The sequence below is a fragment of the Equus caballus genome, chromosome 5 (assembly GCF_041296265.1).
Source record: "Equus caballus isolate H_3958 breed thoroughbred chromosome 5, TB-T2T, whole genome shotgun sequence".
NCBI lineage: Eukaryota > Metazoa > Chordata > Mammalia > Perissodactyla > Equidae > Equus > Equus caballus.
The window spans coordinates 667,203-789,098 of record NC_091688.1 but is presented as its reverse complement, the minus strand read 5'-3'; the positions used below and the strand labels follow the sequence as shown (position 1 = coordinate 789,098).

At 53.8% G+C, this 121,896-nt stretch overlaps 2 protein-coding genes and 1 long non-coding RNA gene across 12 annotated transcripts; 1 reads left to right on the top strand and 2 right to left on the bottom strand.

The window, feature by feature from the left end:
• Positions 1-412: 412 nt before the first annotated feature.
• On the top strand, positions 413-19,980 carry ETNK2 (ethanolamine kinase 2). 3 transcript variants are annotated; one of them, XM_023640325.2, is made up of 8 exons: positions 413-970; positions 2,589-2,848; positions 5,799-5,921; positions 10,550-10,692; positions 12,931-13,014; positions 15,533-15,678; positions 17,218-17,291; positions 18,812-19,980. In XM_023640325.2, exons 1-8 carry the CDS (start codon positions 713-715, stop codon positions 18,882-18,884), a joined length of 1,161 nt encoding a protein of 386 aa, XP_023496093.1. In that variant the 5' UTR covers positions 413-712; the 3' UTR covers positions 18,885-19,980. The 3 variants fall into 3 exon arrangements, with proteins under 3 accessions (XP_023496093.1, XP_023496094.1, XP_023496095.1); XM_023640326.2 differs by lacking the exon at positions 5,799-5,921 and having other exon boundaries at positions 443-970; XM_023640327.2 differs by lacking the exon at positions 15,533-15,678 and having other exon boundaries at positions 445-970.
• A 3,103-nt stretch (positions 19,981-23,083) lies between these two features.
• SOX13 (SRY-box transcription factor 13) lies at positions 23,084-64,132 on the bottom strand. 8 transcript variants are annotated; one of them, XM_014739492.3, is made up of 14 exons: positions 63,993-64,132; positions 34,729-34,927; positions 33,418-33,529; positions 33,248-33,334; positions 31,742-31,914; positions 31,238-31,306; positions 30,772-30,886; positions 28,393-28,478; positions 28,004-28,160; positions 27,478-27,587; positions 27,228-27,324; positions 26,847-26,990; positions 25,574-25,790; positions 23,084-24,906 (listed from the first exon to the last, which is right to left on the bottom strand). In XM_014739492.3, exons 2-14 carry the CDS (start codon positions 34,924-34,926, stop codon positions 24,630-24,632), a joined length of 1,842 nt encoding a protein of 613 aa, XP_014594978.1. In that variant the 5' UTR covers position 34,927; positions 63,993-64,132; the 3' UTR covers positions 23,084-24,629. The 8 variants fall into 8 exon arrangements, with proteins under 8 accessions (XP_014594978.1, XP_070122544.1, XP_070122543.1 ...); XM_070266443.1 differs by having other exon boundaries at positions 30,772-30,883; XM_070266442.1 differs by lacking the exon at positions 63,993-64,132 and adding an exon at positions 52,609-52,821.
• Positions 64,133-83,505: 19,373 nt separating this feature from the next.
• Positions 83,506-108,310, bottom strand: LOC138923998 (uncharacterized). The gene is made up of 4 exons (XR_011438408.1): positions 105,761-108,310; positions 105,530-105,680; positions 89,195-89,301; positions 83,506-84,304 (listed from the first exon to the last, which is right to left on the bottom strand). It is a non-coding gene; the product is annotated as an uncharacterized lncRNA (long non-coding RNA).
• Between the last annotated feature and the right edge of the window lie 13,586 nt (positions 108,311-121,896).

Genomic DNA, 121,896 nt, shown 5'->3' with positions numbered 1-121,896 from the left:
CACGCATCACCCAGTGTCCTCTCGCCATCGAGTGTGTGTGTGTGGGGGGGGGGTCGGGGGCAGGATTTGTCTTGAGGGTTCCCTGCAGGGAAGGGCCTTTGAGACGCAGCAGGGTCGCTCGGCAGAGCTTTCTCCAGGAGTCAAGGGACTTGGGGCAGCGAGCCGGCGAACAAGAGCGCGAGCCCAAGCTGACCTTTTGGAAGCAGCCGGATCTCCATACTTCAGGACGGAGTCGGGGCGCAGGAAGAGACCTCCCCCGTCCCCGGCCCAGGAGGCCCAGGGAGAGCGGCCGCAGCCGAGGTGGGAGGGAGGAGGCCGCCTCACCGCCTCTGGAGCCGGGAAGGGAGCCGGGGCGGAGACGCCAGGGACCCAGGTGGGGGCGGCCCCGGGCCGGGCCCCGCCCCGGCCCCGCCCCTGGCGTCACGGCCTCCCGGCTGTGTCGCCCCGCCCGGCGCTCCAGGTAGCACGGCCGCGGCGCTCCCCAACGGCCGGCGAGCCCGGGAGGGGACGTCCCCACGGCCTCCGCCTCGCGGCCCTCGCCCGTGATGTCACCAGCGCGGCGGGCCCGGCGTCCCCGGGTCGGCCTCGGGCGCCGGGCCGCGGGCTCCTGAGTCACGGGCTGCCCGCGGCCCCTCCTCCAGCGCTCCCACTCGCGCCGGCCCTCCGCAGGGGCTGGCGTTGGCGCGAGGCTCCGAGGGGGCGGGGGCCGCGGATGGCTGTGCCCCCTCCGGCTCCTCCGCCGCGCTCGCCCGCGCACCTGGGGAGGCGGGCGCCGCGCGCACGCTGCTCATGGGGCATGGAGGAGAAGGCGGCGGCCAGCGCGGGCTGCCGGGCGCCGCCGGGCCCCCCGAGGGCCGGCGCCGTCCCGTGCTTCGGCATATCCGTGGACCAGGACGACATCCTCCCCGGCGCCCTGCGCCTCATCCGGGAGCTGCGGCCGCACTGGAAGCCCGAGCAAGTTCGGACTAAGGTAGCCGAGCGGGCGCGGGGTGTGGGCTGTGGCCCTGCCAGGGCTGGAGCCGGGGCGTGGGGACGTCTGTCCGTGCATCCTCCCGGGTGTCGGTGCGGGCGCGCGCGGCTGCTGCGCAGCAAGGGGTTGGATTGGTGGTTTGTGTATGTATCTTTCTCCCTCTATTTTGGTCCCTAAGCAAAGCTAGGCTACCACCTCCGTCGGCCCTGCACACACCCCCGTCCTCTTGGGGTCTCCTGCCCACTGTCAGCATGCTGCGCGAGCAGGCCCCACCCCCTGTCGCGGCGGTGCCGGTGCCCCTGGCTGCCCAGAGGCACGTCCCCAGCCGGCTCTGAAGCCTGAGGCGGCGGGAACTTTTAAGGGAACCCCCACACGCACACACACATGCTGCTCCTTCTCCACCCTGGGTGGGAGCAAAGCCGCCAGACCCTGAGCGGCCCTGCAGCCCCGGGAGCCACCCCGAGGATGTGAGGCCAGCCCCAACCCCTGCTCTTGGTGGCAGCCCCGCCATGCGCCCCCACAGGGCGCTCCCCAGCCCAGCTGGGCACACTCTCAGGGACACAGATGGAGGCAGAGCCTCGGCTGAGGAGCCTCAGGCTGACTCCCCAGCTGACCTGCGTCCTCTGAAAAGTCTTCACCTGCCCGCCTCCCCTGACCCCTCTGGGAGCTGCCTGTGGAGGAAGGTGCCCTAAGCCGGGCACCTGCAGCTTGCGCCGGAGTGGCAGGGGCTCTGCGCTGGGCCTTGGGGTGGGGGAAGGCGGGGTCAGGACCAAGTGTGGAGGCTGACAGTCTTCTCTTGCGGGAGCAGTAGGTGGGTAGTGTTTTCAGAATAAAAGGCCCACTCTGGTGTAAGACTGTCCCGTGTCAAGCAGGCCTGAAGCTGATTCGAGCGCCAGTTAACATGCTGTCTGCCAGTCTCTCCTCTCTCTGGGCCTCAGTTTCTCTACCTAGAACTAGTGCAGATGTCCTCTAAGGCCCCTTCCAGCTTCGTCAGGCTGTGCCCCGTAAATTCCATGGTTCATTCCTCCCTGTCACCCTACCCAGAGAGTCCGCTCTCCCAGCCCAGGGTCCCCTGCCGCTTCTGGTGGGAATCCAGAGGCCAGGTGGAGCCTTGGCCACGGAGCCCTGGGGTCCCGCACCTCTGCCCCTGAGGGCCAACGGACAGCAGACAGCCCTGTGCCTTGCAGGGAGTGAGAGGCCGCGGGTCGGATGCGCTCCTCCTGGGCGACTCCTGGCCTTCCTCTGCGCATTCTGGTCTGTGGAGGTTTCATTCAGGGCCAGGGTGGAGGAGTAAGGAGGGGGGACTTCTAACCACCGATTGGTGTGGGAGTTCCTCCACTGCCAGATCCCATCCACTAGAGGCAGGCCCGGGAGGAGTGAGTGCCGGGGCTGAGCCCAGGCTGCCGTCTTCTTCCTGAACTCTGTGGTCCGCCTCAGGCGTGGAGACGGAGTGGAGCACTGGCAACAGTGCTGAGCTTGGTTAAGTGAGGGGGCTAAAGGCCTGGGGGTCCTGCGTGGTGTGCTCAGCATTCAGATGAGCTCCCCGTGCTGGAGCTGGGGAGCCCGAGGGCAGGAGCGGAGGCCCTGCCCACACGCCCTTGCACTGTCCCCATGCTAGCGCTTCACTGATGGCATCACCAACAAGCTGGTGGCCTGCTACGTGGAGGAGGACATGCAGGACTGTGTGCTGGTCCGGGTGTACGGGGAGCGGACGGAGCTGCTGGTGGATCGGGAGAATGAGGTCAGGAACTTCCAGCTGCTGCGAGCACATGGCTGCGCCCCTAAGCTCTACTGCACCTTCCAGAATGGGCTGTGCTATGAATACATGCGGGGCATGGCCCTGGGGCCTGAGCACATCCGTGAGCCCCGGCTTTTCAGGTGAGTAGGGTGCCCAGGTACCCTTCGTCTCTACTATTCCTCTGGCCTGGGCTTTGAACTCCTTGGCCAGCTTCTTATGGTGTCCATGAATGAGTGTCTTAAGATCTGTGAACTCCCTGAAATTGCATGAAAAATGTTTGTGCGTTTATGTGCATTGCTCTGCAGACAGGGGCAATAGCTTTGTGTAGGTTTTCAGTGGGGCCTGTTAGAAGGATGAGTTCTTGAGGAGGCGAGTGAGAATTTTGGTAAACATTGGACCAAAGGACCTGGTTTCCTAAATGCAACAGGGCTCTGCTTCTTGGCCCATGCCTCAGCCTTCTGCCCACCCCAAGTCTGCCCTGGAAACATTCTGGAGCCTTGGAGATGAAATCTGAGCCGAATCCCCAGAGTGGATGGGGTTTCCTGCCCTCCCCCCACTCCTGCCAAGAGCTCAGGCCTGCTAGCAGAGTGGGCCCCATCCAGGGTGAGCATGGTTTTACCAGCCCAGAGAGAAGCCATCCCTCCCCCCATCTGAGCTCCTTTCGGGTTCCCTGACAGGTGGGAGCCCAGGTTTGAGGAGCTGCCAAGGCTTCCTTCCAGAAGCTCACCAGAACCATGGCCCGCGGGGAACCCCTCCCATTAAATGCCTGGATAGGACTGTGTAGGACCCAGGAATTGGACTTGACCTTCAAGCCCTGTGGATGCCGCTGTGGGGTCTGGAAGGGGTAGAACCAGAGAGGAGCCCAGAGTGCATTCCCTCTCTCTGGCCATGCTAGGCAGGGGTGTCTGCCAGCTCTCGCCTTCCTCCTTCCAATGCCACGTCCACATGCAGGGCACTCAGATGCCAGTGAGGCCCCAGGCAGATGGGGTTTACGCCTGACACTGGGGACAGCCACACAGGGGTCTGCCTGGGATGCTTGGTGTCTGTCCTGTCTCACCCAAGGGGAAGGAGCCTGCCACATTCCGAGGGGAAACAAGCCCACCCAGGGAGTCAACCAGGAAGCTTCCTTGCCCCTCACCTGGTACCCAGTGAACCCCGAGTTAGTGCATCTGGGCCTGTTTGCAGAGACCTTCTGGCAGGCCCTCTGGGGACCTAGAAGAAGGGAATCTGAGAGCCGCCCGCCCGTGCTCCTGAGCACTGCGTCTGGGGCTGGTGAGTTGTGTGTTCAGCTGTCTGTGTGGGTCTGCAGGTGGGGGACATACAAACCTGTGCAAGGGTCTTCTCAGGCTCCGGCTGAGCAGCTGCTGCGTGCCCACCTGGAGGTGTGAGGTCAGAGCAGGGCGAGGGACCTGTCCTGGCTTCTTGCACCAGCTTCCTCCTAGCTGTCCCTCAGTCTGGTGCAAATAAGCTCCGATCCTGGCAACTCCTCACCACTCCGTCTGCCCCCAGCTCTGTGAATCTGATGCTGCCCCTCGTTCTCTCAGGGAGACAATTACCATTGTCAGGAAGATTGAAGCTGGATGTAGGTTCACTAATAAGAACTTTACATTTGGGGAGAGCCAGAAATTGGGATGGGTATAGGAGGTAGGCCCTTCCTTGGTGGTTTTCCCAGGATAGACCATTGTCCTTCTGGGGTGAAGGTGGAGCTCTGAGGGAAAGGCAGGGAGGAGAAGTACCTCTTTCTCCTACTACCTCGCCATGTCCCCTGAACCCCAGCTCCCACCCTCTGCCTGCCAAGGCTCTGCAGTGTAAAGATGCTGAGTGTTGAGGTCGCTTTCATTGCTATTCCAGACAACAGCCCTATTGATGTCCAAGGAAACGCTCTGTTCGTGCTCTATTTGGAATCTTCTTTTGGGAAGGGAAGGCCTGCGTCTCGGGTCTCTTTCTCTGCCTTGCCCAAACCCTGGTGGGCTCCCTCCTGCCCCAGGGCCTCCAGCCTCTGAAAGCACAGCCTTCATCTCTCACCTACTGGGTGGCTGCCACACCCCTGCCCCTTGCACCGTTTAGGAGGTGGGGGCCTCAGGGGCTTCTGGAGGAGCCCCTAGTCTGCTCTGTTATCCTGTTGGGTGATGGCCTGCCCCTTCCCAGGACCTGGAACAACTCGGTAACAAGGTTTCAAACAGCCAATGCCTTTGTTGTCTTTCCCAGTGATTATTATTTGAGCAACAGGCAGAGGCGAAGGAAGCTTGAACATTGGAGGCTTGGCAGCCGGGTGGGGGCTGGGACTCCAGAAGGGAGGGCTGTCAGAGGCCTGGGGGAGCCCAGCTGGCACATAGGGCCTCGATGCTGAGGTCCTTATCAAGGCCCTCCCTCTCTGACCGGTCAGTCCTCCGTCCACCCCCGCCCTCTCCCGGCAGCCTTCCCCAGTGCTGCTTTCTCCTCTCCCCGCCGCCCCCTCCTTCTCTCCCGGGGACCTTGGATAATGTCCACAGGAGAGCTTGAAAATAGACCGCTGGTTTGTTTTGCGGCCTTGGCACCCAGCCACCAGCATAAACTCCCTGCCACAGAGGAAGGGGCTGCCCTGCACGGCCTGCTTCCCTCCCCACCTTGGCCAGGCTGATAAGAGGTGGGCGTTCCCTCCCTGCCTGGCACACCATCCCTGATCCCTTGGTGCCCTGCACTCCCCTCCCCCGAGGGCATGGGTCAGAGTCCAAGGGAGGAAGGGTACCACCTCCATCCCCAGGTGACCTCTCTGTCCTCAGGGATTGCTATGGGCACAGCCTTGGGGTGGGGCCAGGTCACTGACCTGTGGCCAGCAGCCCACTGCTTTGCCCTTCTGCTGCCTGAAGCCACCCGGCTCTGGAGAGGGCATGGGAGCTGCTGGGCCAAAGGCTTTCTCTCCCTTTCATGCCCTCTGCTGAGACCCTCCTCCTGCAGGACCCAGAGCTCCTGAAAGATTTGTAACAGCCCCACACTTGCCCTCTGGTTAGCCCCCAGTGGGCCCTGTAGGCCCCTTTCTGGGCAGGAGGGGCTGAGCCGAGGGGGGCCTGCCCCACACTGATACACTGCCCTTCCTGTTTTCTGCTGTAGGCTAATCGCCTTAGAAATGGCAAAGATTCACACCATCCACGCCAACGGCAGCCTGCCCAGGCCCACCCTCTGGCACAAGATGCACAATTATTTCACCCTCGTGAAGAACGAGATCAACCCCAGGTACAAAGATCTGGGAGGGTTCAAGGCTGCCTCTGTCTCCACTGCCTTCATGTGATCCCCCCTTCTTTCAGCTCCATCCATCCCCGCAGGAGGTTTGGGGGATTTGGTCCTAATTGCCGAGCCTGTGTCTCCAGCAGAGTTGGGCTGACCGACCACCACAGGAGCTTAGATCCACAGTTTCATACCTGAGTGCTTATCTCTCCTTGAGTCTGCTGGTTGTGGCAGGGACTAGGGTCGGGGGCAGTGTCTCCCAGTTTATTTAAAGGATACCGGGGCTCAGAGACTAAGCTTTGCCCAATGTCAAGGCCTAGTCAGAGGCAGAGCTTGTTTTCCCAGCCCAGGGCCCTTTCTATCTGGGCTGCCTTCTGAGCAGTGAGAAGGGAGGGCCGGCCCTCAGAATGGGTTGAGACCGGGTTCAGACCAGGCAGAGGAGCTGCACTCATCAGCCGACAAGCCCTTGGAGCCTCGAGGCTCCTGCTGCCTGCCTGGCTGCCTCTCGTCCCCACACGCTCCAGGGACACTGCCCCCACCTGGTTCAGATGGCTGGGTGGCTTCTCTCTCGGAAGGGGGTACTCCACCCATCCTGACACTGCCTTTCCCCAGGGAAGACGGACTTCCTACACAGTTAAGCTCTCTGGCCGGCACCCTGAGGGTCCTCCTGGCCTTCAGATGCCGACTCCCTGCATCGCACTGAGGGGTGGAGAACAGAGTGCTGCCCCTCCTCGCGCCTCCAGTGGGGCGCAGCCCTGAGCCTCTCCTCCCTCATGCTCCCCACCGGGCTGAGCGCCATCCTTCTTCCAGAAGTTCACGGGAGCAGGCACAGAGGGATTTGGGGGAGGGGTGTCTCCTTTTGCCCTCTGAGATGACAAGACAGTAAACAACTCTGTCTTGGTCATGTGTCTCTGTCACATGCCCACACACATGCATGACTTTATCTGGATCCTTCCACTTAATGAACATCAAGCACTGCTTTGGGACTATTTGTCCAGGATGGCCCTGGTTCAGACCCTCTGTATCAAATGTCATCTCTAGGACAAGGACCGCCTCCTCCTTTAGGACTAGAACTGTGCGGGGCGAGCAGGATCCTTTGGTGTCTGCACGAACGGGACCCTCTGATCATGCAACCCACCATCTTCATTGGACAGATGGAAAAACTGAGGCCCAGAGAGAGGAGGGCACTTGCCCAAGGTGACATTGATCAGTGGCAGCTCAAGGACTAGAGTCCAGGCCTGTTGCTCAGGCATGACCCTTGCTACTGCAGCTTCCTTTGACTGTACTGTCACTGTGTGACCTTGGGGGTGACCTTCTTGGGAGGGGAGTGGTTCCTGGAGAAGAGCCAGCCAACCCCTTTGCTCTTGTCACACCATTGACCTTGGGCAAATCAAGTTTCTTAACCTCTTTGAGGCTCGTTAGGGGATGCTGTCTGCCCTAACTGCCTAATGTGCCCACAGCAGGGTGGTGGTGAGCAGTCACTTGGACAAGATGAAGCACTTTGCTCCAGTCATTGCCTAATAACCCTGACTTAGTCAGTCCTTCATTTCACAAACGTTGATGGATTGGGATTTAAAACAAAAACAAGAACTTGACATTCACTCTGTCCTCAAGGAGCTTAGGAACTATCTGGGTAAATAGGACCTGCCCATGCATAGCTAGGAAAGAAGGCAGGGTGTATAATGTATGCTGAGGGTGGGGGAGCAGGGAGAGTCTTCTTGGCGGAGGCTGCATGGCAGAGGTGAGAAGGAAAGCCACTCTGGCTGGAGGATGCAGCATGAGCTTGGTTTGCTCCTAGATGAGCCAGCTGGAGCACACCTTCAGGAGGGAGTGGGAGCAGTCATGCGAGATGGGCTGCAGGGGTGAGTTGGAGCTGGATTATTAGGGGTCTTAAATACCAGGTTAAGGAGCCAAGATTTAACCTAAGAGGCGGTGGAAAGTCATTGTGAAGGTGTTTGAGCGGGGGGCTCAGATCAGTAACTTGACCATGACTGTGGTTTAGGAAGAAAGCTTTCCAATGTTGTAGAGGAAGATTTGGGTGGGAGTGGGGGAAAGGGCAGGGATTTGGGGTAGGGGCCAGCTGAGGATGCTGTAACTGAGAGAGCAGAACCTGGGACTAGGGATTTCAGCCTGGGAGCCTGGGAGTCCCTGCACCTTGCTAGGCACACACGCCCGGCCCGAGTGGAGATCCACTGATCAGAGGCCTCGCGTCAGAGCCTAGGCTTCTGCATTTTGACAGGCTCCCCAGGTGATTCCGAGGCAGGGGTCAAGGAACCATGTTTCCAGGAGTATTGCCCTAGGGCAGCTCATCGAGGGGGCGGACAGTAGGGGGATGAGGCAGAGACTTTGTGGACATCCATTTGGTAGTCTTGCTATTTGGGTGGGCGTGGAGGTGTCCGCAGCGGCTGGGAGAATGTGGGGTTGATGACGGCGTGAGGGGCGTTAAGAGGTGACTCGGACGGGCTGAGTGGTGTGAAGGAAAGGTGAGGAGCCAGGAAGCTGGAGCACTTAGAAGGCCCACGGTGAGGAAGGTACGCTGAGAGCTGAGTGGACGCTCGCTGGGCAGTGGTCCCTTGTTCAGGAGGAACTCCCAGGCCTCCTGGGGGGCCACCCCTCCTGCTGCCTCTGAGGGACAGAGGAGTGGGAGGAGCAGTTCTGGCTGCAGTGTGAACGTTTCTGTGGTGTGGTGGTGGTTGCTGTTCTGCCAACCCCACAGCCTTAAAAGAGTCCAGTGGTGTCAGGGCTGGTAGCAAAGCTGGCGACGGTTCAAGTGCTCGGGGAAGGGGAGCGGGCCGTGGAGGGAGGCTGCCGGGGAGATAGAGGCCACGGTTCCTGCAGTAAGCATCTGCATGGCCTTGGGGCGGGCAGGGTGGGGGTCAGACAGAGGTCATGGCCTGGGCAGCAGGTGTCTGGGGTGTTGAAGGTGTGTTTGCGGGCTGGGACCTGGGCAAACCAAAGGAAACCTCCTAGTCCTTCTCTTTGGATGGTCTCAGCCCAAGAACAGAAAAGAACCTTGAAAGAAAAGGTAGCTTCTTAAGGAGAGCCAAGCTGGAAGTGCACCTTATGCAGACCTGTCCACACAGATAAACTCCAGGGAGGATGAGGGACTGCCGCCCCCAGGTCGCCCGCTGACAGACCCCCTGGCCTCAGGGCGGCTGTGTGGAGCTTCTGAGGGGCACCGAGGCCCTTCCAGGCAGGAGGCTCAGCTCACTTCTGGATCCTTGGACAGGCCGAGGACTGCTTTCCTGAGGCGAGGAAGTAGAGTCCAGCTGTGCAGGAGACATCTGGAAGCTGGAAGGAGGCCTCTGCCCTTCCTTGAGCCTCAGTTTCCCTGTGAGGTTGGAGCAGAGACATAAGATCCTCTTTAGTTCTGAGCTTCTCAGAGCCTGGGAGGGAGCCTGCCACTCATCTTTTTCCAGGGGACATGGGGTGCCTTGGTCGCTGAGTCCTCTTGGCCGTGTTCTGACCTCTGGGCTGGGTGGGGGCGACAAGCCGTCTGTGGCAGGTCAAAGAGCACCTCATTCTCGTCCTGCTGTGTGCACTCTGGAGGAGAAAGCAGACCGGGGACACGTGGATGGAGATTAAGCTGCAGCCACCTCCCCTCCCCTCATTGGTGGTTCTGAGGTTTTAAGGGCTTTGCTGACTATTTGGCTTTTCAGTGTAAATAGACCTGTGTGCTTCCTGGAGACCAAAGTTCAGAGCATCTGGGCACAGTGTACCTCACCGACTTCCCAGTGCCTCTGGGAATGTTGCTGATTGACCCATGCACTGACTCCTCAACGCATATTTCATGCAGCAGAAATTCCCGCATGCGCCCTGGGACAGGGTAGGGCCAAAGGAGGGGTGGCCTCCTGCCCTCAAGCTGCCCCTGCACAGCCTGGCAGGGGTCTGGGACAAGGCAGGGTAGGAGGGGCGAGTTATTGGGAACTACAGAGCAAGTGCTTTTCTGATGCCCCTGGGCTGTGGAGGAGTGAGCCCAGAAGGAATTTGCTGGCTGTCGTATGTGGGCCTGGGGGTCTCTCTGTTAGATGAGAAGTAAGACCACGTGATCTCTCTTGTCCTTTACACTGTGACACCAGGCACCAAAGTGTGAGGGAGACTCCCCAGGACTCGCCTCTGCCTCCTTGAGAGCAAGAGCGTGCTCCGGCCTCCCCAGGGTACCGCCTCCGCCTGCCTTGTTTTAGAGAGCTCCCCCTCCCCCAGAAATTCCTCCTGGTCCTAAGAGCTGGCCTGTCTGCCTGCCCCCCTCCACCCCTGCTCTCTTGGTCTGCGCTGATTGAGTTGGGATGCTCCTTCCCACCTGCCCTGTCCTCTCCCCGTGCCTCCTCCTTCCCTTCCTTTCCCTTTCACAAAGTAGCAGGGATGCTGTTCGCTCAGGGACTTTTGTGCTTAGCAAAATGCTCTTACACCTATGTCTTCCTCGGTTTCTTAGAGTAAGCACAGGAAGTCAGAAGGACAGGAGGCCTTAGCACCGTTTTACAAATGACAAAAGTGAGGGTCCGAAAGGCTAGCCATTTGTTCCAGGTTCCTCTGCAGTAAGAGGTGATGGAACCGGAGCTCAGAGCTTTTGAGGCCAAGCGCCTGCCTGTCTACTGTCAGCCCTCCCTCCACCAGCCACCTTTCTTGTCACTGTCCAGCCTTTCTGCAGATGTCCCCAAGGTAGAGGTGTTGGAACAGGAGTTGGCCTGGCTGAAGGAGCACCTGTCGCAGTTGGACTCCCCTGTGGTGTTCTGTCACAATGACCTGCTCTGCAAGAATATCATCTATGACAGCGCCAAAGGTACGGCTTCTCTGGCCCGGCCGGGCAGCTGCAGGGCTTGGGCTGGCTCATCAGCTGGCTTCAGGGTTCTGTTCCTCAGGCAGGTACTTGGACAAGTGAAAGGAGACCTTCTGGTTTAGGTCTTAAGTTAATTTGTAGGAGAGAAATGGAAAAGGAAGCAAATTCCCACTTAGAAAAATCTATGCCAAGAAAGAACTCAAAGTGTGGTTTGTGGAAGTCCTCAACATTAGGGCACCTGTGCCATTGCCCCTGACGACGTTTTGGGGTTCTGAGGACATCCTGGCTGCCCCAAGCCTTCATGGAGACAGAGCCTCCCCCAGGGGGTCCTGAGCTTGTTTTCTGGTCCCCAGCCCTGCTACGGACAGATGTCTGTGGGTAGAGAGTCTGAGGATGCAGCTGTGTGAGGATGCAGCTGTGTGAGGGGGCAGCTGTGTGAGGGTGGAGCTGTGTGAGAGGGCAGCTGTGTGAGGGTGCAGCTGTGTGAGAGGGCAGCTGTGTGAGAGGGCAGCTGTGTGAGGGTGCAGCTGTGTGAGGGGGGCAGCTGTGTGAGTGTGCAGCTGTGAGGGGGCAGCTGTGTGAGGGTGGAGCTGTGTGAGAGGGCAGCTGTGTGAGGGTGCAGCTGTGAGGGGGGCAGCTGTGTGAGGGGGCAGCTGTGTGAGGGTGGAGCTGTGTGAGAGGGCAGCTGTGTGAGGGGGCAGCTGTGTGAGGGGGGCAGCTGTGTGAGGGTGCAGCTGTGAGGGGGCAGCTGTGTGAGGGTGGAGCTGTGTGAGAGGGCAGCTGTGTGAGGGGGGCAGCTGTGAGGGGGGCAGCTGTGTGAGGGGGCAGCTGTGTGAGAGGGCAGCTGTGTGAGGGTGCAGCTGTGTGAGGGGGGCAGCTGTGTGAGTGTGCAGCTGTGAGGGGGCAGCTGTGTGAGGGTGGAGCTGTGTGAGAGGGCAGCTGTGTGAGGGTGCAGCTGTGAGGGGGGCAGCTGTGTGAGGGGGCAGCTGTGTGAGAGGGCAGCTGTGTGAGGGGGCAGCTGTGTGAGGGGGCAGCTGTGTGAGGGGGCAGCTGTGTGAGGGTGCAGCTGTGAGGGGGGCAGCTGTGTGAGGGGGCAGCTGTGTGAGAGGGCAGCTGTGTGAGGGTGCAGCTGTGAGGGGGGCAGCTGTGTGAGAGGGCAGCTCTGTGAGGGTGGAGCTGTGTGAAAGGGCAGCTGTGTGAGGGTGCAGCTGTGAGGGGGGCAGCTGTGTGAGGGTGGAGCTGTGTGAGAGGGCAGCTGTGAGGGGGGCAGCTGTGTGAGGGTGCAGCTGTGTGAGGGTGGAGCTGTGTGAGAGGGCAGCTGTGTGAGGGTGCAGCTGTGTGAGGGGGGCAGCTGTGTGAGGGTGCAGCTGTGAGGGGGCAGCTGTGTGAGGGTGCAGCTGTGTGAGAGGGCAGCTGTGTGAGGGTGCAGCTGTGAGGGGGGCAGCTGTGTGAGTGGGCAGCTGTGTGAGAGGGCAGCTCTGTGAGGGTGCAGCTGTGTGAGAGGGCAGCTGTGTGAGGGTGCAGCTGTGAGGGGGGCAGCTGTGTGAGAGGGCAGCTCTGTGAGGGTGCAGCTGTGTGAGGGCAGCTGTGTGAGGGTGGCAGCTGTGTGAGGGTGGAGCTGTGTGAGAGGGCAGCTGTGTGAGGGGGCAGCTGTGTGAGAGGGCAGCTGGGGTGGGGGGCAGCTGGGGCTGAGGGGACAGCTGCGTGAGGTGGCAGCTCTGTGAGAGGGCAGCTGTGTGAGGGTGCAGCTGTGTGAGGGGGCCAGCTGTGTGAGGGTGCAGCTGTGTGAGAGGGCAGCTGTGTGAGGGTGGCAGCTGTGTGAGGGGGCAGCTGTGTGAGGGGGGCAGCTGTGTGAGGGGGCAGCTGTGTGAGGGTGGAACTGTGTGAGATGGCATCTGTGTGAGGGGGCAGCTGTGTGAGGGTTACAGCTGTTTGAGGGGGCAGCTGCGTGATGGTTACAGCTATTTGAGGGGGCGGCTGCGTGAGGGGGCAGCTGCGTGAGGGTGACAGCTGTTTGAGGGGGCAGCTGTGTGAGAGGGCAGGTGGGGCTGATGGAACGGCAGAGGGACAGATGGACAGCTGGAAGGGAACAGCTTAGAAGATCGACGCTGAGGAGGCTGGGTTAGGTCAGGTTGGTGCAGATGTTCAGTAGGTGCATTCCAGAAGTCTGTGGAAGCTTGACCAGGCCCTTTTTCCAGATCTCCTGGGACCGACCATCATTGCCTCTCCTCTACCTCATAGGTCATGTACGGTTCATTGACTATGAATATGCCGGCTACAACTACCAAGCTTTTGACATTGGCAACCATTTCAATGAGTTTGCAGGTAAGAAGGATGTTGTTCTTTGACCTGTGTCCAAGATACCCTCCATATGATGGAGGGGCAGGTTGAGGGGGAGGAGGAGAGGGGTTCCACACTTGGAGGGTGGAGGTGAGACAGCCCTTGTCCTCTGAAATATCACAGCTCGAGGGGGAAAGGCACAGCCTGCCTGGGAGAGCTCCAAGTTTCACGGGGGAGGCAGGACCCACATACGCAGAGCAGAACCCTGCTAGCCCGTACGGCAGTGTGGTACAAACTAGGAAGCTGTGCCCTCTGTAAGGGCCCTGAGGATACTTGGCTTAGCATGTGAGTTAGAAAAAGGCCCCTTCCTCTGGGCAGACAGCCCACGCCAGCTGGGCTGCACAGACAACCCCAGCCTCCACTCGCCCCCTTGTCCAAGCTCCTTTATGCCCAGTACAACCTGCCCAATTGTAAATAAGGGCCCTGCGTACAGATAAGGAGCAAAATGAGCTGCGAGAAACTATTTGCCTGGTGGCCTGAAGAGAATAATCTAGGTGGAACTAGTTAAAAGTGTGGGTTCTACAACTTGACACCCCACGTTCAGATCTTAGCTTTGTTGCTTATTAGCTGTGTGACCTTGGGCAAGTTCCTTACCTTCTCTGTGCCTCTGCACAATGGAAATAATGCTAGTACCTGCTTCACAGTATTGATATGAGTTACACACGCAAGTCTGGCACATACTAAGCATCGTGTCGGTATTTATGGCTGATAGGAGGTAGCTGAGGGAGCCTGGCGCAGGGCGGCAGAGGCCGGATGAGGGAGTATTTCCTCAGGGCAGGCAGTTCTTCTCTAAGGGCGCCCTGTGTACAATAGAATCATTTGTATAAAGGAAACAGTGCAGGTAGTTCCAGCTTGAGGGCTTAATTCTTAAAAAAACAATTAGATGAGACTGAAGAGACAACTCAGGGATGGAGCTGGACACTGAGGCTGGAGGGACGTCCCTGGGCTGGCGGTGGGGGGTGCTCAGCACGAGGTGGCCAGCCCCTGTGGCTTAGGATGGGTGAGGCGGGCCCAGGCCAACTGTAGAGCCACCGTCTGGCCCAGCCCAGGCCAATCACGTCCCTTCTGGAAGCCCAGGTGACAAGGTCTGTGAAGTGCTGATTGTACCTGAGGGGATGACTCCCCGGGGTGGCCACACCAGCTGCACTTAGGTCCCCAGGGGACGATGGGGGTCTCAGCTGGGCAGAGCAGCTGAGCTGTGGGGTGTGGCGCAGAGCAGAGGCTGGCGCCAGCAGGGCACTGGGACCTGAGTGCTCAGCTGCCAGACCCATTGGCCTTTCAAAAGGGATAATTCTGAAGCATTTTAAGTCGTTCTTACCTACTGCAGAGAGCAAAGTCCAGCTGGAATTTCTCCAAAGGGGCAGATTGCGTCCTGTCCCAAGTGGAGATTGGAGGAAGAACCTGGCACGGGGGAGGAGGGGGGCAAGAGAGGAGACTGGGAACGAGGAAGAGGGCCCTCCTGTGTTCTCGGGAGCTGAGCGACGGGAGGCCGACCCTGAACTGACCTCTAACTGGCTGTGTGACCTTGAGCAGATGGCTTCTCTCTGGGCCTTAGTTTCTACCTCTGCGTGAGGAAATTCTTTTCCAGCGTACTCTTGGGGCCCCAGGTGACTGACTGGTTTCCCCGGGAGCATAATGGAGGCTTGCAAAGGACAGGAAGGAAGAATAGGTTAGGAAGAGACTGTGGGGAAGCTGGCCCAGTCCTGGTCCCATCTTCAATAAACTGCTGCTTTCTCTACCGGCTGTGGAGCCCAGGTCTCTGCCAGGCGCCCAGGATGTGGCTGGCGCGTAGCGGGCTGGCAGCCTCCGGACTCAAGGAAGGGTGGACTAGAAGGAGTCGGGGCCGCCTAGTCCAGGGGTTCCCAGCCTGGCTGCGTTTCCGAATCATCCCCAGAATTGGACGGGGGAGGGGTGCCTGGGAATCTGTGTTTTTACCAAGCTCTCCAGGTGATGTTTGTAAGTAACCAGCTCAACACTGGTCCAGGAAGCAACGTTTGAGACACGCCATTGAGTCCAGCTCCCTCCCTTTAAAAGGGAAGAGATTAGGCCTGAGGGCAGAAAGGGCTTGTCCCTGGCTGACTGGAGATGAGCGCTAGGCCTTTGCTAGACCTAAAAGGCCAAGAGGCCCCGACACTGTGTTTTGGCCGAGCGCCTTCTCGTGCCCTAGTTTCGTATAGGGCATGGGGATGCCGTGGTACTGGCTTAGGGGGTCCGTGTCACTCCCAGGACTGTGCCTTGCCCCTCAGCTGTCTGCCTGTCTCTGCTTCCCTCCGGCCCACTGACAGCAGTGTCCCCAGCTGGATGGGGCTGGACCCTCCACACATTAGATGAATTTGGCGGTCAAAGAAGTTTGGCTGCATTCCCAGGGCTGTCTCCGTGGGCACAGCCCCGCGGGGTAAAGTAGATGGAGGTTTTGAGGGGAGCAGGGAACACCTACTGAGCTGCAGGAGCCCCCCAGGTGGGGGGTCTCCCAGCAACCTCTGTGCGCCCTGCCTCCCCCCAGGTGTGAGTGAGGTGGATTACTGCCTGTACCCGGCGCAGGAGACCCAGCAGCAGTGGCTGCGCTACTACCTGCAGGCACAGAAGGGGAGGGCGGTGACCCCCAGGGAGGTGGAGAGGCTCTACGTGCAAGTCAACAAGTTTGCTCTGGTGAGTGCTTGAGGGGAAACGGGCAGGAGAAGGAGGGACGAAGACCCACCTCCAGCTGCTGCTTCTCCCAGCCTTGTGGTGGAGAGGGAAGCAGAGCCCAGGGTCAGATAGGAGGTCCTGGGGGCCCCATCATATGCTGCTGAACCACAGCCTAGAGGAGAGGTCCGGGCATAGTCATCTCTGGCGTTCCCTTAATACTGAGATGCCCTGCTTCCCCACCCCGTCAAGTCGAGGTTCTCTCCTTCCTAGAGAACTACTTCCAAGAAGGATCCTAGCTTCCTGTGTTAGCAGTTCTCTCCTTTGGACAGGTAGTTCTTTCTGGTGACTAACCTTAGCCTTTTAGGCTGCAGTTAAAAGCACTCCTTCATATTTGTTTTTAGCCTTTGGAGGAGATAGAGAATGTCAGTTCTAATCCTCCTTAACTGCCTCTGCGGACTCAGAAGTCTGTGTAGCCTTTCCCATCAGGCTCTTCCTGCTCCAGTCACCGTGCTGTCGGTGCTCAGGTGTGAGTGCTGCTCATCCATGGTTCATGCCAGGTCTCCACCGGTGTGTGCTCAGGGCATTGCTAAGTGGCTTATTAACGTCAGCACCCTGAATTTCACAGCACATCATAGAGCTAAAGAAAATCTTTACTGGTGGTTTGGGATTGCCTCCGCTGTTTTCCTCAGTGGCACAAAACTGACTCTCCATCAGGTTCTTCTTAACTGTTCCACCCATGCCTTTCTCTTGCTAAATATTAGTCATCATTCATATTGCTAATTGATTTATGTCCCCTTAAGTCCTGAGACGGGAAGAAAGTGGAAGGAGGTCCTTCCAGCCAGCCCAGAGCAAGCAGGACTGGGTGGGGCCCACCTGGGAAGGTCCTGGTGTCGCTGAAGCTTGTTCAGGGCAGCAGGAAGCGCGCTCTCTGGCTTCCTGAGCCTGGGGTGAAAGGGCCCGGGCACCTCTGGCTCCGGGGACGACAGTTAGCTGCTCTGTCAGTGCCCAGACTCAGGGTTCTCATTCCCACACCTACACTCATTCTCCAGCCCAACCCGCCTCCCAAGGAAAGAGGGAAAGGCGTGGAGGAACTCAGTGTCAGGGGTCTTCCAGCAGACAGGACCCCTGATGACCATGTGGTCAGGGCACTCCTGAGGGGCACCAGCCCCGCCACTGGCCGCTGGGCCTGAGCTCTGGCTTAGAGGTCCGTCTTGTCCTGGATACCTTGGCCTTGAAGTCTTGAGGAGATTCCCCAGGCAGGGGAGCGGCCGGGGGGAGCTCGGGTCCTGCTCAGGCTGGGCACAAGCCGAAAGCCCTGAAGCCCCGCCTGCTGGCCGCCCCAGGACAGGTAGGACCACATCTGCTGCCTCGTTGTAGCGGGAGCGGAGCCCCCAAACGCTGTCCAGTGACTTGACCTCTGCAGTCTGCCACGCCTGTGCTGGGAGACCCCACTGTGTCTCTGCCAGTGTCCCAGCTGTGTGTCTTCCAGAGTGACTGTGTCAGTCCAGCCATGTGGGGTCCATGACGGGACTGCGTGCTGACCTTCTCTGGTCTTTCCAGGCATCTCACTTCTTCTGGGCACTCTGGGCCCTTATCCAGGACCAGTTCTCCACCATCGACTTTGATTTCCTCAGGTGAGTTGGGAGCAGGAGGCGGAGGAAAGGAAGGGCCTGGAGCCCAGGGTGTAGGAGCAAAGCACGGCCTGAATAGAGCGTCCAGAGGCCATGCCTCTGCTCTGCTAAGTCGCGCCCATTCCCGCCAGCCCATGTCCAGTGGGACCGCCACTCTGGGGAGCCTGGGGAGCCGTGGCCCAGAGCAGCCCTCTGAACGCAGTGGGGCCTCCCACTCTGCCCGCACCGCTGGTGGGTCGCCTACCTGCTGCCCTGCTCTGCTGGCTGTGCTCCCATCCGCTGGGCTAGGCAGCGAGGAAAGTGTTGAAAATCAGTCTGAAAGATCATGAGTCAACTCTCACTCCATAGCAGAGGGCACAGAGTTCCGGAGTATGCAAGTGACCCGCCAAGATCACGGGTGGGCTCAGTGCTTACTGTGTGGGTGTCAGACCCAGCTCCTCCTCCAGTGGCCTTGCTGACACACTGGGAGTTAAACGGAGACCATACTTGAATACTGACTGCTTGAGGGCCCGTCCTGCCAGATACATATGTCGCTGAGGGCCAGGAGTCACTTTGTCCTCCGTTCTGGCCCAGTCTCCTTGCCCTTCTCCTCCTGACCCACCCTCAGCTAAAAGGAATCAGTACCCTGGCTTCATAGTGTTCACCACCATTAGGAAATGCAAGTCCAAAGCACCATGAGATGGCACCTCACACCCATGAGAATGGCTACTGTCAGATAAACGGAAAATAATGAGTGCTGGCGAGGGGGCGGGCCCGCCACTGGTGGGAATGTACAGTGGGGCAGCTGCTGTGGAAAACAATACTGTGCTTCCTCAAAAATCACAAATCAAATGACTGTGTGGTCTGGCAACTCTCGCTGCTGGATGTGTGTCCAAAAGGACCGAAAGTAGGGCCTTGAAGAGGTGTTTGCACCACCATGTTCACAGCAGTATCGTTCACACCAGCCGAGAGGTGGAAGCAGCCCATGGCCATGGATGATGGATAAATGAAACGTGGTCTACACACCCTGGAATATTATTCAGCCCTAAAAAGGAAGGAAATCCTGTCACACACAACAACATGGATGAATCTTGAGGACATGGTGCTAAGTGAAATAAGCCAGTGGCAAAACGACAAATACTGTCTGAGTCCACTTATGTGAAGTCCCTGGAGCAGTCAGTCAAACTCACAGAGACCGTGGGTGCCAGGGGCTGGGGCCGGGGAGCGGAGCGTTGCTGATTAACAGGGACAGAGTTTCAGTTTTGAAAATGAGAAAGTCTTGGAGATCTGTTGCACCACAATATGAATACTACTGAGCTGTAAAAATCAGAAAGCAAGCAAACGTATTTGGGGAAGGGTTGCTCCAGTCTGATCTAAGAAGAAAAATAAAGTTATAGTTGAAGTTAAAAAAAAAGTCAGCCTGGGCTGGGGTTGCCCTGCCCAGACCTGGATGAGCTGAGCTGAACAGCTTTCCTCCTGGCGTGAGTGCCCCCAGCAGGGCCCACCTGGCCTCCCTTCTCACCCCCTGCCCTGTCTTCTGGCAGGTACGCAGTGATCCGATTCAACCAGTACTTCAAGGTGAAGCCTCAGGTGTCGGCCTTGGAGATGCCAAAGTGACCAGCTTCCTCAGCCTCCCCGCCTGTCTGCCTGCGCAGACCTGTGTCCAGGGCTCTGCCTTGCTCCACGCTCCACACCCTTGGACAAGGTGGGAGAGGGGGCAGGTAGGCATCCAGGGGGAAGGCTCTGCCCCTGCCACCAGCCCCCTGTGGATGCTGCTGGAGACCACATTCTCGTTTGGAGGAGCTCATAGGACCCAGCTCTGGGGGTCCCCCTTCACCTTGCCAGCCTTGGGAGGAAGTGCCTGTAGCCAGTCACAGCCCGGACCACAGCCACCCTTGGGAAGGCCAGCATTCCCAGCCCAGGCCATGCTGGAATCTGGGCTGCCTTAGATGTGTCTCTGACCTTTCCGGCTTGAGGAAGGGGAGGGGGGAAGGGCTCCTTTCTACCTCCAGTGCCCTGAGCCTCCAGCCCGTCCCCCCGCATACCCCACGTGGGAGGTGCTGAGCCCAGACCAGCATGGTGCCCACTCCGACAGAAAGACGGATGTACCAATCTTGGGGGGGGCAGTCTGCAATTGGTCTGACGGCTCCCCCAGCAGCTGCCTCATCTGACATCGTTCCCTTCCTCCAAGTCAGATCCAATCCAGTAGCCCCTTCCCAAACCTCAGCCCGAGGACCTCCGTTCCCCAGGACCCTTTCTGCTCTGAGCTTGTGTTCCCTCCCTCTGCTGCCTGCTGGGAGGGAAGGCAAGGGAGTGGTGGCGTCCTGGGCCAGAGCCTGGCTCTGCCTCCTGCTGTGGCTTGGCTGGGGACATAGCGAGAGTGGGGTGGCTGGACAGCAGCCAGCAGCCTCCTGCCTTGTTTGCTGCCCTGCCCTCCAGGCCCTCACTTCCAAGAATCTGTCTTTCCGTGTCCACCTTCTGTCCTGAAGTTGACCCAAGGGGTCCCTTGGGAATGACTGGCAGGAGTAAAGGGGCAGGGACCCGGGACCTCAGGGCCCACCCGTCCTGTGGGAGCCTGGGTAGGATGAGTAGAGGAGGTGCTGACAGCTCCCACCTCCTGTCTGCCCTCACAGCCCCTCAGGCCCTCCTGCCTCCATAAAGTGATGCATTTGTAAATTACTGTGGTTTCTGCATTAAAGTGGCCATGTCTGGACCACTCTGTGTCCGAGTGCCCACGGTGGGGTTCCGACGTGGAGGGAGTGGTTGCTTCTCCTGCACTAGCGGTGGAGGGCTGCTCCAACCCCTTCTTGGGGTATCCTTGGGCTGCACGCTTGCTGCCAAGGCTCCTGTGCACCTGGCTCACAGGCCTGGGCCCTGGTTGGGGGAGACCTGGGCAGGGCCAGCAATTGCCCTTTGACCTCAGCCTTTGACCCTTTTGTTCGACTGAGTTGACCCTGGGAGGACACAGCTGAACGGGAACTGGGCTGTGGGTCCGAGCACTTGGCCCAGCCAGGTGATGAGCCAGTGAGAGGCTGCGCGGAGCGCTCAGAACCGACTTCTTCCTCAGTCCTCGCTGGCTCCCAGCTGCTGGGGGAGGGGAGCTGCTCTGCCTGACGGGTGATTTCTGGAACCAATAAGGCCAGAGGGAGGGGACAGCAGAAGCTCAAAGGTGAGCAGGGCCTTCCCTCTTGGCAGTCCAGCTTGCTATGGCTGTACTCCCAGGGCTGGGTGGCTGGGCAGCAGCTGCGCCCAGGGCCCCCCAGAAGGTACCTGGTGCCCATAGGGGCAGCGACAGCAGCAGCCTCCTGCCAGCAGACTCTGGCTGTTTGGCTCCTGCCTGCAAAGGTACCAGGTGCCATGGCAACTGTTGGAGCTGAGCTGGCACTGGCAGCTGGGGTCTTCTTCAAGGTCACAGTGATCCAGTGTGGCTGGGCCCCTGGGAGGGGTGCCAGTGGAGGACATGGGGGAAAGGCGTGCCTGACAGAGGGATGGTGCCAGGCTGGACAGGTCGGGCCCTGGGGGTCATCTGTGGGGTCAGGTGGTCATGGTGTGCCCTTCCTGTGAATTGCATGGTGGTGCTCATCCTTGTTCCTCTCAGATCCACCTCTGGAGCTGAGGGCAGAAATAACCAGTGTGAAGGCAGCTTCGTTTCCAGACTCCTGGGGCCTTGATGTCACAGCATTGGAGATGGTGTTGCAGTGGTGAGCAGGGAATGGCTGGAACAGGACCCCCCAGGTATTGTCCTGTGCCCGAGGCCCCTGGCCACCACCTGCACTGAGGGAGTTAACCTGCAGGCACCATCCCGCGCCGTCTTTGAAAAACCATCCTCATCCCTCCAATGTTCCAGGAGAGTGGGTGGGGGGCAATGGGGGCAGGGAAGGGTGGTTTAGCTGCACCCCACCCTACAAAGCCTGGAGTCCCACTGTCTCTCCTTTGGCTGCCACCCCAGACTAACCAGCACTCCTGCCCTCCTGGCTCAGCACCAGGCCTTGGAGGCTCCTGAGGATGGCCTGGTTCCACGCCCCCAGTTCCCTTCCTAAACCTCAGAAGGAGCTCTGGGCAAAGCAGGCCTGGGCAGACGTTTCTCTGCTGGGCTCTGAGCCTCAGCCTCTGCGGGAGAGGCATGGCAGGGACAGAGAGCGAGCTCATGCCCCAGCCTTCCTGGTGATGACCAGGACACTGTTGTGCCTCACAACCCACTTGAGCCACCCTGCCTCTCCTGGGGCAGGGCATGGGGCTCCAGGACACCTGCCACAGGTCCCTGTGGAGGGCTCTTCCCATGCTGAGGCTGCAGGGCATGTGGCTGCTCCGAGGCCAGAGGACCGGGCATAGGGAAATGAGAGGAAGTCAGGACGGGAGCGGGTGGGGGTGAGCCTTTCTGGGAGTTTCCCAACCACACTGCCCCGATTTGGTTTGGGACACAGTGGGGGGCAGAGTGGTGGGGAGTGGAGGGTGGGGGAGTGGACAGAAGTTGAAATGAGCAACCTCCTATGTGACCACTAGAGGGCAGTCTGCGGCCGCCGGGCTCCCCTCCCAAGGCAGCCGGCATCTTTCTCAAGGGGCCGGGGAGGCTGGGGGCGGCCGCTTGGCCCCGCGGAGACCTGGGTGGGGAGGGCAAAGGAGATGTGCCCAAAGCTCTGTGAGGCTGCGCTGGGAAAACCAGCAAAGGCCAGCAGCCGGGACGCTCCCTGGACAAAAGGCTGGGACCCTAATTCTTAGAGGGTCTTCACTCCCAAGTTGGTGGCCCTGGAATCAACCACCCTCTCCCCACCTACCCTCACCACCACCGTCTCCAATTTAGAAATCTCTTCCAGCATTTAAGAGCTTCTGCTTGGATACTTCCTGTGTTGGGAAGTTCACTACCACTTTTAAAATCTTTGTCAAAAAGTTGTTTATGTTAAGCCAAAAATATTGACCCTGGAGACTCCTCAAGGCCAAGGTCTACCTCATGAGCTACACAGAATAGCTATACGCTGCCCACCTGCCAGCTTTGAAGTAAGCCATCTTGTCCTTTTTGTCCTACCCTAGTTTCCTCTTTTCTGGACTAAACATCCCTAGCCCTTTGACCATTCTTCCAAGGACATGTCCACTAGCCTCCCTCCAGTCCTCTTCTGTGCAGGGTGCCTGCCTCTGGGCCCCTCCACTATGACAATGGCCTTTTCTGTTGAGGGGGCTAGGACTGGCATGATGCACCTGGGACCAGGACTGTGTGGTGTACACTGGTCCATCACCTCCTTTGTTGTGAACACAAGCCCCTATTAATCCAATCCAAGTCTAGGCATTTTGGGCGTATCAGTCTGACATCTAGTCCTTTCAGGTCTAATTTTTCCTAGTGTGATCCTCATTCAAAGCGTGAGGTCACAGATAGAGCCCAGAAGCACATCATTAGAGACCCTGCTTATTAATCTGTATCCTGGGGGCTCATAAATGGGCTCAGGGTGTCCATGTGAGCCCTTTTCAGGATGAGGGTCCATAGCTTTCATTAGCTTCTCAAAGGGCTCCTTCTCTAAAAGAGGATAAAACCATGGATAGGGCTTAACCTCCTCGTTTTGAGATGAGGTCAAACAGGAAATGTGACACCTCCCCCCCAGGCCATGTGGCTAGTTCTGGGGGGAGCCCACCACTGACTTTTGTAGGACCCAGTAAGCACTCTCATGGGGTCTGGCTCACCTCCGCGAGGTGGGGCGAGGCAGGGGTCTCCTTTCCTCCCCAGGCCCAGCCTGAGGCTCCCTGGAGCTGCCTGGGGTGGGGGGGTGGGGGGGGTGCCCTGTTGCCGGTCTGGCGCAGACTCCCCCTCCCCCCACAGTAGGGCCAGATTCTGAAATGGTCTGTCTTTATTACGCCAGCAGGAAACAAAAAACTCCCCAGGTGTAAACAGGAGAAATGTGTTGGTTAAGTTACTCATCATTATCTTATTATTAACAAAATAAAGCACTATCTATGTTTACAGTCATAAAAAAAGAAACAGCCAGAAGAGAAGTTGGGCTGGGGGGGGAAGGGGAGGGGGTGGACACAGACGCCACATCTGCCCCTGTGGGATTTGGGGTTCCTTCTCACCCTGACCTGAGGGCTGTTGTGGATCTGTGGAGTCAGGGGCCAGTGGGGCTTGATTTTCTTAGGGAAATAACGGGTGAAGGTGCTCAGGCGCTGAGACAACTCTAGAGTGCAGATTGGGGGGGGGAGGGGGGAGGAGCAGTGTGGAGCCTCTGTCCCCTCACCGACCCCTCCAAGAACGGGGAGCCCTCCCCCCCGCTCACGAGGGAGGAACGGAGACCAGCTGCCATGGGAACCCTGCTCTCCAGGCTCTGTCACTAACCATCAGTCTTCCTGACCCCTCTCCTGACACTTGGTTGGGACCAGGGGCTGGGGCACCAGGACAGAGCCCCTTGGAGGCAAGCACATTCCCATGCTGCTTGGAACTAAAAATGGCTCCATGGGAACCAACTGGCAGGGTCAGGAGGGAGTCGGGGGCGGGGCGGTCAGGGCGCTGTGGGCCCAGGGGCAGAGCAGGGGCCTACAGAGATCCAGAGTGACGAGCAGGCGTCACAGGGGCAGGGCAGACACCAAGGAAGGGAGAGGGACAGAAACAGGGCCCCGCAGGGAGACAAGGCCAGACAGAAATGCACTCAAGGACGCACAGAACCTGAGACACCCAGACTGACAAAGAGGTAGTAATTTGGGGACAAAGAGAAGCACAGAAAAGAGGCCCCCAGAGAAGCAAGAGTGGCATCAAGAGACACCCCCACAGGAACTCAGCAACAGTGCCTGCACGCAGCGGGCACTCAATAAATATCTCGTGCAAGAAATGAACACAGGAAAACATACACGTGTGTACACACACACGCTCACAGCAGCCAGAGGCACAACAGGCTTGGTGAAGATAAAGCCAGTGAGGGACAGCCAGAGCTTTTTGCACAAAGTACAAAGTGAGCCTGGTGCTTGGGGAGGGATCTGGGGGTGCTATGTGTCGGGGTGCTGGTCCCACGGTGGCTGGTCCATCCAGGACAAGAATGGAACAAAGCATGTGGCCCCAGGGGGACAGGTCTGTAGCTGCCATACCCCGGGGTGCGTAGACCTGCAGGAGGGGAGGGTCATACAGTGTCCCCTGGCCATGAGCCCCAAGGACCAAGGAGCTCAGCCCATCACCACCACGAGGCCCTGCCCACCTCAGCCAGCAGCTCCTCAGCTGTGCCCACAGGTGTGCTGGGCAGGGCCTCTTAGGAAAGTATCTGCAGGTGCACAGCTCTGCCCATCTCCCAGGCGGGCCCAAGTCCAAGTACCAACAAAGTCCAGGTGGGCCAGCTCTGCCCATCAGCTTGGGGCTGGTCTTCCCCAGGGAGGAGGACCAGGCCCCCACCGGGATCAGTCTGTGAGCACCACCAACTCGCCGTCGCTCTTCTCCTCGCCCTCCGAGTCCTCCTCCTCGCTGTACCGGAACATCTCACCATCGGCTGCGGAGTGCCTGTCCTCCGCGCCCTCACCCTCCTCCCTGAGGCTGCAGGTGTTGACGATGACAGGCATGTTTGGGTCCAGGCTCCGGGGCACATAGTGCTCCACCAGGGGCTGTGCCAGCGGCATGCCTGCTACCCGAGGGTACACGGCATCTGAGGAGCTCCCGTGCACCTGGCCAGCCTGCGGGCTGCAGGAAGACAAGGGGCAGGTTAAGGAGGCAGCCTCACTTTGACCCCAGCCCAGCCCCACTCCGGGCCCCTCAGGGTGTGCCCTCTCACCCACACTCCTTTAGCTCCCAGACACACACACTCCGCCCCCTGTTCTGCCTTCTGAAGCAAATTAACTGTCAACTACAGCCCCCACACATCAGTCCCAGGGCCATGGTTGGCTCCACAGATACTCCTGGAGGACCGTGTGTGAATGCAGTTTGTGGAAATCGTCTATTTTAAATGCCCGGGGAGTTTCCTGTTTAAAGGCATCCCAGGTGCTTGCTGTGGTCCAGTCAGGAATCCTCTGCATGGTAAGTACCTGGATGTTTAGTGCCGTGAATTTTTATTGAATTTGCCAGAAATGCGATCCACAGGCACGTTTCTCCAGGTACACACCAGTCCCCCACAGGCACTCAGTCACGAATCTACATCCCAAGCCACCATGGTCATAGTCACCCCTGCAGTCATGCATGCAGGCCCAGCCACCCCCAGATAACGCCCACACACACCTGTGCACACACACACACTAAGCACCCCTGGACTCACACACACAGTCAAGCCAAATGCTAACACCCAGCCACTCACAAGAGCTGCACACACACACGCGCGCACACAGGCTCAGCTGCCTGGGGCAGGCCTGCTCACAGGGGCGCGTAGCTCTGGCGGGCATCCTGGCGCCGGGTCCGCATCAAGGCCTTGTACTCGCCCACCCGCAGCCTCTTGCCCTCCACGATGCAGGTGCGCTTGGGCCGCGGCTTGTACTTGTAGTCGGGGTACTTCTCCAGGTGCTGCCGGCTCAGCCGTGCCTGCTCCTCGTAGTAGGGCTGCTTCTCCTGGTTGGTCATGGACTTCCAGCGGGAGCCTGGTCCAGCCCCCGGGGCAGACGCTCAGTGCTCGGCCCTGCCGACCACCCCCCACCCCCTGGAGGCCCCCAGAAGATTTTGGTCCGCGGGTATAGTGCAAGCACCCAGCAAGGCCCTGGCCCAGTGTGGGTGCTCCTTAGATGCTGGGCAGGTGAATGGAGATGGCACGGATATGGGTATCCAACTGCCAGCTGAAGACACAGCACCCACTCACATCCCAAATGACCCAGCAGCTCCTGGGAGGTCTCTGGGCTGCATGATTTGCATAAACCAAAGGGCAGCCACCCCAGGCCCCCAACAGTGCAGACAGGCTCCCTGCTCAGGACAAACACTGGAGCCTCAGTTGACAAGGGACCTGCATAGACACCGGAGGAGCCTCAGTGCTGAGGCAACTGCCCTGTTCCACCCCAGCTGCCCTGTCCCACAGCTCTCCTCAGCCTCCAATCAAGACATATAATTTTTTTTTTTTTTGAGGAAGATTAGCCCTGAGCTAACTACTGCCAGTCTTCTTTTTTGCTGAGGAAGACTGGCCCTGAGCTAACATCCGTGCCCATCTTCCTCTACTTTCTATGTGGGACGCCTACCACAGCATGGCTTTTGCCAAGCGGTGCCATGTCCACACCCGGGTCCGAACCAGCGAACCCCGGGCCACCAAAAAGAGGAACGTGCAAACTTAACCGCTGTGCCACCGGGCCGGCCACAAGACGTATAATTTAAGAAACCTTTCTACTGACAGCCCAAGAACACCAGTCTCTTCTCCTGTCTCCTGCTGGAGCCAGCTCCATGGTCTGGGCAACAGTGGAACAGGTTAGGGAGAGATGAGGGGGCTAAAGAATGCGGCGCCCACGCACACACTTCCTCCTTAAATTCCAGGGCATGGGTGGCGGCAGAAGAGCCTGCCACAGTGCCGGACCCAGCTGCCCCATGTCCCGCCTGACTCTCGCACCCCAACAGAGTCCGCTGGAGTTCAGCATGGTGTGAGCATCACCCAGCCAGGCCGAGGAGAGCCAGCTGGCCCCTGCCGCAGGTCCTGCTGGAGCCCTGCCGGCACTCACCCAGGATCTTGCTGATGCTGGAGTTGTGCATGTCCGGGAAAGCCTGCAGGATCTTCCTCCGCTCATCCTTGGCCCACACCATAAAGGCGTTCATGGGCCTCTTGATGTGGCTGCTGTTCCGGGACTCTGGGAAGTGGCGGGAGCCTGGGGGCAGGGGTGGCAAAGAGAGTCCTCCAGGGCTGGCAGAAAGAAACATCCCCTGCTTGACCGCTAGGGGGTGCTGGGAGGCTCCCAGAGGGGCCAGGAGCCCAGGACAGAAAGGGTAGAGACACACAGAAAGGGAGAGAAGGGGTTGGAAAGAGATGCAACCTGACCACCCTGGCCCTGGGGGAAGCAGAGGTGGGCCCTCCTGCCCGTCAGCCCAGTACCCAGAGCCCTCACCGTCCACATCGCAGCCCAGCATGGCTTCCTCCAGAGGATGCACACAGCTCTCCTCAAGCCGTTCCTTGGCTGGGGACGTGTCCAGGCTGATGAGGTCCTGGGGTTGACAGGGGCAACCTGCACATCAGCCCCCCTGTGTCACCCCACGGCCCTCCCCACCCCTCCCTCTGGTGGCCTCAGACTCTGTGCCTTCCACCTCTGGCTACTGTGTCTTCCCTGCTCCCAAGTGCAGGGCAGCGGGGACCTGTACCTTGCGGAAAGGGGTGCTAGGAGAGCTCTCTAAGGCCCCGCTGTGGCCGTGCAGCAGCTGTCGAGCATCCTGGATGGCTTTGGTGACAGCATCCCCTTCACCAAGAAAGCCTATGAGAGGGGGGAGGAAGAGAAAGGGAGGTCGGGGTCATGCCCAATTGCACTCCTGGGGTGGTGCTGCCTCTTGCCCTCCCAGGGCTGTTACCCTGCACATCCCCAAGGCGGCGCCACTGACATCAGCTGTGGTGCGGCGCCAATATACTGGAAACGAGAATAGTGTCCCCGAAATTGTGCGGCCCGGGGGCCTGAATACCCCAGGCCAGGGTGCCCAGACAGACACAGCGGGGAGAGGAGGGCGGGGATCTCCTGAGACTGGATGCTGAAACTGAAAGGGGCCGAAGACAGCAAGTCTAAGCCCCTGTTAGACTGTGACCTGGAGGGAAGGGACATGTCCCAGGTCCCGTCATGCCCCCTGGCTCCCCCTGAGAAGAGGGCCGATGGACAAGTGCGGGAGATAGAAAGCTTACCCAGAGGCAGACTTGGGGGGCTGGACTGCAGGTCCCGTGTGGGGGCCCCATGGCTGGGGGGTCCACAGTTGCTCATTTTCAGGCTCGGGGAGCTGGAGGTGTTGGGCAGCTCGGGGGCCTTGGGCTTGGCTGTGAGGTTCAGGGGCTGGGAGGGCTCCTGAGGGAGACCCAGAGGTCAGAGGGTGAGAGATGCCAAAGAGACCCCCATAGAGGGACGGAGGGGACATATGGTGACAGAGAGACAAGAATACCCAGAACAGACAAGGAGACAGAGAGGGAAAGAAGAGACAGAAGGAGCAGGTGAACAAGAACAGGCCCCACAGCCCCCGCAGTGGGCAGCCAGCCCTTGTATGCGAGGGAGGGAGCCCCGGCCAGTGAGTGGGCAGTACCTGCAGTGGGTGGTGGGCGGCCATGGTCCCAGGCCTCTTCACCACCTGGGCGGGGGGGCTGTGCAGCAGCTGCAGCGGATACTCCACTGTGGGAAAGGCGGCAAGGAGAAAAGTCCTGGATGAGCACAGAACAGCAGACGCCCTGCTTGACGAGGCCCCTGCAGCACCAAGTGGACAGAGGCTCCGAGCTGGCCCAGCCGGCTTCCGCCTCGGCCTTCCCCAGCCCGGAACGCGGCTGAGGGCTTCCTGTGCCCTCGCCCGGTGCCCTGCACGCTCCTGCCACCCCCCCACAGGCCCTGGAGTTCCAGCCAATGGTGAAGTAAGAACAGCACCCCACTCATTCTACCGATGCCTATAGCTTGTACCTACTACGTGCAGGGTACAAAAGCAGCTACCTGTGTGTCGCCCGTCTGATGTGCATTATCTCACAATAGCCCCTAGTGAGCAGCATATAATGGGCAATCAATACATCAACCCATTTTACAGATAAAGAAACTGAGACCTGGAGACCTTAAATGGGTTGCACATAGTTCATAAATGGGAGCACTGAAATTTTAATCCGGGTCCTCTGGACTCCACAGCCCATCCTTTCCCCTGGACATGGCCCTCTCTCTATTCTACCTAGCCTACCTCACTCTCCCTCGACAGGCAGCACAGAGGAGTTGACAGTGCAAGTGGAGAGAGAAGCCATGGATACAAATCACTAACCCCATGGCTGTGGTGATATGGGCTGTGTGGGTCGCATGCCAGAGAACTCTGTTCCATCTGGGGTGACTGGAGCAGCCTTCCAGGGGGAGGCAGGACATGAGCTAGTGCCTGCAGGCGGGCATGGAGTAGTGGAGTACTGGGGGGCCAGGTGGGCTCCAAGGCCCATGTAGGCTGAGCTCAGGAGTCTGGACTCCACGCTGTAGGCAGCACCATCTAAGGCTTGTGAGCTGGGGGGAGGCGCTGTTCACTCAGCTTCGGGAAGGGGCAGCCTGCAGGCCACCTGCTGGCTAGGATCCTGGAGCAAATGAAGCAGTCCAGGTCTTCCACCGCTTACACCTCCTGCCTCCCCTGTCCAGAAAGCACGTGCCTCCTCGCCACCCCTGGCCCTGCCCTCCCCACCCCTGCAGCTCTGGAGCTGCAATGGTTTGGTCCAGGTGCCCTGTCCTCCCCCCAGGCCCTCCCCCCTCCCCCATTCCCAGTCTGTCCGTCTCGTCCTGTGTGGTCCTCATCCCCTATCCCCCACCTGGAAACTTCCTCTGTGTTTCTCCTTCTCCCACCCTAGGGTCAGTGGGGCTGACCCATGAACTGTGCCCACAGCCCACAGGCCTCAGTGGTGGACCCACAGGAGCTCACCCAGGGGCATTTCCCCTGCCTTCTCGTGCGTGGAAAGGGAGAGTGGACCTGAGGGGGTTGACTTAAAGGCTGCTGCCCCTTCTGGGGAAATTATGGACAGCATCTCTGCCCTGCCCAGTGAATCAATGATCATGGCCAGTAATCCCATATCTGCCTCCGGCCCGCCGTCACAGTCCTAGCGCAAGCTGTCACCATCACTAGAAGCACCTCAACAGCCCCACCCAGTCCGGCCTCCAGCTGGCCCCCCATCCTGTAAGCCCCATCAGCGTGACAACACATCCTCCACTCAAATGTCACGGTGTCCCACATGCTACCAAATAATCCCCAGCCCCACACCCAGTCCCACCCGCCCTCCCAGCCGCAGCCCACAGCCCTGTCATGTGCTCCCCTCACCCCAGCGCCCCGCGCAGCTCCCTGCCTCAGGCGGGAGCCCTCTCCCGGCCTGCCACCCCGGCTCCTGGCTTCACCCTCACAAGTCCACTCCCCCAGGCCCCAGTCAAATGCAACCTCCTCAGGAAGCCTTCCCAGACTCCTCGGTCATTGGTATCCTGCTTTTCCCTCCACACACTAAATTCCTTGAGCTCAAAGTCCACATTTCATCACCCCTGTGGCTGCCTGACAACTCCACAGTGTCTGACATGGGGTTGGCACTCAGTCGGTGGTCACTGAATTTCAGTGACGGGGCAGAAGGCAAGAGTGGCATGGTCAGGCCAAGAACAAGAGTGTGAATTTGGGAGATGTATAATGCTCAGTTAACATTCAAGATATTAATATTCTGGTACAGGAAATGCCCCGGAGCTGGGGAGATCAGACCTAGATTGGCTACATCCGCTCATGTCTGGAAAGCACTTCATGGTTTTCAATGTGAAAACCACTTTTCATTCTCCCAGTGAGGTCCAGAGAGAAGGGATGATTCTTCCACGGGACAGCTCCAAAACTGAGGCCCAGAAAGGCCACCTGCAAATTACTGGGTGAGAGCAGCGCTGGGCCCCCGCCCTGCCCGCAGGAGGCCTCAGCCGGGGGCCCTCCCACACTCACCTGGTTTGCAGGGGATGGGCTGAATGGGCAAAGCCAGCTGCGAGTCAGGGCTGACAGGCAGAGGTTGGTGGCTCGGGGGGAAGGCCGGGATCATGACATAAGGCATGTTGATCTGCTGAGGGCAGAGAAATCCTATGTGAGTTCCTGGGGGCCCAAGCAGCTGCCCAGCTGTGGTCAGCCCTGGACACAGAGGGTGAAGGCAGAGATGAGAAGTACAGGGCCTGGGCAGGGACAGTCTTCAGAAGATCCAGCTGACTCCACGCCACTGTCTACCCACCCTCAAGCCCTGGCTGGGTAGGAAGGCCCCTCCCTTGACACAGGGGAAGAAGACAGGGGTAGGGCCTAGAGCAGAAATGAGCCCGCCTCCTGAGGGTCATGCCTGAGTGACTCCCCTGTCCCTCCCTGTCCCCAGCGCCTCTCCAGGCTGGTGGCAACCCCTCCACCTCCCGCTCTCCCACGCCTTTACCTGGATCTGCTGCTGCAGGAGGTTGATCTTATGCTGCTGCTGAATTAGCTGTTGCTGCTGCTTAGCGATCTGGCAGAGGGAAAGAGTTGGCAAAGGGGCCACAGGCATTAGGCCCCAGGACCCCACTCCCACAGAGCCTTCGCAGCCCCAAGCACACCCTGCCTTCTGCGGTAGCCACCATGCAGGGGAGCTGGGCGGGGAAGCAGCGGAACAGCCAACCTTCAGGACTGACTCTCTTTTTGAGGGCAGCTCGCCCTTCCCTCAGAGCCCAGGGATGGAGGTTGGGCAGGAAGCAGCCAGCTGCTCTTACTTGGAGCCCCTCAGCACCCCGCTACCCCCTGTCCCCCCAACAGGGCTTAGGAAGAGCCAGAGGTGGGAATCCTACAGCCCCTGCCCACCGCCCCTCCCGCACCCGCCCCAGGCTCAGCCTGCTCCCAAGGCGCTCCTCTCTGGGCCCTGACAGGCCCTTCCCCTGGAAAGAGCGCGACGCCGGGCCAGGCCCACCTGCTCCTGCTGCTGCCGGGCCAGCTCCATCTGCTGCTGCTGCTTCTCAAAAAGCATGGCGGCCATGTTCTTCTGCTCTGAGTGGGCCGTCAGGAGCTGGTCCCGCAGGGTGGACAGTTGGTGGATCATGACCAGAAGCTGCAGCTCCTTCTCTGCCAGGCTCTCCTGGGTCCCTGCTCCAGGGAAGCAGCACCACTGACCATTTGTTTGTTCATCTGTGCATCCTTCTGACACGTACTGAGCAACTGCTGTGCCCCAGGCCCTGTTAGGGGCTCAGCGACAGGTGACCGGGACATGAGCCTGGCCATGGAGGGGACTCCTCACCTGAATTAGGCTCTAGAAGTTCCCCACCATTAGCTGCCAATTCCAGCCCCTGGAAATGCTGGGGGTGAGGCCTCTCAGCCCTGGCCCAACTCTTGGACCGCCTTGAGTGCCCGGTGCCACAGGGTCAGGGTGGAGGGCCATCCCACAGGAGGGGCCCAGCGGGACACGCTCAGGCTTTGGAGCAAGACAGATCTGGGTTCAAATTCCCCATTCAGCCCACCCCGCCTGGGAGCTGGTGGGCCAGTTACCAAGTCATCTGCTCTTTAATCTCTAAATGAGCACAATAATCGTCACTTCACAGGGCTGCTGTGAGGGTTAGAGAGAATGCACATAAGCTCTTAGTCCAGATCTGGCACACAGTCCTCAACCAACAAACGTCACGGCTTCCCTGCCCCCCAGTGCAGCCAACGGCAGATGTGGGGGTGTGCTCCTACACGCCAAGCCACAGACCACCGCATTAGAATCACTCAGGCAGCCTCTGAAAAATACAGCTGCCCAGGCCTCCATCTTATAAGCGGTGTTTTTAAACATTTCACTCCATGCACTAAAGAAAGAGTATCATTTCCATTCCCTGAAGTAACAGCATGCTGAATGCATCTTGCAAGTAGCTTGTTGGAAACATCTGTATTAAATGTGTTCTTAATCACTTCACTACGTTCAGTACAGAGGGGGCATCTTCTGGGGCTCTCATTCAGCAGGCAGGGTGGGGCTGGGGCATCCGCACTGTCTTACGGTCCCCTCTGTGGTGTGGCCGCACTGGGAAGATGACCACTCTGAAGAGGTCAAGCAGGAGCCTCCAGCACTTCTCATTCACTCCGTGCCTAGAATTAACTTTCAGCAGTGAGAGGGAACGTTCGGCTCACTTTGTAGGTGGATCTGGCAAGTGTCAAGGATGCTCGAGGTCACAAGGGTCCCTGGTAAGAGGTGGAGCCGAAACCCACACTCATGGGATCTGATCCCTGCCTGCCAGGCCTTGCCTGCATGGGAGTGAGCCAGACCCAACGCAGAGGCCCAGGTGAGGGATGGTGCTGACCTCCAGGGCCAGGCAGGAGGCAGAGTGGTGCAGGCCAGGGATAGGGCGCCAGGAGCCCCCGCAACTGCCCCACAGGCCCAGACTGCATGGCCAGGCCAGAAAAGGGGAAGGGCTCACACATCCCTCCCGCCCAGCCCAGGGGCCCTCACCTTTGACATCTTTGGTTTCCACAGAGCTCCTTCCCAGAAACTTCTCCTTCCAGTCACTGGAGAGCAGCTTCTCGATGGCTGGTACAACTAGAAGAGGATGAGGGATGGGGAGCAGCCATCCTCACGCCTCCCGCCCGGGACCCTACCTCTCACCAGGGTAGATATTGTACCTTCTTTTAAATTTCGGTTGAAGTCCAGCTTCTCCTGGCTTCCAGAAGCAGCCTCAGAGCCTCCTGGCCTCTTGGGTTCTGGGGACCCATTGCTCTCCGGGGAGCTGCAGTCCTATAAGACATGCTGAATGTCACTGTCACCGCCAAGAGAAGAGGAGCAGACTACAGGGGGCTGAATGCCCAGAGCTGTGCACCCTGAGGGAATCTCAGAGTCCGCCCGGCCCCCAGGAGGGCCCTGCCTCCCCACCTCCCCACCTCCCCACCTCCCCACCTTTGCTTGATAGAGTGAAAAGAACAAAAGGTTTGAAGACGAGAGAGCTGCATTCCAGCCCAGGCTCAGAGACTCACAAGGTGCTGGACTCACGTGAGTCCCTGACCGTGTCTGACCCTGACTTCCCTCTGCTGGAAATGGACACACTAACACCTCCCTCCTCCCTGTCATGGGGTTGTTGCTGGGATCAAAAGAGTTAATGCACATAAATGAGGTCTGCCACCACAGAGTCAGGGGCCAACAGCCATAGATTAATTACCACTCCATTGCAGACACCCACCGCTCCAGCCAGGCGGTTGGTTATTCCCAGGGCCACCACCTCAGCCCTCCTTAAGACACCATCCCCTCTCCTCTTTTCATCTGAGTCTGCTCCATTCTTTAAGACCCCGCTTGAGGCCCTCCTCCTCCAGGAAGTCTTCTCTGATCACCACCCAACCTCCTAACCTCCTCCCACACACTCCAGGCTGCATCCCTTCTCAGAGCCCTAAAACTCTCATTTGCACTCATTTGGCTTTTAATTGTATACTCCCTTTTTATATCTCTTGCATGGAATCATAGAGTTTTTAAGAGCTGCAAGAATCCTTATTGCTCAGGTAGCTCGCCTCCTTCACTGAAGGACGAGGAGCTGTACTGTCTTTAACAGAGATTTGATTCTGGCCTGGGTAATAAGGCTGATTTTCTTAAATTAAATGAAAAGGCTGGTATTTACCTTTAAGCGAAACTTTGAGCATGTACATCCTCTCTCTCCAACTAGTCCTCGGGGGTAAGGACTGAGTCACACAGGGTGAGCAGTTACTCTCAGCTGACTGAGTCCATGTCCTGCGTGGACAGGTGGCCTGGCTCCCAGCACCAGACTGAACTTGGCAGCCCCTCCCCAGTCACCTAAGTCTTGTCCCAGAAATGAACATTTCTGCCTGCCCCTCTGCCCAGCTGGGGGGTGGGTGCCTGCTAGCGCACAGGCCAGGGATGGCACATGGGTGTGGGGCACAGAGGCAGGGTGGGGACACTGACCCAGGAGCCCCTGGGAAAGTGTTAGGCACCTGGGCTGGAGCTTGGGGGTCAGCACCATCCTGGGGGGCCCGGGCTGGGTCTCCAGGGTGGGGTTCAGCTGCAGTGGCCAAGCCCTGGGGGGCCTCCTGGCAGGGCTCCTTCTTCCCCTCTGACTTGACAGTACAATTCACCATGGTGCCAACGCCATCCAGGGCCAGCTGCGCAGAGCCGGGGCTCCTCATGGACATTCTGAGGGAAGAGGGGTGGGTGAGTGAGGCGAGTCCCGAGCCCCAGAGCCAGCGACTCCACCATGCCCCCAGCCCCAAAAGGCACGCTCATGCAAAATGTGAGCCTCCATTTGGAACCCCACTGTGAAAAGCAGAAAAAATCGTCCTGCCCCTTTTTTTTTTTTTTTCTTAAATTGGAGGGTCCAGAGAAGACTAGGCCCAACCTTTGGCACACCTGCCTGTTGGAGGGTTGGGACTAGTGGGTTGATGGGTTCACCTAAGGAGGCCAGAGATTGTCAACTGGCTGTTTCTGAGCCCTACAAAGCCAAGATTATATCTACACGTATGTGTCTGTGTATGTTTGTATAAATACATATTTGTAATTAGTTACCAAAACTTAAAACTGAGAGATATCACATAAAAGTCTGGATTTGAACTTCTCTTAAAGTTGGTCTGTGGCATCCACTGGCTGGAACTGAGTAGCAGTTACTCCTTATGGACAGGCCAATTTTCCTGCTCTCCACTACTCCCTACCACTCCCCAAAAGGGAAACCAAGTATCAACTACCCTATATAACACATTTATCGTTTTTCTTATAGTAGAGAAGATAAAAGTGAATGATTTCTTATACCCATGTATTCTTATATCCATTTTATATCTACCAAAAATGGGAAAATAAATAAATTGAGAGATGAGTGGTTTTAAGAAAAATATTTTCTCCTATCTAGCTAGAGTCTCTCCTGTAGAATTTGGCCCCTGGGAGCATTTGCAATCCCTGGGATAAGCAGAGACTCTGCATGCACTGCTCCCATCACTGCCGCCACTCCTGTCACACCACCGCCTGGACACCTTGAGGAGCTGCAGTCACGAGCGTTCGGTGGCCGTGCCAGGCTCAGGGCCAGGGCAGCACATGCCCACAGCTCACCTGCTCACCCTCCAAAGTCACTGAGACAAGCCCATGGGGGGACACAGCAGGTTCCAAGTATGCATGGGTCCTGCCTCAGCTACTCGATGGCTACAGAGTGACCTTGGGCAAGTCACTTAAGCTTCCAAACCTCAGTTTGCTCATCTGTGAAGTGCACGGTCGCGAGGGCTGTGAACTGATCTTTACATGGTGCTTAGAACACTGTGGGGCCTGGTTCCACCACTGCTGGTTGGGAGGCGGCATGAGGACCCGCAGCCTCAGCACCGCCTGGGGGCTTGTTTGAGGGGCAACGTCCTGAGTCACCCACAAATCCGAATCTCTGTGGGTGGAGCCAAGGATCTGTTTTAACAAGCTCTCCAAGTGTTTCTGATACACACTAGTTTGAAAAGCATTGTTAAATAAAATTTTTAAAAAATTGGGGGGGCACTAAATTTTTAAGAGAGGGGTGTAAGGCAAAAATCAGATATAGTAAATCCCCTTAAATTAAATTGCAGGTGCTGTATTTGTATGTTAGAATAAAATGTTTCTCGTAACGTATAATGAATAACACTGTGCCATCTACCACAGGGCACATGGACAGTACTTCACAGTAAATAACTGAGAGCATCATAGGTGATTAAGATGGATTTGATTTGATCCCATCCTACAGATCTGACCAGACTCGACTCTCCTGCCACTTTCCGAGGGCAGGTGCCCTGGGCGCTGGCGCGGGGCCCAGGAGAGGGCACTGCAGAGCGAGCAGAGAGGGCCATTCCTGCCCCTAAGAACACCTGCCCTGAGAAAAGCAGAGCGCCCCGCCCAGCCGGCGCGGCCCCCCACCACCCAGGGCCCGGAGAGCGTCCGGGAAGCGGCGGCTCCGCCCATCCGGGCGCAGGGCGGGGCGCGGGCTGGAGCAGGGCGTCGGGAGGGGCGTTATCCTGAAGCTGAGGGCAGCAGTTACATAACAAACCCACCCCGGGCTCAAGCTGTGAATTAATCAAACCGCTGAAAATAAAACCTTCCTCTCAGGAACTTCAGACAAAAGAAATGAAAACAACCAGGCTGGCTGGAAAATAAAAGGCAGCAGCGCTGAAAGGGGGACAAAAGGAAACCAGACAATAGGGTGGTGGACAAAGGCAATAAAGCCGGAGGAAGCCTGACAGGCGGACGAGGCGGCCCGCGGGCTCCGGCCCCGCCGCCGCGCCCACGCCCACGCCCGCCGCCCGCCGCAGGCTCGGCCTGAGCCCCTGCCCCGCCGCCCGGCCCGCGGCCTCCCCGCTCCCACGGCGGCGCCTCGCCTCCCGCTGCGCCGCGGCCCGCGCCCCCCAGCGCCCGACGCAGCCCCCAGCGCGGGATGCGGCCCCCAGAGCGGGATGTGGCCCCCAGAGAGGGATGCGGCCCCCAGCGCGGGATGCGGCCCCCAGCGCCCGACGCGGCCCCCAGCGCGGGACGCGGCCCCCAGAGCGGGATGCGGCCCCCAGCGCCCGACGCGGCCCCCAGCGCGGGATGCTGCCCGAGGCCGCAGCGGTCGCGAAGGCCTGCAGGCGCGACCGGGCGGGAGCGAGGAGGGACCACCGCCCTGATACCCCGGCCGCCTGGCAGCGCCAGACCTGTGAACACGCCGGTGTGAAACACCAGGGTTCGAAGGCCCGGTGCGAACACTGAATGTGAGATAGCTCATTAATAATTAGCTATTGAGGAAATTATATTTTAGATACTTTGGTTAAATAAAATATATTGTTAAAGGGCCAGCCGGAGGCTAGTGGTTAAGTTCACGTGCTCCTCTTTGGCGGCCGGGAGTTCAGGGTTCGGATCCGGGGCGGACCTACACACTGCTCATCAGGACACGCTGTGGCGGAGGCCCACGTATAAAGCAGAGGAAGATAGGCACGGATGTTAGCTCAGGGCCAACCTTCCTCAAAAGAAAAAAAAATTAATTTCACCTGTTTCTTTTTACACTTCTTAACCTAACCACTAGAAAATTTTAAATTACTCATGTGGCTCGCATTCTGTTTCTGTTGGGCAGCCCTGCATGAGGACATCTCCCTCTGAGCTTCAATGGCTTTTTCTACCCCCACCTCTCCAGTACCTCCAGTCGGACACTGGGGATTATCTTTACAGTGGGGAGCCTGCCGCCTGGGGCGCCCAGTGGCTCGTCCTCGCCTCTGGCACAGGGCCTGGAAACAAAGAAAAGGGCCCCTGGTGACCAGCCCGGCTGGTTTGGAGGTGTCAGCCTGCTCCCAGGGCATGCCATCCGCCAGATCAGCCTGCCAGACCCTGCTGCCCAGACAGGCCTCCGCCCCAGGCGGCTGGCCCGCTGCCGGCACCTCACGGGCTCCGGGTAGGACCCCTTTGTAAATGGAGAAGCAACAGCACAGGCCTGATGCGCTCTCTGGGTCTCACCCTTGGGGGAGAGGCCCTTGGGCACCTGCTTTCCTCCGTGTCGCCTGCCCTGAGCCCTGCTCCTCTCCCTGCCCTCCTGAAGCCTCGAGGCCCACAGAGAGGAAGCTTCTCTGAAGAGCATCAGTGCCAGGTCTGCCCCTAACCATCCCGCCTGTGTCCGCAGGGTGCAGAGCAAAAGCGGCACGTGGTGAACTGAACATGAAGCCCTGCTCTGTCACTCGGCCGCTGACGGTCCCTGCACAGGTGGCTTCCCCTCTGCAGGCTCTGCCCGTAAAACGAGGGCACCTGGGGGAGGGGAGGGTCACTAGAACAGAGTCTGGAAAACAAGGCTTTTGAGTTCACCAACCTGGGTCCAAATTCCTGGCCTGCCACCAGCTGACTTGTGTGGCCTTGGGCCTCTCTCTCCTCCTCCGTATAATCGGGATCATAACCCATATCTCACAGGCGGCCAGGAAGATTACATTATACAGGATGAGCAGCTATTAAGTTGTCATATAGCCCAGGATGATCCCAGAGCCAGGCGGCTGAGAGAAAAGTATCTGGGGTCAGACAGACCTGGGTACATTGGAATCCCAACTCTGCCCAATTAATCACTATGCAGTCCTGAGCAAGTGACTTAACCTCTCTGAATCCGTTTCCTCAGTAGACTGGGAATAAGAAAACCCAAAATGAAGGGGTGAACCTTCCAGTAACACACCAGAGCCTGTAAGATATGCCTGTTTTACTTTCTCATGGCACCCAAAACTTGGCCTTCAAAGTCCTTATCACAGTTGGTAATGACACCTTACATGCCCTATTTATTTCTGACTCGCCTGAGAACCCACCCAACCCCACCAGGGCACTGTGAAGATATACCTGTTTGTGCTCATCCCTGTAGCCCGGGGACTAGCACCGTGCCTGGAGCATCGGAGGCACTCAATAAATAATCGTGCAGTGGTCAGAGAGTATCCTAGGTCAGAGTGGCCTACAGCTCAGCAGCAGAGCACAGGCAGCCCTAGCGCAGGAGAAGTGACAGCTACGGTCCTCATCTTTATCAGGAGGATGCTGCTCTCTGCCCTTGCTGCCCGCACCCCTACCTCCACACCCAGTTATTCTCAGCCGCCTCTTCCTCGCGTCTCAGCTCTTCCTACGAGTGACCTAAATCCCCCAGCAGCAAAGCAAGGCCTCCTTCATTTTGACCACGGGACAGGTAAGAAACAGTTTCCATACTTCTCAGATTTAAAGACCCTGTTGGAGTGTTCCCTTAAGTCTCTTCTTTTCCAGAGGCTAAAAGCCCCTCGAATTCCCTTACCCCTTCCTTAAAAAGCATCCTCCATGCCTCAGTAGTCCATGTGGTTGCTCAGGAGGTTGTTTTTTTCTTTTAAAGTCTTTTTTTTTTTTTTCCTGAGGAAGATTAGCCCTGAGCTAACATCTGCCAATCCTCCTCTTTTTTCTGAGGAAGACTGGCCCTGAGCTAACATCCGTGCCCATCTTCCTCTACTTTATATGTGGGACGCCTGCCACAGCACGGCTTGCCAAGCGGTGCCGTGTCCACACCCAGGATCCGAATGGGCAAACCCCAGTCAGCCAAAGCGGAATGTGTGCACTTAACCACTGTGCCACTGGGCGGGCCCCGCTCAGGAGGTTTTAAGGTCAGCAGCCACAACCTCCCCTCTCCCCAGATGCCCAGAAGCCAAAGACCCTGGGTGCCTGGGAGATATGAATCACTGGGCTCCCCTAGTTCCCACCTGGGTCCTGGTCACAGGCCACCAGCCACAGGACACTCCACTGGCCTCCCACTCACATGGAAGTGCTCCTGTGTACCTGACCTCCTCCCTCTCCCCCAGCCTTACTCATATTTTATAAATAGAGAAACTGAGGCCCAGAGAGGCCAAGTTCACATGGCTTATTTGGGCAGTACTGTTTCAGGACTTCAGAGTCAGAGGAACTTCAACAAGCTGGGACACGGGACAGCAGCCCTGCACTGCCCCCCTTCCCTTCTTGGGCACCCACCCCACAGGCCCTCTGTTGCCTTCCCTCTCCCCAGCCGTATCGTACCTGAGCATCCTAAGAGACGAAGGCCCCTGGGAGTGAGGGCTCCGGCCAGCCTCACCCTGATGCTGTGGAGCCTGGAGTCTCGGAGCCTGTGAGGCCCCAGGGCCCCTGAATCCAGCGCCCAGGATGAGGCATGGAGAGGCACCTGCCCTCCAGAGGCCCAGTGGCTCAGAGCATGGCTTCTAGGCAACAAGGTAGACTGCAGGCGTGATCCTTTCCCTTTCCTCAGCCCCAAACCAACCCTCTCCCAGCCCCTCAGACCCCCACCCACCACAGGCGCACACACACCGAGCCCCTTTCTACCCAAAACAAATCACCAGCCACTTCCTCTCCCAGTCGGCCAACAACCAGCCCAGCTGGACTGGCATCAAAGGAGTGTTCACTCGCAGCCCTTCCCCCTCCACAAGACAGCCCCCCCAGCCAAAATGTCGAGATGCAGATAAAGACAGAGATCAACTCCAGTCATCGGAGCATGACAGTGACTCAGACTCAGGGGTACAGGAAGACAGCCTAAACAGACAGCAGACCCTTGAGGAGGGCCAATGACCACACTTCCCCACTGGGCACCCAGCAAACCCCTCGACTGCAGGCTCCCACTCCCAAGCTGGCCCTGAGCGGGTGGAGACAAGGGGCATCTCCAGGGAGAGACCCTCGCGGCAGGGCTGGGGCTGGGCCTGCGTCCCAGGGGAATGGCACTTCCTCTCAAAGCCCAAGAGAGTCAGAGCCTCGGGCAGCCCTACACAATGGCCTGAGGCGTGGATGCCCCACCGGTGCCCGTGCCACATCCTGCCATTCTTCTCCCAGGCCGCACCCTACCACCCTTCCTGGCTACGCCCGATCCTATCTCTGATGTTTACTCAGAGCTGGGAGCTGGGCTGGCTGCAGGCTGGGGACAAAGCTTTCCTGAGAGGCCCCCTCACCCTCTCTGGCCTCTGTGGGCCTTGGTGGGTATCAGACCCTGGGTGTGGCCCAGTCTGGTCTAGCCAAGCTCAGGGAGAGGCCACAGCCAACACCCCTAGTCCCTGGGCTGTTCCCAGGCTGGCCACGATGGTATTCATCTGGTAGAGTGGCCACCACCAGCCAGCCAGAGTCTCTGTGAACTCCGCACTCCTGCAAAAACAGGCAGCTCCCCCTCCCCCCACCTCTGGCACAGCTGACCCCCAGCTCAAGGGCACACAGGACCGAAGAAGCTGGGGAGAGACTGCAGCTGTGGTGTCCCATCCACTGCCCCGTCCGGGTGTCAGGCCTCTGAGACACTGAGTCTTCTCCTAGCCCAGGGGGAGCCCAGGAAAAGACCGAAGGCACAGCTGGAGTGCTGGGGGGCTCCCAGGGGCACTTGTGCCTGCTCTACCAGCCTGAGTAAAACTGGGAAGAGGTAACAGGGTCTCTGGGAGTCCCTTCTCTGGGGGCCTTCCCGCCTGCAGGGCCTGATGCTGTCTCTGGCCCCTCCCACGCAGCTGCAGGCCCTGTCCTTGTCTCCCAGTGGCCTGTCCGAGCCTATGCCCTGGACAGGGGAATGTGTCTGGTCCTCTGTGGGAGCGGGGTGCGGCCCAGGGCCAGTGCACAGCAGAAATGGGACTGCTGCAGCTGACTGACTGGCCTCCCTTTCGGGATAGCCCTGAACATTGACCAAAGGAAGGGGAGGCAAAAAGCACGCACGACAGAGCACTCGCTGGGGTGCACGCCCTGAGCGAGGGCTCCCCACTCACTTCCCCGTCTGCCCAGGCCCCGTGGAGGTGGCATCTGAAGCCAGGCCTCACTGCTGCCACAGCCACGTCTAGCCATGTGCTGGCTGATGCCCTGGCCACTGTCCTTCCACGCCAGACTGCAGGATCCAGTCCAGCAAAGACAGATCCGCCACTGACTTCACTGCTTACACGATTCTAGTTGCTCTCAACTTGAGTCACAGCCAAGGAAGAATGAGACCAAAGAAACCAAGGCCACTTTGGGTACTTGGGGGGAAGACGTGACGTCTCAGAACCTTAGTTCCCTTGTGCAAAATGGAGATTCCGATGCCTGCTCTGTGACTAGAAGGCAGCATACACTTAAAGAATCTGGCATGGAATATACATTCAGAGGAGAAGCGACCTAAAGCAGGAAGGATGTCTCTTCCCCCCACCCCAGAGCCCCGGGGAGCAGGACAACCGCCCTGCCTTCCTCCCCAGCAGGCCGGGCATGTCCGGCTCTCCAGGAGGCAGGCAGCTGGGTGTGACCCTCCAGCACTGCAGGGAGCATCCTGGCATGGCTACAAGAGACAGGCCTTGTTGGCACCTAGGTGTGAGTGAAGCCCAGCTCCACCACATACCACTGTGGGACCATGGGGAAGTTCCAGTGTCTCCATCCCTAATGGAACAAATAATCACTATCATAGAATTATTGAGAGGACTGAATGTGAAATTTGTAAAGAGAAAAAAGAAGGTTTGCTTCCTGAACCCTCCTCCCACCTCCCCACCTCTGCATGGCCAAACCCACAGAAACCCCACGGCCAAAGGACACGAGAGTGTCTTCTCCATCCGCTCACTGTAGGTCTCCCTCTCTTTGACGCTGTCTCACAACCTGCTTAGGTTGTCTGCATTTCTGTCAGTGTCCCCATCAGCCTGGAATCTCCCCTGGCCGGTGCCGACACCTGAGTCAGGCACTCGGGCCCCACATGGTGCGAAAGGATCGAATTTGCCAAGGAAACCCCACATACTCAGCACCCCTGCTTATCTGGCCAAGCCACTGCACCTTCCCTCCCCGGGCTGATGACACAGAAGCTCTGCAGAACTCTCGCACTCCGCACTCCAGAGCCCAGGAGGGTAAAGTGGTGCTCTCTTCACCCCTGCAGTCCCCTGCCAATCCCAGAGGGGACAGGAAGGAGACTAGAGGGATGACCACAGAGGGGAAAAGGACAGTGGGAACAGCCTGAAAACAGCCTGTTGTACTCAGCAGCTGGATGACACCTCATTTGTGCCAGATGGTCCTCCTACCATGCTGGGGTGGGCTGGGCAGCATTTGGCTTCTGCTTGATGACAAGTCTAAGCCATGTGGACTGAGCTGTCATGGTGCATGGTGACACGGAGGCTCTGGAGACACATGCAGTTGGTTCACACCCCGGCACCCCTCTTGCAAGCAGCATGGATAGGCCAACTTATTCAATCCTCTCAGCCTACAGCTTCCGTTATCTACAAATGGGACTAGTAACAAATACCCAACAGTGTGCTTGCAAGGAGTAAACAAGGGAATATAGGTAGAGCGGCATGCAGAGCAGCTGCGATGCGCATTTTCATCAGGATGTAGAGCTGGAGGGTGGGGGAGCAGTCACTGGACCCCACACTGCTCCCAGGAGGCACCCACAGAAGGCCTGAGACCAACCTCTCTACACCTCAGATTCTCCATCTGTAACGGGGGTTAACGATGCCTCTGTCTCGTGGTTGCTGGAGAATTAGTAAGTATTGTATATAATACACACAACGCTGGGCACAAAGCAGATTGGCACTTGGTATTATTGTGGTTGAATGAATGAATGAATGTGCTTCCAGGGAACCTCCACCAGCCAGAGCACTCAGCCCCAGACCCAGGATATGTTTCCAAGACCCTTCTTATTAAAGGCATTCCAAATATCGGCCTCCACACATGTGATCCCATAGCCCCCTCTCAAAGCGGGCACCTCCACGCTATATCCGGGGATCCCGAGGGCCCAGGAAAGGTATCTGACTCTTTCTCTAGTTCCTCTCCTCTTCCTGCCTCAGCTGCCCACCGCAGAGGCAGGGGAAATGGGTCTGCGATTGACATGGGTAGGTGACAGAAGAAAGAAAGAGCAGTCAGTAAATGCCAGTCACCAAGAAGGCCATCAGTCAGTGTTGACAGGAACACAGCCTTGACCCCAGAAGGTGAGCATGCAGATAATCAGCATATAAACTTGGCCTCATCCTCTCCTCCCTGGGATGTACCTCCCTAAGGCTCTACAAAAGATACACCTTGAGAGGAGGTCTGGGGGCTTCCAGAGGGGTCCAGGCCTCCAGCTCCGCAGCAGCAGCAGCAGCAGACAATGGAGAAACAAGGTGATGGGCAGCCCGGCAGTCATGGCAGCCGGGCCCATGGGCGGGCCCCGGGCACAGTGGCCTTACCTCTGGGCACCCGCTCAGGTCTGCTGCTTCCCCCACCGCCTGCCCGTCTCCACCCCAGGGGTTCTGGGTGGGAGGCCCCCCAGGCCTTGTGTGAGTCTAATCACCGCCACCTCCCCCACGACAAGCTCGCTCATCGGAAACCCCAATTCAGCAGCTCTTGCTCAGGCAGCATTCATTCTTCCAGCGAACAAAGTGTTCCGTTCCTTTTCTCCGCAGAGGCCGTGTTTCCTCTCCCATTATCTACCCCATCGGCAGCCGAGCCTGCCGCAAAAGCAAAATTTCTTCTTTCTTTTTGTTATTTTCATGGTCCCCTTTATTTATGGGAGGTTGTTTTTTCTTGGCTTTGGCTCCTTTTCAAAGGGCCGGGAAGCAAGGGGAGGAGAGAAGCACCGTAGTTAGTTCTGAGCTCTTTGAAAATGCTCATCAAACATCCCCAAGGCAACCAGCCTGCACCCCAGTCTGCCAGGGACCTCACCTTCCAGCAGCAGCACCCTTTGGAAACAGAGGCAGGACCACCTCAACCAAGAAAAGAGCCCGATGCGGCCCGGGGGAAGGATGCAGTATGCTTCTGGGTGGGATCTTGACATCTGGAGCCACAGGACTAATAATAAAAAAGCAATAATGGTGACACTCAAAGTATTTAACAAGTGAGTGACAGGCACTAACCAATTTCACGGGACTCTTGGGACAGTCAGATGAGCTGGCAGATGCCAACCACAAACAACTGGTCATCACTCTGGTAAGTACCAGCCAAAGACCCCTCTGAGCACAGCTAACATCTACTGAGCATTCACTGTGTGCCAAGCACCACTGGAATCACTTTTACTTGTTCCAATTTATTTAATCTTCACAATAATCATCTGAGGTATATGGCATTATCATCTCCATTTTACAGATGGCAAAACCAAGGCACACAGGTGATTTGAGCCAGGCAGCCTAGCATCAGAATCCACATCTCAGGGAGCTGGCCCCGTGGCCGAGTGGTTAAGATCGCGTGCTCCACTTTGGTGGCCCAGGGTTTCGCTGGTTCGAATCCTGGGCGCGGACAAGGCACCGCCCATCAGGCCATGCTGAGGTGGCATCCCACATGCCACAACTAGAAGGACCCAAAACTAAAATACACAACTATGTACTGGGGGGCTTTGGGAGAAAAAGGAAAAATAAAATCTTTAAAAAAATACAAAAAAATCCACATCTCCACCACACAACAGGAACAGAGCACCCAGATTGCTCAGTGTCATCTACAGGGACCAGCCCGTTTAATTCTCCCAACAGTCCTGTGAAACAGTCACTCTATCATCTCTGTTTTGCCAGTGAGGACAGAGAGGCTTAAGGAGGCTAAGCAGTTGCCCAAGGTCATAGCCAGCAAGGGCTGAGCAAGACACTGAACCCAGAGACTGGCTCTCGAGGCCCTTTCGTTAAGCACTAGATTATACTGGCTTCTCTTCCACTTGTCTGAGGTTCCAAAAGCCACTGAAAGTCATCTCCTGGAGTCTGAATCACCTGTCCCCACCCCTAGCCTCCGCTGGGCCAGTGCTGATCCCATGATCGGGCTCAAGGGACCCAGGCAGGTCCTAGCTGAGTTGATGCGAGAGAAGTCAAAGGCAAACTTGGGGCCAACAAAACCTTGGTTTCCCAGGTTGCAGGCCTCACTCACTCCTGCCAGCCACCCGGGGAGACCAGGTCAAAGGCAGTGGAGTCGCAATGCGGCCTCCCCACACCACTCACAGACATACGACGACTCATAGCCAGGGTCCTACCCAGAGCATCTTGCGAGGGCATGAGGGCAGCACTGGGAGAGCTCAGGGCTGCCCCAGGGCCACCGCCTTCACAGCCATCGCTTCTGCTCTGTTCTCCAGCCGTCCTCAGGCCATCTGTCTATCCCAGGCCTCCACTCCTGCTTCCTGGGCTTCCCATTCCTGCCCGACTCTCACCAGCATCGAGCAGAGCTGTGCACTTGCAACACATATGCCTAATAAAGGACTGCGTCACTCTTATTATCAATTTCTTTCTGAATATAAAGGAATGTGTGCCCATTGTAGAAAATCTGCAAAATTTAAAATAACAAAGAAAACAGAAAAATTAAAAAGTCACCCATTTCCCATCAATCCAGAGGCGGCCACTGATGACAATTTGGCATATTTCCATCAAATCTTTTTACTATGCGTAGTTTTCTTGTTCATCACTGAGCCCATAAGCAAGTTTGTATACTACTTCCCCCCAACACACTTAATAGCACCTCGGGGGAGTTTTCATGTTACTAAAAATTGGAAATTATTAAAAATTTTTATGAAGCCATTTGTAATGGTTGCACATCTTCCCCTTTAAATCTCCTATTACTAGAACCTCCTCATCCCCAAGTCACCCACCCTCTCTGGACAACTCTGGTGGGGCGGGGCCACTCAACTCCTTTGAAAACAGGGAAGGAAAGGGGCTGACAATCAGCGGAGAGGGAGAGGGCCACGCAGCAGCAGCACCTCGTCTGCCTCCTCTTGATGGGCGGGGGCACAGTAGCAAAAGGGGCACAGGAGGGAGGCGGGAGGCGGGAGGCTGGAGGCCCCGGTGGGCCCGGAAGCTGGGCCCAGGCCCTACCTGCTTCTGCAGGGGGAGGGCATGCCTCAGCACTTCTCAGGGCCTGACTTCCCCTTAAAAAGATGAAGACCACAACAGATACCACTTCACACCCATTACAAAGAAAAAAGGAGTGTGGGCAAGGATGCAGATAGCAGCTGGTGAGAATGTAAAATGGTGCATCCGCTGAGCAAAACAATATGGCAGTTACTCAAAAAGTTAAACACAGAACTACCATAGGATCCAGCAGTCCCACTTTGGGCTGCACACCCAGAAGTAAAAGCAGGGGCTTGGAGAAATACGGCACACCCTGTTCATACAGCATTCCCCACCACAGCCGAAAGGCGGAAACAACCCAACAGGCCGCAGTGGGACGAATGGACAAACAAAATGTGATTATGTATGTGTGCGTATATATACACACACACGCACGATGGAATATTATCAGCCTTAAAAAGGAAGGAAATTCTGACACATGCTACAACACAGATGAACCTTGAAAACATTATGCTAAGTGAAATAAGCCAGACACAGACTAATATTTTGTAATTCTGCTTCTATGAAGTACCTGGAATAGTTAAATTTACAGAGACAGAAAGTAGAACAGAGGTTACCAGGGGCTGGGGAGAGGGGCAAAGGGGGAGTCATTGTTTAAGGGTGACAGAGTTTCAGTCTGGGATTATACACAAAGTTCTGGAGATGGATGGTGGCAATGGTCGCACAATGTGAATGTACTCAATGCCCCTGAACTGTACAGTTAAAAATGGCTAAAATGGTAAATTTGGTTATTGTACATTTTACACAATAAAAAGAAGACGGAGGACATGAAACTGCTAAAAATGTACATTTCGTGGCACCTTTAATCTTGTAGATGGGCAGAGGCGGGAGCACAAACAGCCTCCTAGCCTGGGGCCTGATGTGAGGCTGGGTGTCAGGAGAGTGCAGGCTGGAGACCAGCTGTCTGTGGAGAACCCCATGCTCTGAAAGCCATAATTAACATCACGAATTGAAGTGTCTAGAAAAGGCCAGAGCCAGACAGAGCCAGACCTGCCCCAGCAGTGAGAAGGCCTTCCCCGACGCCTCCCTCGCCTCAGAACAATTAAAGGCTTCCACCTGCCGCGGAGAGACAGGTGTATCAGGATCACTCCGCAGGGCGGGAACGGGGTCTGGGGGCAGGAAGATGGGCACAGAGGAAGAGATCTAGCTTCCCTTAGGGTCGGTTCCTCGGCTTTCCCAGAAATCTTTTCTTAAAATGTCCTTCTGAGGGTGGCAGTTTCAAGGAAGCACTGGGCTCACACCTGTTTCCAGAAGGGCCTGCCCCAACTTGCTGTACAAACCTGGGCGAGTTATCCTACCACTCTGGGCCTCTCTCGAGGTCCACCTGGAGAGGACAGTGACAATGGTCCACACAGCTCTAAACCAGAAGCTCTGTGCTAACAGAGGGGGTGACTGGGGCGGGAACCACCAGGCAGAGAAGGGGGAACGGAGCAGCCCTGCCGGTTTGCAGGGACCCATCACTTATCCCACAGATGCCGGCCTCTGTGGGCCACCCAAATAGTCCTTTTCCTCCTCGGTGAATGACAGGCTGGGACTAAAGTCCCTCCCAGCGCTAAGGTTCATTTGATATTTCCATTTTCTATTACTGGTAAAACTTAGCCCAGTTCCCACTTGACCAAGAACACATTGCAGGGTTTCCAGCGTCTCTAAGAGCTGCCTGTGCTCTGTGGCCTGATTAAGAGCGCAGGCCACTCTGATGGCAGGCCACCACAGGGGACACTTAGGGATTTCCTACAGAAACCAAAAAAAGCCACGGTGTCTCTATCCATCTTCATCCAAAGAGGAAGAGGGATGAGTGTCTCTCCGCTGCCCTGCTTCCCCCAGCCTGTGGCCCTGACCCCGGGGTGGGGCGGGGGTCAATGAGGGGGTCACTGGAGGTGCCCAGCTCAAAACCAGCTCTGTTGTTAGAAAGAATTTAAGCCTCTCCCTCCCGGCTCATGACTATCTACCCTAACAGACCTACCTGTATGAAGAGAAAAAATAATTACAGAGAGGTCTAGACAGGCCAGGTGAGATTCTGAGCGCACAGAGGAAATGAGCGCTGGATTTGGAGGCGGACGGTCTGAGTTTGAGGCCCAGCTTTGCCACAAACTCAGTCTGCAGCCCTGTGCAAGTCTTAATTCTCTGAACCTCAGTTTTCCCATCTGTAAATTGGGAGTCAAAATACACACCAGCAGACTGCTAGGAGCCTCGGCACAGCGATCTTCTGAATGTCAAGGCATTCCAGACACTCGATGGTTTAGAAAGCCCCACGCGAGCCTTTAACTCACAGGAGGGCCTGGGACACGCCGCACAACTTTCCAGGGTCTCCGTCTTCCCTTTGCACAGGGAGCCAATTATTACTCCTTCTCCCAGGGACAACGCGACAGTCGGGGAGGGCTCCCCGATCTTTGATGCTGTGGAAGTGCAAGTGCGGCTGAGCCTGACCCCCACCTTCAGGCTGCAGCCCAGATCTCCAGGAGGATAACGACAGCACCCGCGCTGACTGAGGGGCCCAACGAGCCGCTCACTTCACAGGGATTTTTGGCAGCAGCAGAACTAGAGGAGGCAGCTGAAGCTCAGGGGTAGGGGCAGAGGGCCATTAGGGTCTGCCTGACTCCAAAGCTCAGGGGTAGGGGCAGACGGCCGTCAGGGTCTGCCTGACTCCAAAGCTCAGGGGTAGGGGCAGACGGCCATCAGGGTCTGCCTGACTCCAAAGCTCAGGGGTAGGGGCAGACGGCCGTCAGGGTCTGCCTGACTCCAAAGGCGAGTCCACTGCACAGGAGCTTGGAGAAGAGGCTGCTTCCCACAGGCGCTCCAAACCCAATGAACGCCCTCCACCTCGGGGCCGGCGCCACAGGGACAGCCTTCACTTCCTGCCAGGTTCCTGCAGGCAGCTCCTAAGTGCCCAGGGTCCAAAGGTTAAAGGCTGTTTATTACTGTGAATTATTAAAATTCACCAGCAGTGGGTTTTGGGAATGTAACGGCTTCATGCCTCAAAGCGATTCCAACTACATGTGAATTTCATAGGTTCCATAAAAATCCATCCCACTCGGTGTAGAACTGTCCCCCTTAGTGACCAGTTTAAGGGACAACACTGGGCAAAGGACAAAAGGCAGGCGCTCGGAGCCAGACTGTCATCTCTGTCACACCTGCAGCACCTGGCCCGCGGTCAGTGTGTGAGAGTGGGTGCATTCTGTTCTCCGGGCTGCTCCCTGGCACCAGCCTGGTGGGGTCCACGCCCCAGCCCACCTCCGGCCCACAGCCTGCCCCTGCTCCCAGAATACGTGGAGCAGCAGCTCTCCCCCTTTTCTTTGCATGAATGGTCACTCTGGTAACAGAATAACCACAGCAACAGACACCTGGATAAGATTCCCACATGCCAGACACTGTTCTGAACACTTTCCATGTAATCGTTTTTATTTATCCTCCCAACAGGCAGGCACAACTGTCAGTGGCATTTTAGAGTTGAGGAAACTGAAGCAGAGAGGCTAAGTAACCTGACCAGGGCTGCACAGCCCAGGAAGAATACTGTGGGAGGTTGAGAGGGTGTCACTGCAGACCATCCATCCCCACCACGCTCTGGAGAGCGCTCCTCCTCCCTTCCCAGACCTACAGAGGCCTCGCTCAGGACCGAGGAGGGGCTGCCCCACATCCAGGCAGGCCCGGGGAGCTGCACTACCGCCACCCCAGCACAACCCCAACAACCACGACCACAGCAGGCATGACACTAATCCCGGCTCCCAGGCCCTGCAGTGTACACTGTAACATACATCGCTTCCTCGAATCCTTCCAACCCTATGAGGTAGGTATTATCCTTTTCCTACTTTGCAGGTGAGAAAACTAGGTTCTAGGTAAGTTCTAGGATTTGCCAGAAATCACGCAGCTCAGAAGAAGCAGAGCCAGCCCCCGAGCCTGGGTCTGCGTGGCCCCCCAGCACCCAGGCTCCTGACCTGAGGCTGTGCAGAGGGGAGCGAGCCCACCAGTCCTGGCACCCTGGCGACTCAGGTGAAAGGCCCGTTCCCGAGCAGCAGCCCCATGCCCATGCTTCTGCCTCAGCTGCCCTGACGGATGGCGGCTTCCCCGCAGGCAGCGCCTGGCTCCCCACCCAGCCTGCCCAGGGCCTTCCTGGGCTAAGCCCAGGGCGGCAGGGGTCAGGGCAGACAGCGAGCCCACCAGCCTGGCAGGGAAGGGACAGCCGTCTGCATTGCCAGATGGTGCAGCGCGATCTGAAGGCAGCAAAAATGTCAGAATGGAAAGAAAATAACAGGGTTCTGCTGGAACTGTCCACAGGACAGCGAGAGAGAAGTTTCAGGCAACGAACGACCCCCCATTCTGAAAGTTCTCTGTTCCTCCCTGTCAACCAAGTTCTAGCCCCTCAGCCTGCTCTGCCCGCGGCATCTCCACGTGCTGCCGCCCCCAGCGCCTCCACGCCAGCAAGGCCCGGGCTGGAGCTCAGTCGCCGTCGCCCCTCACAGCGCCGGGCGCAGAGGGCCCCACGAACATCTGTCTTCATGGACCACGGGCTTGCTGACGGAGCCGAGTCTCGGGCTGGGCCCGGAGTCTGTGCCACAGACCCACACACTGAACTTCTCCGTGCCGAATCGGTCCTCGGAGCTCGTCCTTCCACGGACCCTGGCAAGAGCCCCGAGCTTCCAGGAAGGAGGAGGTCAGCACAGAGAGCAGAGGACAAGTCACCGCCTCAGGACTGACTGGCCATCGGCTGCGTGTGGATAAGAAGATGAGAGCTGGAAACCAGGCCGTTCTCTCACTGCACAACAGCCGTCTCCCGCCCCGCCACCACACACATCCTCTGCCCTGTCGCTCCAGCCCCACAAAAGCGTCTCATCTTTCCAGCGGGTCTGGCCTCCAACAACCATCCAGCGGCACAGAGCGTGGAGATGGGGCTGGGATGCGAGAAACTGCCTCTTGAGTGGGTCACTCCCCAAAGCGGCCTGGGCTCCTCCCAGCCATGAGGCTGAGGACAGGGGACCAGGCACTGCTGCCCCCGACCCTGAGAAGCCCCCCACCACAAAGTTCCCTGCCATTTGGCACCATGGCCCCTGGGGTACACGGCTCCCTTGAAGAATGGCTAATGTAGCTGCTTCTAATCAAAGCTAAACAATTGGGAGGAGAATGAGAAGAAACGAGAAGAATGAGACCAACTTACGTGAGGAGGGGATGGAGGGCGGGCATATGCTTCCAGGAGCCAGGACTGGTGATGAGTCCAGGGAAGCGTGGAGGCCAGCCTGGTGGAGGGGGCACCCTGGGTGCTGCACCTGCCCTCTCCATTGTCTCCCAGGACCCCCACAACAACCTGCACACACAGCCCAGGCGCCCGCAGCGCTCTATCTGCTGCCCAGATCTCGCGGCTGCGAGCTACATTCCGCCAGCTCAGCACTTTCGCAGAAAGGGGTTGTTCTGCTTATGCACCATTCTTTCCATGGGGTGGTCATCCCGCTTGCTCCCTTCTTCCGGAGTCCCCTCACACACTGCTGCTCTCCTTTCTCTAGGGGTCTTCCCAGGCCCTTCCATCTGAGAAACTCTACAGTGACTCTGTTCTCAGCATCGCTGTTCTTACATTTCACGGAGAGGAATCTGGAGCCCAGGCCCAGTGGGCACGATGTGGGAGGGGAGCCCACTCACCCTGCTTCTGAGGGTTCCCGTGAGGAGGCCACGCCATCCAGAAGGGGTCTCTCACACAGGGCCGCTGCTCAAGTTGCCCCCTGCTGACACTGTCCCCAAGCAGAGGCCAAGACACCACACAGTCAACTGCAGACCGTTGACCCATCCCTCTTTCCTGTCCAGCCTCTCGCCGTGGCTCCTGCGAGCCTTACCCCAGTTGGAGAACAGAATGTGCTTGGCTGGAGACCTGGAGGTCATAAATTGCTAATAACAGATGCTCAGTCTCAAAAACAAAATAAGAGAAGGCCTGGCCCTTCCTTTCTGCTCCTCTCATCCTCAACATTATTTCCTGCAAGGCCAAGGAGAGAGAGAAACGTCTCCTCTGGCCACAGTCAGAGAGGGAAATTGGTTCCTCCCACCCCAGGACCCAGGAGGCTCAATTCTCCCCACCAGCCTCACCCCAACAGGCACCAGGGCCAGGCCCCAAGGAGCTTGTACAGGATGTCTTCGTCCTCCGATGCTCCCTGGTCTCTAACTTCGCTTTACCCTCAGATTTACCGAGCACCTGCTAAGTGCCAAGCCCTGTGCACCTGCGTGTGAAGGTGCCCTTTCCGCACTCACAGGTGAGGGCCAGCTGTGGGGAGCAGTGGGGAGGCTGGCCTGCGTGTTTCCGCTACAGAGCAGCCGTCGGAGCTGGCCCAGCCCTCTGTGCTCACCCCAGAGAGGGCGGATGGATGGCAGAGATGACCCAAAGCTGACTCTGTTCCCAGTCGCCGCCCTCTGTTGAGGAGTTGGGGCAGAGGGCACAGGAGTGAGAAAGTGCAGTCAAGAGCTGAAAGCCAGAAGCAGTCATCTTTGAAAAGAACAATAGTAAAAGGCAAATCGGAATGTGCCTGGGGTAGATCATGAAATCATGTTCAGTGCATTGGTTGTATGCAAACTGTATGTAAACATGCACACGGCCCTGGAAAGATCCAAGTGTCACTGCTGTTCTTCTGCCTCTCTCTTACTCAGGCCGTCTCCACGGCTGCCTAGGAAGCTATCTGACTGCCTGGCCAGGGTCTGGGAGTCCCCTCCCCAGCCCGATCTCCCAGCATCCCATTTGCCCCAGCTTCTCTCCGTGGCCTCCCCTCACCTCAGGGCCACCTGAGAAACATGAGTGCAGAGGAGGAAGAGAAAACAGGGCTCTGCCACGTGGGGCGCAGCGGAGGCAGCAAGTGAGAGGGGAGACGAGCAGAATGGTGGCCTCTGGAACCCGGGATGGCTTCCCTGTAACTGTCAAGAGACCCATCTGGCTCCAGACGTTCCTCAATGCCCCTAGCCATTCCCATCACCAATTCCTCAAAACCAAGGGCAGGAGGCCAGGGCAAGAGGCCAGGGGGCTCTGCAGCAAGATCCCAGAGGGGGTTTCCACTTGTTCTGCAGAGGGTCAGACACGCCACGTGGACCAGCCTCATCTGGGCAGACCCACAGCCAGTGTGGGAGTAGGAAGCCCACCCCATGGACAAGTCCCTGTCTCCAATGTCAACTTCCTCATCCACAGAATGGGAGAATGGCAGGATGCTCTCTGCCCTTCCTAACTCACACGGTTCCACGAGGCCCACCCTGAGACGAGCCATGCGGGGGGAGGGGCATCATGGAGGGCCACGCCAGGAGCAGATGCGGGATTGTGACAAAGTGTCTGACTCCACGTCTGGATTTTGAAACTACAACAAAAATTCCCAGGGTGGCTGTCACTGTCCTCACTTGACTCGACTGCCACAGCAACACAGCAATCTTGTTCCATCCCAGGAGTCGTCAAAATGGTCCTTCCCAAGTTGCAGATGGGAAAAGTGAGGTCCCAAGAGGTAAAGTGACAGGGCTGGGGGCACACAGGCTAGGCCAGGGCCTTGGTGCCCTCTGGTGCCCACCGGTCCCAGCTGCCCATCGGCCTCTCCAACAGCAGCACAGCAGTCAGAGGAAGATGTTAGACGGCTCCACCCCGCAGGAAGGGCAGGACGGGTGCCGCTGCCTGAGGCACAGGGAGCAGCGGCGGGCTGGGGGCACTGGTATAGCCACTGTGGAGTCAGCTCCCTCCACAGCAGCCCTGTGGGCCCGGCCGGTCCCGGGAAGGCTGGTGCCCAGGACCCCGCGTCCAGTCGTTCTGGTTCTGGGTCACCCAGCCTGACCGATCTACCCAGGAAACAGGCAGCCTGGCCCATGACCAGTTCGAAAACCATGGAAGGAGGCAGACAGACCACTGTCTCCACATTAGGGATCAGAGACGCAGGCCCAGAAAGGCTCCTGACGTGGGCGAAGACACAGACAGTGACCCGAACGGGCCCGCCTGCCGTGCAGCTGCCGTCACTGCACGCGGCTCACCTCCTCTCCAGTCCTCACGACAAGCTGCCCTAGGGGACGCCGCTACCCCACCTCAGGGACAAGGACGATGCAACCCAAAGAACGAGGTGAATGGCCCAACATTGAGATTCAAAACCCGCAAGTTCAAATCCAGAACTTCCGGACTCTCAAACTCCACAGTACTGTCCCTAAACTACCCTGCTTCTCTATAAATTGAAGAGGATTCCAGACCGAGTGAGAGGGAGTTAGCACAACGTGTTGGTGTGGCGAGGAGGAAAAACACGCTGAGTGACGACCAAAACAGGCACTGAACCCTGAGGCAGGCTGGGCACGGGGTGTGCTCAGCCCGGCCACGGCCCCAGCGGCGGCGCCACAGGCCCGACTACAGGTGCAATGTGCACGACCCGGGCTCTGGCCCTGGTGCCCTGCCTGGAAGGCCTTTCTTACATTCTTGACCACAGCTCGCTCGAAGCCCAGTGCAACTGTGGCCCCTCCTTAGTAAATCACTCCCTGAGGAGGGCAGTTCCCCAGGTCACTCCAGAGCCTTTGGACAGCACTGGTCTCCACCATTTGACCAGACTGCGATTACCTGCCTGCCCACCTCCCAGGCTCCGCTCCCAGGGACAGGGACTCTCATGGCCTTCTCTCAGACAGCCCTCAAGACACAAGGGCAGCACAGCAGGCCCCTCTGCACACACCTGACAATCACAGCAGCCCCATGAGGCAGTGACTGTCATCACTCCCACGTGACAGGTGAGGATGCAGACTCAGAGGGGTTAAGTTACTCACCCAAGACCGCACAGGCAGTCTGGCTCCAGAGTCTGCCTGTCTCTGCTGGTACTGCACTGCCTCAGACACACTAGGCATTCGGTGACGGTTTGTTCCATAGAGCGGTACGGAGGGAGGAGGTGTTGCCACACCCCAGCCACCTCCACCCCAAATCCCACCTGGAACCCCTTGGCCCAGGTCTCCCTACTTCTCGCCCGGCCTTCCCTCACTCCTGACATCTAATCCTTCCTTCCTCTAAACAGCTCCAGGTTCTCTTCCCATCTCCCATCCATTGCTTCCTTGGGTGTGGCAGCAGGGCTGAGCTGAGACCCCCAGAGGCCTCACAGCAGGGGATCTGTTCAGAGGCAGGATCCTGCCCTGGGGCTAGTGCCTCCCATGGACTGCTGTTACCTCTGCCTCAAGCAAGAAAAACCAGCACTGAGAGTAGGGGTCTGGAGGGCAGCACCTGCCGTCCCTCCCTCCCGGGTCCCTGGCTGACCCTGCCACTGCTCTCTGGACCGAGCCTGGGTGGGGGGTGTTCCTAGGGCCACAGAGAAGAGACAAGTGGCCCTTTGTGTCGGCACTCCTGGGACACCTGTTTGCCCGCCCGCCTGTCCTTGTGCAGGGCCTGCGTGTGCAGGGTCGGGCCATGCGCGGGGCTTGTGTGTGCGGGGCCTGCGTGTGCACGGCACCAGCCCACGTGCAGCCATGTGGATCCTGCAGCCGCGGCAGCCAGGCCCAGCCTGCGCTTGGCGTGGCGCCCCTGCCAGCTCCTGCCCGGTCCTGGGCGCTGGGAGGCTCCTGCTGTTGACACAGTGTTGATTTTTGGGAGGACGGAGAGGGAGGGGAGGGAGGAGAGAAGTGGCAAAGCGTGTTGGCCCCAGCTCTCCTGCGTCCCGCGCAGCCGCCAGGTGAGGCTGGCTTCCAATCCCTGGGTCACTTGGGCCACACACCACACTATACCTAAGCCGCTTAAACCGACAGCACCATACCACAGGCAGCCTGCACACGCCCCATAATGTACCACAAAACCCATGCTCCCCCATGTTGGCACACACAACTCATGGCTGAACAAGGCCTCTGGGTGCCAGGAGCCCTTAGTCACCCTGTTTTCGAATGCCCGCCACTCCTGCCCCCAAGTCATGACACTCCCAAGGTCCTTGGTGAGGGACGGGGCCATCTGACATGCCCTTGGAGACCCAGGCGGGGCCCCTGGGAGACATGGGGGGGATCTGCCCTTACAAGTTTCTCTTCTCTCTGACTTGTTCTTGCCAGGCCATCTCCTCCTCACCCTCCAGGTCTTTATGTTTCCTCTTACGGGGAGCCTTCCCTGACTGCCCAGATCTGGTGGTGGTGCTCTCCTTGGTGCTCAGAGCACTCCACCCTGTGCCTCCCACGCTCAGCGTCAGGCAGTGTAATGGATTATTCACGTCTCATCATCTTCCTCAAAACTGTAGGGCTGCAACACAGCAGGGCAAAGCCCGAGGCAGACGTTCCCTACGTGTCTGCTGAGCGGATGGGTGAACCGGCAGCCCCACAGACCCACAACCATGCTGCCTCCACCGCACGTCCCGCCCTGACAGCCACCTCCTGGGTTAGTGAGGCCCGTGCTGGTTCACAGGCCCATGTGCTTCGGGAATTACCTGTGACTTTGCCGCCAGCATTACACATTGTTGTAGTACTTTTGGAAACTACAGAAATAAGAGCCACTTTTTTTTTTTTGGTGATCAAGACGGGCCCTGAGCTAACATCTGTGCCGGTCTTCCTCTATTTCGTATGAGGGAGGCCGCCACAGCATAGCTTGATGAGCAGCATGTAGGTCTGCACCTGAGATCCGAACCCGCCAACCCTGGGCCGCCAAAGGGGAGTGCACGAACTTAACCACTGTGCCACTGGACCAGCCCCACGCCACAATTTTTAAGCAAGAAGTCAACTGAAGATGTTGGTCGAGGATTGGGCACCCCAGCTCCTAGTGTTGGGGACGGGTCTGTGTGGCCTGCTCTACCCCTGGTCTCAGACTGCCCCCACCCTCATCCTGGACTTCCAAGGAAATCCCCCCACTCTGGCTGCTCCTTCAAATGGCTGGACCTGGATGCCCTGGCACCCACCTCTGACTCAACTCAGTACAGGGCCTGGGATTGGCAGCGGGCCCCTCCCGCCAGGCCAAGGAGTGGGACTCACCCCAAGGTTCCCACCCCTTTGTGGGACCAAGGCCCTCTGAGAACTATTCTCACCCCATCCTGTTCCACAGGCTGCACATTCCATCTGAGTCAAGCAGGGGCGGGGCCAGGGGAGGTAAGGCTGAGGGGAGAACAGTCTGGCCTCCTCTGGGGCGGATCCCCAGGGAGCTCCAGGCCTGGAGGGATTACAGACCTAAACCCCCAGGGGAAGGGAGCCCACATGCTCCTGCCCAGCCCGAGCCTCTCCCAGTTCTCCCCTGCGCAGCCGAAACACTGAAACCCTACCTCGGACGTGTCCCCAGAAGACACAGGGGGACGATGTGCTGGGCAACAGTAAACCCCTCCCCCCAACCGCCCACAATCCCCAGGGCTGCTCCCGGGGCTTCCTGCCAAGGCCATTTAAATGCTAAGGCCACTGCTGGGGGAAGGGAGCCTGAAGGCCCTGTGTATCAGGGGAACTGAATTCAGATTTGATGGCATGTGTCAGGCTTCCCAGTGGCCTAAAGGGCCTGGGCAGTAGATGCTGCTTAGGTAAACAGGGGGCAGCTGGAGATACTGACCCCACTTCTTCCTTCCTCTCTTCTAGGACCCCAACACACCCCCTCCTCAGAGACACTCCTGACTGGAACCCCCGTTCTTTAGGCACAGCTCTCAGCCCCGCTGCTCTCCTAGCCTGTCCCCACGTGCACACTTGTGCTCTGAGATGCAGGACCACACACAGCACATCCCTAGAGGTGCCCGGGCCTTGGATTTACCCACGGATGACCTTGGGAGGAGGCAGGGGAAACCCCAGCCACCCCCTCCTCACCTCCTGCATCTCAGGTCTGACCACTGTAGCTGTCCTACCCTGGGTCCCCCCAGGCCCTCCCTGAGGGCACCACAGGAGGGCCTCTGGCTCCTCCCAAAAGAGGCAGGTCACAGGAGCAGAGGGGTCTTCCTAAAGCAAGGGCAAGAGAGCCCGGAACGTGCCCGGAGTAATCGGTGGTCACTGGGGGGTCTATGCTGTGGACCACGCAGGGTGGACAGAAACCTGTTCCCAGGAGAGGCCCAAGGCCTTCGCCGCCCTGAGGCTTAAACAGGGCCGGACGGTCCCCTGGGTGTCTGCCGAGGTCTCTGGCACAGAGCAGGCTCTGGGGCTGAACTGGAGGCCACAGCCCACACTGAGGGGGGAACTGCCACATCCCTGCTGCTCAAAGAAAGGACTTGGATTTTTCAAAGAAACAGAGTCACTCCTGATCAGAGAAGCTGGCGGAGGGTGAAGCCACCTTCAAGCTGTCAAGGCCCTGTCAGGCTGGCCTGTAACAAGTCTCCTGATCAAGTCTTCCCAAGGAGCTGGAAGGAGGACCAAGGAAGGGGCCGTCAAAATGGGGGTCACCAGGCAAAGACCCCCATTCAGGGCATGGCTTCCTGCTTGGGAGCAGGGAGACAGGCAGGCGACAGGAGACGTGAAAGCAGTCTCTGTGGGTCCTTGTTCCCCACCTGGTGACAGGCACTGTGACAGCCTTCCTGGCTAGCACACACGGGTTCCAGAAAGGGGACCAGCAAAGGGGAGGATCCCAGCGAGTCCTGGCAGGAGCGAGCCCTCTTAAGCAAACACTGAGGACGAGTCATTCCCGCCACAAGCACTTCGCACTGTCAGGCCGGCAGGGGGGCGGGCCCACCAGCACAGCCCTTCCAAACACTCAGCTTGCCCCTGAAGACAGCTTGGGGGAGGGGCGTGCAGCAACTTTTCCCAGGGGCGTGGGCTGCCCGGCGACCTCCTCAGGGAGCTGCCCAATAAGGGCCAATCTCAAAGCAGCCCAGGAGGAGAAAAGCTGTGTAGAGTCAGCCCGTCCAGGGCAGGGACACCTGGACCCTCAGGAGGAGGCCTGGCTCTAGCGAACGCTTCTCCGGCAACAGGAAACCCAGACCCTGGCCACTCCTGGGCGCTGCTGTGGACACAGCAGATGTAAGCCACCCAAGTTCTCAGAGGTAAGTAGTGTCGCTGCTATTGTCCCATTTCACAGACAGAAAAACAGAGGTTCAGAGATGTCATGTGGCGAATCTCTTGCCTGGCTCTGAATCCTTCTTACTGTATACATCATGTTGCTCCCAATCTGCTAGCTGTCAAAGTAGCAGAATGTTCAGGATGGAGCTCTGCCCGCTAGGAGGAACGAGGGGGATAAGGATGTAGCTGGAAGCAGAGACCTTTCCACCGCCAAGGCAGCACTCGAAATCGCCCTTCCCTGTTATGATCCCGCCACTCCTGACCACGGAACCTGAGTTGGGGGTGGAGCGTCGTCTGCAGGCAAGAGCAGAGCCAGAGTGTCAGGTAGGGAATGAGCCTGTTGCTTCTCCCTCCAGAACAGCCTCCCTTCGAGCCACTGCATCCAAGGCGTCGGTCCGGAATCAGCCTCCGAGCCGGCCTGCTTCCATTCCTGCTTTCCCTTTCAAGCTGCTCTCCAGTTAGCAGCCGAAGCAATCTTTTTAACATTTTTTTCCACTTATAAAAGCAATTCATGACCATTGTAGAAGACTGGAAAAATCAACAGAAGATAAAGAAGGAAATAAAAATCACTCGTCCGTCCAGGATCCAGAATTAACCTCAGCAAACATCTCAAGGCAGCCTTCTAGTCTTCTCTCCACGTACGCGCGCATGATGGGCGTAGGTATGCATATAGTGTACCATACAGGTTTATATCTTTGTCTTCTTATTACATACATATTCCAAGTTATAAGCTATTCTTTTTTAACTACTTTTTGGTTTTGGGGTTTTTCGGCATAGTTGATATAAGTACACGGTACTACATTCAGAAAGGACGCAAAGATCTACAGAGAAAACACCTTTTTTTCTCCATCCCATTCCTCAGTCACCATTTCCCTCCCCGGGGCCATTCTGATAACCATTTCTTGGGTACCAAATAATCTTTTAAAATCATAAATCAGATCGTGTCACTCCCCTGCTTAAAACTCTCCGATGGCTTCCCATTGCCCTGGCCATAAAATCCAGGCTCTAACCAGTCCCACCAGGCCCGGGTGACCAAGCTCCGTGCTTCTCCCTTTGCTCCATCTCCCCGTCCAGCCACACTGCTGTGGAGAACCCCGCTCTGGCCGCAGGGAGTTTTCATGTGCTGTTCCTTCTGCCTGCAATCCTGTCTGCAGGTTGTGTGCCGCTGGCTCCGTCTCATCCATCAGGCTTCGGCTGAGCTGTCCTCTCCCCAGGGTGGCTTTCACTGGCCTCCCAACCTAGGCGCCCCCCCAACCTGTACCCCCACCCACATTCTCTGTCCCATCACCCTGTTGGATCTCTTTCACATCACACAGGATCTAACACTGTCTTGGTTACTTATTATAAAGTTATTTATTGCCCGTCTCCTCCCACTAGAAAGAAACCTCCCTGAAGGCAGGCACCTGCCCTCTCTGGTTCACGGGAAGCCCTGCCCCTAGCCCGGGGCCGGCACACAGCAGGCAGTCAACAGACTTCTGTGACAGGAGGGAATGTGGCGACTGCAGTGCTGGTCCTCATCACCGACAACAGCCCAACTGTGGGTCTCCGAGCACTAAGAACCAACCTTCCGGCCATCCCCCATGTCTAGGGTGGGGGCAAGGTCAGAGAAAGGAGAGAGGAGCCCATTGTCCAAGGCAGCGTTGCAGGGGGCAGCAGCCTGCTCTTCCTCCCTGTCACCCTGTTGCCCAGTGAACCCCTTACTTATGCTGTGCACGTGCAGAGTCCAGAATCAGACAAGGAGCTTGTGACAAACCCAAATTCCTAGAAACTACTCTTTAACTGCAAGTGGAAAGTTGAAGGTGAAACTTTTGCCCCTCACTTACCCCAAATCCCACATCCAGCCTGCCCAGGCAGCTGAGATCTCCCCGGTTCCCAAGTGAGCCCCACTGCAGCAGGTGACAGCCACGCCACCCAGGGAGCAGAGCCCCAGGGATCAGCCCCAGCCATCCCACCCGAGGCCCTAGGCACCTGGCTCCCCCTTTAGAAATTCACCCAGCCCCAGAGACACAAGTGCACATCCAATCTCAAACCAGCAGCGCAGGCCAGGACACTCAGGGGACACCCTGCTGCAGACGCTTCCTTCCTGGGGCCTGATTTCCACTGAGAACACTGCAGTCAGGCCAAGACGGATTTTTAAGAATGAGGAAAAGCAGAGTCACGTGCCTTTCACAGACATTGTGAAGGGAGGGAGGGTGTAAGGGAAAAAAGAAAAAGAAAAGAGACTTAGCAAGACGGAACTAGACCAGGAGTAGGGAGGATCTGGGAAGCCAAACTCAGGAAAGGGTGTGAAGAAGAACAAGGATTCCTCCTCCCAGAACTGGACAGCTTCTGCTAACTGATGAAATGAGCACAACCCCAAGTGCTCTCGCGGGCTCTATGCAAGGTCACTAAAGTCGTAATGACAATAACAGCTCCCACCTCTCCAGCACTTACCCTACGCCAGGCACTGCTCTATGAGCTCTGCTTTACTAAGACTTGTAATCCTCAAGACAACCGCAGTACACTGTGCTGCCATATTAAACCCATTTTACAGGTGAGCAAACAGAGGCACAGAGGAGTAGGTTAAATACCGACAGTGGCAGCATCTGGGGTCTAACTCCAACCCCAGCTCTTAACCTCTAGGCTACCCTTGGCTTCAGTGGCCCAACCAGGGGGTCCCCACCCTCCTGAATTCATGCTTCCCAATCAGTATCCCTGAACATCAGCCGAGGGGAGCTTCAAAGACGCAGGCACAACTCTGCCCATTGTGCATAGCAGAAATCTAGAGAAGTTAAGGGATCGCAGGAGCTCACACTGCCCACAGGTGGGGAATTAAGACCAAATGTGCTGAACCGCAGCATCTGGAGCGCCACTTCCTAAGGGAGCACGGTGGAAACCAGAATCTCTGGAAACTCCGCCCTGAGCAGCAGCATCTTCCGTCTTTCGCCAGATCCTTCACCAGGGCCAGCGCCCGCGCCCAGGCGCCCTGCCCGGAAATTCTCACAGAGTCAAAGCAAACTTCCCAGGAAAGCTGCTCGGCTTCCTCCTAGCCCCCGTCTCGGAGGCGCTGCCAAGAGCGCCTTCGGAGTCCTTGCAGCTGCCGTCGGCCCTCGAGGGTGGGAGCCGCCGCTCGTGTGCTCGGAGTCCTCTGGGAAAGGTCCAGGGCTGAAGTTCAAAATTCACTTCCCGCCCAGGCCCGCTCGCGGCCGCGCCCGGGACTCTCCGGCAACCCCCACGCCTCCTGCCCTCCCCGGTCGCGGCTAAGGAAGGGAGCACCTCCAGCCTGCGAGCCCCGGGCAGCAGCTGGAGAATCCCGCGGGCGATCCCGGCGCGTCTGGGGACTCCGAGCAGCCGGCGCGCACGTGTGTGTGTGTGTGTGTGTGTGTGTGCGCGCGTGCGTGTGTGTGCGTGTGTGTGTGTGTGTTTACGTACGGAACGCGCGGGGTGGGAAAACAATGGCGAGCCGCTGGGAACAGAGCAACTAGCCCCCCTCCCCAGCTCCCTACCCTCAGGCACGATTTGCTTTTGCCGTGAAATAAGGATGAAAAGATTCACCTCCGACGTCCCAAGGCGGGAGGCGGGGGCGGTCAGAAGGCTAGGGTGGGTGGGAGGAGGGGGTGAAGCAGAAAACAAACAGGATGCAGCGCCCGGCTGGTCCGCTGGGGAACGAACCTGGAAGGATGGGAAAGGTTGCGTGGCTGGCCCCCCGCACCCCACACAACCAGGGCGGGGAGGAGGTCTGCGTCCCGGCGCGGGCGCCCGAGCCACACGCTGGGCGCGCACAGGTCGCCTCGGCTTCCCGCTGGGAAATCCTTGAACTGGGCGCACACACAGGCTGGCGAGAAAGACCTAGTACCCCGGCCGGTCGGCGAGGAGCGGGTGCGGGGGGGCACCCCAAGCTCGGCTCGCACGGGGCGCACACGGACACAGACACACAGCCACCCACGGCCCTGCTGGACTGCCACCCCTTTCCGCAGGACCTGGGTCTGGCCGGCGTGGTTGGGGGTCGGTGGGGGTCTGGTCCTTCTCGAAAAACTTTGCAAAGGATGGAAACTCGCAGAGATGAGAGCCGGCGTGTGCCCAGAGACGTGGCGGCGAGAGTGTCAAACTTCGGAGGGCTAGGGCGAGGGGCGCGGAGGGGGCGCACTTACTACTCCGCCGGGCGCTGGGCTCGGGCTCCGCGCTCCTGCTCCTCCTCCGTCCGGTCCCCGCGGCCGGCAGCCCGGGCTTCCCGCTCACATGCCCGGCGGCGCAGCGCCTGGGCGGCGCGGCTGGGAGGGGCACGCCCCCCGCCGGCGGCCGGGGGGTCGCTCGGCACTCGGGGCCACCCTGGGTCCGCGCCCCACGACCGGCCGCCGGCCCCGGCGGAGAGCGCGGTTCCGGGCGGGCGGCGCCCTCCGCGAGCCAGGCCGCTCTCTGCCCTCTGCCCTCTGCCCTCTGCCCGCCGCCGGCTCCCTGCCTTCCGCGGCGCTCTGCCTGGCTCGCCGGCCCAGCGCCGGCCCGCCCGGCTCCCCGCTCCGCGTTCCGCGCCTCGGCTCGGTCCCGATCGGCCTCCGCGGCTGCCCGCTGCGCCCGGGCGCAGAGCTGGGCTCGCCGCTCCGGGCCGGGGCGCCAGGACCCGCGCTCACACAGTTCAGTTCCAAGCCTGGACCAGGAGCAGGGCGCTCGCGGCTCGCGGCTGCGAGGCGACTCCACAGCCTCAGAGGAGAAAGAGGGAGGGAGACAGAGCGGGCAGGGGGAGGAGGAGGGAGGAAGGGTGGGGAGACGGAGAAGGAGGGAGGGACAGAGTTCCCGCCTCCTCCCTGCAGCCAGGTCCAGCCCGGCTTCAACAGCTGGAAACCTCTGCTGGAAGGGGCGGGGGTTGGGGGGGGCACTAAGGTTCCGGGAGACGGGGCGTGGAGGTGCAGGGAGGGGGTGGAGAGAAGAGAAGAAAGAGGTGGCTTCTGCCCACTCCCACTGCCCAGGTATGACGGTCGCTACGGAGAACGTGCTCTCCTTAGGGCGAGAACCAAGAAGTTGTCGCTCCAACACCCACCCTCCCAACTCCTCCAGACAGATAGCCTCGATTTAGGGTTTTTAAAAACCCCTTTTCCGAACCTCCCTTAGGAACCCGATCCCCCTGCAGCTAGACAGCTCCCAAATGTCTCGGGCCACTCCCTAGTCCTGTCATTTTGCACTCTCTCAGACAATCCTTTATTTTTTTTCCTGCCTTGTTCTCCATAGGGAGGTGGATTGCTTTAATTAAACGTATTTATTAAATTGTTACAATATGCCTGGCCCAGCTGGGTGCTGGGGACACCAGGATGAATGTGACAGTGCCCTGCCCTTTCTGGATTCCCATTTTGTGAAGGAGACAGATGAGTGAACAGGTAGTTAGAGGGCAGTGGAAGGGTGCTGAGAGCAGGCAAGCACATGGGGCCTGGGGGCCACCAAGGCACTAGGGTGTGGGGACAGGATCGGTCTTCTTGGGGACGGTCTCATCTGAACTGGACTTAGAAGGACCTTGGGAGCTGAGCAGGCAGTCATGGAACTGCAAGTAACAGGGCCCACGGCCTGGGGGCCAGCGTCTCAGCAGGTGACAGTGTGGCTGGCACATAGACCTTCCAAGGCCTTTGGATTGTGTCATTCCCCACTGCCTTCCTTAGCTAGCTCCTTTCATTCACCTTCTAGGTCTCAGCCTGATACCAATTCTTCCAGGAGCCTTTCCTGATGGCCACATCCGGGTCAGGAGCCCCCTCTATGTATGGCTCTGGAAGCCCCCAGTCGTAGATGGTATGGTAACCGTTCATGTGCCTGTCTCCCCCACTGGACTGTAAGCTGCATGAGGGCAGAGAGGTGTCTCTGTGGCTCACTGTTACATCCCATGCTTGGCAAAGAGCAGGCCCTTGATAGATGCTTGTTGATCAACTGGCTGATGGAAGGCAGTGGGGAGCCACTGGGGGATTCTAAGCAGAGCCTCTGACGAGAGCAGGCTAGCTGCATGCAGGGAGGCCAGTGACCAGAAAATGGCAGTAACTAGGGTAAAAATGACGCACACCTGAGCTAAGCCAGGGGCGAGCAGGATGGAAAGGAGGAAACAGGTGTGGGTTAAGAGGTAGGAGAAGTCAATATTAACTCTTCAGGGCCTGGCTTTTGGAGAGTGTGGATAAAGCCATTTCAGAAACCATGAATGAATCACCCAGGTGCACCAAGCCTTTCCTCCTCCGGCCAACATGCCTGTGTTTTCCATTGATCTGGTTGTTTTTCTCTGGCCCCCGATCATCTTCAGGGGGCACTTTCACTGTGTATCCGTCCCTGTAGCTGTCATTAGCCACGGCAGACTGAGAGAGGAAGAGTGGGGAGGTGGGAGGTGGGCTCTCCTCTCTCCAACACCCGCTATCCACTATATCTCATTTCATTGGTGTTTACCCTTCCTACTCGCTGTCACGAAACTGAGATATTTTTAAGTATCTGCCTACTATGTCTGAAACAAGGAACTATTTTCATATACAATATCTATTTGTACCTTATCTCAATTCTGCAAGGTTGCTATTATAATCCCCATTTTAGAGGCGAGAAAAGTGAAGCTCAAAGTCATAGCCAGTAAGTAATGGGAGGAAGTTATGGACTCTGGAGATTCTAGGTCCTTCCATACGACCACACCATTTCCTGGGAACACCCATCAAACTTACCTAGTTGAACACCCCCTCCTCGAAACACTCACTTCATGATGCCAGTCTCCTGGATTTCTTCTGACCCCACCTGTTGCCCTTTCTCAGCCTCCCTTATTTATATTCCTTCCTCCACTCTTGTCTCCAGGTGAGTGTTTCCCGGGGAACTTTCTCCTGCACCCCGTTTTCCTTTCTGTCTACCTTTTCCCCCTAGGGGAAATTTTATGTGTTTCCATAGCTTTACATACCAACTACGTTCTGATGATCCTCCAAATGTTGACGTTTCTACCCAAGGATCTCACAGACGTCCTAAACTTAACATGGTCAAAATCGAACCTTTAACCACTGACCTGCGCCGAGCCGTTCACATCTGTACCATCTTTCCCATCTCAGTAAAGGGGACCACCACCTACACAGTGGCTGAAGCCTAAAACCTATCATCCTTGATTCCTCTTTTCCTATCTGATCAAATTAGTGACTGCTGTTGACCTATCGCTAAAAATATATCCCAATCCTTCCACTTCGATCTTCACTGTCCCCACCAAGTCCAGGCCACCATCATCTCTCAGCTAGACCACCACAGCCTCGCTGCTTCTGAGAACTGAGACCACTTGCAGCCACATAATTTAACTAAGACTGCTTACATCGGCGTGCCCTTAATATTTGTTCCAGAAGTTTCTTGCCTAGGAAGATAAGACTGTAAACCAGTAAATAACTTGATTATTTGCTTCAGGAACTTCCTGAAAATGAATTTACCTGAACAAACAAACCTCAGACAGCCCCCTTCTCTGGATAATAGTTTGCTTGACCTGGCAAACCATTAGCTTATCAAACAATTGTTTATTTTTCAAGACCCTCCCTCACAGTGTCCTCCAGTCCTAAACTATCTCACAAATTTTGCCCAATCCCAATCAGATCTCCATGTTGAAAGATCTGCCTTCAACCAGACTTCAAATCCTATAAATCTCTCTTTACCTGGAAAGCACGTCCTCGAACCCCACTCCGGGCTTCTCTCTGTCTTCTGGTCTCAACACACACGTCCCTTCCTTCATCTCTCCTCCTTGTCTAGACCCTTCCCCACCCCGCCCCCCCCCCTTAGTCTCCTTTTCAACCTGTTTGCTGCCTTCGTAGCACTTACCTCAGTTGGTACTTATTTTGTCTGTTTTCTGTTTTCTTGTGCTTTTTCTGCCTCCCCTAAGACTGTAGGCTCTGTGTGGGAAGAAACTTGTCTTCTCTATTTTCCGTGTAATTTCAGAGCATATAGGAGATGTTCAAAAAATATTTGCTGAAGGAGTGACTTGGATCGGCTTCAGTGTGTGTGGTCTCCAGTCCACTTCATGTGGCCGTCAAGCCCGCTCCTGAGACCCTGGTGGGGCCGCAGTGCTCAGGGCTGCTGGCGTTCCCCACCTGCCTTTAACCACCTAGGTGAGACGAAGAGTAAATGCAAACGCCCTGGGAGAAGCCGTTGGGATTGAATTCATAGAATGGTGTAAACTGTTCCAGGAGCAGGGTGAGGGAGAGAAAGCTCCAAGAGAGAAGGCGACTTGAGGAGCTGGAGAAGGAAGAACTCTGAAATCCCTGTCCCCTGGCTTTCCTGAAGCCCTCCCTGCCGCCCCCTAGGCCACCATCCCGAGCCAGGGCCATTATCTCTGCGAAGCCTAGAAGACGGTTCTTGTCAGCTGGTTCAGGTCGGGTCAGGCCCAGCCTAGCGGAGCTTGTCTCGATGGCAACTCTTCATCCTACTGACTGAGGAAGTGCTTTTCTAGATCCCTGTAGCCAGACACGTGAGTCAGAAGTGCTCAGCTCGGGTGGCTCTTGCCCCGTGGCAAATGCCCAGGAGCCACCTTCAGCAGGCCCTCCCTTCAGTCCGAGCTTGGTGGGCCTCTACTCAGTTCCACTTGAGCTTTCCAGACTCACACTCAGGTGTGGAAGCTAATCAAGAAGATAGGTTGATTCAGAGAATGTTTCATTTGCCTATCAGAATTTGAGAGTATAAGATCTGGAAGGAATCAGCCTTCCAGAACCATCTCTTCTCCTTGTGCACAGAAAGGAGAGGTATTTTGCCCAAGGCTGGCACTTCACACATGTGACCTCCTTTATCAACAACACTGTTCCATTTTGCAGATGAGGAAAACCACACTCAGAGGGGGAGGAAAGTTTGCAAGACCACGTAGTGAAGGGGCAAGAGCTGACATTTGAATCCAGGTTTTCTGGCCCTCAAATCCATGCTGTTTCTGCGATACCATCCTGCTTCTCTTCTTAGAGGGTTTGATGGTCCTTAGAATCTGAACTATATAAACTAACACTCGAGTATTATTCAACATCCTAGATTCAAGCCGAGACCCTAGAAGTAGAAACAGCTCTCTGACTCTTACGTGACAGTTGGCCTCCTGTCCCGCAACTGGGGGACTTTCTTCCAAGGACACAAGACTCAGCCCACATCACCGCCCCCCAACACACACACAGGGACCCCACTCAGTGCACGTGCTCAGCTAATGTTGGGGGCTTGAGTCCTTTTTACACAAACACACACACACACACATACACATACACTTTCAAAACTTTTCTGCTCCATTCTTCACATGTTTAGCTACCGTGGGGAACTGAGCGTGGAGAAGAGGACTGGAGTAGTCATTCTCACCTCCGGAGCTAGTGCACACCTTCTCTCCATAAATTTAATTAGTAGTAGTAGTCGTCCTAAACGCTGGGGGTAAAAATCAGGCTGCATGTCCTACGGGTCAACTTGGAATGGGTGCAGTGCAAAGACAGGCCCCCTCCCTCTGAGAGGGCACCCACACACCAGCGCACACGCACACGTGCACATGCACACAATGGTTGTTTTTTTCTTTTCTCTTTCCATTCTCTCCCATTCCTTCCCACAGAGGGGGGCACTGGGCCTCACCTGAAAAGGCAGCTGATTGAAGGAGGGAGGGAAAGAGTGAAGAGGGTGCTTCCTTCCAGAAGCCTGGGCAATTTTAATTTAGAAAATCCTGACGTTGCTTCCTCAGTCCTCTTCCCTGCCACCCTCCACCACCTACCTGGCTTACAGTGCCCCACCCCCACCACTTAACTCTTTTTTTGCTCCTCTTTCCTGTCTGGGGGGACCTAGCTCCTCATCCTGGGAGGGACCGGCAACAATTAACAAAGGCACCATGGAGGAAAGACAATTAACAATCCAGAAAAGAGGGGAAAGAGAGGCTTTGTTCTGGTCTCCATGGCAACGGGGGGGGGGGGGGAAGGGGCCATTCAGAGACGCTGATACTTTCACTTTCCTTTCATCCGTCTCCTCTCCCGCCCCCTCGGGGTTTCTGCCAGGAAGACTGAGGGGTCTGGAAGGGAACAGGCCTGGGACTGGCCAAGTCTGCAGGCTGGAGAGTCAAGGTGGATCACTCTAGGTTCATGGCCTAGCTAAGGACTCACTGAAAGTGAGGGCCAAAGAGAAAGTCTTGGGGCCTGAATCAAAGGCATCCTTCCTTCTACTTTTCTGAAGGGTTTATCCTGTGCTAAGAACTGTGCCCAACCTCTCTGCTCTGGACCGCTCGTGGTCAAAGAGGGCTTGGGTGGCTTGTGCTTCCTTCCTCATCAGAACATGGTGGGAAGTGGAATCGGGTGTAGGACTGGCCGCCACAACTTGCAGGGCCTACTGCAAAATGACATGTAGCACCCCCTGTTCCAAAATTATTAGGAATTCAATATGGCACTAGCAAAACGTGAAATCAAGCACAGGCCCTCCGAGCACAGGGCCCCCTGCAGCTGCACGGGGCAAACGCCCACCGAGCCAGCCCTGGCGGAAGGTGACTAGAGCCTGGGCTATGTCTGCCTGCTCAGTGTGTGTGTGCGTGTGTGTGAAAGAGAGAAAGAGAGAGAGAACACTTTGGGGCAAGTATTTCCTGCTGGGATTTCTGTTTCCTCAACTGTTGACAAGGAGATTGAACTAGTGACCTCCGGCTTGCTTCTTCTGCAGCCCCATTCTCCCTCTTCTCCAGGAGGAGAGAAGGATTTGCAGGCCTTGAGTCCCGAGCTCCACCTCAGATAAGAGAGAAACCAAGTACAGAGAATTCATTCCCCAGAGCAGGGTGTTCCGGCCCAGCTCCCCTGGCCTCCCTGTTTGGAAGAGGCAGACGATGATGAAGCTCCTGCAGTCCGTTTGGGGGAATTAGAAGGCACCTTCAGTCTCCCAAGGTGTTTCCAGCAGAGCAGAAGCTTCTTGACCTGAGAAGCCAAGCACTACAGCCCAGTCACCCAGGTGGCCTCAGGGCCAGGACATGTCTTGTTCCCGCAACCCTAACATTGTGAGGGAGATGGGTTAGGGACTTCAGAGTCTTATCCTCCTCAGGCTCAGCCTTACTGCCCTGTGGGTCCAAGTGAAATGCAGAATATTAATCAGAAACCCAAATCAAGGAGAAAAACAGTCAGGTCCGCCAGAGGCCCCAAACCAGGCAAGAGGTCAAAAGTCTTGCTCTCTGCCTTCATTTCTCTGCCTAGAGGGTATCCTCTCAGGGACTCCCTGTAGGTATGCTGTTATGGGCTGAACTGTGTCCCTCCTTCCCCAAATTCATATGTCCTAACCCCTAATAACTCAGAATGTGACTGTATTTGGAGACAGGGTCCTAACAGAGGCAATGACGTGAAGATAAAGTCATTAGAGTGGGCCCCAATCCAGTATGATGGTGTCCTTCTAAAAAGAGGACATGTGCATACAGACACCACAGAGCCAAGACACAAGGAGAAGACAGCCCTTGACAAGCCAAGGAGAGAGGCCTGAGGCAGCTCCTTCCTCATGGCCCAGAGGACACCCGCCCTGCCCACACCTTGCTTGTAGACGTCAGCCTCCAGAACTGTGAGACAGGAACTTGCTGCTGTGGACCAGCCCCCCCACCCCCCACCCCCAGATGTTACTAAGCTGAGCTCCGGGATGTTAATACGCTGCTCAGAGGTCGGGAGGTCTCACAGCCTGGAGGCTGCCTGCACTCGGAGGTGTCTGCACCAGGGGCAGGCTTTCCCAGGGCATTGCAGCATTGTTTAACCTGACGCAAACTGAGCTATTCCTGTCTTCCCCACAGCCCAGTCTTTTACATTTTTTATTTCTTTTGGTATCAGTTTAACGCATTTTGTTGTTTGAATCCCTTTAGTCTTTTATTTTTCTGGTTTTAATGATTTTACTTATCTCAGTCATTTTTAATCTCTGTTTTGTCTTCTAGCTATTTTATACTATTTTCTTTTATCTCATCTTATCTTCCAGATTTATTGTATTATCTTTTTATTCTCCATCTTTTATTTCTTGCCTTTGCCCTATCGTGTCTTTGTTCTATCTGTTAGTTTCTTTTTAGTTTTTTTGGTTTATTTTTAGTTCATATTATCACTTTGCCTGCTGCCTTTTTTTTTTTTACTTTTTTACCATCTTTTTATCTCTTCTTAGTTTATCTTTTTATAGACTATTGCATTATCTCCCTTATTTTACTGTTTTCAATTCTCTCAGCTTATTAAATGTGGAGGCTGGAAACACAGCCCTCAGGGGAGAGGAACGAGGCGAACCCAGGCCCCAGGCTCAGGAGGCTGGGGGCTGTGCGTTCCAAGCTGGCCCTCCCAGCAACTCTCAGTAGATGCCCTCTGTGCTCCACAGCTGACCCCTCCTCTCTATCAGGATTCATCTGTGTACTACGGGAGACTTTGGGATAAAGTTCTCTCAGGAAGACACCAGGTTTGCTCACAGGCATAACACATCAGAACTGCTGGAAGAGCCCAGCTTCCTCACATCACATGCCACCAGCCTGCTCCAAGTGCACTGCTCCACCTAAGACCAACCAGCAGAATTCAGTCCAGGGCTGTGCAGGAACCACGCTGACTTGTCCGCGTGGCTGTGGCACGGAGGAAATTTCCCTTCCGGGAGAACTCTCAACAGACCTCCTCCGGTTTAATTTTAACAGGAAACTAAGTGGCCTTGATCCTTGGAAGAGGCACAACAGAGGGTCTCTCATTCATTCATTCATTTGATAAATATGTATTGAGAACCTACTGTGTGCCATGAACTGTGCTAGAGAATGACAATAAAATGAAGAGAAAAGGAACGAGGGTCTTTGCTGTCATAAAGTTTATAGTCTAATAAAAGGATATTTAACTATGACCCATCTGATTTGCCTCCCTTCAAGGAGTTCATTATGTCAGAGACTGCTAGTTATTCCCCCAGTATCTGGCTTTCCCTTCCAGAGTAATACAAGTTTTAGCTGAGAAAATGACTGCCAATCAAAAGACTGCATTTCCCAGCCTCCCTTGCAGCTAAATATGGCCATCTGCCTAGGTTCTGCCCTACAGGCCCTAAGCAGAGTGATATATGCAACTTCCTGGTCATGGCCTTAACAAGAAAGGGTGTATTCTGCCCATTCTTTCTCCCTTCTACTGGCTGGAATGTGGACGTGAGGACAGAAGCTGTAGCAGCTATCCCAGGCCAGAGATGAAAGGGGGCATTGAAAAAGGAGTCTGGGTCTCTGATACCACAGAGCCCTCATAAAGTTCGTATGGCTTGTTCTTGGACAATTACAGGAGGGACTAAGAAACTGCTGTCTTATATAAGCCACTGTGACACTGGCAGCTAAATCAGTTTTCTCTAGCACGAAGGTCTCCCCCAAAGCTTTCCCTTGTTTTGAGGCGAGCCTGGAATCATATCCTTCTGAGAACTTTTAGAGAATAACTAGATATATCCCTGCGGGGTTGCTCTCAGAGGCAAGAAAGAGAGCCCTTCCTTGTCACCAGGGCGCGTGAGGGAGAGCGATGTGCCACGTTTCATGACTACACAAGCCTCACTGTGCCCTGTGCTCTTGAGTCCTGGAAAAGTAAGCTGGGTCCTAGCACTTGTTCCCACTTTAAATATCTTTTTCATGACAAACTATTTATGCAAACTAAAGAAGCTATTCTGTTACAAACAGTCTTTCATCAGTGGAATCTACACCAATGACCATGCTGACTCCACCTCTCTGCCAACAATGTGATTCCTTTCCAAATTTTCTACTGTTAGTGTAGAACTCCAAGCTGGCCCTTAAAATGTTTACTTCCATGCTCCCCAGGCACATTTTCAGTAACTTCTCCAGCTGTCTGAGCTCCCTCGCATTAGCCCTGCCCCTCTGCAGACAGGCTGTTGTCAAAGCCTGAAGACCCCTGCACCACTGAAAACTCTGTAGAACCCTAACACTGCATTTAGTCTTGCTTCTACCCAACCACGTGACAGGGACCCCTTACACCAGCCTGCTCGGGCTGTTATAACAAGATGCCATGGACTGGGGGCTTAAACAGCGGATATTCACTTCTCACTGTCTGGAGGCTGGACATGCAAGATCAAGGTGCCAGCAGATTGCGTTCCAGGAAGAGAACTCTCTTTCTGCCTTGTAGATGGCTGCCTTCTCCCTGTATCCTCACTTGGTGAAGAGAGAGAGTTCTCATCTCTCTTCCTCTTCTTATAAGAACACTAATTCCCCTCCTGGATTTTGGGGAGACACAAACATTCATCCATAACCCCTCTCCTCCCTACTCCCTGCTGTCTTGTTCATAGTTGCATCCCCAATCCCCAAAATAAATAAATTGAGTCATAATCCTGCATAATTCTAAACTGCAAAGGATAATGGTTATGTCCTTCCAGAGAGTCCTTGAAGTTGCCTCCAGACATTTAAGGTATTTCTCCCACCATGGGTCTGGATACAGTTCTCAGCAAAAACTACTATTACTTTTTATTTTGGGATGTAATAGCATAATATCTATAAAGAGGACTAGGATCTTTGAAATAATTTTATTTCTAAGAATTAGGCCCTTTTCTTTACAGTTCTGTGTGGAAATGAAGCCAAGGTGAATGGGCCATTTCAACCTCAACGTCACTAGGCTTCCAGATTCTTTTTTTTTTTCCTAAAGATTGGCACCTGAGCTAACAACTGTTGCCAATCTTTTTTTTTTTTCTGCTTTATCTCCCCAAATCCCCCCAGTACATAGTTGTATATTTTAGTTGCAGGTCCTTCCAGTTGTGGGATGTGGGACGCCGCCTCAATGTGGCCTGATGAGCAGTGCCTTGTCCGCGCCCAGGATCCGAACTGGTGAAACCCTGGGCTGCCACAGCGGAGCGCACAAACTTAACCACTCAGCCACAGGGCTGGCCCCAAGATTCTTAAATTGTAGTCTATGAGGGTATCTGTGGTTGTAAGTCTCTAAGATGGCCCCAATGATCCCTACCTCTTGGTGTGCACGCCCTTGCCCTATGTAATACCTTCCCATTGAGTGTGGGCTGAAACTTCTAACGGACAGAATAAGGCAGAAGTGACAATGTGTGATTTGGATACCACATCATAAAAGGCAGAGTGGCATTTGGATCATTGGCTCTAAGGGAAGCCACCTGCCATGTCAAGCAGCCTTTGGAAAGGCCCACATGGTCAGGAACTGAGGCCTCCTGCCCGCAGCCATGAGAGTGACCTTAAAAGCAGACCCTCCAGCCCCAGTCGAGTCTTCAGAGACTGCAGCCCTGGGCGATAACTTCATGAGAGACCTACTAAACGACCCTGAGCCGGAAACACTCAACTAAGCCACCCCCGGCTTCCTGACACTCTGAAACTGTGTAAGACGACAAATACTTATTGTTTTAAGTTGCTAAGTTTTAGGGTAATTTGTTATAGGGAATAGGTAAGGAGATAATATCAATAAGATAACTCCACAGCTTCTAAATATATTTACCTTCTATGGAAGGGATTGGCACCTACGAAAAAGAAAATCAGTAAATGAGAATCTGAGAGAATATTTGCTCTCTGGAAAGCATGATTGAATCATCTGCATAATCTGTATCCTCCCAAACCTCTTAGCATGATGCTGGACGCAAAATTAGCAAATTGATTAATTGATGGCTGCTTACTGAGACTTGCATTGCTTTCCATTTGCCTTACTTAAACAAATATTTAGTAGATTCACAACGCTCTTTCTGGAGTGAAGGAGAGTTATTTTGCTTGGTGAATCTATTTTAAATGTCTTCTCTGAGGTCTCCCGGACCACCCCCACTCCCACCCCCATCTTCATACCAGCCATCAGAGGTTGGCATTCTTTCCGTGCCCCCGAGAACACCTCTGTTTGGGCACTTGGCACCTCACTGCAATTGCCTGATTGTTGGCTGTCTCCCTCAGCAGGCTGGGGGATTTTCGAAGGCAGAAACTGTGGCTTATTTAACTTTGTTCTTAGAACAGCACAGTCTCTAGCTCACAGTATAAGCTCAACAAATATGTCTTACGTGAGTGAATAAGAATGTATTAACGAAGGAAGGAAGAAAGCAATGAATCAATGAGTTGGCCTTGAAAGAAAACTAAGTGGCCTGAAAAAATTCTTTCCCCCTCGGATTTCTGTTCAGCTATAAAATGAAGGGGTTGGACAAGATCGTGTCTAAGACCCTTTCCATTCAGCCCTTCTGTGATTTATGATTGAAGATGAGTGTGGGAACCTATGCCCTTCTATGACCTTCAAAAAGCAATGTTAGGAAGAAAATGAAGATAAGAGTGGAAATCAGTGAAAAAGGAAACAGACCAACAATGAAGAAAATCAATGAAAGCAAAGGCTGTTTCTTTGAAAAGATCAATAAAATTGATAAACCTCTAGCTAGACTGATCAACAACAAAAGAGAAAAGACACAAATTACCAATATCAGGAATGAAAGAGGGGGAGCATCACTTCAGATCCTACAGACATTAAAAGGATAAGAAGGGAGTATGACTAACAACTTTTTAGAATTAATTTAGCAACTTACATGAAATGGACAAATTACTTGAAACACACATATTAGAAAAACTGGTCCAAGAAGAAATAGAAAATCTGAATAGCCTATTATCTATTTAGGATTTGAGTTCATAATTTTTTAAAAACTGGCAAAATTCTATCAGTCATTTAAGGATGAAATAATACTAATCATACATTAATTGTTTCAGTAAACAGAGGAGGAAGGAACATTTGTCAACTCATTTTGAGTCCAGCATTACCCTGATGCCACAACCAAAGATCTAACAAGAGAAGAAAACTACAGACTAATAACCTACTGTAATAGGATTTTATTTAGTTAGTTAGTTTGAGGAAGATTGGCCCTGAGCTAACATCTGTGCCAGTCTTCGTCTATTGTATGTGAGATGCCACCACAGTGTGGCTTGAAGAGCAGCGCTAGGTCTGTGCCTGGGATCCAAACCCTCAAACCCTGGGCTGCCAAAGCAGAATACATAAACTTAACCACTAGGCCACTGGGCCAGCCCCTGCAATAGGATTTTACTACACTCCTGTTGGAATGGCTAAAAGAAAAAAGATAGACAGGGGCCGGCTCTGTGGCCTCATGGTTCAGTTCAGCATGCTCAGCTTTGGCGGCCTGGGTTCAGTTCCCAGGTGCAGACCCACCCCACTCAGCAGCCATGCTGCGGTGGTGACCCACATACAAAATAGAGGAAGATGGATACAGATGTTAGCTCAGGGACAATCTTCCTCAAGCAAAAAGAGGAAGATTGGCAACAGATGTTAACTCAGGGCAAATCTGCCTTGCAAAAAGAAAAAGAAAAAAAGATGAACAATACCAAGTGTGAGCAAGGATGCTGAGCAATCAAACTCTCATGTATTGCTGGTCGATGCATAAAATGCCACAACCACTTTCCAAAATAGTTTGGCAATTTCTTATAAAGTTAATGTACACTAACCATACGACCCAACAATTCCCCCACAAGATATATACCCAAGAGAAATGAAAATATATATCCACAAAGACTTTTACACTAAGGCTGAAAGAAGTTTTATTCGCAACAGCCCCAAACTGGAAACAATCCAAATGTCCATTAGCAAGTATGGTTAAACAAACTGTGGGAAAGCCACAGAATGGAACACTACTCAACAATGAAAAGAAACAAACTGCTGATACTTGCAACAACTGGGCCAGACACAGAAGGGTCCACACTCTATGGTTCTGTTTTTATGAAAATCTTGAATTTGCAAAAGTATTCTGTAGCGACAGGAACCAGACTGCTGGTTGCCTGGGGTCGGTGGTTGGGGGACACTGGCTGCAAAGGGGCATGGGGGACTTTTCAGGGGTGATGGAAATGTTCCATATCTTGGTTGTGGTGGTGGTTACATGAGTGTACACATTTGTCAAAACTCATTGAACTGTACCCTTAAAAATGGTGTATTTTATTTTAAGTAAATTATATCTCAATAAAGTTAATTTAAAAAGAAAAAAAGGCACCGTAGCTGCGTCCTATGTTGAGGGAATGTGGTTTGAAGCCAGTCTCAGTCTCCATCTCCCCATCTTCCTTCAACATGTTTCCAGCCTCGTTACCTCAAAGCCTCCCCATAGCAGGGCTCCTTTCTCTGTGAAAGTTCTCTTTCCCAGCACGTGCTCCCCACCTGCCACCCCCAGCCAGGACCTTTCTTCCTCACCCTCCGCAAACGGGAGCGTCCTGACCCCCTGCCAGCTGGCTTTAAGAGCGACCTGTCTGTGCTTCCCCAGGTGCGGGCTTGGGGCCAAATCTGGGCAGCGTCAGCAGCTTGTGCTCCGCAGACGCAGAGTTGGCCCTCAACTCAATACATCAGCCTTCCCAGCTCTCGCTCGGTCTTGGCAAGGGTGAGAGACTGCACACAGAGTCTCTGGCACCTTTGCCTTCAGACCTCAACGCTTATCCGTGGACCACCAGGGCCAGGTTCTCTGGCTGTGCATGAAGTTCCACAGACCTGGCCCAGGCTTCTTGGTCTTGTCCCCAGCCTGAGTCTCATCCTCTTTTCAGATCCTAACTCCCTCTGTCCCAGGTCCTCTCTTGCTCCTAAGTCATCATTCCACCTAAGAAATCCCAAATAGAAATAGAGCTGTTTAAAAGAAAGAAATTCAGGTCGGCAGTGATTGTGGCATAGGCTCCTCTGACAAGCTGTTAGCATCCCTTGAGAAGGAATACCCTGGGCTGGAAGCGGTCGTCTCCACCAGGTGAATGACTCCCTGCAAGGCTCAATGACCTTGCTGCTCACATTACTGAGGGACCTGCCACCACTCAGTCCCTCCCTGGGGATATGTACATGAACAGATTGGGGACATAGGGAGCAATGCTAGCCAAACAGAGAGAGAAAAGGGATGCCAAGAGGGCTCCAGCCCTGCATTTCTTTGTAGAGTCTTCTTTGCACATCTGTTCCAGGGAGAGGCTGAAGCGTGGAATCCAGATGGGCCGCCATGGCCACAGGCCTCCCAGCCATGGGATTTGGGGATTGAGGCAAAAGCATCCTAAGGGAGCCACGGCTCTTTACCCCCAGCCACTTGTCCTGCCACTTTTGGACGGCAAAGAGGGTGCAATTACCCTGGTCATGGGAATGGCTGGACCCCTCCGACTTGGAGACAATGGCTTGGCCAGAGCACGTGGGCGAGCCCAGGAGACTGGCTCGGGTCTGTGGCTTCCTGGGAGGAAGTGAGGCATTGTTTCGGGGGCTGTGTGGGCCCGCTGGAATGCCGCACAATGCAGGGAGCAGTGGGCGCCAGGTCCAGCCCACCGACAGTGGGAACTTGTTTATTGCTTTAATGACCCCACAGTGGATCCACCTGGAAACAGACCTGCTAATGAGCGGAGACAGAGCTGGCACAGCCCCAAGGGAAGCCTGTCGGGCCAGCTCCCCTGGAGGCGCTAAGGGTGTGTGGTCTGAGACTGGAGGGCTGGAAGTAGAGACCTGGGTTCCTCCTGGGAAAACCACAGGGAGATCTCCTGCTTTTCCATCCCCATCCGCCTCCTGCTGTGGGGTCATGAGAAGGCAGAGTAGTGGAAGGCGCTGAGATTGAGGATGGGAGGCATAATCGGGCTTCCCGTTCCAGCCTCTGCTCTAATCTGCTGGTGGCCTTGACCAAGCCATCTAAGCTTTCTGGGCCTCAGTGTCCCCATCTTTTGGGAAGGGATACCAGAACCATTCCTGCTGTCTCCCTGCTTCCCTAGGGTGTTGGGAGGATAAGGTAAGATCAGACACAGCAACCGCTTTGAACTCCTTGGAAGAAAAAACCTTTTAGACATCAAGGCTTTGTGCTGTTTGCTTCTTCCCCCTGTGGCTGGAACCTGGGAGCCCGGGCAGATGTACTGTCTGGGACTCGGTTTTCCTAGACTGTTTGTCAGACACCTGCCAGGGCCTGAGACAAAATTAAAAACCGCTCATGTGTCAAGGACACAGGGGAGCCAAGGGTGCGCTGTATAGGAGAGGGCCACTGTGGGCTGGGGCTGCCCTGCCGGCTCAGGAGCCAGGTGGGAAATGTCCGGGAACGTGAAAGCCATTGGTAGCCTGCAGTCAGCCGCTGTAGGAGTTTTGCACTGCAGAAATCAGCAATCTCTACAAATCAGGGCACTTGTTTTTTGAAAGCTAGACCAGCAGGTCTGTGGAAGGCTTACTTAGCACTGCTCCGACCCCACCCCTCTGCCCAGCCAGGTCTCCCCAACGCAGGTGTGGCTTGTTTCCCCTCTGGACACAGACCCTGGAGGCCTGAGTAGTTAAGAAAATGGTCCCAGTCCAGGCAGGCGTGGGGCGGGCACGACTAGTGGGATGGAGGTTTCTGGATTCTGGGGCTAGAGCTAGGAGAGGACTTGTCTCCTCTGCACCATGCTGAGTTCTGAGGGGCTGGGAGCCAACCCAGAGCTCCAGGTGATGCTGAGGAGGCTGCTGCTCTGGGCTTTTCTTTGCCCTGGTTCAAACACAACAGAGGCTGGGGATGGGGACCGCAGACCTCATGCGTTGAACATATCAGGCATCTATGAGGACATTCTTACAGGAGCATAACTCAGGAATCTCGTTAATTATTTAAGGAATTGTTTGCTTGCTTGTGTTTTGGGGGCTTGTTTTTAATCCAAGAACTTTCTTTATAGGCTGAAAAGGGGCGATGATCACAGATTCTGCTGGAGGCCTCTGACTTGGCAGGCATTGGAGGATAAAACTGTGAAGCTGAAGGAGGAAGCTGCCAGTGACCTGCGATGGGTCAAGGGGACAGCTCTGGGCCTGGAAGCCGGGTTCTAGTCTGGCTCTGCCATCTGCTCCAGGGCAAACCCCTCGCTGTCTGTGGTCTCCGTGCTCTCATCTGTGCCCTGTGGTCATCAGCAGGTGACGCTCTAGGGGCTCTGGCTGCATCCATGTTCTCTGACATAGAATTTGTCTTCCTTGCCCTTTGCTTTCTCTTATCAATGTCCCTACTCTAATGGGGTGGCACATGAGCTTGAGGTCACACCCCCCCCGCCCCCCCGCCAGCCAGGGCCTATCTGTTTGTGGCAAAGGCATGTGCTCCAGAGTCCAGCAGGTGCTCAGCTTACATCTTGGCTCTTGCCTCTTCCTAGCTGTGTGACCTGCACTGACTTCTCTGATCCATCACCTCATCTGAGAAGAGCAATCTACAAGCCCGCTCCCCAGGGTTCCTGGGGGAATTGGTGGCATCACTCATAAATCCTTGACATAGGCTCCACCACACAGTGGATGTGCAGAAATGGTAGCCGTGATCTGTGCTTCATTCTGGGGGTTTCCTGCTCTCTAAAGCAAGATGACACAGGCAGGCCCATGAGGGACCTGCTGCTTAGGAGAAGTAGGCGACCTTGAATCCCCTGTCCAGGGGGATATGCATCTCCAGGTGGTCTTACCAGGGGATTTCAACCCAACAAGTGAAAGTCACCGCCTCCCAGGGGAAACCCCCACATTGTCACAAGGAAACTGCATAACTGATCTGAGGCAGACAGGCAGGGTGCTCGGGGCCCGGTTTTGACTTGGGCAAGTCACTTAGCTGCTCTGTTCTCCGTTCTCTTGTTTATGATATGGAGTGCATCTCTGCCCTGCCTCATTGCCCTGGACAAATAAGGTCACTGAGGAGCAAGTGCTGAGGAGCAAATGAAATCAGTCAAACTGTTTTAGAGCACTCTATAAAATGGATTATTATCACAAATGATATATAATCAATCTCCAGGGCCCAGGACAGCCCTTGGAGATTTCTTCATAGGTACAAGAATCTCTTCTCTTTCCCATTCTTTGCTAGGGAGTTTTTTTTTCCAGTGGAAGCCTCTGCACCTCGGGGACAGAGTGGAGCCGAACGTCCAGTGTGGTTCGCAGTCCTGTCTCCTCCCTCCCACTCGTCCCTCCACAGGGAAATCCCGGTGTATTTTTAGGGAGCCTCATTGCTGCCGCCTGGCTTCCCCTCCAGGGCCAGCCTGGGAAAGCTCTCGGAACACAGGCCTAGGCTGCTGCAGAGACGGGCCTGAGCCCTTCTCCTCTCTGACCCTGGGCTTTGTCCCCAGAAGGGCTGACCAGGGTAGGAGGCCCAGGGGCTGAGATGGCCAGAAAGACAAAAGGTGTGGCACTGACAAGCAGAGTGAGAAATGCGGGTCAAGTCTCGGGGAGGGAGGGACAGACTGTGAAGGCCCCCAAGAAGAGAAAATGAGTAAACAGCTCAGCCACTGCCCTGTTCTGCCTCGTGCAGGCTGAGGGCAGGGCTCCAGGCCCCTGGCAGGTTAGCTTCAGATTGCGAAAGTTGGGGGTGGAGCAGGCCGGGGACACCCCCTCCTCTGGGAGTAGGTTAAATAATCTTCAGCTGCAACAATAAAGATCATTTATGACCTGATGCCCCAGCCTGATTCGGAAGGCCGCAGGGCCGGGGGGGGGGGGGGGGGGGGGGGGGGGGGGGGGGGGTGGATAATGTGTCTCCTCCACTCTGTCCCTCCAGGGTTAATTATCTGAACAGTCTTTGGACTTTGGCACACTCAAAAGAGAAAGAAGATCTGCAAATCATTAAGCCAGGGAATGGCCTTCACGAAAGAAGCGTCTGTGGGCGCGGGGCAGACGGTATGCAGGTGCCCCCTCCGTGCGTCCGTGTGGCCTGGGCGTCGGTGGGTCAGAGAACCGGAGCAGAAGTGGCCAAGGGCTCCAGGGCCGGGAGGACGCCCGCAGGGAGCCTGCGAGTCGGGTCTGGGGGGGGGCGGGGGGGGGTGGGGGGAAGGCAGGCGCGCAGCGGGCCCCCTCCCCTGTCGTCTCTACGGCTCTCCGCACGTTTTCAAATGCTAGCGTTGGCAGTGTCCTTGAAGGGATTGAAAGAACTCAGAACACCACCAAACAAGTCAGGGTAATGATGGCACTCAGTGCGACAGGGCACGTGTTCCGGAGTCCGGGAAAGCATCTGCTGTCGTCTCCTGCCCCCCGACTTGTCCCCCGGGGGCAAAGACGCGTCCCGGAGCCTTCCCGCCCTGGCCAGGCCTCCTGCCTCGGCCGGCGGGCTGTGCCTGCTCGGTGCATCCTGCACCACTCGCATCACTGAAATGTGTGCGTGTGCACGGTGGGGCAGGATCGGCTCCCACGGGCCGGGGGCCGGCGCGGGCTCTCCCGAGAGGAGCGCCGGGGTCGCACTCATCCAACAGGGGTCCCTAACAAGGCCCCAGACGGGACTTTGTGTCTCCTGCTCCACATTTGCCCCTGGCTTCCTGAGGAAGCCCTCTGGAATCACAGCCTGTGGGTGCCTGGAGGAACAGTGAGAGGTCATCGGATCCATTTCACAGAGGAGGAAACCGACGGTTCTTTCCTTTCCCAAAGCGGCTCTCGGGACTCCCATTTGCTTTCTAAATGATTTTGCACATTGGTTTTTGCTGGTTACGTATATCTTTACCGAAGACAGTGTTGCAGGTGCCCTCCCAACCCGGGTCGTTAACGTGACGCTGGGGCTGGCGGGGGAAGGCGGAGAGCGGGGGCCTGCGCGCCGCTGTGCGGCCGAGGACCTTGGTGTGCTTATGTCCTAGTGTTCTCTTCTATTTTAGAAACGCCTGCCCCTTGTGCTTTGGCTTCCTGGGGCAATGCTGTTCTGCTGGTTGTGCAGTCAGGCTTTTCAATCATAAACAAGAAAAAAAAAATCCACGTTTCTATTTCTTTATGTATCTCTGCTTTTTCAGGAAAATAAATACTTGTTGAGTTGAACTGGAAAAATTTTTGAGAAAAATGTTTTTGTACCTTGTGTGTTTCGCTGTTATTGTTGCTAAATAAGTGCTTTCAGTGGCAGGTCTTTTGTTCTGAGAAAAGACTTTTTATTTGGGGGGTGTTGTGCATCCAGGGGGTGGTGTTAGCTGTCTCAAAGCGGGAAAATCTGAAATCGTGCAGGCCTGCAATGGCCCCTCTGCTTCTCCGCCTCCTAATTCATATATTCCCTCCCGTCACCAGGCGGTCACCCCCACTTGCCTTCCAACCATTACATGGTAGGAGAGTAGGGCCGACAGTAACACAGTTTGTTGGTCCACCCAGGGAAAACAGAGGTTCCAGGACCTGTTCTGGGTGCTGAGCAAGACACAAGCTCCCTGCTCTCAGGTAACTTCCATCCCGGGGGGGGAGACAGTGAAAAGGCAACAAACAAACATGGAGTGATGGATGCTAAGCAGAGAACGACTGCAGGAAGGGATGAGAATGAGTGACTGAGCCACTACTTTGGGCTGAGCAGCCAGAAGAACCTTTCTGGAGAGAGCTGAATAAGAAAGTCGGCCGTGGGAAAACCAGGCTCTCCAGCAAAGGAAACAGCCACAAAAGAGGCCCAGCCAACACGGCTGTTTCAGGACGTTCAACAGAGGAGCTTCTGTCAGCCATCCCCTGCTCACACCTCTCTGGGCCCTTGAAATAGTCATTGCTGCAGAATAAATTACCCCAAAATTCAGTGACATGAAACAGTGAACATATTCCCTCACGTAGTTTCTGAGGATCAGGATTCTGGGAGCAGCTCAGCTGGTGTGTCTGGCTCAGGGTCCCTCTTCCTCGCCACATGGGCTCTCCAGAGGGCTCCTCACAGCAGCGTGCTTCCCCCAGAGGGAGTTTCCCTGGAGAGAGACAGAGACAGCGAGAGGCAGCACACCGAACAGTGGCCGCAGTCTTTGATGCGCGGCCTCAGAAGCGGTACGCCATGACTTTTGTTGGATGCTGTGGGTGCAGTGAGGGAGGCACTGCAGAAAGGTGTGGCCACTGGGGGCCATCTCGGAGGCTGGCTACCTCTGTCCTCCCGCCCCTCATGTTCACATCCCTCCCAAAGACCCAAAAGTTGGGCCCCATTACAGCATGAGCTGTATCGCATCATTGAAATCGAGTGCAGTGCAGCTAAGGCTCCTCAGGTGTAGCTCCTGAAGCTCAGCTCCCATGGAAGGCTCCGCTTGACCAGTTAAGCAAAGAGGTGAGTCGTCTGGCCCCACACACACCCCGTGTACAATGTAGGAGGGCATAAGATAGCTGCTGTAAACATTCCTGTTAAAAAAGGGGGAAAATGGTGCACAGCAATTCTGAAATCCATCCAGGCAGATGGATGAATTCTCCATGGCTCTTGGCTTTCCCCTCTGAGCGTTTGGTTCTGACTGTGCGTCTCTCCTCTTCCATGGAAGCTGGCATGTGTTTGCAGCTGAGTAATTTTCTCAGCTTGCTTCCTGCCAGTAGAATTTTGGGAGTCCAAAGGCCTCTTTTCATTTGTATTATCTCTACAGTGTATGAAAATACTTAGAAAAAAAAGATAGCCCAGAGCCTAAACTACAAAAAGTGTTCCATAAACAGTAGCAATTATTAAAGGAAAGAGTATAAGTGGGTATGGTAGGCAGAATAATGGCCTCTGAAGATGCTCACATCCTAACCCCTGGAAACTGTGAATATGTTACCTACGTGGCAAAAGGGACTTACAGATGGGATTAAATTAAGGATCTTGAGAGGGAGGGGTAATCTTGGATTACCTAGGTGGGCCCAACATAATCACAATGATTCTTATAAGTGAAAAAGGGAGGCGAGACACTTGGAGAAGGAGGTACGATGGATGCAGAGCTCACAGTGATACAGTTGCTGGCATTGAAGATGGAAGGCACCACAAGCCAAGGAATGCAGGCAGCCTGTAGAAGCCAAAAAAAGGTGAGAAAATGGATTTCCCCCTAGAGCTTCCAGAGAGAACACAGCACTGCCAACACCTTGATTTCCAGCTAGTGAGAGCCATTTTGGATTTCTGATCTCCAGAACTGTAAGATGAAAATTTGTGATGTTATAAGCCACTAAGTTTGTGGTGATTTGTTATAGCAGCAACAGGAAACTAGTATGGGGGTAATGGTGCCATTAAGGTATGAAGGCGTAGGAATAGATTGGAGGAAGAGAAAGATTTATGTCTTGGACATGTTAAGTATATGGAGCCCAGGTACAGATGTGCAAGAAGTAGCTTGGTATTTGAGGCTGGAGCTCAAGAGAGAAGCCTACGCTGGGGAGAGAGAGCCAGGGTTTCAGGTGATATGGAAGCCATAACTGCAGGATGGAAGTGAGGAGAGACGAGAGATGGAGGATGCCGAGAGGGCAGGCTGAGGAAGAAAAGTGTGGAGCCCTTGAAGGAGAGAGAAGGACCGATCAGCACGGATTAGCCAGGTAGCGTCCCTCACAAGGCGGTAAAGTGACAGCCTGGTGAAGACTCTGCCTGCGTTCTGCTTAGTCCCTGGGGTCTGCTCTTTATTTTCCAGGTTGCCTGAATCCTCCTGAGATGGGGTCTCATTGCTCCCAGAAGCCCAGGGAGGAGGGACGGGGAAGAGCAGACAAGGCATGCCCCTGCTCAGCTGTCCCCTCATCCTGGGAGCTATGCCCAACGGGGCTCTCGCCTCGGGAGCACACTCTGGGAGGAGAGGGCCGGAGGGACCGCCAGGTGAAGCCGTCTTTTTTACCCCTTTGGCCTCAGCCCAGAGCCTAGATTTATCCTGCACTGAGTGAACTACTGTTCATATTGCGGGCCAGATGAGGCCAACGTGGACACCTGAGCAGAGCTAGGGGGTCCAGGTCATGGGGAGAGGGAGGTTCTTCCAGATAGTTCCTTTCCTAGGAAGGAGGCCTTCCTGGAGGGAGGCCTTGGTGACTCATCCCCCTTCTTCCTCTGTAAAGGCTCAGAGGCTCCTTTAAGCGTCCTTCCTTTGAAAACATCCATAAGCAAGATTATCACTCAAGAATGCTTTTCAATGATGGGAAACAGAAAAGCCAACTAACAAGGGCTTAAATAAATTGGGATTTATTTTCCTTACATAACAAGAAGTCTGGAGGTTGTCAATAGCTGGCATTGATTTAGGGCACTATAAAATTAAGAATAACATCTTGCATTTTTCTTGACCTTTCTCTCAGAGTCACAGTATGGATGCCATAGCTCCAGGAATCACATTCCCATTCAAGGTGGGCAAAAGAGGAAAGGGATGGTGCCAGATACATCTGTCCTGTTTATTAAAAAGCAAGCGTTTCCCAAAACCCAAACCAATTTTTACTTATATCTAATTGGCCAGGAAATTGTCAAAAATCACCTATACCTACAGAAGACAAAAAAGGTGGTTTTAGTTTTTCCAGCCTGCAGCGTGTAGACTGGTAAAGGAAAGGAGCTTTGGAATGGGTGTGGGGTAAGCCCGTCTACAACTAAAGGGATGCTTATGGACTCAATTGCCTCTCCTTAGAGAAGGTGTTTTGCTCCATTTGAGGGCAGCTGGGCTATAAGGGACCTCTTACCCCTGCCAGGGGCCCTCCCCCAGCACAGCCAGGCCCCCACCTCGGACCCCTGGGGATCTATCCAGGCACCTGGCTCCATGGGCTACAGCCCACTAGCATTTCCCCCCTGGGGTTCCTGTCTTTCAGAGCCACACCACTGAAGGAGAAGATGAAGTCTGTCTTAACTTCCAAGTAATAGAACTTAAATGGCTGTTTTTTGAGGTCAAGGATAACTGTTCAGTTAACTTAGGGAGGAAGTCAAACCAGTTGTCTGGGAAGGTGACTAGTTCTCATCTTTCAACCGGCTGGTTGGTCTTGGTGAGACAGCTGGTTCCCAGGTCCGGAGCTGCACGAGGGCATCCTTCCAGCCAGCTCTGTCCCTTTCCCCTCATCCCTGCGCTTCTTCACCTGGTCCCACCTGACAGCCACACCTGTGTACCCTTAGTTTGGGCCGTCCTCCCATTCCTCTCTCTCACCTGCAGATAGAGGGTCTCTGAAGCTATGTTGATGCCCACCTCCTCCCTGCCCACCCACACACTGCTGCCCCACTGTAGCCAGCTGGCAGGGAGACCCCCCTTCCTGACCGCAGGCCCCTGCCGGGTGCACACTCGCTACTGGGAAGATTACCCAGAACCATGTGATGCCGTTATACGTGGTGGGAGGGTGTGGAGGGGAAGGCTCTCCCCACTCCCTCTGGGAGAGGATCAGGATTTGGGAAAAATCCAGACAGACCTTCAGGCATGACTCACCCTGGCGCTCAGTGGGCGTCTGCCCACTTGAGCAAGAAGACAGGCACCCGCCCATTCTCAAGCACACCTGGGGCTCTCCTGCTTGAGCACGGAAGTTGCTGCTGCTGCTGGGCTGCAGGGAACCCATGGCGTGTGCTTCAGGAGCTGGACCTTCATGGCGCCCACACCCCCTGCCTGGGGGCAGCCAGAGCAGGACACTAGCCCAGGATGTTGCATCGCCTAGTGATTGGTGGTCACTCACATTGACCCCATTTCCTGAATCCTTGCAGCCTGGGAATGGGGGAGGGGTGCAGGGCGGGGGAAGGCTGATACAGAACGAATTTGAAGGGTCTGATTTAGACCCTCTTTGTGCTGGTGGGTGTCGGGGAAGGGGGAGAGGGGCCCTCGTAAGAGCTGTTGGTAGGAATAGAAACTGGCTCAGCATTTTTGGAGGACAGCTTGCCCTTCGTACCAAATGTTACAGGGGCATGTGTCTATGCTACAGACATATTTCCACAGGTATATGATGTGAACAATGTTACTCTGAGTCTGGAGCAGGAGTTGGGAGGATGTAACTTTTTACTTCCTACACTCTTGCATGTTCATGTCTTGGTGATGAGTGAGAAATAGAAAGTGTTACCATCATCTCCCTGCTTCAGGTGTGCTACGAGTGCCGGTAAATATATTATCACCCTAGGAATATTCTGCCAGGGCCTCCTGAATTCCACAAGTAGAAGTTTTTAAGAGTCAGGAGGGGGGCCAGGCCCGGTGGCCCAGTGGTTAAGTTCGGCATACTCTGCTTTGGCAGCCCAGGTTTGGTTCCCAGGTACAGACCTACACCACTCTTCAGTCGGTGGCTATGTTGTGGTGGCAGCTCACATACAAAAAGAGGAAGATTGACTACAGACATTAGCTCAGGGCGAATCTTCCTCAGAAAAAAAAAAGTCATGAGGGGTCACTAGGGATAAGACACACCTGGTAAGGGGTGTTGGGGTCCAATCAAAGAGGGCAGCGTATCCAGCCTTCTTTGCTTGGGCTGCCTGACAGCGCTCCCTGAGGCCTGGGCCCACAGCATACATAAGGTGAAGAAACAGAAAACAGGAAGAGAAAAAAAATAATATAGCAGTCCATAAAGAAAGATAAAGTAAATTAAAAGAAATAAAAAGATTATTAAAACAATATAGGGGCTGGCCTGGTGGTGCAGCGGTTAAGTTCCCATGTTCCGCTTCTCAGCGGCCTGGGGTTCACTGGTTTGGATCCTGGGTGCGGACATGGCACCACCTGGCAAGCCATGCTTGGGTAGGCGTCCCGCATATAAAGTAGAGGACGATGGGCACAGATGTTAGCTCAGGGCCAGTCTTCCTCAGCAAAAAGAGGAGGATTGGCAGCAGATGTTAGCTCAGGGCTGATCTTCCTCAAAAAAAAGAAATTCTCCACCAGATAGAAGAATGGACATATAAAGTGCGGCATGTTTACACAGCGGAATACTACGCAGCAATGACAATGACTTACCTCCAGTACACGCAGCACAATGTTGAGAAAAAGAAGCCAGACACAAAAGCGCACGTGTCGGAAGGCTCAAGACCACGTTGTTTTTGTTTGTTCATCTTTTAAATTCTCTGTATATAAAGTTGAAACACATAAAACGTAATCAGGTAGGATTTCTTTCACCAAATATAGGCCAGGAGGCTAGTTCCTCCTTGGAGCCTCGGCTGACACCCCCGGGGAACATATTGCTGACCCCTAAGCTTCAGCCCTGTCATCAGCGCAGGCCCAGTCTGCGGTGCTCCCTCCCTTTCCGCCTTCCTCTCCTGCCTTGGTCTCCAGCTCCTCTTGGCTTTCCTTGGATGGAGAGGCTCATGGGAGGGTGGCAATCTTGTCTTTTCATGCTTTTGTCCCAACTCCATTTGGAGTCCCTCTTCCCTAGCCATCCACCTGGCGTTTCATCTTCCTTCGTTCCCTCTCTTCCTTGGCTGACAGGGCTGCTGAGCCCGGGGCAACCTGCCTCTTCCTGTCCCTGTGTCTCTACTGTCTGATCCTTGGGATCTGCTGGTTTTAGGCTTTTGTTTGGGCTGCAGGGCTTTCTCTCTGCCTCCGCCTCCCTCTCCCACCACCCTCCCTTCCTTCCCCCTCATCTTGATGTCTTTTGTGGGACACACACTTTTATCTCCCTTTGATTTGCTCTCGCCTCCTTGGCAGGGAGAATGAAAGCTCGGCTAATTGTAGCAGGAGGGCAGTGCCGCCCGGTTCCCTTCCCAGTGTCTTCCTCCCCAGGCTGAGCAGGAAGGGAAATGAGGGCAATTTCAACTCCCACCTGCTCCCCAGTCGGCTCCAGATCTCTCTCCCCTACGGGCGTTTCTTCCCCAGTTTTCTCAAGGGGAGAGAAGACAGTCCTGAAGCTCCTTACCACCTCCTCCGCTGTCTCCCTGGACCCACACTCATCCACGTATGTCTTCCCTGCACCCCGGCATGTGCAGGCGCCATGCAAGGTGCTTGGCGTGGAGTGCTGAGCCAGACAGACGTGCAGTCTCTGGGTTCACAAGGCATAGCCATAAAGGGGCTGTGAGGGGAAAGACAGTGACGGCCCCAGCAGAAGGACTGACCTCAGAATGGGGGCAAGGCCATGACTGAGGAAGGGATGTCGACCCTGGGAACTGACTTGGAGGAGGTGGTCAGGTGAGAGAGGGGAGGAAAGCAGGTCCTGAGCTGGGGAGAGAGCATGATGAGAAATTCATTCTATGGATTTGTGGGGCGTAAGCTGCTGGGGGCCCAGGAACGCAGTCTTGTAAGGAGCTTGGAGTCTGACCTAAGGACGCGGGAAGGTGTGAAGAGCTGTGAGTGGGGATGTGACAGGTCCTGTTTGTGTTTAGGGTGGTGAGGAGGCGAGGCTGGAGTAAGCCGGACTGGAGGGAGGGTTCGGCGGTGCGTTCACTTCCTACAGCTGCTGTAACAAATGACCTCAGATTTGGGGCCTAAAACAACACATCCATATGATCTCACAGTTCTTGAGGTCAGAAGTCCAAAGTTAGACTCATTGGGCTGAAGCTAAGGTGTTGATAGGGCTGGTTCTTCTGGAGCTTCAAGTGGAAAGCCATTTCCTTTCTTTTCCAGCTTCTAGGGCCCCCTGCAATCCTTGGGTCGTGGCCCCTTTTCCCATCTGCAAAGGGCATCACACCAATCTCTGCTTCCATCATCACATTCCCTGGTCTGGCCTTCCTGCTGCTCTCTGGTAAAGACCCTGGTGATTACCTTGGGCCTGCTAAGATCATCCAGGATAATCTCTCCATCTCAAGATCCTGAATTTAGCCACATCTACAAAGTTGGTTTTGCCATGTAAGGTGAAATAGTTACAGGTTCTGGGGTTAGGATGTGGATATCTTTGGGGGCTACTGTTCTGCCTGCCACAGGAGCCGGCTGTGGCATTTCAGGCAAGACATAATGGTAGCCGAAACTGTTGGTAGCAGTAGAGACAGAGCCAAGGGTAGAGACGTGAGATAACTTTAGGAAGGAGGTGAACTGGTGACGGATTGGATGTGGGAGGTGAGGCAGAGGGGTGAGCAGGGATCATTTCTAGCTTCCAGGCCCCAGTGACTGACCAGATGGGGATGTCATTTACAAGATAGATAACATGAGAAAGAAACCCAGTGTGGGGAGGACAACAGAGGGGAGATGAGTTTAAGCCACCTCTGAGACATCTAAGAAGAAACATCCGGAGGGCAGGTGTCTGGAGTCCAGGAAGAGGGTCTGATACGGTGATACAAGTTAGTAGGGGTCAGCAAGTTATGGCCACAGGCTGGCAGCCTGTTTTGCAAATAAAGTACCATTGGAATCCAGTCAAGCCCATTCGTTCACCTGTCGCCTATGGCTGCTTCCGCTCTCCAGCAGCAGAACTGAATATCTGCAACAGAGGCTGCTTGACCCACAGAGCCACATGGCCCTTTCAGAAAACGTTTTCCAACCCCTGGACTAGAAAAACATCGGCCCACAGGTGGTCCATAGGAGTACAGGGTGGCCCTGAGCAGACGTGGAGCGAGCAGAGCAGAAGCCCGAGGAGCCCGGTGTTCAAGGAGGAATAATATGAGGAACCGTAGGTGGACGTGGAGAACGAATGGCCCGAGACACGCAGACAGCCAGGAGGGCTGACTGCTGCAGAAGGCAAGTGTGGCCGTTGTTCAATATGTCCACAAATTCTTTGATACTCTAGGGGCTCAGAATATGCCACCCCAAATATGCCACTTTGGCATAAGGATTATTTTGAGCTGAAGACAACTGAGAAACAGCAAACCCCAAAAAGAGCTCTCTGCCCTTCCCCACCATTTACCTGAAAGCAAGCTTAGGCTCAGTCACCAGAGACAACACTGAGAGATCTGTGTGACAACCCTGCTGAAACCACCCTTGTCCTCCATTAGTGTCCTACGTGTCAACCTTCCCACAGTTTGCCCCTCTGGAAACCTAAAACCCTTTTCCTTTGTCTTGTCACTTCTCTACAAATGTCTTGTTCTTAGTTAAGATGCTACAAGCCTAGGTTCCAACCACCCCTTTGAGTTACTCATAACTGAATTTCTCCCTTGCGTGTGTGACTCTGCATGGTTAATCAACTATTTGTCTTTCTCTTGTTAATCTGTCTTTTTTTCAGTCTAATTTGCAGGACTCAGGCAACGAACCTAAGAGGGTAGAGGAAGAAGGGTCCCCCCCCACCCAACAATATTCCTCCATTTGAGAGGTCAAGTCGAATTCTCCTCCCTTTGAGTGTGGGCTGGACTTTCTGACTCACTATTAAGAAATAGAGCAAAGTAGAAGTGACAATGTGTGAACTTGGAGACTAGGTTATAAAAGGCGTTACAAAGTCCTCCTCTTTCTGGGGAAAGTTATGCCATGTTGTAAGGACACACAGATATCCACGTGATGAGGAGCTGAGGCCTGCTACCAAAAGCCATGTGAACGAGCCACCTTGTAGGTCCCCAGCCCTAGTAAAGCCTTCACATGCTGCCAGCCTCTGCCAACATCTCGGCTGCAGCTACTGAGAGACTTTGAACCAGAACCACCAGCTCGGCTGCTCTGGAACTCCTGACCCACAGAAACTGTGAGATAATAAAGATTTGTTGTTTTAGACCACTAAAGTTTTGGAGTAATTCATTACACAACAGCAGATGACTGATACGATGAGGAAATGAGCATTTCAAAGGGAGAGGGGTCAAGCACGTCCGTGCTGCTGAGAAGTCCAGCGGGACTCAGCAGCTTGTGCCCGTGGTTACCCTGTGGTGGGACTGAGTCCTGCTGGCTGTCCCTGAGGTGAGGAGTCTAAGCGTATATAGGAGTCCAGGCCAGGATGAGCACACACAGTTGCAGGAAACGAGCAGTCATTTGCTGTCTCACTTCTGTGATGCTGGAGGGGAAGAAAAGAAAGAAGCGTCTGGGGCTGGCCTTGATCAGTCCTCACTTAGGAGACAGTTGTGGCCCGTTGCAAGGTGAATCTGGAAAAGCCTGACTTTTAAAACAGGCACCAACGCACAAGTCTGCTCTGTGCCTTTGGCCAGGAGGCTTATGGAGTAAAATCAAATAAGTGAATTTTCTCTGCTCCCTCTTGGGATTCCTCTGGGTAAAGTCAAGACATCTGTTGATACTTTATTATTTTCAGTAAAGGACCCAAACTGACTTGTGTGTTAGTCGGCCATCACCTGACCGAGCAGCTCTCCAGGGGGAGATGTCCCAGGAGTCTGACTTCAGTTTCACCTCTCACCTGGAACTGTCTCGGAGAAGCACCACGGAACTCCGTGCCAGATGGGCTGATCCCTTCTCGCCTGCGTACTTTTTGACAGAGATCAGCCAGTTTGGTAAGAGAATTAAGCCCTAATGCTCTAGGCACCCACTGTGTGCGATGAATTAACTTCCCTCCTTTGCATTTAAACGGTATTAGTTATGTACTATCCTAGTTGAGACAATAGTCACTCGAATACTTTTCTGTGTTCTGTGGTTCCACTGAGGGACTCAGTTAGGAAAGACACACATGTAGGAATGTTGGATTTCATAGTTGCCTCAGTGTGAAGAACTCCGACTGACTTGGCATGAGGCTGCTAACTGCTGGATGTGCTGCTGCGGCATGTTTAAATGCACTGTGGTTCTTCTTAGCTTTTACCTTTGCCTTTTTTTTTTTTTTTTTTTTTGCTGAGGAAGACTGGCCCTGAGCAAACATCTGTGCCCGTCTTCCTCTCTTTTGTATGTGGGACTCTGCCACAGCGTGGCTTGACAAGTGACGTATGTCCATGCCCAGGATCCCAACCTGTGAACCCTGGGCCACTAAAGTAGACGGCGTGTGTGAACTTAACCACACAACCACAGGGCCAGCCCTTACTATTTTAGCTTTTAAAAGTTATTTGGTCCTTTTCATCATTCAGTCTTTAACTTGGACTGATTTGCACAGTTTAATTGTTCTTTATATGCTTTGTCTTATTATCTTATTCCTCTTTGTTGTATTTCACTGAAACTTTTTGTTCTCAATTATATTTTTTTCTGTCTCTTTATCACTTTTAACTTTATGATTGCCCTCTTTTTATCTTGTCTTTTATTATAGTTTTAATTTTCCATTTATTTCTATCTTTTTTTCTTGAGTTTATCTCCTTATGAATTACTTTTTGAAAAATAACTTCTTTTCTCTTGGTTTATTACGCGGGAGTCATAAGTACGGTTCTAAAGTGAGCTGTGCTGCGTGTGACGCCCCCTGTGAACTCCAGAGGATGGAGGAGATCACCTTCCAGCTACATCTAGTGGGTGCCACATTCCCTTGCTGATTCAACAAGTTTAAGGGAATTGATATCAGGAACCCAACAGGCAGAAGTTTCCCCAAGATCAAGTACGGTAGGCAGCATTCTAAGACAGCCCTTCAGAGTCCCATCCCCTGGAGTACATGTCCTGTGTGACCCCTGCCCACGAGTGTGGTGGGACCTGTGAGCAGGCTGGGTTTCACTCCCAAGATCAGGTTATGTTATAGGACAAAGCTGAAAGGATTCCACACATGTACTTAAGGTTCCAGATCAGTTGACTCTGAAGTAATCAAAATGGAGATTATCCTGGATGGGCCTGGCCTAATTAGGTGAGTCCTTAAAAGGGACAGGGCCTGTCCTAAAGCCAGAGATATGAAGCATGAAGAGATTTGTTGCTGGCCTTGAAGATGTAGGCTGCCGTGTTTACAGGGCCTGTGGAGAAGGCCCCACGGCAAGGACCTGAGAGCATCCCCGGCTGACAGCTAGCGAGAAAATGAGGAGCTCAGTCATACAACCACAAGGAAATGAACTTTACCAACAACCTGAGGGAGCTTGGAGATGGACTTTTCCATAGTTGACCCCCCAGATGAGGACAAACCCAGCTGACACTTGGATTTCTGCCTTGTGACACTGTGAGTAAAGGACCTGGCTAAAGCATGTTAGTCTCCCGACGCACAGAAACTGTGGGATAACTACATGTTACTTTAAGCTGCTAAACTTGTGGTAATTTGTTACCCAGCAATAAAAAACTAATACATCACTGGTCATACGGAGAACTTTTTTGAACAGCTGAAAAGGAACTGTTTGTCCATATACTGTCCAGTTTCTCTCTGAGGAATTACAACCTGCAATCTCCATCCTTTGGACCTGGGGCAAACCCTTGACACACATCACCACGTATCAGGAAGGGGAGCTGGGTAAGATGCTCCATGAGCGGAAGGATCCTCAACACAAAAATGATTAAAGTTAACTAATAAACAAAAATGTGGTCTTGAGCCTTCCAACAAGACTTCTGGAAGGAAGTAAGGTGAAAGAACCCAAACTAGGTGTCACAATTATATTTTCCCAAAATGGGCAAAACAATATTGCCCATTCCATGAGATCTTCTTAGAAAGTGACTTTGACGCTCCTCTCATTGAGAGGTGAGCTTCATGTCCTCTTTCCTTGACAGGGGGCAGACTTGGGACAGAAGTAACACTGTGTGACTTCCAAGGCTCAGTCGCCAGCGCATGCGTCTGTGAAGACTTCCGCTACCGTGTAAGCAGTCTGATTATCCTAAGGCCACCGTGCTAGGGGCCACCTGAAACCACCCCAGGAAGAGAGGCCCTGTGACCGCATGGAGCAAGTGAGACCAGATGCCCCGCTGTTCCAGCTCGCCAGTTGACACAGCTATAAGAGACCCCAGGCCACAAGCGCCCAGCCCCCTCTCCCCAAACTCCTGACCCACAGACACAGGGAGAGCTAGGAAAACAACCGCTGCTGTTTGAAGTCAGTAAATTTAGGGGTGATTTGTTCTGCAGCAACAACAGCCGGAACATGAGTTTAGAATCCTTCCTTAGGTCGGTCTGCCCCCCGCATGGTTCTCAGTCTGCGCTGGTCTCCCTCTCCTCTTACCTACTCGAGACTTTGCCCCCAGAATCCTCTGAGCAGGATCGTGAAAGGTCCTTTTGGTGTGTAAATTGCCTCGATCCCCTTCCTTTGTCTTGAGATTTAGGAGAGTTTGGCTGGAATTGGGATTGTCCTCAACGGCTCACCTGGTCATGAGTCACTTGTGTTTTGCTGGGTAACTGAGAGGTGAGAAGCCTACACGTAAAAGTTATGCTAGATATAGGGGAAAAAATAGAAAACACGATATAGACGTCAAGGAATTCACAATCTATCTAGCGTTTTTTAAAAAAGTAAAACGATGAATGCCCTGTTCAGAAAGCTTGAGTGACTCCATGTTGGTTCTAGGTAGAACGATCATTTCATTTGTTGCCCCAAACAGTTTTGAAAGTGAAAAGACACTATTACTAATCACCTTGGAAAACCAAGCATACACTAGGGCTCTCCTGGGCAAACCAGCATCCGTGGTCCTCGTAGCTGCAGGAACTTACGTGAGGAGAGCCGTACCGCCTCTCACTCGCTGTTGTGCTCACTTAGCCCAACCCAGCTCTCCGACGGCTCTGCACCCGCTCCCACCCAGCTGAGCACAGCGAGCTGGGAACAGTGCACAGCTGTGCGGGCTGGTCTGCTTCAACTTCACGGCTGTGTGCCCCGCACGAACGGTCAACGCAGCACAGCAGTCATCCCGTTCTCCCGGACGCTTTCACATCTCCCTCTTTCCTCCAGAACTCCACCTCCTCCTCCACCTTCACTCTGGGTTGATGACCTCGCCCATCTACCCACCTCCCCGCTCCTGTGCCCAGCATTCTGCCGTAGAGGTACTTTCTGTGCTCCTCGATGAGGGAGCCTCTCACTCACACACTAGATCCTATCCACTCTCACCCACTCAAGATTTTGCCCCAGTGACTCTGTCTCCCCTGCTTCATTAATGTTTCCCTCCCATCATTTCCTCAGTACACAAACGGGCTATTATATCTCCCATCTTTAAAATATCCTCTGTTGACTCCATTTTCCCTTCAGTTATGACCAAATTCCCTTCTACCCGTCACACAAAATTATTTGAAAGAATATTCAGTCTCAAATTTCCCTCCTTTCATTTTATCCGCAACCCACTCCAATGGGGTTTTTGCCAACACCACTCCCCCACAACTCCTCCACTTGTGGTAGCTGTAGGTTCCACACCCTACATCCAGCAGACATTTCTCATCCTCTCAGCAGCATTTGATAAAGGGCACCTCTCTAGGACTTCCTTGAAAGACATCTTCACTTAGCTTATTGGACAGTACACTCACCTGGCCTGATTCCTGTCTCTCTGACCGCTCTCCCAGAGTCCTCTTTGTTGCCCGCCCCCATCCTAAATGTTAGTGTGCCTGGGGCTCAGCCCTTGGACCTCACACATTCCTATCTGCACTTACTTCTTAGGGGATTTTATCCAACCTTAGAGCTTTAAATATCATCTCCATCTGACAGTTCCCCAACTTGTATCTCTGACCTGAACCTCCTTCTGTAACTCCAGCCCTCATTATCTCACCGTTTGTTCAACCTGTCCACTTGGATGTCTCACAGGCATTTCAACCTCAACACGTCCCAAACTGAACACCTGCTGTTTACCCAGCACTGCTCCTTCCTTGGTCTTACCAAATGCAGAGAAATGGCAACACCATTCTTTCAGTTACTTGGACAAAAAACCTCAGTGTTATCTTTGGCTCCTCTTCCTCTCAAATCCTACAGCCAACTCATCAGCAAATCCTGTCTATTCTACCTTCAAACTGCTTCCAGAACTAGACCACCACCATCTCTCACCTCCTCACCATCACCTCTTACCACCATCTCTCACCTCCTCACCATCACCTCTTACCACCATCTCTCACCTCCTCACCATCACCTCTTACCACCATCTCTCACCTCCTCACCATCACCTCTTACCACCATCTCTCACCTCCTCACCATCACCTCTTACCACCATCTCTCACCTCCTCACCATCACCTCCTACCACCATCTCTCACCTCCTCACCATCACCTCCTACCACCATCTCTCACCTCCTCACCATCACCTCCTACCACCATCTCTCACCTCCTCACCATCACCTCTTACCACCATCTCTCACCTCCTCACCATCACCTCTTACCACCATCCCTCACCTCCTCACCATCACCTCTTACCACCATCACTCACCTCCTCACCATCACCTCTTACCACCATCTCTCACCTCCTCACCATCACCTCTTACCACCATCTCTCACCTCCTCACCATCACCTCTTACTACCATCCCTCACCTCCTACTCATCTTCCTCCTCCTGTCTTTGCTTCTTTTTGGTCTATTCTCACCACAGCAACCAGATACATTCTGTCAAATTCTAAGTCAGACACTTCTCTGCTCAAAGTTCGTAACTCACTCAGGGTAAAGATGGAAGCATCCCCCTCGTCATCACCTCTTCGACATCTTCTCTTCCTCGCCCTCTCATGCACTCTGTACCAGCCGCTGCACCCAGCTGTCCTTCAAACACACCAGGCAGGTAGATTTGCTCAGGCTGTTCCCCCAGGTAACCTAATGACTCCCTCCCTCACTTCCTTCAAGGATTAATCCAACGGTCATTTTCTTAAGGAGGCCTCGCTTGGTCACTGTGGCAGCCAGCCTCCAAAATGAGCCCCATGTCCTGATATTTATACCCCTGAGCTGTCCAGCTGTCCCCTCCCACACTGTACCAGGGTTGGTTGCGTGATGGTATGCCATTTCTAAGATTAGGTTATAAAAGTCTGCAGCTTCCATCTGGAGCATGTCATCTCTCTCTCTTCAATCATTCTCTCTGGGAAAGCAAGCTGCTGTGTCATGAGCAGCCCTGTGGAGAGGCAAGGAACTGAGGCCTCGCCAATAGCCATGGGAGTGGAGCATGGAAGCTCACAGCCAATACCTTGACTGAGATTTTGTAAGAGATTCCAAGGCAGAACCACTCCAGTTAAGCCACTCTCGTTTTCCTAACCCTCAGAAACTGTGTGATGTAGTAAATCGTGATTGTCTTCGGCTGTTAAGTTTTGGGATCATTTGTTACAGCAATAAATAATACAGACGCCATATCCCAATCCGTCCTCTGACACGTCGTTATCAACTCTTCTGCTTTATTTTTTTCTTCTTGGGGTTGATTACTATTTAATATACTTTATGTTGTATTGATTTGTCTTGTTTTTGACTCTGTCCTTAATTAGGACATGCCCTCCTGGAGGGCAGGGAGCCCTGTCTGTGCTGCTCACTGCCACACCCCCAGCACTCACACCAGGGTCTGCCCTAGAGTGGGCGCTCAGCAGACATTTGGCAAATGAAGGAATCTGACTCCAGCCTCCGTGTGAAAATTCTCTTTCATAAACTCAGTTAGAATCCTCCTCATTTACTCACAGTTGTTCAAGTATTTTTATTCCCGAGTCTGTCCAATTAGTTCTGCTATCACACAATCTGTGTGCTCCTAGAAATCACTACACTCTGGAAAAGCCATGAAATGAAAACCAGGGGGCTTGTGGGAAAAATGGGGTTAGAGGTCACAATCCTCAAAAACTTCGTCAGTAACAACAAAAAAAGACAGGAACCTAGTAAAATGGTAGCACAGTTTACAAATGTTAAGTGGTTAAGAAATACGTAAATACTACAATAAATACGGCACTATACTTTGAAACAGACCTGAATTTTGTATACGGAAGTGGGTGTTGGAAGGAGAGTACCTTACGAGATACTGAGAGGTGGTGGAAGGAGGAGCATCTGAGGTTGGAAAGAAAGTTCTGACACCAGACGTGGATGGGATGGTTTATAACCCTCTGTGAACGGAGGGAGCGGGTGGAAATTCGAGGGATGTGCTTGTGTACATTCTGTGTATTCCTACCCTGCTTGGTTCAGTTGGTGCATTTTTCTCCGAGATTCACCTAGAGTTTCTCAGGGCAAAATCAAGCATAAGCAAATGTAAAATTCGCATAATTCTCAAATCGCTCCCTAATATATGAATCAGACTGGCATGAATTCATGTTTTCAAAACAAGCCTCATAGCAGAACTGACTGCATCTTTGTTTATATCGTTTCCTAAGGCCCTAACAATCTCCTTCTCCTTTTTGCCTGGCCAATTCCACCTTTTCTTCAAGGCCTCTGTTCCATGGCCTCTTGTATTACCTACATGCACTTTATCTTCTTTACACGTTCTAATGCTGCCTTCTCACTTCTATTTTGTTGTTATTTTGAAATCTCTGGTCAGTTCACTCTACGTGCCATCATGTCTGCTTCTCCAACTGGCTGTGAACTACCTGAGGGCAGGGAGCCTCCAGCTCAGCGTCTCTGCTCATCTCCCAGCACTCATCGAGGACGGCATATCGCATGCAACGCCTGTGGAACAATTATTTGTCGATTTGGTTTTGACCCCGAGGCAGGACTAGTGAGGCCTCCTTCATCTCGCAGCTCGATGCCTGATGGAAGCAGCAGAGTCGTTCATGGAGAAACTCAGACCAGGAACCAGTACAAGAAACCGAGACCTGAAGGCAGAGATGAACGTGGTGCGAAGCAGGACGTGAGTACCGAGAAAGGAGCAGCGCTCAGAGACCACAGCGTGGCCGGTTTAACCAAGGGTTTAATCCCAGAATGCCTGAGTGTGGAACAAAATTTTGAAGTAAAGAAGGATGGGTTTGACTCGGAATCTCAAACTTCTTAACTAGGAGGAAAGCAGGCCTTGGTCTTAGACACCTCTCCACCTAGCACAGCCTAATCAATCCTCCTGAGAAGTGAAGGGTGGGCTGAAATTACGTTTCTTCCCAAAGATAGCAGGCAGAGCCACACAATGGACGAGGAGAGCGATCTGGGCAGTAAAGGTCAGGGGTCGGGCAATGAAGTGGGGTGCCTTTGGTGCCTCATTGATGGAGCATTGATTTGAGAAGCAAAAATGAGTCAAGCCACATCATTGCTCATTCCATGGGCGTCATTCAGACGCCGTCTCTGTGACTCTCCTGTATGCCAAGTGGGAATGCTTATTTGAAAGGAAGACTGACAACACACCTGCTTCCAGGCATGCGTCAGGTGGGGAGAGGCTACGGGGCAGGAGTGGTGTGGACAGTGCCTAAGGCTAGAACTCACTCTGGGGGTCTACTTAGGGTCTATGGCACAACGACAAAACCCTGCGTCACTCACTCTCGACAAGAGCCCACGTGATTTTACATGCGCCTTTTGTGGTCACCAGCAGAAGTGGAAACTCCTTCTTCACCTTCCACAACTCAGAAGGCTCTTTTCCTGGTGGGGGCCATTCTCCCCTCAGCCAGCCCTGATGGTCTAGTGGTTAAGATTCCACCCTCACAGCCATGGTTCATTCCTGGTCAGGGAACCACACCATCCGTTTGTCACACTGTGGTGGCTGCGTGTTGCTGTGATGCTGAAGTTGTGCCACCGGCATCTCCGATACCAGCAGGGCCCTCCATGGTCGACGGGTTTCAGCAGAGCTTCCAGACTATGACAGACTAGGAAAAAGGACCTGGCCAACCACTTCTGAAAAATCGTACGAATAGCGGCACCAAAAGGTGAGAGGATGGCGCAGAAAGATCAGGCAGGTTTCCTCTCTGCCGTCCACGGGGCGCTAGGAGCCGGAATCTACTCAACAGCACTAAGAACCCTCCCCCATCTCCCTAAGGAGCCCAGAGGCCTTTCCATGTCCCTCACGTAGGGGAGGAAAGACTTTTCCCTCTACGCATCTCAGGTTCATTGGCTGTGAGGCCCTATAAATCAGACTGATAAAAGACAGATCAACAAGAGAAACACAAGCAGACATTTGTTCACATGCGTGTCTTCACACACGTGGGAGGACTCAGCGATGAGTGACTCGAAGAGCAGGTGAGAAGTGGGCTTATACCGCAACTTAACAAATTTTTAGAAAGGTGACAAGAAAAAGGAAAAGGACTTTGAGCTTCTCAGGCAGAAATTTGTGGGAAGGTGAGTATTCGGGGAACTCTGGGTGATGGAGGTCATTTCCAGTTCACTATGCAGATGCCGCAGGTGCTGACAAGGGTCGAGCAGGGTCTCCAGTGATGAACCTCTGATCTTTGGGGTGGAGCGGGGAGGGGGACACCCTTACAAATGTGTGTCCTGCCTTCAGGTAAATAGGGGGAGGGCAGAGAGCTCTTCTTATGCCTGCCTCTTCTCAATTGCCTTCAGCTCAAAGTAATCCTTATGTCAAAGTGGCCTGTTTCAGGGTAGCGTATTCTGCTCCCCTTCATGAACATTCTATGAGTAGGCTCCCCAACTCCCCATCTTAGGTCATCCCTTCAGTAGCTTAATTTCTACTTTGTTGAACTTCCTTGAGAAACCTGAGCAAGTGCCCGCACTAGCTGCCGAGATCTTATAAGATTGTTGTCAGACTCTGGATGAATGATGGCGCCATCCCCTGTGCCAAACCCTGTGTGTGCTGGCCGTGGGCCCTTCCCACGAAGCAGAGGTGGCCCACGGGGACGATTAGGCCACGTCAGAAAACACACATGAATGTGCTGAAGGGGAGAGGGCGCGTGAGGCTCTTGTAGGCCAGTCGTGACCATGACTGCGCTCTGTGAAGTAGGAGCGCTAAGAGCACAGCTGTCGTTGTGGCTGCTGCTGCTTGCTGAGTGTTGAGAAAAAATCACAATGCCGCTATCCTTGCTCTCTGTGGCTGAGAATTCAGAACTAATGATAAATATGCTCACGGTAGTCCATCTGAAACCTTAATATTTTTCCTCTTTTCTGCCCTCTCCTAGTCTGAGGAGTGGGGGTGGAGGCTATCTGAGATAAATGACCTCGGAGGAGTCAGGAGGAAACTTCTGAAAAGCTGATTTTCCAGTTTGGCTGTCCAGCAGCTTGCCAGCCCCAGCCACTCCCCTCCTCCCAAAACATGACTGCCCACAGATCGGAACTGACGCTGCCCTGCAGCTCACTGGAGGGGACTGGCTGCTTTGATCGGGGAAGACAGCCAGACGAACACCCTGCAGTGGTTTATAAATCTGTTTAGACTGGTCGAGTACATGGGGGTCATGATGATCTTTACAGAACATGATGAAATGTAACATATTAGGATTAAAACAACCACGTGGATAATGCCTTTTACAAGTAGGCACCAGCAAAGGTGTTTTGTTTTTTTCTAATCTATGGCAGAAAAAAGTTTTAATTGTAACGGTGAAAATTGGATTCTACCCATTCGTAACTCCTCCCCGACAAATCAGGAAGATAGCACCATTGTCTGCACAACAGCAGCAGAATCTTCCAGTCCAAGAAGAGTTTTGAACTGGCGTAATCACAGTGGTCCTGAGCGCAGCCCATCCCCGCCCAGGAATTGCTTTGAGTTTAGGGCACACAGCTCACTCTGCTGTTGTCCTGTTCACACTGAGGACAGCAGAGGATGGAGACGTTACCATCTCCACTTGGGAAGATTAATGAGATTCCGTGTCCTCTGCTGTGAGGCCGTTCCCAAGAGCTTCGCTGCAGACTCCGTGGACCCAGAGGCCTCTCCTTCTCTCCCCTTGTTAAGAATTGTAGGAGTCAGCTCAGGCTGCCGTAGCAAAATACAGTAGATGGGGCTTAAACAATAGAAACTCATTTCTCACATTCTGGAGGCTGTCTCCAGAATCACGGCCCAGCAGGCTCCGTTTCTGATGAGAGCTCTCTTCCTGCTGTGTAGCTGGCTGGCTGCCTCTCGCTGTGTCCTCACATGGTGGAGAGAGAGCAAGCTCTCTGGTGTCTCCTCTTATAGGACACTAAACCCACCTGGGCCCCACCCTTATGATTTCATTTAACCTTAGTTTCTTCCTTACTCCAAATACAGTCACAATGGGAGTTAACTCTTCAACACATGAATTTGGGGGGGATACAATTTGGTCCATAGCATTCTGCCCTTCGTCTCCCAAAATTAATATCCTATTTGCATGCAAAATACACTGATTCCATCCCAATAGCCCAAAAGTCTTAACTCATTCCAGCGTCAACCCTAAAGTCTAAAGTCCCACCTAAATATCATCTAAATCCCATAAGTGTGACCCTTGAGGTACATTCATCCTAAGGCAAAATTCCTCTCCAGCTGTGAACCTGTGAAACCACACAAGTTATGCATTTCCAAAGTACAATGGTGGACAAGCTTGGGATAGACAGCCTCATGCCAAATGGGGGAAGTCCAAAGGCAGAAGTAGGTGATGGCTCCCCAGCAAGTGCAGACTTTAGCAAGGCAAACTCCGTTTGATCTTAAGGCTAGAGAATAATCCTCTTTGGCTTGATGCCTTGCCTTCAAGACCCACTGGGACACTGGTCCCACCTCCACAGCTCTGCTAGGTGGGGACCCACCCCCAAGACTCTGGGCAGCCCCACCTCCAAGGTTTCAGTGAAAGGCCATCTGGCCTGTTGAAACCCACCCTTTGAAACCAAGGAGGCAGCCCTGATAATCTCTGAATTACCTGAGGGGTCATTCATTCTCTCCTTTTCTTTCTTTTTTTTTTGAGGAAGATTAGCCCTGAGCTAACACCTGTTGTCAATTCTCCTCTTTTTTGCTGAGGAAGACTGTCCCTGAGCTGACATCCGTGCCCGTCTTCCTCTACTTTCTATGCGGGACGCCTACCACAGCATGGCTTACCAAGCAGTGCCATGTCCACACCCAGGGTCCGAACCAGTGAACCCCGGGCCACCGAAGCAGAACATGCGAACTTAACCGCTGTGCCACTGGGCCGGCCCCCATTCTCTTCCTTTTCTTGAAGAATAACACACGTTTGCAGCTGAATAGTTCTATGATCCTGTTCTATAGGATCCAGAAAGTCCAACAGCCTTCCTTCCTTTTCTCTCCTTTTCTCTGTCCCCGCTATTCACACTGGCAGTGTATCCGCTGGAGTAATCCCGGCTTCTGCTGAGATGCCTGGTGAAGGCCCTGGGCCGCGCCCATGAACGTGTTACTCAGTGGTTGTTTAGCCATTTAGTAGCAGTCCCTTCAGAACAAGCTTTCTCATTTTTTACAACATGGATAGGCTGATATTATTTGCCTTTTTGCCTAATAATTCCTTCTTCAATCCGACTCTCTCCTTTCACATTTTACTATGAGTCAGGAAGGACCAAACGTCTCCTTCAGCACTTTGCGCTTGGCAGTCTCCTAGGCTAAATATCTGATTTCAGGGACCAGCCCCGTGGCCGAGTGGTTAAGCTCATGCGCTCTGCTTCAGCGGCCCAGGGTTTCACTGGTTCGGATCCTGGGTGCGGACATGGCACCACTCATCAGGCCATGCTGAGGTGGCGTCCCACATGCCACAACTAGAAGGACCCACAGCTAAAAAATATACAACTATGTACCGGGGGAATTTGGGGAGAAAAAGCAGAAAAAAAAATCTAATTTCATTGCTTGTAAGTTCTGCCGTCCACAACACACTAGAGCATCATTCAGCCAAGATCTCTGCCACTTCATGACAAGGACCACCTTTCCTCCAGTTTCCAATAACAGGTTCCTCATTTCCATCTGAGACTCACCAGAATCGCCCTTAACGGCCATATTTCTTGCATGCGTGCCAGAAATCTGCCAGCCTCTACCCAGTTCCAAAGCCACTTCCACATGTTCAGGTATTTGTTACAGCAGCAGCCCACATCTTGGTACCAAACTATCCGTATTAGTCAGAGTTCTCTGGAGAAATAGAACCATATATTTGTGGTTTTATATATATATATATATATAAATGGATTTATCATAAGGAGTCGGCTCACCTGATTATATGTCCCAAGGTGTGCAGTCAGCAAGCTGGAGACCCGGGAGAGCTGATGACGTGGCTCCAGTCCACGTACAAAGGCCTGAGAACCAGGAGAGCTGACGGCGTGAGTTTCAGTCCTGAGGCTGGCAGGTCGGAGACGCAAGGGAAGCTGATGTTTTAGCTTGAGTCCAAAGACAGGAGAAGACCCATGTCCCAGCTCAACAGTCAGGCAGGCAAAGTTCCCTCTTACTCAGCTTTTTTGTTCTATTCGGGTTTTCAACTGATTAGGCGAGGCCCACCCGCATTATGGAGGGCCATCTGCTTTGCTCAGTCTATCCATTCACACGTTGATCTCACCCAGAAACGTCCTCGCAGACACAGCCAGAGTGTTTGACCAAGTGTCTGGGGACCCATGTCCCAGTCAGCTTGATCCGTAAGATTACTCCTCACCGGGAGCATCTGAGGAAGTCGTAATAGATGATTTAAACCTTTCCCTCAACCAGCTTTGACTGAGCACATGCGAGGTGCAAGGTCCCATTCCTAAGACTCTGAGTGTCAATTTAATTCTGTCCAATCTGATTTGATTCCGACTTGGAATAGATTGCTGCCACAGATGGCGAGCTTATCTCTACAGAGGTCTCCCTGTAAACGCTGGCTGGAAGGCCTGGTCAAGCTCACAGTTTCTTTGATTCTGGGTTAGGGATGGCAATACTGCCATGACGTGTGCTGGAGTTCTGGGAAGGCACAGAGGGAGAGACTGGACTAGGTCGGTGCTTACCAAGGCGGATAGGAATTACTTGGGAAACTTGTTAAAATGCGGATTCTGACTCAGCAGCTCTGAGGTAGAACCTGACATTCTGCATTTCTGAGAAACTCCCAGGAGGGGCCGCCCGGTGGCTGAGTGGTTAGGTTCGCGCGCTCCGCTTCAGCAGCCCGGGGTTTCACCAGTTTGGATCCTGGGCGCAGACATGGCACCGGCTATCGGGCCGTGCTGAGGTGGCGTCCCACGTGCCACAACTAGAAGGACCCACAGCTGAAAATACACAACTATGTACTGGGATGCTTTGGGTAGAAAAAGGAAAAATAAAATCTTAAAAAAAAAAGAAGAATAGCAAAAGGAGATCAGTTAGGTGAAAATTGGAGGTTCTATCTGAGCCCATGGGGGTAGCAGCAGTGGGCTACAGACCTGAGAAAGCCAAGAGCGCACCAGCCTTGTATACAGGTAGCCCTGGGAAAGGACCCAATAGTGTGGGGTCAGATTTTTTCTAGGAGGCAGCATGGGGGTCACAGTGGGGAGTGGCTAACACCGTAGACTGGGTCATGTGCTCCCGATGGGAGTGGCCATTGGGTCAGTGCTACCAGATAGTCTTTCCCCAAGCTAGGACTAGTTACCCTGATGCCTTAGCTTCAGCTTGAAGCGGCAGAGGCAGGGGAAGTTCGGAGCCAGTCCAGGGACTGGTAAAGCTATAGACAGAGACGGGAGAAAGCAGTGTCCCTGGGGACCGGGGTGGGGAAGACTCGCTGGCACCAGAGAGGAAGGGGGCAGAAGGGCGGGTGGGACCCCTTATGGCCTTGGCTATTAAAGGAACAGCCAGCCACAAGAGGCAACAGACGTGCTGAGTCGGCCTTTTTGTGGTGAACAAGCCAGGTCTTGTGATGGTTGGTGGAGATGGAATCTACTGCCCGAACAACGCCCCTCACACACCCCAGTTCTCCAGCTCCCTCCTGCCACGGAGGCTGGGCAGGCTGAGGGCGACGGGAAGGCCTGACAGACACCCTCCTTGCTTGGTCCCTCGGTCCCTTCCCAGCACACACACCCGCACATACACCCTCTAACCAGGCCAGTGACTTGAGCTCAGAACTGGTAGGGGTTGCAAAAGGGGGAGGGGAGGAAAGGAAGAAGAGAATCAAACAGAAACCTTCTCATCTTTCTATCAGCAGCCATGCAAGGAATATTGTTCAGCATGGCACAAAAGCGGCCCTGAAAATAGCTGCAGCCAGCGCGGCTGCCAACCACTGCCTGAGATAGCGTCTACTTGGAGACACTGGTGTCTTTGTGGGGCTGTCAGTGTCCCTATTGTTCCTGAGCCTATTGCCTGGGGAATATTGTTCCCAGCTTTTGTCTCCCCAGCTCACTTTTGTTTGCCTTTACTCACCATTTCTTCCTCCTCCCTTTGTGCCCTCCCATCCCCCCGTTTGTCTCTCCTTCTGTAAGCCTGCCTGTGGCTGTGGACTGGTGCCCAGGGAGACAACAGGCCCTACCCCCTCCCAACCTACGCCCCACCCTGAACCAGGGCCCCCCAGAGTTCCATTCCAGCTCGCCGTCTCCCCACTGGCACCCAAGATGTCCCAGAGCAGGAGAGCCTTGAGGGATGGTCCAAGCTACTCACTCCCCGCCTGGTAACAGCGAGGAGAGACCGGTGGAATACTCGCTTCCCGGAGGAAGTCTGAAAGGCCTGCAGTGGGCCCCTGCTTCTCTCTGGATCTCTTTTTTTTTGAAAAATAGGTTTTCGGTCTAGTCAAAGGAATAAGGACAGCTCATGCTCCACAACCCCACACCCTCTTTAAGTGCCCAGCATGCACTTCTTTGAGCAGGGCACTCAGTTTTCTTCCCCTCCCTCCTGGCCGGCCTGGTGGATCAAAGCGACTTCTGTTTATTTGCACATTCAAATCCAGGCTGCCTCCAGTAACCCGATCCGGGCAGGCGCCAGGATGGTGCAGGAAGAGCCCCGCTCGCACCCTCCCCCATCTCACAGCTCTTTGGGCAGAACTGGGTGAGGAAGGGGACAGGGGTCTCCTAGGGTCAGAGCTGGGAGTGGAAAAGGAGCTGCGCAGCGGGAAGAAACAAGCCTGCCAATTCCTTTAGAATGGCCTCTGGTCCTCCCACCTTTATGGCAAGGCGGGGACTAAGGCATCAGAAGAGATTTAGAAAATATGGGGACCAGACCCTGAGCTTGCCTGCCAACACCCAGCATGCTCAGGTGTCCACTGCATCCTGCGGAGAGAGGCCGTCTTAGTTCTCGCTAAGAGAAGACGGGCCCGCCTGCAGCAAGGGGCTGGGCGGACTATAGGCTCAGAAGCAGTGACTAGAAAGTGCCTTTCCTCTGCCTCCCCCAGCTTCCTGCCTCTATCCAGATGGGGCAGAGCTTGGAGAGCTGAGGAAGCTTTTACTTTGGGGAGAAGGCTGGGAGCAGGGATGCAGCCTGAAGCCAGAGAGCAGGCTCTCCTCTCATTGTTCTAGTTCCAAGGACAATGGGACTAGCCTCCAGAGAGCCATTGTTTCAAAAGCTGGAAATTGGGTAGGGATTTCCGGAAAGTTTGAATGGAAGCCAAGCCCAGCTGAGAGGAGGAGGAAGGGGAAGAGGCAGGGGAGGGGGCAGTCTGGGGTCAGGGGGAACTCCTCTGGGCCCTGAGGACAAACTTGCCCTCCGCATCCCACGGCTCTCAGTCCCAGACTGCTCACTTTTGCTCTGCCCTGCTCCCCATCCATCTTCTCCAGCCAAGGTTAGCTCTTGATTCTTAATACTCCCAAGCATAAGGAGAAGCAAAAATACCTTGTCCCTGTGATGAGGGTAAGAGTCGAGTCTGATTCACCTGTGGAACCCCAGCCCGGAGCAGGAGGAGCTCAGGAAATGTGTGGAGGACGAATGAATGAAGATGGCACAGACTCTGGAGCCCAGAAAGTCACCACCGCTCGCCCGGGACTTCTAGTGGGTAGGCATAAAACTGCAAGTGCGAGGTAAGGAAAATCTGAAGGTGGGAGATCCTGAGGATTTGGGGGTAGGTCAGGCGCACGGTGCAGAAGGTGAGGTGTGGTCATCGGACAGCAGAGAACAAGCCACGCAGGGCAGTGGTTGGGCTCTAGAACAAAACCGCCCGCCTCAAGCCGCCGTGCCCCCCTGCTGGCCCTCCGCAGTCCAAGCTATGCTTCAGAGATGCCATCTGTCCTCTCCGTAAAACCGTCGAGTGACTTCCCCCTGCCTCCAGGCACCTGTGAGTCACGGAAGCTGGACCTCCTCAAGGACAGGGCCATCCCGATTGTCCCCAGTGCCCACCACAGGCGACTGCGTCTAGCCGGCACTAAAGCTGTTCAGTAAACATGGAACTGAATTAACTGCAATTGTGGGAGTTAGTTTTGCCACTTCCACAGTGCTCCCTGGATAGGATTTTGATGCTTAATGTTTTATCCATTGTATAGCTATTGATTTATCTTTGACAGTAGCCAAGGGCCATGAAAATCAAAACACTTATATTTATTTTAAATATTGAGTCATATTCCACCTAACTAGAATATAATTGAGAACCAGGAAGTAAGTAATGTATACTGTAGAGCAACCAAAAGTGATGACGTAAAGGCAATATATTCAATGTATTTGAGACAACAAAATATTTCCCTTGTAGCTAGGGACGGCCAGTGAAATATAAGTGGAAGAAGTGAGTGTCTGGGAACTTTTCCTAAAGGAGGCTGACTCAGGTGGAAAGCATAGCTTTTTGCCCTTCTCACCTTCCTCTTTGTCCTGGCTGGAAGGTGGTTGTGATGGCTAGAGACCTAGCAGCCATCTTGTGACCATGAAGGAACATTGAGTTTGAAAGCCTTGTGTTAAGAAGGCCAAACAGAAAAATAGAAAGTTCTTGGGTCCCTGATGACTGAGGAACCACAATGCTAGCCTCAAACTGCCTACTTATGAAGTTTTATTTCTGTGGGGTAAAAAAAAGCTTTAATTAGATTAAGCTCTTTAATTTGGGAATTTATTATTAGGAGTCAGACACAAGTCTCACTAATACAGTAGCATGATTAAAACAATAAAAAATAAATGTCTCTGCCATTTCTTTTTGTTTGCTGAAGTGGTAAGAAAAAGAAAAGGAGTCAGAAGAGGTATCCCATTGTGAACTAGAGCACATGAATAATCTTGGGGGTTTTCAAAGTGAAGCTGCAAGCTGAGTTTGGAGGCAGGGGTTGAGACAGCTCAACTGCTCCACACAATAAAGCAGGAAAGATCATTCTGAGGTGGCTGGGGAGTAGCAGCGAGGCCCAGCAACGCGCAGAAGCCTGCTGTGGATGGCGTCCAGGCATGAGCATGGAGCGGCAGTTGATGGCCTGAATGAAGAGAAGAGGGGACGTCTCTGAAAGAAGACACAAGAACTAAAAACACAGAAGCTTATTAATATTAATGCCGCTTAGATAAATCCAAATAGTTCTATAAACTTCATCAGATGCGTGAGGGGCATCAGGCTTTTGCAACATCACACAAAAAAGACCACTCAGCGTGATGAGTGCATGTCAGGAAAACAAGCCCACTCCGTCCAGTGACGCCGGAGCCAGGTTCCGGGTCCAGACCGCAGGTGGGGCAGATCCTGAAACCTCCTCCTCCTTCTCTGAGCACGTAAAATGAGGGGGAAAATAGATTTAAAAACTCATAGCCGCAACTGAAAACAAGAAAAGGAACCAGTAAAAGCTGCCAAAGAGGGAAAACAGATTATTTCCCAAGAAACAAGAATCAGATTGATCCCAGACTTTCCCATATGTAACAGCAGATGCCAAACGACAATGGAATCAAATCTCAAAATGGTGAAATAAAATCACGTTCAATGTAAAATGCTATGCCCAGTGAGACGACTGCTCCAGAGAAAGGGCAAAAATAAAGACGTCTCCAGGCGTGCAAGAACTCAGAGATTTCAGTAATCATGGGCTCATACTGAAAGAACTGTTTCAACAAGAAGAAAAGTGAATCCTGAAGGAGAAAATGTGGGATGCAAAACTCAACAGAAGATTTTACAGATATCACACATGTGATTTTTTTTTTTTTTGAGGGAGATTAGCCCTGGGCTAACTACTGCCAATCCTCCTCTTTTTGCTGAGGAAGACTGGCCCTGAGCTAACATCAATGCCCATCTTCCTCTACTTTATATGTGGGACGCCTACCACAACACGGCTTGACAAGCAGTGCCGTGTCCACACCCGGGATCTGAACTGGCGAACCCTGGGCCCCTGAGGCAGAACGTGCAAACTTAACTGCTGTGCCACCGGGCAGGCCCTGCACAAGGGTGGCTTTTTCAGGCAGGAAGTACATAGGTGGGTGACGCCACAGGAACAAACGTCCCCAAACCCGGAAAGCGTCCAATCACAAAGGTGTGTTTCTGGCTCCTGTCGGCTGAGCTGCAGGTTGGCTGGTGCTCGTGCTGTGCGTTCTTTATTGGGAGATTGAAGCGGCAGAACCAGCTGTATTCACGAAAGGCAGAAAAGAAGCGTGGGGCGCCCTGGCCGTGCAGACGTCGGCTAGCCCGCGGCCCACAGCCTCCGACCCACAGAACAAGTCAGGGGGCCAACCTGCCATGGACGGGATGTGTCCTGAAAACCATGTGGCAGCGGGAGGAGGCACATGCAGTTCTCTCAGGAAAGGGTGTGAATACCTCAGGAACAGTAATACAATCTACCACAAGAGGCAAAAAGACTGGGAAACATGGCTGTTAACAGCTACGAAATCTGGGGAGGAAACATAGGTAATTATATTCTGTGTTTTTAAAGTTCTCAAAATGAACCAAGAAGACGAAGGAAAAACGTTTAGATCCACTAGAACAAACATATTTATATCCTTCTTTTTAAAGTTTAACATTAATCTTGTGAGTGTAGGGGAGGAAAAAACTTTCTCGGGCTGGGGCCCTGGGAATTAAACTGACAAAAGACAGGAGAAAAACAGTGTATTAACATGTGCAGAGGGCATACACCTCTGGGAAACTCAGTGATGAGTCAAAGGGGTGGTTAGAACTTAGAAAGGCTTATACGGGGCTTATAAAGGGCTTATAAAGCATCTCCACCAAGAACAATACGTTTGTAGAGAAGAGACAAGACAAAGGAAAAGGAGTTTAGGCTTTAGGGCCGGCAAACTGTGGGGAGGCAAGCACGTGGGAAGCCAATGGAAATGAGCGTGATCTCCGTAGTGTTTGTTTGCAGAACCGTCCAGGGCTGACCGTCCACGTTCCTCATGGCTGTGAAACTCCCCCCAAGGAGACCTCCGGCCGTCCTCGTTTCTGGGCAGCCTCTGCTTTCAGTCAGACAGGGAAGCTCTCAGAAGACGCCTCATCTACTGATTCTCATTTGCCTCCAGCTCAAAATAATCCTCATGCCAAAGCAGCATGTTTGGGGGCGACATATTCTGATCTCCTATAGGAGATTTGCTCATATTACTAATAGTCCTTCCCATTTATTTTTTAAAGAGGCAGAGATCGTTAGATGTTTAGCAAAACCAAAACGGATGAAATGATAGAACTTTGGGGTTTGAAGGGGTAAAACTTATGCACATTTCCGGAGGAATCTAGATATCTGATGTTTTATTGTGTGTAATTACGACTCTAAGGTACCATATAACTAAATAATTGAATTTAAAACTTCATTTTGTTTTTAAAGATTGGCACCTGAGCTAATGCTGTTGCCAATCTTCTTCTTTTTTTTTCCTTTTCTCCCCAAAGCCCCCCAGTACATAGTTGTATATTCTAGTTGTGGGCGCCTCTGGTTGTGGCATGTGGGACACCGCCTCAACGTGGCCCAATGAGCAGTGCCATGTCCGTGCCCAGGATCCGAACCAGTGAAACCCTGGGCCTCTGAAGTGGAGCACGTGGACTTAACCACTCGGCCACGGGGCTGACCCCTAAAACTTCATTTTTAAAAATGAAAAGATACCGAGTAATACTGAGCACATAAAAATATTGGACAGAGAACATTGTGAAGAAGTGTGTGTACCAACAACTCAGATATTTTCAGTTGTCAGGAAAAATTGTGCAAGACTTTGAAAGGGATCAAAGGATCCGGATGCCTTCAGTGGAAAACTGCGCTGTCTAGAGCAGGCCCTTCTAGGCGATCCGATTCCGTGGAGTTCGCACCTTTCCTTGTCTTTGAGCTTTTTTACAACACTGTAAATCGTAGATAACATAGCAATGCAAATAATTCTGTTTATACACGTGCAAATGAATTGTGTCCAGTGGAGGGACAACTGATTTCTCTCTCCTCCCACCGCCTAAAAAAGCTAGTTTTGCATCTATTTATAGTTTCATTATACGACCTATGTATATGTCTGATCTTTGAATTCTCCTTTGAACTGGTTGAAACATTTTACTTATTCCTTCATTAATTAATGAGTTAAAATCTCTGACATGGGGGCTGGCCTGGTGGTGCAGCGGTTAAGTGTGCACATTCCACTTCGGCGGCCTGGTGTTCGCCAGTTTGGATCCCGGGTACAGACATGGCACCGCTTGGCTCACCATGCAGTGGTAGGCGTCCCACATAGAAAGTAGAGGAAGATGGGCATGGATGCTAGCTCAGGGCCAGTCTTCAGAAAAAAGACGAGGATTGGCAGCAGATGTTAGCTCAGGGCTAATCTTCCTCAAAAAAAAAATCTCTGACGTGTTCATTTCATATTTTTAAGGGTGTCATGATTTTATCTTTTTTCAAGTTGCTTTTTAACACTGAATATTCCACAAAACTTCATTATTATGAACAATTATTAGGAGTCAGTCTCTAATGCTATAAGTTTTGGTAAACATATGTTATGAGACAATATTTCAAATTATTAACTGCAGCCTTTTCCCCGTGATTTTTTTCCTTGACTCACACCCCATTTGACCCAAGCTTGTTCCGTCAGATTCTCTTTCTCAGTGAAGTGAATTCAACGGCGACCATGAGTCCTAAGGCCGGGGGTACGGCGACAGCGACTTGGCAGTGGCAGGGCGACCATCTTCCGTGTGGTCATGGACGGAGAAGCTGAGGGAGGCGCGCCCGATGAGGGGTGGGGGCAGACAGGCCTGTAGCCAGGCTCCTGACTGCTGCCTGCTCCTGACTCTTGGCTGTGGATTTCTGAAAATTGTCTAGAATTCTTCCAATAAATTTTCTTTTTCGATTTACCTAATGTGAGCTGATTTCTGTTACTTGCAAGCAGAATAACTTTAACCAAAGCAAAGTGGCATTAAGGAGGGCGTAAAACCATGACCCTGCTAAGCCCAGGTCTCGACCTGCCTGCCTGGACCCTTGTGGCCTGAGAAGACCCCCAGCTCTACCAGCTTGTTCTCCCTTTAAATCCGTGCTCATTACTCTCAGTGATTTTTCATGCTGTCCAGCAATCCTCCTTTCCTTCCTTGTCTGCGCCCTCTCCCCGCCCCTCTCTGCTCATAACCCCCATCCCTCCTTTCACAGCCTCATCCTGCCATCCTGGCTGGCTTCTTCCCCGATAAAACAGAAACTCTCATGAGAGAATCTCTGCCGCTGATCCCCACTTCCACCCACGTGGCTTCCAGAAGGCCACAATGTCTTGGTTTCCTTTGTACCTCACAGAGTCCTCCTTCTCAGTCTTTTCTCCTAAATCTCCTCATCTATGTGGTCCAACTCGTTAGCCACTAGCCTCACGTGGCTACAGAGCACTGGAGACGTGGCTAGGCTGGACCCGGACTGCTGGGAGCATTCAACACGCCCACGACTTCCAAGTCTTACTAGGAAAAAAGGAATATAAAATATTTCATTAATAGTTTTCATAGTGATCGCATGTTAAAATAACATTTTGGATCTCTTAGGTCAAATAAAATTAGGTGAAAATGAATTTCACCTGTTTCTTTTTTAAATGCGGCTACCAGAAGACTTGAAATTAGTGTGGCTCATGTTACGTGTCTGTTGTCGGCACTGCTCTAAACGGTGGGCTGCCGGGGGCTCCGTCTTTCATCATCTGCTCTTTCTCTCCTCTCACTCTCTCCTGCAGTTTCATGGCTTTAAATCCTTTCTATATGCCAGCAACTCTCTCCTGAGCTCCTGACTTGTGTGTCCAACTGCAACTTGCTCAGCATCTCCACTTGGAGGGCTAACGCACATCTCAAACCGCTCTCCCCTTGACCTTCCCGTCTCAGTTGATGGCACCTCCGTCCGGTTGTTCAAGAGAAAACCTTGGAGTCATCTTTAACGTCTTTCTTTCTCTCAAAGGCCACCGACATTTCTTCTGGTGCGCTTATATTCAAAGCGTATCCCGGATCTAATCATTCTTCACTATGGTGGGGTTCCGGACACGTTATCCTCAAATATGGCACCTTGGCATGCTGAATATTTTAAGCTGAAGGAGTTTGAGAAAATGGCAAAAGCACGAAGGTCACTCTGACCTTCCCCCCTCCCCTTCTCTCCTGGAGAAGGTCCTGAGACCCTCCTGTGAGAGCTGCCCTCCCTTCACCCGGACAAAGGAGCATCCTTATCTCCAAGAGGAGGGGTGTGGAGGGGAAGCTGAGTGAACAGGCCTTGTCCAGTCTGCCCTCGTTTACCCCGCTCCGCTCACACTCTGCTCTGTCATATCCTTCCACTCGTCAGCAAACCCAGCACTAAAAACACTCGGGTTTAGCCATTTTTTCGGGTCTTCATTTCCTTATGAAGGCTCTTATGTCATTTAAAATGAATACGTATGCTTTTCTCCTGTTAATCTTTGTCAGTTTAATTTTCAGGCCCTATCAGGGACCCTAAGAGAGTCAAGGAAAACTTTTTTTCCCCCTAAAACAACTTTCCTTGCCACCACTTCTCGCCTGGATTCCCGGGATAGTAAGAGGCCCCCCCAGCGTCTACCCTTGTGCCTGCACAGTCGAGTCTGTTCTCAACACAGCACCTGAGGGATCCTTATAAAACTTAAACAAGTGCTGTCACTCCTGCTGAAAACCCTGCCGAGACTCCCAGTGTCACTCAGAGTGAGAAGCCGAGTCCCCACGTGGCTGAAGGCTGGACCCCACCCGACCCCCAGCGGCTCCCGCCCCGTTCAGCTCGCTGGGCCACAGGCTGCTTCCTAACACAGCAGGCGGCTCCGGTCCGGAGGCCTCAGCGCTCGTTGCTCCCTCCGCCCGGAATGCTCCGCTCTTAAATATTCACGCGGTTGAAAACCTCGGATCTTCACAAGGCTGCGTACTAATTTACCTCCTTCAATTTTTGTTCATATGTCCCGTTCTGAAGGAGGCCCTTCTGTTTAAAATCGCAACCCCCTCCCCACTCTCAGTCTCTTTACTCCCATCGACCTTTGCTTTTCTCCAAAGTACTTACTTACCACCTTCTAGTATCCTGTACAATTTACTCATTTGTCGTGTTTATTGTTTATGGTCATCCTGATGTGGATCAAGGCTGCCGCAGGGAGAGAAGCCCAAGGCGTCCTGGCCTACATGCCGATCTATATGACCCGATTCATATCTAAAGTTATATGACGACACGATAACCAGACCCGACCTGCACTGATACCATTTTAATGACTTTTTTTGCATGATATCTCCTTTGTCTTGTAAAGAAATGTCATGTACCTATGCCTTGTAAATTTAGCCCTACCCCTCAACCCATTGCAGCTCTTCGCCGCCCCCGGGCCCTGTCCCCACGCTATTCTCTGAATAAAGGAGCACCACTACCAGACCTTGAGAGTCCCAGAAATCCTTCTTCCGACTCCTCGGCTTGCCCAGCCTGCATCCATCGCAGCCGCCCTCCGTCCCACTGGAGTGGAAGCTCCCCTATAGGGCCAGAACTTGTGTCTCTTTTGTTTCCTGATCACCCCACTTGTTGGCACATAGCAGACACTCAACCCATATCTGCTGGACGAACATCAGCCTAATCAGAGCGGGCTGATTATCTCACAAGGTGCAGTAAGACAAATTCAGGTCCAGGGTGGCCAAGCTGGAAGCAGAAAAGAAAAGCAGAACCACAAATTGGATTCTGAAATCTAAATCAATAAATCAATTCCTCACTAGGCTCAAAGGCAGCTAACCAAATGCTTTGACTTTGTTCCTGGTTTTTTTTTTTTTTTTTTTTTTTTTGAGACTGGTTGATACACTTGATTGAGAAAGGGTGGGATCCTGAAAATCTCACTGGGAATATGGGGAAAGCATCAAGAATTGCTGGAACTCTGACCCTGGCCCTCTGAACGGCCTCTTTTCATGCATGCCTTTGGGGAAAGAGGGCTCCCAAGCCAAGGCTAGGAATGGAATGCGGTTGGGGGTAAGGGCAACATTCCTGGGGAGATTAGAGAAGATAGGTTCCTTGCAACCTCTTTTCTACTTCTTTGTTCTGGGTCTATGCCTGGAAGCTAAGGCCATTAAGCAGAAAACAATTGGGAATGCTAAGAAATGGAAGAGCAGCAGTCCTGGCCCTTGCCTGATTTTTCACCTCGGTAGGGAGGGGGTACACATGGCCAGACCCAGCAATGTCACTGACATTCTTTCAGCCATAAATGAATATTTATTGAGCTCCTATTATGTGTCAGATACATTCTTGGCCTTGAGGAAACAGTGGTGATTAATATAAGGTCCCTGCTTTCATGGAGCTTATGTTCTGCTTGGGGAAACAGAAAATAGTCAAGTGAAAGATGACTATAATAATTTTAGATCATGGTACATTCTTGGTAGGCACTAAGAGGAAAATAAAGATGGAAATGTGATGGGGGCTGGGCTCCTTTAGCTAGGATGAGCAGAGAAGATCTCTCTGAAAGGTAGTATTTCACTTGAGATCTGGACAATGAAAAGGATCCAGTCAGGCAAAGAACATGCAGGTAGAAAGAAGAGCAAGCACCAAGGCTCTGGGTTGAAGAGGATGTTGATGGAGACCAGAGGAAGCTGACATGGCTCGTGACAGTGAGAACGAGCAGAAAAAGAACAGAAGATGAAGCGGAAGGCCTGGGATGAGGTCACGTTACAGGGTGGGCAGACACTGACAGTTATAGAGAACTGAATATCGTATTCTGGTTTTAATTTTGTAAATAGTACTCTAAATTGTAGGGATGATTGAAAAACTCGTTCAATAGTCCAGGTGAAAGATAATCACAGCTTGGACAAGTGAGGTGGTGGTTGTGATGGAAATAAAAAGAGATGAATGGATTCAAGAGATATTAGATATTTTGGAGTGTGGAAGACAAAATTAACCCAAGTAATTTCTATTTGACAGAGAAAAAGTAAGAGGTGGATAACTGTGCACTGTCACACACCAGCATTTATACACTTCTCAAAGTGGCAAAAATGAACACGCTAATTAAAAACCCAAGACTCTTTCTGTAGTGTAAAAATAAGAAGCATATAAACTTAAAATTATACTTAGTAATCAGTATTTCAGTATTCTATCTTGGAAATGACCTAGGTGTCTAATGAATATCATTAACTTACTCCATTTAGCACTGTCATTTCAAGGTTTTAAGTTCCCTAAGATCTTGGAAACTAACTTCAAATTAATTATTGTTAAAATAAAGTTTTTCAGAATAATTGTTCTATTTGGTTAAACACAAGCTTACACTTTTTGTAATCTTAAACATTAAGTAGAAGTAATGCTAGCTTATTCGATCAGTAAATCTATATAACATTAAGAACATATCCAAGCAGAATGAAAATGTGCACTTATAATATACTTAATGCCTATAACTCAGAGAATATGCAGCTATTTTTATTAAACCAAAATTCCTAAACTTGTTTTGTTTGCCTGAGATTTATTGAAATTATGTTAACTTGAATTCTTAAAATTTCTGAGTTAGTTTCTACACAAATACTTCTTTTTCTTCACATTAAAAGTATTAGACATTCAATTCCCTTAATTTCTTGGAATTTTAGGACTATTTAACTTATTGCTTATTTATCTCTAAACCAATCAAAATAGAGCTCCTCTAACAGATTTTATAGTCTAATTTGGTAATACCATCTGGAGGTAGGAAAATAGTACACATTCACACAATGAGAAGTAAAGGCCTTCTTGAATTATAGTCATATAAACACGTAGACACAGCGAAAGAGGAAGCTTAGAGCTTCAGTTCTAAAATTTCAACCATAGGTTAAGCATAACCATGAGGTGGGTCACACAGCCAGAGAGTGGCAGAGCCAGGATTCCAACCCTGGCAACCTGGCTCTGAGCTAATCATGTCGTCAAGATAACTGCTGGCAGGAGCCCTCCCTTACCATGATGGAGAAAACCAGCCCGGCTGCAATCAAGATATCCTCTTAGGAAAGGGGACGAAAGGACACTTCCAGGACAGCTCCAGACACTGATCCCCAGTCAAGCACATGGCGGGTCCTGCTGGACAGGACACCCAGGTGAAAGGTGACACCTACCGACCTCGAAGGGATTAGGTCAAGTATTCATCTCCTTGATCAGAGATTTGATTTGAGTTTCCTGGTCAAAGAATTCAATTGCCACAGATTCTGTCCTTTGAGAGGTTATTCCTCATCCCGTTCCCTTCAGACCACACTGCTGCCTCTAAATGTCAGGATCTTTTCACTGGTAGTGCCCAACCAATGGCTGCAAAACCGCAAAAACAGTGCCTCCCTCTCCCAAGAACTATTTTTGACCATAGTCTCAAAACTATTTGAACTTCAGGCTGACTTCTTAAGCTCAAGCTCTATAAATTCGCCACCTTTCCTCCTCAAGACAGAACACCCCTGTTGAATGCTTCTCATGCTTCCGCGTTCTGATTGAAGGCTTGTGCTTCCCAGTGTTCTGGTTGATTCTCTTCCACAGTTTCTGGTGCTGGGACCTGGACCCTCTGGTGCTCAGCCTGGATCAAACACAGTAGAAACTTTTGCCGTCTCCCTTTCTGGGAGTCCCAGTAACTGCAGAGCTAAGGGCTGCTCCTGACAAATGCGCCACTCTTGTCTCTTGAACATTGTATACTCTCTCTTTATTGCCTTTGGTGTAAGCTTCCTGATTTGAATCATTGTGCCCCATTCAGGGCTCTCACAGACAAGGTGAGGTACAGTGCTGAGGCTCTCTGGGGCCATTATTGTCTCTTGTTTGTTTTCATCATTTAAATATGAGCAATCATCAGTTATTCAGTGAACGTCCAGCTCATTGTCCGACTTCTTACACGGACGTACAATATGGTGCAAATAGCACCAAATATATGAAGCTCTAACAGGATTCCATCAAGGACAATTTAAAACTTCAGTGGCCACTCTGGGGAATTGATACAGAAACAAAATTATTCGCACTCCTGGTGCATTACAATCAAAGGCTTCAAAAATTCCAAAAGATTTGATGATCAGCCTTCTTTTATTGTTATAAAGAGGTCTCTGAAAGTCAGAAAAATTCTAAAATTGTTTCCCTTAAGGACTTTTAGAAAAGGCTCATAAAAATCTAAAGAACCTGAAAATCCAAACTTCAAGCCTCCCTCCTCCTGCTGACCAGCTCCAGATGCGCCTCTCTTTTCCTCTCCTCCTGATCTCAGCCTCCTCCTCCTCCTTGCTCTGCCTTCCTCGTCCTTCTTCTGCACCACCACTGGGCCCTCTGCTCTTTCCTTCTCAACGCATTCCTCTCACTGACAATATTCCCTCCCAACGGTTTATAATAAGGTGTGAATGAAGATAGTCGCCCACATCAATGGATTTATAAGTTTAAACCTTGGCCCAAATCAAATTTGCATAACCTAGTAAAAGACTTTCCTAATTTTCTGAAGGAAAGATAAAAATTTACCTAAGAATTTAGGATTGTTCTAAAAACTTATAGTCTGCCATATCTTTTTGGGACCTAGAGATGCAAAACTTGAACACAAAAGACAGATGGACTTACCACCAAATTATGTTAAATATATGCATCAAAATTTGAGCACAAATGGCTATTTAAAAGTTATAAAAATAGGACCAGACCTCTTAGAAGCTCTCCATGAAGGCTTTTCTATAAAAAATTGGTCAAAAAGTCAAGTATGTAAACAGAAAAAAGAATAAATCTATCCTAATTTCAGAGACCTCTTAACTATCACCTTTCAGGAACACTCTAGTCCTGATAAAGGCAAAGATATCACAGCTGTCTTATGTAATTTCTTTGTTGATAGTCTTAAAGTAAGGTGGCAGATATAGTTCAAAAATAGAAGATAGGGGGCCGGCCCAGTGGCGCAGTGGTTAAGTGCACATGTTCCACTTTGGCACCCCGGGGTTTGCCGGTTCGGATCCCGGGTGCGGACATGGCACCGCTTGGCAAGCCATGCTGTGGCAGGCGTCCCATGTATAAAGCAGAGGAAGATGGGCACGGATGTGAGCACAGGGCCAGTCTTCCTCAGCAAAAAGAGGAGGATTGGGGGCAGATGTTAGCTCAGGGCTAATCTTCCTAAAAAAAGAAGATAGTATGCCCCCTTGTCTGAATTATAAGATCTTTCAGAACACTGTGAAGGGACTTCGACTTAGAAAGAAATATGTAGA

Bases quoted from the DNA above. Each gene is read 5' to 3' on its own strand.
- ETNK2 (XM_023640325.2), top strand. From the start codon at position 713: ATGGCTGTGCCCCCTCCGGCTCCTCCGCCGCGCTCGCCCGCGCACCTG. The intron at 2,849-5,798 runs GTGAGTAGGGTG...TTTCTGCTGTAG, and splicing joins CGTGAGCCCCGGCTTTTCAG to GCTAATCGCCTTAGAAATGG. The intron at 17,292-18,811 runs GTGAGTTGGGAG...GTCTTCTGGCAG, and splicing joins ATCGACTTTGATTTCCTCAG to GTACGCAGTGATCCGATTCA.
- SOX13 (XM_070266438.1), bottom strand. From the start codon at position 52,254: ATGGAGAGGGCAGGTGCAGCACCCAGGGTGCCCCCTCCACCAGGCTGG. The intron at 30,887-31,237 runs GTAAAGGCGTGG...CTCTGCCCTCAG, and splicing joins TCCTGCAGCAGCAGATCCAG to CAGATCAACATGCCTTATGT. The intron at 27,325-27,477 runs GTACAGGTCCCC...TGTCAACCCCAG, and splicing joins CTAGCACCCCTTTCCGCAAG to GACCTCATCAGCCTGGACAC.